The 144,179-nt window shown below is 39.1% G+C and overlaps 8 protein-coding genes, 2 long non-coding RNA genes and 3 pseudogenes across 12 annotated transcripts in view; 11 read left to right on the top strand and 2 right to left on the bottom strand.

Annotated features, from left to right (window-relative positions):
- Positions 1-842, top strand: part of LOC122048856 (putative leucine-rich repeat receptor-like serine/threonine-protein kinase At2g19230) — a 13,223-nt gene extending 12,381 nt beyond the window's left edge. The window contains exon 16 of the mRNA XM_042610371.1: positions 189-842. Coding sequence (XP_042466305.1) covers positions 189-549 — 361 coding nt within the window. The 3' untranslated portion in view covers positions 550-842. The remainder of the gene's footprint in view (positions 1-188) is intronic.
- A 16,834-nt stretch (positions 843-17,676) lies between these two features.
- Positions 17,677-21,363, top strand: LOC122047792 (putative leucine-rich repeat receptor-like serine/threonine-protein kinase At2g19230). Of its 2 annotated transcripts, XM_042609270.1 has the most exons (8): positions 17,677-18,170; positions 18,244-18,405; positions 18,921-19,405; positions 19,985-20,123; positions 20,227-20,298; positions 20,526-20,597; positions 20,675-20,755; positions 21,019-21,363. In XM_042609270.1, exons 1-8 carry the CDS (start codon positions 17,701-17,703, stop codon positions 21,146-21,148), a joined length of 1,611 nt encoding a protein of 536 aa, XP_042465204.1. In that variant the 5' UTR covers positions 17,677-17,700; the 3' UTR covers positions 21,149-21,363. The 2 variants fall into 2 exon arrangements, 1 of the variants encoding a protein (XP_042465204.1); XR_006130660.1 differs by lacking the exon at positions 21,019-21,363 and having other exon boundaries at positions 20,406-20,597; positions 20,675-20,751.
- Positions 21,364-26,453: 5,090 nt separating this feature from the next.
- LOC122048855 lies at positions 26,454-28,634 on the bottom strand (annotated as a pseudogene).
- A 7,943-nt stretch (positions 28,635-36,577) lies between these two features.
- Positions 36,578-42,994, top strand: LOC122047790 (putative leucine-rich repeat receptor-like serine/threonine-protein kinase At2g19230). Its single transcript, XM_042609266.1, has 13 exons — positions 36,578-37,101; positions 37,172-37,333; positions 37,826-38,310; positions 38,825-38,963; positions 39,068-39,139; positions 39,353-39,424; positions 39,501-39,581; positions 39,843-40,009; positions 40,115-40,362; positions 40,664-40,790; positions 41,289-41,357; positions 41,459-41,648; positions 42,280-42,994. Exons 1-13 carry the CDS (start codon positions 36,578-36,580, stop codon positions 42,728-42,730), a joined length of 2,787 nt encoding a protein of 928 aa, XP_042465200.1. The 3' UTR covers positions 42,731-42,994.
- A 1,275-nt stretch (positions 42,995-44,269) lies between these two features.
- On the top strand, positions 44,270-50,056 carry LOC122048854 (probable LRR receptor-like serine/threonine-protein kinase At1g05700). The gene is made up of 13 exons (XM_042610370.1): positions 44,270-44,776; positions 45,025-45,186; positions 45,432-45,916; positions 46,141-46,279; positions 46,384-46,455; positions 46,645-46,716; positions 46,794-46,874; positions 47,139-47,305; positions 47,411-47,658; positions 47,988-48,114; positions 48,484-48,552; positions 48,644-48,833; positions 49,479-50,056. Exons 1-13 carry the CDS (start codon positions 44,283-44,285, stop codon positions 49,888-49,890), a joined length of 2,718 nt encoding a protein of 905 aa, XP_042466304.1. The 5' UTR covers positions 44,270-44,282; the 3' UTR covers positions 49,891-50,056.
- A 4,854-nt stretch (positions 50,057-54,910) lies between these two features.
- Positions 54,911-59,672, top strand: LOC122047795. The gene is made up of 4 exons (XR_006130661.1): positions 54,911-54,961; positions 55,513-55,555; positions 59,434-59,503; positions 59,594-59,672. It is a non-coding gene; the product is annotated as an uncharacterized LOC122047795 (long non-coding RNA).
- A 7,675-nt stretch (positions 59,673-67,347) lies between these two features.
- LOC122048853 (probable LRR receptor-like serine/threonine-protein kinase At1g05700) lies at positions 67,348-72,922 on the top strand. Its single transcript, XM_042610368.1, has 13 exons — positions 67,348-67,882; positions 67,954-68,115; positions 68,733-68,784; positions 68,837-69,009; positions 69,114-69,185; positions 69,404-69,475; positions 69,552-69,632; positions 69,893-70,059; positions 70,165-70,412; positions 70,713-70,839; positions 71,356-71,424; positions 71,516-71,705; positions 72,260-72,922. Exons 1-13 carry the CDS (start codon positions 67,362-67,364, stop codon positions 72,708-72,710), a joined length of 2,385 nt encoding a protein of 794 aa, XP_042466302.1. The 5' UTR covers positions 67,348-67,361; the 3' UTR covers positions 72,711-72,922.
- Positions 72,923-73,567: 645 nt separating this feature from the next.
- On the top strand, positions 73,568-74,031 carry LOC122048852 (annotated as a pseudogene).
- A 537-nt stretch (positions 74,032-74,568) lies between these two features.
- On the top strand, positions 74,569-84,960 carry LOC122047793 (annotated as a pseudogene).
- Positions 84,961-108,438: 23,478 nt separating this feature from the next.
- On the top strand, positions 108,439-111,164 carry LOC122047788 (putative leucine-rich repeat receptor-like serine/threonine-protein kinase At2g19230). Its single transcript, XM_042609264.1, has 7 exons — positions 108,439-108,948; positions 109,513-109,651; positions 109,747-109,818; positions 110,012-110,083; positions 110,161-110,241; positions 110,506-110,671; positions 110,763-111,164. The coding sequence occupies exons 1-6, from the start codon at positions 108,588-108,590 to the stop codon at positions 110,621-110,623; spliced, it is 843 nt and encodes a 280-aa protein (XP_042465198.1). The 5' UTR covers positions 108,439-108,587; the 3' UTR covers positions 110,624-110,671; positions 110,763-111,164.
- An 8,349-nt stretch (positions 111,165-119,513) lies between these two features.
- LOC122047789 lies at positions 119,514-123,102 on the bottom strand. Of its 2 annotated transcripts, XR_006130658.1 has the most exons (7): positions 122,714-123,102; positions 122,420-122,644; positions 121,944-122,020; positions 121,272-121,379; positions 121,076-121,178; positions 120,710-120,790; positions 119,514-119,725 (listed from the first exon to the last, which is right to left on the bottom strand). It is a non-coding gene; the product is annotated as an uncharacterized LOC122047789 (long non-coding RNA). The 2 variants fall into 2 exon arrangements; XR_006130659.1 differs by lacking the exon at positions 121,272-121,379 and having other exon boundaries at positions 122,714-123,101.
- A 3,938-nt stretch (positions 123,103-127,040) lies between these two features.
- Positions 127,041-128,108, top strand: LOC122048850 (uncharacterized mitochondrial protein AtMg00810-like). Its single transcript, XM_042610367.1, has one exon. The coding sequence runs from the start codon at positions 127,041-127,043 to the stop codon at positions 128,106-128,108; it is 1,068 nt and encodes a 355-aa protein (XP_042466301.1).
- Positions 128,109-135,096: 6,988 nt separating this feature from the next.
- LOC122047786 (putative leucine-rich repeat receptor-like serine/threonine-protein kinase At2g19230) lies at positions 135,097-139,157 on the top strand. Its single transcript, XM_042609262.1, has 8 exons — positions 135,097-135,575; positions 135,645-135,806; positions 136,726-137,222; positions 137,825-137,963; positions 138,068-138,139; positions 138,351-138,422; positions 138,499-138,579; positions 138,845-139,157. The coding sequence occupies exons 1-8, from the start codon at positions 135,097-135,099 to the stop codon at positions 138,972-138,974; spliced, it is 1,632 nt and encodes a 543-aa protein (XP_042465196.1). The 3' UTR covers positions 138,975-139,157.
- Positions 139,158-144,179: the final 5,022 nt, after the last annotated feature.

Here is a 144,179-nt window from a genome sequence, read left to right as displayed (position 1 = left end):
ACAATAAGCATATGCACATTGTGAAATTCCATGGCCATATCCAGTCATGTCTCCACAACTAATCTTCTGAACTAGTGATTATCCTAACAATGAAACAAGCAACTTTAACTAAAGAGTCTTTGAGCTTTCATACTACATTTATTTTTGTGCTAAATTTATGATTAAAAATCTGTCACGTCGCTTGTTAGGTATTACAATACCTCCCAGCTTAGTGAGAAAAGTGATGTGTATAGCTATGGAGTGGTTCTTTTGGAATTGGTCACTGGGCTACCTCCAATAGTTCCAGGTACAAAAAATGTACACCTAGTCCAATGGGTGCTCCAAAGGCTTGACAGAGGAAACATTGAGGATGTTGTAGATCCTAGACTGGAAGGGGAGTATGACATAAATAGTGTCTGGAAGTGTGCTGATATCGCATTGAAATGCACGACACAAAGGTCCCAACAACGGCCAAACATGACAGAAGTTGTGATGCAGTTGAAAGAGAGCTTAGAACTAGAGAACTTTCATTATACAAACACAGTCACATGCAGAGAGAATCCAGACTGAGAAGTAAGATATGTGAGCTTGATCAGTGCTCCTCTTGAGACAAGAGTGTCTAGAATGACTGAGATTTCCGGACCAATGACAAGATAAACAAGGGTTTGCTCGACTTTTCCCATTGGTTGTTTAAGGTTCAAAAATGTCATTTTCTTCAAATTCATTCCTGTGTATCGTTTTGCCATGTTATTACATGGCAAAAACTTTGGTATGTTCGTCCATTTCATCTTAGAACAAGCATCTTGTATTTTCACAATGTTACCTTTGCCACAAAAAATATTCCCTCTTGCTCCTTCTGTTAAGATACAAATTCCTCAATAGTTGGCAATAATGTTTGTGGTTTTTCTCCATAAAACTTCACTTTTATTTCAATAACCTTGCCTCCTTTTATATATATACAAATTACATACTTCTATTTAAGTAATTGAAATCATATACTATATCCTAATGCTATTATCAAATCAAATCTTTTAATTATATAATATCAAATGAAATCTATAATAATCAAAATTGTAATAAATTTGTACAATAAATCGGTAACAAATCTACAGCAAGCACCTTAATTGGTTCATCACACTTTCCCTCAATTTATGCAGTACCCAAGGATCATGTTCATCTCACTTAGAATAGGTCTTAACAAGGCCTTGGTAAGGATGTCAACTGCTTAATACTTTGATGGTATGTAGTTGAGGGTAATTGACTTATCTTCAATTTTCTCGCTAATGAATTATTGATCAATCTTCACATATTTGGTATGATCACGATGAATAGGATTCTTGACAATTGTGATAGCTGATTGATTGTTTGTTGCATAAGATTTGAGTAGGGCATGACATCTCAACTTTCAAATCGTTTAATAGCCGCTTTAGCCATATCCCTTAGCAAATACCTTAGGATAGTGCTCTAAACTCAACTTCTGCACTACTTCTAACGACCATGGTTTGCTTCTTGCTTCACAAAGTTACTAGGTTTTGTAAGTACTCTGGGTAGTTTTGATGTAGTTAATCAAATTCAATTAGGTCCTGTTGTATTTAATTCTTATGTTTAAGTATGTAGGAGCTTAGGAACACAAGAAATCGAGCGGAAGATGCAGCTAGTGAGAAGGATGGCACGAGAAAGGAGTCAACGGATGTCGTTGAAGAGTACACCGGTGGATGAGAAGGATGTGCACGACATTCAAGGGACTAGAAGCGGGGGAGGAAGCCTGCTCGAGGAGAAGGTTGGAGTTGGGTTCGGGTGAGCTCAACTCCGGTTAGCTAGAGAATCACCTACGCGAAGAGATCAGCCTTGAGCTAAGTTGCCCTGTGGAAAGCGCTTTTTATAGCTGTAAAGCGCCTTCGATGAACAGTATGATGACACCTTTCAACTTTTGAAGACGCCTTCCGATAGCTGTTAGCCGTGGATAGAGTTTTATCCTCAGTGGATAAAACTTATCCGATGGAAGGCGCCTTGGACCATCTTGGAGGTACCTTCAAGCTACAGATAGAGTCTTCCAAGGGCTATAAAAAAACCCTTGGACCTAAGAAATCAACAACAACTCCTGTATTCATTTCCTAACTTATTTCTGAGCATTCAAAGAGTGTAAAAGGTTTCTCCGCCTTCAACGAAGGAGACTTTTTTTTACTTTCATTTGTATTGGATTAACAACCATTTAGGTTGTAATCAAATAATTTCTAAGCCTCTTTTATTTTTAGTTGTTCAATTTCTTTTGCTATAATTATGCTACTAATCTAAGTTGGAAGATCAGGAAAGGTTAATTTGTGTTATATAGGCAATTCACTCTCTCTTGTCGGTCCACCTGCACCAACAAGTGGTATCAGAGCTAGAACGCCTCAGAATGATTAGCCGCCAACTGAAGCACCAAGACGATGGCCCTACCGAGCATCTACCTACCAAAGTTCAAGGGAGAATTTACGACATAGAAGAAACGTATGGAGATATTCTTTAAAACAGACTTTGAATTGCTTTTAATTATTAAATATGATTTTGTAGCTCCCAAAGACCCACAAGGAAATGAAAAGAAGAATACCAATGGACCAAGAAGGAGCAAGCAGATTTCGTAGCAAATGGACGAGCTGAGTTCCATCTGTTGAGCGTACTGCCTCCGCAAGAAGTTAGCAGAATCGACACCTACGAATCAACGAAGGAACTTTGGGAGTTCTTGAAGCTACACAAAGGTACGTCCGAAGCTAAGCTCGTAAAATGGGATTTGCTCCAGAACAAACTGACCAACCTCCGGATGAGAGAAGGAGTGTAGCATAACTGCATGCCGAGCTGAAGGAGTTAATAACCGATCTTAGGAATCTCGGAGAACTAGCAATAAACCGAGATTCGTTAAGTATGCCTTAAATGCTTTCCTTAGGACACAAGACTGGACGTCTATAATAGACTCATATTGTATTTCTAAAGATTTAGAGGTAAGCACATTAGAAAGTTTATTTTCCACTCTAGAACTTCACGAATCTAGATGTGCAAAATCAAAGGAGCCCAGATAGAAGATCTCCCTGAAGGCAAGAATGGACGATCTAGATTCTGAAGCATCAATCGACGAAGATGAAGTAACGTTATTGTAAGAAAATTTAGTAACTTTATTAAATCTAACAAATTTAATAAGTTGCAGGCAAAAAGAACTTTCGGAGTAAAAGGAAGGTACGATGCTACAACTGCCAAGGAGAAGGGTACATCAAGGACTGTGAGACCCTTGGCGGTCGGCTAGAGGGGGTGAATAGCCCTGTAAAATAAAACAAATGTTCCTCGAACTTTTGTAACTTAATTAAACTAACACTTGCATAAACAAAATAAAAGACTGAAAAAAAGTAAACTAAGAGTAGAGGCACGAAGCGGTTACTTGGTTACAACTGGGGAGGTTATTAATCCAAGGAAGTTGAAGGCTCAGTAAACAGTTTCCTTCAGGCGGAGAAACCTCTTGCAGTGTTGATGGCTCACAAACAAATAGTAGAACAAACTAAAAGCATTTACAAGTGTTGTTCTGAATCATTGGGATCAGAGCTGTATTTATAGTCATGGTCGGGGCGCCTGGAAGGGTTCTAGGAACCTGGGAGGAGATAAACTTTTATCCCCATCGCAACAAAACACGCCACATCGCGTTCCGGATAATTTTCTGCTCCGGGCACCCGGACCAAGTCCGAGCGCCCCAGACCAAAAAATCAGCTTTTGTTGATTTTTCGATCCCGGTCTTCCGCTCCGTTTCCACTCGCCTTGGTCCGGATTTTTCGCTCTGGCTCCACTCACTTGGGTGATCTCGGCCATCCGAAATAGGGCTCACTCGAACTCAACTTCCGGCCTTCTCGAGCAATCTTCTGCTCAGGCTTCTCGTCTCTCGGAAACGCCATGCGCCTCCTTCTCGTCCACCCGCATACTTTTCCACAACACCTCGTCCCTTATACGCACAAAGCTCGTCGGCTCTCTTCCATATCGTCCTTCTCGCTAGCTGCATTTTTCACTCAACTTTCTGTGCTCCTAAATTCCTACACACTTAGACATAGGGGTTAAATACCAACAAGACCTAACCTGACTTGGTTGATCACATCAAAACTACCTTAGGGTACTTACAAGGATGACTGCCCTGAACTGAATAAGAAGGAAAAAAATAAGGACAAAAGACCAACAAGATCAAAGCACAAGAATATGAAGGCCACATGGGATAAATCGTTGTCCTCCGAGTCCAAGATCGAAGCTTACGCCGGACTAGCTCTAATGACAGACCACTAAAGAGAAGATGAAAACATCTCAGAGATAAAGGGGAAGGATCATTAGAGAAAAATTGCGATGAAGGGGGAGCATCATAACACGAGGTAAGTGAGGTGCGTGCGCTATCTCCCAAGCAATTTGTTTAATTTATCAAAATATTATCTAAGAATATAGTACAATTAGAAAGAGAGAATGCTAAATTAAAATTAAATTTAGCAAATTCATGCCCCCTAGACATGTTTGATAATTTATAGATAGAAAATGAAAAATTAAAAATAGAAATCGAAAAGTTGAAAAATGACTATGCATGTTCAAACGATTTTCAAAAACTAAAATTTAGAAATTATGGTGGAATCAACTGGTATATTAGAAATCACTAGGGACAAATTAGGAAAATTCCTAAAAATTATGTACCTTTAAAATTTTTAATAAATCCAGTAGGCAGGAACTTATATTGGGTTCCATTTTTTTTTTTGATTAAACTCTATTTGTTTTAATTATTAGGATAGAAATTGTCTACAACAACAACAACCAAGCCTTATCCCACTAAGTGAGGTCAACTATATTAATCCTTTTATGCTATTGAGCTCTATCTCCTACTATATCATCATCTATACTTAAATAAATTTTATCTTATTTTATTATTGCTAACCAAGTCTTTTTTGGTCTTCCATTTCCTCGTTTTATATGCTTCTTTATTATAGTTTCACATCGCTTAACTGGAGCATTTATTGGTCGTCTAAGTGCATGCTCGTACCATCTTAAACGTGTATCTTGGAGTTTTCCCTCAATAGATGCAACTCATATTTTCTCTCTAATGCTCTCATTTATTATTTTATCCATCCTTGTATGTTCACACATCCACTTTAATATCCTCATCTCTGCAACTCTCATCTTTTGCTCATGTGCTCGAGTCATAGCTCAACATTAAGCTCCATATAACATAGTAGGTTTAATTATGGTTTTATAGAACTTTCCTTTAAGTTTTAGAGGTACTTTACGGTCACATAAAATACTTGACGCTCCCCTCTATTTTAACCATCCTGCTTGTATTCTATGTAAGACATCTCTCTCAATCCCTCCATCATTTGACAAAAATGTTTCTAAATATTTAAAGCTCTCGGTTCCAGTCAATTCACCCTCTCCTATCTTAACAATTATCTCATTACTTTTAATATTGCTAAACTTAAATTCCATATATTCTGTCTTTAATCTACTAAGCCTAAAATCTTTCCCTTATAGTATTTCCCGCCAAGATTCTACAATAAAAATTGAAATTTCTATACTCATTTAACCTACTTAAATTACCTAAGTTAAGTTGATCACCTAAACTTTCATTAAAAAGTTGATAAAAATACCTCTTCCACCACTCTTTTATTTCTCTATTGTTTACTAATATCCTATTACATTCATCTTTAATGTTGGTGCAACATTCCTCAGGTCAAGGTTGACCTGGTTGACCAAGCTTGAGTCTTGGTTTGGATTTCGATGTTTGACAATGCAAGGTTGATTGAAGAAGAGTCAAGTAGGTCAAGGATGACCGGATACTTGACTGGGAAGTCCTAACTGGGATGTTAGGCAGGAGAAAAATCCTGGTGAGTGAAGCCAGGTGAAAGACCTAGTGAGTGAAGCTAGGCAATTGGGAAGTCCTAGTGAGTGAAGCTAGGCAGGAGAAAAATCCTGGTGAGTGAAGCCAGGTGAAAGACCTAGTGAGTGAAGCTAGGCAATTGGGAAAGTCCTGGTGAGTGAAGCCAGGCAAGAGAAATCCAGATGGGTCAAGGTTGACCAGACATCTGGTGAGAGTCCAAGTCCTGGTGAGTGAAGCCAGGCAAGAGAAATCCAGATAGGTCAAGGTTGACCAGACATCTGGTGAGAGTCCAAGTAGGTCAAAGAGATTGACCGGATACTTGGCACGAGGAAGAAAAGTCCAAGTAGGTCTTAGGGAGTGACCGGATACTTGGCAAGAAGAGAAAAGTCCAAGTGGGTCAAAGGGATTGACCAGACACTTGGTGAGAGAGTCCTAGCTGGTCAAGGGTGACCGGATGCTAGGTCTTATGTACCAACAAGTCATGGTTGACTAGATGTTGGTTTAGGGGGCTTTGGGCTTGGTTTTGGGCAAAAACCAAGATCGGGATTGATCAGCCGATTGATCCAGCAGGTTTGGATTGATCCGTGGATTGATCCAGCAGGTTTGGATTGATCCGTGGATCGATCCAGAAGATCTGGATCGATCGGCCGATCGATCCGGTGAGTCCCCGCGAACAGAACTCCTCTGGATTGATCGGTGGATCGATCCAGAGGTCCCAATCGATCAGTGGATCGATTGGGACGCTGCTGCTTCGCACGATAAGCGCTGGATCGATCCGTGGATCGATCCAGAAGTTTTTCCAGAGCACAGAGGCGCTCTGGATCGATCCGTGGATCGATCCAAAGCCTCCCCAATCGATTGGGAGCAATCCAATCGATTGGGATTCGACCGTTGGCGTCGTTTATAGCTGTTGGCGTGCGGTTCCTTCAGTATTCCTTCACCGATAAACTCCAGATACTCTCCAGCACATCCATAGCTCTCTCCAAGCTCCAGATCGCCAGTTCTTGAAGATTCTTGAAGGCTTTTCAAGTCAAGAGGCGGATCTATTGCAAGAGGAAGAAGTTAGGGTTAGGGTTTTTATTGCACATCTTGTAAGCTTTTGCTTATCTTGTATTTCCCTTTCTTCTTCTTGTATTGAGAGTGTTGTAGGGCTTCTCCGCCTTTGGTAGTTACCATAAAGGAGTGTTATTCATAGTGGAGGGTGTGTGCGTTGGTGTGGATCCTTGGATTAGTCACCTCTTGTGAGGTGGATACCAAGTAAACCAACCGTGTTAGCGTTGTGTGAGTGTTTCTTTGTATTTCCGCTGCACATCTTTGAAGAAACAAGCAACGCCGAACACCGCGAAGCGCGACGAGCTATTCACCCCCCCTCTAGCTACTTTTGGTCCTAACAAGTGGTATCAGAGCGAGGTCGCTCTTCACCGGAATCATCGCCGGAAGGGTCAAGCATAACAAGAAAAGCTAGAGGGTGAAGAAGTTAGAGAAAATTCTTCAAGTTCAAGATTTTATCAAGCTCAACTTCAAGATGCAATTCCAAGATGGACTTGGATTTGATACAAGGGTGGCTCCACCATACACTTCCACGAGCTTCGATTCTTGGAAATCAAGAATCGAAAATTTTCTTATGATGGAGATAGAGCAATGGTTTGCTCTTATGGAAGGCTTCAAGGCTCCAACAAACTCCAAGGGCAAGCTTCTCAAGAAAAGCAAATGGAGCTCGGAGCAAGTCCAAAGGTGCGAGGCAAATGACAAAGTGACCAAGCTTTTGGTAAATTTCTGGATCGATCCACCGATCGATCCAGAGGGGTTCTGTTCGCGGGGACTCACCGGATCGATCGGCCGATCGATCCAGATCTGCTGGATCGATCCACGGATCAATCCAAACCTGCTGGATCAATCCACGGATCAATCCAAACCTGCTGGATCAATCGGCTGATCAATCCCGATCTTGGTTTTTGCCCAAAACCAAGCCCAAAGCCCCCTAAACCAACATCTAGTCAACCATGACTTGTTGGTACATAAGACCTAGCATCCGGTCACCCTTGACCAGCTAGGACTCTCTCACCAAGTGTCTGGTCAATCCCTTTGACCCACTTGGACTTTTCTCTTCTTGCCAAGTATCCGGTCACTCCCTAAGACCTACTTGGACTTTTCTTCCTCGTGCCAAGTATCCGGTCAATCTCTTTGACCTACTTGGACTCTCACCAGATGTCTGGTCAACCTTGACCTATCTGGATTTCTCTTGCTTGGCTTCACTCACCAGGACTTGGACTCTCACCAGATGTCTGGTCAACCTTGACCCATCTGGATTTCTCTTGCCTGGCTTCACTCACCAGGACTTTTCCAATTGCCTAGCTTCACTCACTAGGTCTTTCACCTGGCTTCACTCACCAGGATTTTTCTCCTGCCTAGCTTCACTCACTAGGACTTCCCAATTGCCTAGCTTCACTCACTAGGTCTTTCACCTGGCTTCACTCACCAGGATTTTCCTCCTGCCTAACATCCCAGTTAGGACTTCCCAGTCAAGTATCCGGTCATCCTTGACCTACTTGACTCTTCTTCAATCAACCTTGCATTGTCAAACATCGAAATCCAAACTAAGACTCAAGCTTGGTCAACCAGGTCAACCTTGACCTGAGGAATGTTGCACCAACAATCTCCCTCTTTTTGATGTTTGACAATACCACAATAACACTTACAATACCACATGTAAGTTAGGCTAATCCTATAGCCTCAATCTTCATGCCACTAGGTAATGAACACATAAATTAAGCTCTTCATTCTCCCCCTAAGAGGGCACACTCCCTCTAGGTAATGAAAGCCTAACTTACACCCAATCACATGTCCTTTCATTTAATACATTTTATTTAGATAAAATCTCTTGATTTTCTTTCTCTCATTTTAGCTATTCTATAAATGTCTCTTTCTCCTTCTTTTGTATCTAAATTTTGATATAATCGTTCAAAAGTTTTATTATTTGCTTCACTCACTACTTTCTTAGCTTCTTTCTTGACTATTATATATTTTTTTAAAGTTTTCTTCGTTCTTACAAATATATAATTCCTTATAAGCTATTCGTTTTTTTCCTTCACTTTTTCTTGTACGTTCTCATTCCACCACTAAGATTCCTTACTTAGTGATGCATATCCCTTTGACTCACCTAGTACACTCTTAGCTACTTTTTTTTTTTAAACTTTGATATCATCTTATCCCATGTTGTATTAGAGTTATCGTATATTTCACCTAATGTTTGTACTTCTACCTCCTCAAATATATTTTTTCCCCATCCTTTAACTTATCCAACACTACCAACCTATGTTGGGTAGTTAAGCTTTCTCCAGGGATGACTTTGCAATCTTTGTAAATCTTTCTATTCTTCTTCCTAATCATAAGAAAATCAATTTGTGATTTATTATTTCCACTATTGAACGTGATTAAGTGTTCTTCTCTTTTCTTAAAAAATGTATTAGTTAATATAAGGTCATATGCTATCACAAAATCTAATATAGTTTTTCTTTCCTCATTTTCGTTCCAAACCCATAACTCTCATGTACCCTCTCATATTCTTCATTTTTTATTTCGGCATGCTTATTTAGATCACTTCCTATTAAAATTATTTTTCATTTGGTGGAATATTTTATAATATTTCATCTAAGTCTTCCCAAAATCTTGTTTTGGTAGCTTCATCTAACCTTATTTACGGTGCATATAAGCTAATTATGTTCATAGTTTCTTTCGTCACTATTATCTTAAGGGCTATAATTCTATTCTTTTTTCTAACTACTCCTACAACTTCATTCTTTAACGAACTATTTATAGTAATATTCACTCCATTTCTTGCTTTACTCTTTCCAGTGTATAATAACTTAAAACCCGAGTTTTCTATCATCTTTACCTTCTCACCTACCCAATTTGTCTCTTGTACACATAAAATACTAATTCTTCTCCTAATCATCGTATCTACTACCTCCATTGATTTGCCAGTGAGAGTTTCTATGTTCTATGTTCTAAATCTTAGATTATTATTTTTCCTATCATATTTGTTCTTACCCAACCTATAGTGTGAGAACTCGTCTATTTAACACTATACTTAAGTTCTCATGGAGATATAACGTTCCTTGCTGATATGTTACAATCGAATCCTGTAACGCGAATTCTTGTATATTTAGCACTACACCCGAATTCTGGAGATGTAGCAGTCCTTGCCGAGACGTTACAGTCAGACCCTGCAACGCGTTCCATATAAATTGTCTCAATTAGAAAAATATATTTTTTAAAAATTTTCTATTTACATCTCAGTTGAAAATTTTTTCTATGCTATATGGTGATTTAATCTACAAATATATTTTTTCCCAAATTTTTTTTTACTGTTGAGTTATTTTTTTATAAAATTATTAATAAAAATTATACTTATAAATTTAAATTTATTTTGCAGACATAAATTTTGTAAATTTTATTTTTCTTGTGATAAAACATAATATTCTCTATTTTTACAAATATTTTCAAATTTTTTCGAGTAATGTCTAATTTATTACAAATTATTTTTTAAAAAGATAATTATTAATATTAAAAATTTAAGAAAATAGAAATTTTGAAACTTTTATTTTTTTACATTCAATAATGTATCTCATACATCCAGAAAAAAATATAGAAGGTTTAGAGTTGAAAAAATATTTTTATAGATTTATTTTCAAAAATTAGTTTTCTTATGGAAATGATTTATTTTTTTTTTCCAAATACAAAGTATTTCTTAATAAAAAATTTTCTACTGCTCTAACTTATTCTATTTAGATTCGACAAAAATTTTAAAGATTTTTTTAAATAGAAAAGTAATTTTTATATTATTTGTGTAAAAATGAAAACTTAATTATTAAAAATAGAATATGCTTGAAAATTATTTTTGAAAAATATTAGCCTACTAGTAATTTTTGTAATGTACTCCTAAAAATATTTGTTTAACACTTTATTGTATTTTTTCCTATTTTTTTATGTAATCAAAGGGGGAGAAATAGGTACAAGTTTAGAGGGGAGTTAGAATTTTTTTTTTATTTAGAATTTTTACTAATTTTGCAAACTTCACCAAGTTCAGTTAGGTCATTGGTGTATATGATCCTTGTGTCTAAGAGTGCAGGAGTTTAAGAATACAAGAAGTCGAGCGGAAGATGCAGTTAGCGAGAAGGATGTCATGAGAAAAGAGTCGACGGACTCGGTGCATCCGAAGGACAAGATGCTGCAAAAGAGTACATTGGTGGACGAGAAGGACGTGCGCGGTGTTCGAGGGACGAGAAGCCAGGGAAGACGCCTTGCTCGAGGAGAAGGTCAGAGTTGGGTTCGAGTGAGCTCAAGTTTGGTTAGCTAGAGAATCACCTACACGAAGAGATCAACCTTGAGCTGAGTTGCCTCGTGGAAGGTGTCTTCCATGGCTAAAAGGCGCATTCGATGAACAGTACGAAGGCACCTTCCAACTTTTGAAGGCACCTTCCGATAGCCGTTATCCGTTAGCTGCGGATAGAGTTTTATCCTCAGCGGATAAAACTTATTTGATGGAAGGTGCCATTGACCATCTTAGAGGTGTCTTCAAGCTACATATAGAGTTTTCCAAGGGTTATAAAAAGACTCCTTAACATAGAAAATCAACAACTCTTGTATTCATTTCCTACCTTATTTCTGAGCGTTCAAAGAGTGTACGAAACTTCTTCGCCTTTAACGAAGGATGTTAGGATCCTTCGTACTCGGCTAGAGAGGGGGGGTGTGAATAGCCGCCCCAAATCGCTCGTTTCTTCCTACAATTCGTTAGCGCAGCGGAAAAATACACTAGAAACGAAAGGAAAAGAAAACCAAACCTTAACACAAGGATGTAACGAGGTTCGGAGATGATACTCCTACTCCTCGGCGTGTCCGTAAGGTGGACGAGCCCTATCAATCCGTCGGTGGATGAGTCCCCGGAGAACCGGCTAATATCAACTCCTTGTGGGTGGAGAAACCTCGCCACAATCACTTGCAACAGCAAGCTAAGAGTACAAGAGAATAGCAAGAACAAAATGAATGTAAAACAAACAAGCTTGCCTTCTCGTCGACTGGGGTCCCGGATGAAGTAGCAACTCCACGGACAGATGCAACAGCAAGCCAGTCGAGAAAACGCCGGAAGCTCACGCGAAGCTTCATGTTGAGCTCAAGAAAGCTCTGAGCACCGTAAGAGCGAAGCTTCAGGAGAGAACTTCCGAAGGAAGAAGAAGTCGCAGAGAAGATACCCTCAATCCTTTATACCGCAAGAAGAAACAATGAAGAAACTAGCCGCGCGTCATCGTTAGAACCTCGATCGGCGGACCGATCGTGAAGAAGCTTCGCTTCATTCCCCGATCGGTCCATGGACCGATCAGAACCTCCGATCGGTCGTGGGGACCGATCAGCTCAGGCCGATCGGTCCCCGCACCGATCGAGGCTTCACGCAGAGTTGCCCAACTCTCGTGGAATCTGATCGTCCACGGACCGATCCGAAGCGTCCCCGATCGGTCCCGGACCGATCAGAGTCAACTGATCGGTCCCCGCACCGATCAGAAGCCCACATGGTTTGTTTGTCATCCGATCGGTCACCGGACCGATCGATACAGCCTTTGCCGGATCGGTCTGCAGACCGATCCAGAGCTTGGTTTTTGCCCAAACCAAGTCCCAAACCTTCCAAACCAATATCCGGTCAACCTTGACCTATTGGTACATCATGCTTAACATCCGGTCACTCCCTTGACCTGCTAAGACTCCGAACCAAGTGTCCGGTCAATCCCTTTGACCCACTTGGACTTTCCTCTTCGTGTCAAGTATCCGGTCACTCCCTTGACCTACTTGACCTTCTCAACACCAGATGTCCGATCACCCTTGATCCATCTGGATTTTCCCTTGCCCGGCTTCACTCACCAGGACTTTCATCTAGCTTCACTCACTAGGGTTTTCACCTGGCTTCACTCACCAGGATTTCCAATCTGCCCGGCTTCACTCACCAGGACTTTCCCACTCCTGGCTTCACTCACCAAGACTTTCACCTGGCTTCACTCACCAGGATTTCCAAACTGCCTAGCTTCACTCACTAGGTCTTTCCCTTGCCTGGCTTCACTCACCAGGACTTTCACCTGGCTTCACTCACCAGGATTTCCAAACTGCCTAGCTTCACTCACTAGGTCTTTCCCTTGCCTGGCTTCACTCACCAGGACTTTCACCTGGCTTCACTCACCAGGATTTCCAAACTGCCTAGCTTCACTCACTAGGTCTTTCCCCTGCGCCAAACTCCCTGTTTGGACTTTCCCCGTGCCAAGTCTCCGTACTTGGACTTTTCCAATGCCAAGTCTCCATACTTGGACTTTTCGCGTGCCAAGCTCCCTGCTTGGACTTTTCCCGAATCAGGTCAACCAGGTCAACCTTGACCTATGGTTGCACCAACAATTTCCCAAACATCTATTCTTGTCAAACATCAAGAATAGAACTCTCTTCTCGACAAACATCAATATACAACTCAACTAGATCAATCTTGACCTAAGGTTACATCAACAATCTTCCTAAGTCAAACATCAAAATACAACTCGAGTCAAGTCAACTCGAGTCGGGTCAACCAGGTCAACCTTGACCTAAGGTTGCACCAACAAAGGAGACTTTTTTTTGTACTTTCATTTGTCTTAGATTAATAACCACATACGTTGTAATCAAGTAATTTCTTAGTCTCTTTATTTTAAATTGTTCAATTTCTTTTACTATAATTGTGATATTAATCTAAGTTTGAAGATCAGGAAAGGTTAATTTGTGTTATAGAGGTAATTCACCCCTCTCTTCTCGGTCCGCCTGCACCAACAGGTTTCCCCATATAAAAGAGCAATATCTTGATGTATACCTTCTATCATTTGGAGACCCTGCCCAATCAACATCAGTATATACTTCTAAAGATTTAGTACATGATGATCCTGTCCGAAAATTGATGAGATGGATGTTGGGGATGTGGTGCTCCCGCTGACCTCATGCGGACTTAGATCTGACCTACAACACAAGTGGCGTCAGTGCCGAACCAGGGAAGGGGTCCCCGACGATGACCTTTCAACGCTTAAGTCAGTCTCCAGCGAAAAAGAAGAAGCAAAGAGCGTAACAACAAGAAGACTGCAGCGTAACAGTAAAATATCGCATACCTCCGCTGATGCTTGGACCCCTTTATATAGAGCTCCAAAAGCGTGCATGCACGCTCTCCAAGGCGAGCATGCATCTCAAAGCTTTCCCTGAAAAGACTTGTCAGTAAAGTGTCCCTAACATAGTACCGTAATGGAACGAGCATATCTCTGAAGTGATAGTGGAACCCTCCGAAGTACGATCTTCTGGCAGCCCATGCCCGGTGTCGGCGACACCAATTCCCAAAAGGATGTTGAGGGATATCGACGTACTATACCACCAGGCTGAGCAGGTTGGCCGCTCGGTCGTCTATTCGCCGCTCTGGTACCCCATCCGGTCGGCTAGAATCTCGATGCTCGCCTGCTTGAACGAAGTCCACTCTGCCACTGTCGAGTTTGCTGTCAGGCCGAGCGGGGTAGCCGCTCGGCTGAAGTTGAACTCTATCGATGCCAAGCCTCGCTGTTCGGCCGAGCGGGGTCCTCGCTTGGCTCGGCTTTTGCGCGCCCTCCCTTGAGCGTCGGTTGTTTGAATGCTCCTCGTGTCGAAGTCGACGATGGGTTGGAGCCCTCTCCCCGGTCGAGGCCCTCTCCCCAGTCGGGGCATGTTTAGCACCATCGGTCAATACCTTCTATGTGTTGACCTTCTTAACTTTGACCTCCCTTGACCCTTACCGTGACAGCGGGGTGGGGCACTTCATCATCACCGTTTCACCTGATTTCCTAAACATGAGATCTTTTCCTTGGGTCTTTGTTTAGGTATCTCAATATATGATTCATTGACTCCATGTGATCCACAGATGGATTACTTATAAACTGATTCACCCGACTCACTAAAAAACTTATGTCTGAACGTTTTTGAGTTAAGTAGATCAACTTACTCACTAATCATTGGTATTGTCCCTTGTCAATTGCTAATTCATCCGTTCTAGGCATAAGCCTAGTATTGGGATCCATGGAATTTCAATTGGCTTGCACACACTCATTTGAGTTTCATACAACAAATCAAGTATGTATTTGCGTTGCAAAATAGATATGTCTTTGTTGATTCGTTCTACTGCCATGTTCGAGAAATACTTTAAGTGCCCAAAGTCTTTGATCTCTAATTCTTTAGACATGTAACTTTGTCACCATGATTTCTTGAAAAGACAATCCATCAACACACACAATCAAAACTGTGATTTTCCCATCTGGGGAGTACTTAGTGAACAAAGTGTGATCAACTTATGAGTGAGAGTATCAATCATTCTTTAAGACTTTTGTGAATTTATCAAACCATGCTCTCGATGATTGTTTCAACTCATACAATGTCTTTCTGAATTTGCATACTTTTCCTTTTATATCATTTGTCTCACAGTTAGCTAGGATGTCCATATATACTTCTACAGTTAAGTCTCTATTAGAAACTTAAACACTCTCTTGGTCTTCATAAATCTCTCAAAATGTGTTTAGTCTCTTGAACACTTTTAGTTATAGGTTTCAAAGAGATCAACTTGTTGCCAATATCAATTGAAAGTTGTGAAATAGATAGTTACTGAATGACTACCTTGCTTGAAGTCTTGGAGAGTGCTTTCAACATGAAATAATTTAACAATGTTGTTTTGACTAGAAATGAATCATGAACGACCTCTCATATATCTTAGACAGTTATGAACAATAGAAAATTTTCAATGATTTCTACATTCATAGAATTGGCTAGTCATGACATGATAATATCAGTAACTATATGAAATGTTAAAGGCTAGTGAAAAAAAAGTGTAAGAAGACATTTACAGGAGGCTTAGGATCTACCAGATCATGATAATTAGTTTTTTCTGAAATTTGTTCAACTAAAACTCAATTTTTTATCATACATAAATTATGTAAAATATATTTATTTTTTTATAATCTAATATGGTAATTTCTAAATAGTGTATACTATATGTTTCAGTTTAGTTCTTTTGACATTGATGATTATCATTTGTACATTTTTTTTCCGATATCAAAATTAGTTATACATATATGTAATATTTTTATTTATACATAATATGATATAAATCTATCGTATTTGACTTTCTGCAAGATTTTTCTATTACTATTTTATGAATGTATTTAGATTATGAATATAGATAGATAGTATAATTTTTTCCTATTAATTTGTTTGTATGAATATTCTATTATTGTTTGTAAGGATTATGTTTAGTTTTTGTTTGAGATTTTGTTTGTATATTCTATTAGATAATTGTGGTTATTTCTATTATGGATTATGAAATATGTTTGTATTGTGAAAATGTGTTTGTATGTGTTAAATGTGGTCGTATGGATGTATATATGGATGAATGAGAATTGTGATGGTGTGGATTGTGAATGTCATAGTCGGTGCTGATTTTATTTATCTATGAAAATTGTAAATAGGACCTCGCTTAATTAAGTTGTGTATTTTTTTTAAATTCCAACAGAATGAAGATTCCGTTGGTAAATATCGAAATGATATTTCGACATAATCTTGATTCTGTCAATAAATTCTTTTAGGGAATATGGACAGAATCTTGATTCTACCGGTGATATATTTATTGATTACGGAAATTAAAATTCTATCGGTAAAATATTTCTTGATCAGTTATCTATTGATAAATTAATTTCCATCGTAATTTTATCATTGAACACTTACAACTACGGCGTTTTGATGGTAAAGTTGTTTATTTTTTAGTTCCGATGTTTATTTTTTAGTGAGATCCGTGTCCTGTACGGCCGCACTCTTCCAAGAAATTTGCCACGTCCTACGCCAAGTAGCTCTTGTTCGCGGTCACCGCCAGGGCCCTCTGGTCGAACACCTTCGGCGAGGGAAGGAGCCAGAGATTGCTCTCCAAGCTCCTCTGCTCGCCCCGCACCAAGAGGGGGTCCACCACTGAGATGCCGAGCGTGTACCCGGAAGCAAAGGTGAGCATCTCTTGCACTGTGCAGGTCCCACGGTGCCGATAGCACCACCAGGTGCTTCACGTCGGTCCGCCGCTAGGAGATGGAGCTATAGCCGAGAAGTTACAGCGCAGTGGTTTTGGAAGTCCGTTGAAACGAGAGATGAGAAGAAATGGAAAGGAACGTTGCGGGAAGAAATAGAAGTCCATTGGCAAATTCATGATGATTTATTTATAAATTGAGGATAATTTTATATATTTATCCTTCGTTTTTCTTCTTTTTCTCCCAAATAAAATAATATAAATATTATACTTATACTTCCTTCTTTTCGTCGACTTTTCTGTGTCCTATTCAAACACTGGCTAAGTCTCCAGGGCCACTGCCACCCACCAAGCTGTTCCGCGTGCCGTCGCGTCACTACCACGATGGGTACGCGCCATTATGTCACTGATCGTATCCAAACATGTCTAAAAGGTCAACTCGAAGTGAAATGATTCTTGATGAAGATAATTTGGGCGTTTTAATCAATTCAAAGATTCCGGCGGTGATAGAACTATAGCTCAAACTTTCCGTCAAACATGAAGGAATGAGAGAAGTGCTCCACTTGTAAAATAAGATCAGAGAAGACTTTTTTTTTTAATTTGCTCACTGTAATTTATGTATTTTCAAACCTTGGGGGAGGGGTGCAGTTTGATGAATTAAAAAATTCAGGACTCATTTGTGTCAATTGAAACTTTGGGGAGTGAAATGAAAATTGTTCCCGATTCTATAGAACAATGCTCTGATCTGCTCTGTTCTGCCATGGCGATTGCATACCGGAAGAAGAGAATGGATTCCAGATTTTGGTGGCCGATCCTCCTCGCCTTGGCCGTGGCCTCCGCCGGAGCTCGCTCTCAGTCCACCGACGCCTTCGGTTTCCTCTCCATCGACTGCGGCCTCGAGCCCGGTTCGTCCTACGTCGACCCCCTCACCAACATCTCCTATGTCTCCGACGCCGGCTTCATCGACACCGGCGTCAACCACAACATCTCCGTCGATTACGTGGGCGATGTCAGGAACCCTGGGCTCCTCACCCTCCGCGCTTTCCCCAACGGCACCCGCAACTGCTACACCATCCGGTCGCCGACAGTGGTTCGGGGGTCCAAGTACCTCCTCCGGGCGTGGTTCTTCTACGGCAACTACGACGGCCAGCTGCTGTCCTTCCAACTCCACCTCGGCGTCAACTACTGGGACAGGGTGGACGTGACCTCCGCGGAGTTAGCCTACTGGAAGGAGACCATCGCGGTGGCCACCGACGGGTATATGTAGTTCAGTAGGTAAAACCAAGAACTATTAAATGAATAATCATCAAATGCGATCTCTTTCTTTTAGGCACTTGTCGGTGTGCCTGGTCAACACCGGCACGGGGACGCCGTTCATCTCCGGGATTGACTTACGGCCGCTGAAGGACAGTATGTATCCGGCGGCAAATGAGTGGCGGAGTTTGGTGCTGCTCTACCGGTGGAATTTGGGAGTGGAATCGGGCTCCATCAGGTTTTTATTTTATTATTATTATTATTATTATTATTATTAATGTATATTTTTCCTGAAAATAAAAAATATTCCAATCACATCTTAAATGATCATTAGATGTATCATGAGGAAAAGTCACATAGAGTTTAATCTCACTGAGAAATATTTAATGATTAAAATTAATTTCATTAAAGTTAATGTTTTGGTTAAATATTATGTAATCTTAAGTAATTCTTGAAAATTATATTAGAAGCCTTACTTTTTTGGATATTATTTAACTTATCAAATTCTTATGTATAAAATTTATTAAATTAAAATATTTTTTAAACTTATTATTTTTTTAATTTGGGTAAAATTATTTTAATAATGAATCTGCTATAATAGGATTGAAATAAATGTAATTTTAAGATGAAAAATAGCCTAAATAGGATGATATATTTATTTTTTAAAATAAATAAAATATCCTTATACGATGATAGAAATAAAAGAATATTCTTTTAAATTGGTAAAATGCGCTTCGCGCTTCCTGTCTCTAGGTATCCGGCCGATCCGCTCGATCGGTTGTGGGCGCCATGGAGCTCCCCGCGGTGGAACGATGTCTCCACCAACTCAACCGTCCAAAACCTCTCCGTGGACTTGTTCGAAGCTCCCTCCGTCGTCATGCAGACCGCCGTCACCCCCATCAACTCCTCCAGCCTCGTCATTCCATGGGATCCCTTCCCCGGCTACGTCAACCAGTTCTTAGTCTTCCTCCACATATCCGAGATCTTAGACCTCTCCGGTACCAATCAATCGCGGCAGTTCAACATCTACGTGAATGGATTCCGGTGGCTGGGGGTTATAATGACCCCCGAGTACCTCCAATCGGACTCCGTCTACAACCTCGTGACCCTCCCTTCGTCCCCCACCTACAACATCTCCCTCGAGGCTCTCAGCAACTCCACTCTCCCGCCCATCCTCAATGCCTTCGAGCTATACGTCACCATGAGCAACACCTCCGTGCCCTCGGATGCTGGAGATGGTATGTAGCCGCTTTCGTTCCTTCGCCCTTTTTTTTTCACTTCTCTCTGTTGCAGTGGAACATGGGGAAATGTCTTGCCTATCAATTGCTCGATAGAATGTTCCTGAAAGGGCTAAGGCAGAGTGGGCACGGAAAGAAGTTCCCACCTTCATAGCAGTGCGCATGAGTGCGAAGAGTACAGCTTTAGATGCATACAAAAAGCTCAAACCTTTATTTTAAGTTAATTTAGTTTTCGTAAATTTGATATGACATCCAGAAAAAAAAAGAGAGTTGAAATAGGACCAAAATAAATCAGCATAAAGATAAAACATTAGCTCGAAAGCCATAGATTGAAATAGGTTTTTGGATTAGAAGGTATATATAATATGATATTAAGCAGATTGATCTTCATTTCAATGGACTCTACTGATATGGTATTGTTGGGAATTTTAGTGTTGATTATTTGCTTAGTATTTGCTTTGGGGTGTGCTACTGCTAAGGTACTTAATCTGGTCACATGCCAGTATTGTTTGTTTTCTATGTTTCTTCTGAGCAATGTCATTAGCTTACGTTGTTGATTATTTTTTCTCTTTTTTACAGTTGATGCCATGACAGCGATCAAGGAGCGGTATCGGATCCAGAGGAATTGGATGGGAGATCCATGTTCCCCTAGTGATTTTGTCTGGGATGGACTAAATTGTAATTATAGCTTGTCAAATTCTCCAAGAGTCACTGCTTTGTGAGTTCTGCAAGTTCATCTAACTCAAACTATTGATCGTGAAATACCAGGACCAACCGTTGGAAATTCTGTAATATTCTTATTAGTCACTATTGTTCTGCAGGAGCCTGTCATCAAGTGGGCTGACTGGGGAAATAACCAAATCTTTTGCTAGTCTTAGTGCACTTCAATACTTGTAAGGCTACTCATTGCTTGCTATCTGTTTTCTTTTTTCCTTTCAGTATTCATCGAATATCACAAACATTTTAGAGCCAAAATCTGATTACAGTCTTGGATTGTTAGGGTCAATACCATGCCATGCAAGCATTTGTTGTGAAACCATGCAACATTTTAGAGCCTTGTAAAAAGGAATGTCATGGGAGGAATTATCAGCTAACAATTGTTCTTTATCACTTTTTTTAGAGACTTGTCTTACAACAATTTAACAGGGTCAATACCTGATGATCTAGCAAACTTAAGTTCTCTCAGACTACTGTAAGCATAGTTCTTAATCCTTCTTTCATTATATGGAAAAAGTAGAAAATGACATAACATGTCATGATTGCTTGCAGTGATTTGACAGGCAACCAGTTAAATGGATCAATTCCTTCAAACCTCCTGGAAATGGCACAAAATGGATTGCTTACCTTAAGGTTTGTGTTACTTTTATGTTTAGGTATTCCCATTTTTCTTCAATGATTCATAATATGAAAGGGCTCACTTGATCATTAAAGATATCTAGCCATGGAGTCCATAAATATTAGGAGTTTAGCTATTTAAATTAGGGTAATAATTTATCATTAAAGTTTGTTCAATTTGTTCTTGAACTCGGTTGCTTCTTTTCTTTTTTGATTGGAGAATTCTTCATAACTTCATACATTTCTTTAACCATCAAGTAAGTTATAATCTCATGCAGACTGGATGGGAATCCACATCTTTGCTACAATGATAAATCGTGCAATGTGATATCAACACCGGTGATCCTGAAGGTTTACATTTGTTTTTCAGCAACAGGCAGCTTGCAGATAGATTCAAAAAATTGTTGATGCCCCATACAAATTTACTTGAATATATATGAGAGTTTAAATGCAACAAAGAAAAATATTTTTTTTTTACTTTTATGGAAATGTACATGACCCTTTACAGATCATTATACTCTTTAAAGGAGTCACCTTTTGTAAAACCGATTTATAATATTAGAATTAGTGTAATAAGAAAATATGAAGAATGAAATAATAAGAAGGGCTCCCCTTGTAACTTATACGGTAAGATAGGTGAGTCAAAAATTATGGTGTTTAAACTTATTTGATAAGGTAGCAAAGCCAAGTCAAATTTAAAATGAATTAAATTATTAAAATGATTATTCAATTTTAGTTTTTTTTTACTAACTTCAGTTTGGTTTGTTTAGATGTTGTTGAACACTCAGTTCAGGTTTGTTTGATTATTTGAAAATTTTACAGTTTTAAACTTGTTTGATTAATTATTAAGTTTGATAATATAATCTTGTTGGTTCATTTTGAAAGTTTGTTTAATTATTTATTATATTGATAAGAGTTTTATTGATGAACATGATTCATAAACTTTGTTCTTAAATATTGTTTACAAATTTTCTAACATTGGGGACACAATCACAATGAGAATTTATACTCAGAAGAAGTAATTGATGTGAGCATGAAGAGTGCTCTTGAGATATGAGATAGGAGTGTCTAGAATGTCTGAGATTTCCAATCCAACGGCAAGATAAAATTGAATATTCTCGACTCTTCCCTCTTAAATTGTGTCATAATAGTTGTTAAGGTACAAAATGTCATTCACCATAATTCATTTTTGTGTAGTTTTTTACATGTTATTACTTGTGCGAAGGAATATAATATTCGGTAGTATAGATCATACTTTTATTTTCTGTGGCAAAAACTGTTGTATGTTCTTCCATTTCATCTTAGAACAAGCATATTGTATTTTCACAATGTCCTCTTTTTGTTACAGAAAAAATTCCCTATTTTTCTTGGTTCCTTGTGTTAAGATACAAATTCCTCAATCCTTGGCAATAATGTTCAATGTAGCAGCAAATCCTCATCAATACTTTATTTTAGCATATTCAATCCTCATTCAAATTCTGAAACTGAGACTTGTGGAAGCCAGTGTTTTCAAACACAGACCTCAGTTTGAACCAGTCGACCTCTATGTCTGGTTTCTGCGGTCGTGCTGATCAGAAAAAATGCTTTTAGTCTGATCCGATTTTAAAAACACTGGTAAGAGTTTCACAAGTATCAACTGAAGCAGGATTTAAACAAAGAAGGTTTACTTTTGGTACTAGAATATTTATCATGGTTTTTTGCTTCTCGATTTATCCTGGTGGGCGGTGGGAAATTTCCGTAGGACCGGACCGGTCATCTCAAGGATAGTAGGCTAATTGAGATTATAGAGATATATAGTTTTTTAGTTCTATGGAAATGTAGCTAAATTAGAGAGATTTAGAAATCTTTAAACACTACAACAAACGTTTCCCCAAAAAAACTAGTAAAAGACTTAACATAATTAGAAGTGTTTTCGAAAGTGCAATAAGTTTTTTTTTTTTTTTTTTTTTTTTTTTTTTTGCGAGAAAGATGTAAAATGGAAATGTTACTTTTACAAAAATTCCATTGTAACGAAGATGTTCAAAGTAATAAATAAAAGAAATATAATACAAGAATTTTATATGATTTAAAATTTTCAGTTCGTATTTCACTATCTATAAATTTGTAAAAGTTATAGTTTTCTCCCTTCCAAATCTTTCAAAGAAGAGGAGGAACCGGCTTTTACAAAACAGATTTACAATTTAGAATAATTGTAATAGTAAAGATGAAAGATAGAATAATAAGAACGGAACACAAATTGTTTTTGCTGCATCTTTGATCCGTCCATCGACTTTACGTACACCTTCGTCTCAACGACGGCTGTCACCACGATGATGATGAGAACATGATTCCTGTGGACTAATGTAATTGGTTTACATAGGAGTGTTCTAACAATAGATTTGAGCTAGATTTTAAATGAATGTAGTACACTTTAGAATAATTGTAATACGAAAGATGAAAGATAGAATAATAAGAGCGGAACACAAACTGTTTTTGATGCATTTTTGATCCGTCCATCGGCTTTACGTACGCCTTTGTCTCAACGACTGTTGTCACCACGATGATGATGAGAACATGATTCCCGTGGACTGATGTAATTGGTTTACGTAGGAGTGTTCTAACAATATATTTGAGATAGATTTTAAATGAATGTAGAATATTTCGTTGGTTATCTTAACCCCTCTTTATATATGTTATTATTATTGGGTGAAGTCTCCTGTGATTTATCTCTCTTTAGATAATGTAAGGTCACCTTGGAGGAGCCATCGAGATGATGGATTCACCTTTTATTGTTCATCACTAAACAAAATCCCATATTATCAACAGAAATTTCTATCATTGGAAAATAATGTGTTGGAGATGATTTTACCGACGGAATGTAAATTCCGCAGCTATATATAAGAATAGAATAAATTTCAGAACTAAATATACCGAAGGAAATTATAATTCCATCGGTAAAATTATTGACAAAAGTTATAATTCTGTCGGTATTAACCGAACAGATCTAGCCCGTAACATTACTTACCGACGGAATAAAAATCCCGTTGGTATACACCGACGGAATACAAATTTTGTTGGTAATTACATAGATGGAATCCTAGATTCCGTCCGTAAACACCGATGGAAACAATATTTTCCTCTGTGTATATCGACGATATATGTATCATAACCTAATTTCGATATTTATCGACAGGAAAAAAATTACGAGGAAACTTTTATATTTAGAATATACCTTGTTTACAATTTCCATATCTTTATAAAATCATCACAGACAATAATAATACAAACGCAATAAATATGTACAATTACAATCATACATACAAACACAATCCATAGAATAATAATCATACAAACAAACACAATTTCTATAAACTAATCATAAACACAATCATACAAACAAACTAAATTAAATTTCATATCATGATACAAACTATCGAATTATCCATGATAAAGTATCTAAATTTAAATCTCCAGAATAAGATATCTAAATTCATACCATGATAGAAAAGCACTCCAAATAATACATCCATACAAAATCATATAGGGTAGTGATCCTATCTGAAGGCTGAGGAGATGACACGCTAGCTCAAGTGGATGGTTTGTTGATAATAGTTCACTCTCCAATCTATGATGAAGCTCCTCAACGATCCTATGTATAATCAGACGATCCCACGAAGTGTTAGTGACCAAAGACCAGGAAGGGATCCCTAGAAAGGCTCTCCGACGCTCAAGTCAGTATAGTTTCTCGGCAAGTAGAAGAAGAAAAATAGTAGAGGATGTATGAATGAAGGTCTCAAATGCGAAAATTACGTATCTTGTCAATGGAGAGGACCCCCTTTTTATATCACCTCTTACAATCTCCGTGATCATGAGGTGACTTCATGCATCAGAGTTTGTTAGGTTGTTCTTCAAAGAGCTTCCGAGGAATCTTTTTTCTACCCACAGATGTATCTTTTTTTTCGTTTATAACTTAAACCTTCTCTGAAGTCATTGGAGGAGGCTGTTGATATAGATGAATCACCCATGGGAAACAAGGTAGGCTCTGAAGGAGGTTTCAAAGGAATATTCTTTGACAATTATGACAGGTTGTTAAAATATTGCCCGTTGCTTATCTGCTGAATGTATCTCGGTCGGTCCACAAGGCCGGTCATATTATTTTTCATTGTATCAATATGCTCTGTCATATGTTAAATACTGCAGAGATTTGTTCAGAGACTAATATAGTGCTCATAGTATATCAAATCATTATTCAAGAAGTCATATGATAGATTATGTATGTTAGAGCTTTATTTTAGAGATAATGTGAGATTAGGTAACTTAAACTTGGTCAACCTGTGCCCGACCGAGCGGATATATAGAGTTTCCTAAGGATAAGTATTTTTAAGCATGCTCGGTCTTTGCCGAGCTGAGAGTACACAGATATCCTTATGCTTGGCCGGCCTCTATCCGGCCGACCTCTATCCGGCCGACCTTATACTAAGAACTTTATGAGGCCAAGTGTCCTTAAGCCCGCCCGGTCTCTACCCGGCCGAGTGTACACGAAGAGGCTTATGTTCAACAGGTCTTTGTCCGGCCATTCTTATACTAAGAGTTTTATAAGGCCAAGTGTCCTTAAGCCAAATCGGTCTTTACCCGGTCGGGCGTACACAGAGAGTCTTATGTTCGACCGACCTTTGTTCAATCAGTCTTATACTAAGAGTTTTATAAGGCCAAGTGTCCTTAAGCTCGCCCGGTCTTTACCCAGCCGGGCGTACACGGAGAGACTTATGTTTGACCGGTCTTTGTCCGATCATTCGTATATTAAGAGTTTTATAAGGCCAAGTGTCCTTAAGCCCTCTCGGTCTTTATCTAGTCGGGCGTACACGGAGAGCCTTATTTTCAACCGGTCTTTATTTGGCCAGTCTTATACTAAGAGTTTTATAAGGCTAAGTGTCCTTAAGCCTAGTCGGTCTTTACCCGGTCGAGCATTCACGAAGAGCCTTATGTTCGACCGACTTTTGTCCAGTCATTCTTATACTAACAGGTTTATAAGGCCAAGTGTCCTTAAGTCCGCCCAGTCTTTACCCGGCTAGACGTACACGAAGAGTCTTATGTTCGACCGGCCTTTATTCGGTCAGTCTTATAATAAGAGTTTTATAAGGCCAAGTGTCTTTAAGCTTGCCTGGTCTTTGTCCGGTTGGGCGTACATAGATAACCTTGTGTTTGATCGGTTTTCGTCCAGTCGATCTTTTACTAAAGGATTTTCATAAGGGCTAAGCACTTAGAGTTCAGTAAGATTTTCACCTGGTTAAACTCCCTTGCACTCGGTCGACTACTCGACTAATCAGGTACATTATTTCCTAACCTCCAGAGTAAAATATTAGAATCCTTATATCCGACCGGCTTTACATCTGATTGGCTTTATTCAAGCGTCTTACTTTGTAACCACTCGGGCAGGACCCTAAAGTTTTAACATGGGGCGATTAACAAAAACAAATGGGAGACGTTCCCCTATTCTGACTTCGACCCTCACCCAACCCCGGTCCTTCGACTCAGGAGGGCTTGGGCAAAATCATAAAATGAGATCCCAAATAAATTTCTAATAATATATAATTTATCTACAATGACTTTTTCTAGCATTTCTATTTGCAAAATCTCCTATAATATTATCAGTTTCAAGATTTTCCAAGATGTCTTTCTCAATACATAAAATTGTCAATCCATTTAATCTTTCTTGAGACATTGACAATCTCATATATGTTTTTAATAATTTTAATTTTGAAAAACTCCGATGTTACTGTAACATGCATAGTCAATAAAACTCTATAAGTAATTGCAACATTTGGATAACAATCTACAAATTCAAGAATATCAATTGCAGACATTATCATATTTGGTAAAGTCGTTTGTAATATTTTTAATTCAGTAAATAAATCATCTAACTCAACATCTGATTAGTTGTCATGAGTTAGAGTACATTTTAAATTGACATAACATTTTCTCAATTTATCATCATCCAAAATTCTTAATGTTTTTGAATCAAATAAAAAATCAAATATATTTTCAAAGATTTTCATTTGCTCGAATCTACATTTTAAAGAAGCAATTGTCATATCCACAACAACAATAAAATAATCAATTCTAAAGGACTTTTCTAGTGATAGTGAAACTTTATCATCTTCTCTTTTATTAAATTATCTTTTCCTAAAAATAGGACGCTTTGTTATAAATATTGAATCTATATTCATATCTAATGCAAGACTCTTAGCAATAGTCAAACTTGTAGCAAAACCATAATTTCTATACTTTTCAAAAAAATGAGATTGCACCTTCTAATTGTTTCATGGTAGAGTCAATGCACATAGATTTTGATTGTAATTTCTTACTCACCATGTTTATAGCAAATAAGATATCATACCAAATAACCATACCAAGTAAAAATTCAAATTTTTTGATTGAATTAGCTAAACTTTCAGCTTCACTTATTGACTTTGCATCATCACAAATATTATTTAATTCAAGTAAAGCTGCTCTCACTTCCATAATTTGAAATCTAATAGCTTGAACACTTTTAATACGACTTTCCTAACGAGTATTCGACAAAGATTTGATGGTTAATTCCTTCACATTATTAAGTACAATTTTTCATCTCTTAGGAGAACTTGAAAATAATGTATATATGTATTGCACTACTCCAAAAAAAGGAATAGCTTTAATACAAGAATATGTCATATCACTAAGTGTTAGATTAAGACTATGACAAGCACATGACATATACAACACTCTTGGATTTATTTCAAGTAACCTCTTTTAAACTCCTTGGTGTTTTCCTTTTATATTGGAACCATTATCATAATCTTGACCTCTAATATTTTCAATACTAAGATCAAATGATTTTAACACATTTTGTAATTAGTTAAAAAGTCCTAAACCATATGTATCATCTACTTTTAGAAACTCTAACAAGTACTCCTCTATTTTCACTTTATTACCTGACATATTAACACATCGTAATATAAAAATCATTTGTTCTTGATGACTTATATCTGTGGTACAATCAAGAATTATTGAAAAATATTTTGTTTATTTAATTGTATTAATGATAACACTTTTAACATTATTAGCTAAAATAGAAATCAACTCATTCTAAATTTTATGACCTAGGTAATGATAATGAATTTCATTACTTTGAATACGCTAATATGATCTTGTATCACATAATCAAATTCAGCAATCATTTCAATCAACCCCAAAAAATTTCCATTATTATCTTGATAAAGTTTTTCATTAGATTCTCAAAAAGCCAAACGTTTAGAAAGAAAATTTACCGCTGCTAATATTCTTGTTATAACTTGTCTCCAATGCTCTTTTTCTTTGGAAATTTCTTGTTGTAGGTCTTTATCAATTGCTAGATTTTTATCTAATTGCATTTTTAATTCATTCCAAGTGTTTATGTTAGTTATATATTCAATAGTATTTTCATGTTCTTTAAGTTGTTCACTAAAATGTTTCTAATCTCTAAATCCATCCTTTGCTAATGAACTTCTATTGTTTTCAGATTTAAAAAACTTGCAACAAAAATAATAAACTTTATCTACATATTTACTATAAATCAATCACTTTCGGTCTCTTATTTCTCCATTACTTAAATGTCTAGAATAATGAGCACAAGAGAAATGCCTAGAAGTGTCGTTCAAAGGATATACAATATTCATTTTTTTATAGGCCTTTTTTCAATTAAAATATCACGTGCATTGTTATCAAGATTATCCCAATTTCTTGGATCATATATATCAAGTGAAGAAATAAATTATTCATCAATGTCAATATTCTCATTATCTACCCTATTTAAAACATTTTCGTGCCCACTCAAAATTTTCCTTTCTTCATTAACATCATGAATCTCATTACACTCATCTACATCATTCACCGTCATAGTTGAATTTTGTGTATTTTCATGAGAACTTTTAATAAAAAATTTATTAATGCCACCTCTTTGTGATTCAGTCAAGTGTTCTAATTTTTTTCATTTTTTTTCCTTTTCTCACATCCAGAAAAATATTTTTTAGACAACATATTATAATGTACAAAACCACAATAATTACAAAAAAAAATAGATAATTCAAATTATTTCACTAGTAAAGGAATAATAGCACCTGAAATATGATAGTTTTCAATATTAATAGTGTTGGTTGGTCCTAGGAAGATCATACCGGTTCCACTGTACAAAAATTTTGTACAAGTCCTGAACCTTTCCTAACAACCTATTGTGTTCTTTAGAAATTAAATTCGGAATCGCAAATGGAACTTAACATTATTGATTCTAAATTTAACTTATCTGTTCTTAATGGTTTAGACTTGGATCGTAAACGATGCTTAACATTATTGATCCAAATCCACCTATGTTATAAATTCAATTAAATATTAATTTCTATAATTGGCTTACATGACTACATGGCGAGGCACTAGGCCTTCTTGTGTATGGGATCATCCACCACCGCCTAGACAAAGCCTTTTAAAGAAACCTAATATTTAATTTCCTTATATAACTCTAGGTTTAACCAAAAGGAACAATCGAATCACAAATTCGAAAAAATAAAACAAAAGAAACACAACTTCGAATATCTAATCCGAAAATCTAGAATCACTAGCCTCTTGTGTTTGGAATTCATACAAAGAAAACTAGTATGATGCGGAAAATAATTACTAGTTATACCTTTCTTTGTAAGCAATAACCTCTTGATCTTCTACCGTATTCCTCTTCTTATCTCAGACGTTGTGTGAGCAACGATCAACCGAGATGAGAACCACCAATCCTCCTTTCTTCTAGCAAGATTCGGCCACCAACCAATGAGCTACAAGGGATGCAAGAGCAAAGCCTCCTTTCTCTCCTTCTTCTCTAAGCTAGAACCGGCCACCAAGGACTCCTCTTGTGTTGATGCCGCCGGCCACCAAGGAGGAAGAGAAAAGGAGAAGAGCAAGGAGCTTATGGTCGACCACCACCAAGGAAGAGAGGAGAGAAAAATAGAATAGAGTTGTGTCTCATGAAGGCACCCCCCTCCCTCTCTTTTATAATCCTTGGTCTTGACAAATAAGGAAAATTTAAATAAAACTTCCTTATTTTCTTTGCCATGAAAAGGAAAATTTAATTGATTAAAACCAATTTCTTTTTCTTAAAACATCATGGTCGGCCACCTCATAGCTCCAAGCAAGGAAAGTTTTAATAACACAAGAATTAAAACTTCCTAATTTGCTTCCGAAATTTTTAATAAAAATTTCTCTAATAATTTTTCCCTTCATGGTTGATTATAAAAGGAAATTTTATAAATTAAAATCTCTCTATTAAAACATGTGGATGATTACCATAAAGGAAAGTTTTCTTTAAAATTAAAATTTTCCTTTCAATCTACAAATAAGGAAAGATATCAAATCTTTTCTTAATCTTTTGTAGAAACTTATAAAGGGAAATATTTAATTTTAAAACTCTCTTTTTAATCATGAACATGGTTACAAAGAAGGAAAGTTTTATCAAAAATTAAAATATTCCTTTTAACTACAAATAAGGAAAGATATCAAATCTTTCACTTAATCTTTTGTAGAAGGAAAGATTTAAAGTTTAAACTCTCTTTTAAAACCATGATATCCACATAAGAAAAGATTTTAAATAAAATCTCTTTTATTTTTCTAGTGGCCGGTCACTTAAGCTTGGGATCCAAGCTTTGGCTGGCCACCTTAAATTGACTCCACCCTTAGCTTTGGCCGGCCCTAGCTTGGGCTCCAAGCTAGCTTGGCCAGCCACCTCAAGGTGGGTAGAAAGGTGGGTATGCGGTGGGTATAATTCTCTATATACAAGAGACTACGATAGAGACCGAGAGGAGGAATTGGTTTTGGTCTCCCGATGAAATTAAGCTTCCCGTGTTCGCCCTGAACACCCAACTTAATTTCATCAATAATAATTCATACCACTAAAGAATTATTATTGAACTACCGCATCAATCCCAAATTATATTTTGGGCTCCTTCTTATTATGAGTGTGTTAGTCTCCCTGTGTTTAAGATGTCAAATGTCCATTAATTAAATGAGTTACTGACAACTCTCTTTAATTAATATTGATATGAGTTAGGTTTAGTAGGTCCCCGGTAAAAAGGGGAAAAGAGATGGCAGAATTAAGCAGGTATGAATATCGGCCGAGATAACAGGCTTAAGGAAATATAGGCCAATATTGGCCGGGGTAACATGCTTAAGAAAATATAGGTCAATATCAGTCGGTATAACAGACTTAAGGAAATATAGGCCAATATTGACGGGGGTAACATGCTTAAGAACATATAGGTCAATATCGACTGGGATAACATGCTTAAGAAAATATAAGCCAATATCGGCCGGGGTAACATGCTTAAGAAAATATAGGCCAATATCGGCCGGGGTAACATGCTTAAGAAAATATAGACCAATATCGGCCGGTATATACCTTAAGAAATATAGGTCAATATCGGTCGGGATAACATGCTTAAGAAAATATAAGTCAATATCGACCGGGGTAACATGCTTAAGAAAATATAGGTCAATATCGGTCGGTATATACCTTAAGAAAGGTAGGCCAATATCGGCAGGGTTTAAGCATTTAAGATAGATAAGTCAAGATTATCTGAAGTAATACATTTAGATATAAACCGATATTGGTCAAGTATATATGATCGCCCAGGTATATAAAGACACAGGCCCTACAAGATTCATAATATAATATCGAGTTGTCTATAATATAGTGAAAACAGGGTGAACAAACATGAACGATAAATGTAACTCGATATAAGACAGGGCGAAAACAAATATTTCGAGAATATTCATAAATAACTTATGTGATTGTATAACAGGTTGATTGGTTTGGCAAGAAGAATGCTTCTAGACTCTTCTGCAGGTACTAGGCGACAAAGAAAGTACATCTGGGGTACAAAAAAGATTCCTTAAAAATTATTTTCGGAAAGTATATGGCTGACGTCATCTCATAACAAACTCTAACAAATCGGGGTCCACTTCATGACTACGGAGGTTATATGAAGTTGTATAAAAAGGGGAATCCTCTCCGTTGACCAGGTATGCTCACGCTCACCACACTCACAACTATCCATTACAAACCCTAATTTCAATCACTATTCATCTTCTTCATCTTATTCCTTCCACACTAAGAGAGATCACTGACTTGAGCGTCGGAGGGCCTAGCCAGGGATTCTCACCCCGGTCTTAGGTCACTGACGATAGTGTTGGTTGGTCTCTTGTGCGCAGGAAGTCGTCGGAGCTCCAGATCTTGGTATTTTTCACAGGATCCTTCCTTCTGTCCTTGGGTCTTTGCACAAGGAGGTGTTCTGTGGCTTTTTCTTCTAGATCCGCTTTGGTTTTCTCAGATCGGGCGTCCTCAGGTATTCTTCTCCATCAGGAGTAAGTTCTCTCCCCGGCTTTCCATTTTGTCAAGCTTCTCAGACAGGATCAATATCTTAGTACAAGAATAGTACCACTCAACCTTATTGTCATGTCGGACTAAGTTCACCTGCAGGGTTTAACATGACAATCCTTATGAGCTCCTCTTGGGGACATTATCAACCTAGATTTCTAGGACACAGTTTCCTTCTATAATCAACAACACACACTATAAGTAATATCATTTCCCAACTTATCGGGCCTTTTGATTTATCAAGCTAAATCTCAAATATTGATAAGTTAAAGAAATTAATACTAAATATATGTGCTTGTTATTATATTAGGATTAAGAGCATACACTTCCATAATAACTAAGGTCTTGTTCTTTTATTAAGTCAGCAAAAAAAAAACTTACCTTATATGGTCCTACTCAATACACTTAGAGTGTACTAGTGTAATTTTATAGTTAAGATAAATTAATACCAAATTATACTACGACTATTCCAATGGTTTGTTCCTATCCATCTTAGTCGTGAGCTACTGTTTATAATTTATAAAGAACCGATAACATGATCTTCTGTGTGTGACACCACACACCATGTTATCTACAATATAAATTAATCGAACAACTACACTTAACTTATAAATGTAGATATTTGACCAATATAATTCTTATTTCTAAGTAAATATTTATACAAAAGCTAGACTTTTAGTATACATTCCAACAAATAGAAATGTCCTAGGTCATTAAGTTAAGCACATCATCAGACAACACCTATTAAAAGAAAATTAAATCATTGTTAAATTAAAACTAATAGTAAAATTGTGGTACATAAAGAAACAACAATACTAATTATAACAACACAAGTTCAAGCGCATAAGTTCAAGCAGAAATAGTGACTAGTGACTCATTGAAACAAAATTAGATTATCTGATCCTTGTAAAGTCTAACTCATGCTTATATTATATTTATATACAACAAAATCATGGTTAATATAACAAGCTATATCCAAACAAATGCAATTGGTTGAAGCACAATGGATACTTCCTAAATTCTATTTTTTTCCTCTCTTTTTTTGCACCTTATCCATGATGAACAAAACAATTTGTGTGATTGAAAAATTATCTTGTAAACCTAAACTTATTATCATTGAATCTACATAGAAATTACAAGTCTACAATAGCAGCTATCGCAGAAGGAAGTGGACAGAAGATGAATTTAAGGTGCTCACTCAATTTTAAATTAGAGACATCAACAAGAGATATTAATAATTGGTCATAGGCCAAGGAGAAATATCACACACACCCTATAGAAATTTTTAACTTGATTATCAAGTACCAATTTATTAAGAAATAGCAATTCTTCAAGTGAGTAAAGAAAAACAACACCTTAGCTTAGCTAGCAAGAAAACATTGAGCTCACACTGTCACACACCAGTCACCAGAGATCAAACACCACTAAACGAACAAAATTCTCCTCCAAAAAATCAAATCTAACAAAAATTTGAGACCAATTTTTTACAATGACAATAGACAACTAAAGCTCACAATTCACAATGAAAATTTTAATTCAATGGGTTGTATTTATCATCTCTATTCTTAAAAATTCCATATAACACAAATAACGGTAAAAAATTCTTGAGAAGGGGCAAAGATGCGAAAGAAGAAGAAGAGATGTGACAGAAATAGCCGTTGAAAACTTAGATGAACTGTGAGTGAATGAAGAAGAAGAGATGCGACAGGGACAGAGAATTTCAAATAGAAAAAGGAGGAGAAGACATATCTTTGAGTCATTCTCTTTCTCATAGGCGCAGGTGCAGGTGGCGTCGCGGCGACAACAAGTTTTCATCACGTAGGTGCAGGCGACAGAAACAGGAAAATTTGCCCTAAATTTATTTTTCGTTCCTGCACTAAAAACATAATATTTAAAATAAAAAAAATTTGGGCCCCCCAAAATCTAGGCCCAGGGTCATCACCCAGGATTGCCCTCCTCCAGGGTCGAGCCTACCCCCACCTTACTTTGATTTTGACCACCATGTTATCTTTGAGATCCGCTCGCTATAACCCGCATAAGGCAGTAATATAAAATCCTATAAAAAGTCAAATACGATAGATTCCGATCATAATAATGTATAATTAAAAAATTGTAGCATATGTATAATTAAAAAAATACATATACGTATAACTAATTTTACATGTAATAAAAAAGATACTTGTATCATATTTTGGCTATCAAATGATAATGATGAATATATCAATAACGACTCCAGTAAAAATATAATACAATATTTAAAAATGAACAGATTAAAATATCAAAATAGAATAAATATATTTTACATGATTTATGTATTATAAATAAAAAAAATTAAGTTGTAGTTAAACAAATCTCAGAATAAGATAATTAACACAGTTTGATGGGTCTTAAGTCTCCTGTGACTCAAAATCATATGGTGGCGGGATCCAATTAGTAATGATCGCTCGTATATGGGCCAAGATAGATTCTTGATTCGTGTCTCGTTCGCCCCTCCTTTTCTCATTAGCAGTCCTCCTCTGCTCCTGAGTGGCCATGCTCTGATCTACTGAGGCAGTTGAGTGCGCGCTTCTTGATTTTCATGTCTTAAAGATAATACTAATTGTAGTAATTTGACATAAAATCATTTATATATATATATGTACTTTCATGGTATCCTCATCATGGAAGGTTTTATTTCTACATTTATAATTATTACACGGACAACGTAACTCTGTATTGTTCATACATTCTGGATGACTCTTAGCAAAGTTCACAAACTATTCAACTTTAGCAATAAAATTATCTCTAATAAATTCATTTTCTAATTAATTGTACATCTAAGATTTGTTCATATACATTATTACCTAATGAGAATATAATTTGAAATATTATTAAACTTGTACGATTTGAATTAAACTTGTACATTATTAAACTTGTAGTATGTACCAATCTAAATTACAAAAAACCTAGATTTTAGATCAAATAAATAATATATTTTATCATGCATTTAGTATTCAAGGAACCTATAAATCATTAATATAATTTTAAACTAAAGAGTCTTTATAAAAATCTTATTTCTAAGTAAAGTTTAATAAATTATATCTGAAAAAGAGTAACAAGATATAGTATACTATAAAATATTAAAAAAAAAGTTACAATCAATTAAAAATAATCACAACAAATGAGCAATCGTCGAGTTTGCTACAAGCCAAGCTCATAGCCACGATCTAGGAGTCGACCCTATCACTGGCTGACGGTCGACCAAGCTGTTAGTCACAAGCTAGTTGCAGGCCAAGCTCATGGCCACGACAAAGCTATCGGCCATGAGCTTGGCTGGCCGCCCAAGCTCGAGGTCACGAGTTGGCGGTAGGCCAAGCTCGCAACTACGAGGAGGCGACCGGCCAAGCTCGAGCTGCGCTGGCCGGCAGCCCAATCTCTGGCATAAAAATCAAACTTTGCTTAAAAATTTTGTTTATATGTTTATCATCGCACTTAACTCCTGACGAAATGCATGCCATTGTCGCCAACCAAGCTGTTCCTCGACGTGCTGGCGTGTCATCTCCATGATGAGAACATGACCCCATGGGTCTAGTTGGATGATACATCCAACGAGTGAAGAATCGAATCTTAAAATTTACAAGACGTAAATTCATTCTCTCATCCATCTTATTTTTTTTATCATCATGACTTATTTTTCACATGATAGCCTAAGGGTAGACTAACGGGGACATTAATGACGAGCATAAGCACTTGTTTTTTTCCCGTAAATCATACTCAGTGCCTAAAAATTCAACTCGTAGTGAAATGATTCTTCATGAAGATAATTTGGGCGTTTTAATCAAAGATTGCGGCGGTGACAGAGCTATAGCTCACACTTTCCGTCAAACTTGAACGAATGAGAGAAGGGCTCCACTTGTAACTTATACGGCGACGACTTGACTTAATGATTCCATTAGTCAACGGGGAGTTTGGTAAAAGTCAACTCCGTGTAATCTGCATGTGCGCCTACGTCCATCGAGATCCAGACGCAATCTCCCCCTCGTTGACTTGATTACCATCAAACTTCCTTCACGAGATTTGCAGTCTGCACGGCGACAGCGTGCAAGATTGAGTATGTGCCTGCCGTGCGTTGATGCGTGAAAAACTTTGTATCGTGTTCGACGTAGAAAATGTGATCAAAGGAGATTTTTTTTTCATTTGCCCACTAAAATTTCTGAATATTCAACAGGGCGCACAATTGATATAATTTTTGCCACTTTTATTTTTAAGTTTTCAAAGTCCTCTTCATAGTTTCAATTAATTTAAAAGCAGATTTTAGCTCCACCACTTGTGTTAAATTTGAAAACTTGGGGAAGGGGTGCAGTTTGATGAATTTAAAAGTTCAGGAATCATTTGTATCAATAGAAACATTAAGGAGTGAAATGAAAACTGTTTTAGATTCTATAGAAACAATGCTCTGCTTTGCCATGGCGATTGCATACCGGAAGAAGAAGAAGATGGATTCCAGATTTTGGTGGCTGATCCTCCTCGTCCTCGCCCTGGCCTCCGCCGGAGCTCGCTCTCAGTCCACCGAAGCCCTTGGCTTCCTCTCCATCGACTGCGGCATCGAGCCCGGTTCGGCCTACGTCGACCCCCTTTCCAACATCTCCTACGTCTCCGATGTCGGCTTCATCGACACCGGCGTCAACCGCAACATCTCCGTCGCCTACGTGGGAGACGTCAGGCCCCTGCGGCTTCGCACCCTCCGCGCCTTCCCCAACGGCATCCGCAACTGCTACACCATTGGGTCGCCGGCGGTGGCACAGGGGTCCAAGTACCTCCTCCGGGCGTGGTTCCTCTACGGCAATTACGACGGGCTTGACGGCCAGCCGTTGGCCTTCGAACTCCACTTAGGAGTCAATTACTGGGACAGGGTGAACGTGACTGACTCCGCCTCATTCTACGTGTCGGAGACCATCACGGTGGCCGCCGCCGGGTATAGTACAGTAGTCAAAATCAGAGCATTATTGAATGAACAATCATCAAATATGATGTCTTTCTTTTAGGTACTTTTCGGTGTGCCTGGTGAACACCGGCACGGGGACGCCGTTCATCTCCGGGATCGATTTGCGGCCGCTAAAGAACATTCTATACCCGGCGGCGAACGAGTGGCGGAGTTTGGTGCTGTTCAACCGGGCGAACATGGGAGTGGCGTCGGGCTACACCAGGTTTTTTTTTTTTAAAAAAAAATAATAATAACACAATATTTTAAGATCCAATTCTTTCTTTTAGGAGATCTCTAATGGGATTTATAAAAACTATATATACAATTAAATTGCAGTTAAAATTTAATTAAACTCCCTAAAATGTTTTGATCAAATATTATAAAAATATTTGAAAATTTCACTAAAAGCCTTAATGGTTGATTTGTTTACCCTCTTTTATACAACATAACTAGTTTATACAATTTCCTAAACTAAATTATTATGAGATCAATTTCATTTGGTAAAAAAATTAAAAAAGCATCTTTTATCCACATCTTTTAAAATTTATTAAAATGACACTCTTCTCAAAATGAAAGGTAAATTCAAAGGGTAATTTAAATAAAAAATTATAAATATATCGAGTATAACTTTATAATTCTAAAAAAAAAAATCAAGTAATTTATTTATTATTTTTGGACTAGATTGGTAAAATGCGCTTCTCGCTTCCTTCTCTAGGTACCCGGCCGACCCGCTCGATCGGTTGTGGTCGCCATGGAGCTCCACCAACTGGAACGACGTCTCCACAAACTTCACCGTCCAAAACCTAGACCAGGACTTCTTCGAAGCTCCCTCCGCCATCATGCAGACCGCCGTCACCCCCATCAACTCCTCCACCCTAGTGATCAGATGGGATGCCTTTCCTGGCGACGTCAACCAGTTCTTCCCCATCCTCCACATATCGGAGATCTTTGATCTCTCTGGTACCAATCAATCGCGGCAGTTCAACGTCTACCTGAATGGATTCCGGTGGCTGCGGGACATAGTGACCCCCCCTTACCTCTACTCGGACGCCATCTACAGCAACGTGCCTTTCCCTTCGTTCCCCACCTATAACGTCTCCCTCGAGGCTCTCAGCAACTCCACTCTCCCGCCCATACTCAATGCCTTCGAGCTCTACACGACCATGAGCAACACCTCCGTGCCCTCGGACGCTGGAGATGGTATGTAGCCGTTTTTTTTTTTTTTTTTTTCACTTCTCTCTGTTGCAGGGGAACAGGGAGACATCTCTTGCCAAGCAATTGCTCGATATAATGTTCCTGAAAACGCTAAGGCAGAGTGGGCACGGAAAAAGAAGTTCCCACCTTCATAACAGTGCGCATGAGTGTGAAGAATGTAGCTTTAGATGCCCACCAAAAGCTCATACATATATTTTAAGTTGTTCAAATTTCCCAAAATTTGATATGTTTGCCAGAAAAAAAAGTTAATTATGATAATTAGTATTGGAAAAGGACCAAAAATAATAAGCAAAAAGAGAACAAACATTAGTTCGAAAGCCATAGATTGGAATAGGTGTTGGGATTGGAAGTTACATATGATATTAAGCAGATTGATCTTTATTTCAATGGACTCTACTGATATGCATTGTCTGGTCACATGCCAGTAGTTTTGTTTTCTATTTTTCTTTTGAACAATGACATTAGCTTACAATGTTGATTATTTTTCTCTTTTTTACAGTTGATGCCATGACAGCAATCAAGGAGCGGTATCGGATCCAGAGGAATTGGATGGGAGATCCATGTTCGCCTAATGCTTTTGTTTGGGATGGACTAAATTGTACTTATAGCTTCTCAGCTTCTCCAAGAGTCATTGCTCTGTGAGTTCTGCAAGCTCATCTAACTCAAACTATTGTACTTGAACTACCATGACCCACTGTTTGAAAATTCTGAAATATTCTTACGAATCACTATTGTTCTACAGGAATCTGTCATCAAGCGGGTTGACTGGGGAAATAACCAAATATGTTGCTAGTCTTAGTGCACTTCAATACTTGTAAGTCTACTCATTGCTTGCTATTTGTTTTCTTTTTTCCTTTCAGTATTCATTGAATATGACAAACAGTCATTAGCAGTCTTGGATGTCGTGATCAATGCTAGGCCACACAAGCATTTGTTGTGAAATCATGCAACATTTTAGAGCCTTGTACAAAGGAATGTCATAGGAGGAATTATTATCTAACAATTGTTTTTTAATCATGTTTTTCAGGGACTTGTCTTACAACAATTTAACAGGGCCAATACCTAATGATCTAGCAAACTTAAGTTCTCTCAAACTACTGTAAGCATAGTTCTTAATCCTTCTTTCACTAATGGAAAAGTTAGAAAATGACTTAACATTTCTTGATTGCTTGCAGTGATTTGACAGGCAACCAGTTAAATGGATCAATTCCTTCGAACCTCCTTGAAATGGCACAAAATGGGTTACTTACCTTAAGGTTTGTGTTACTTTTATGTTTAGGTTCTTCCATTTTTATGTAAGGATTCATAATATGAAAGCGCTAGCTTGATCATTAAAGAGATCTAGTCAAGGAGTTAAGAAATATTAGTAGTTTATCTGTTTAAACTAAGGGTAATAATTTGGCATTAAAGTTTGTTCCATTTGTCCTTGAAGTCAGCTGCTTCTTTCCTTTTTATGTTGGAGAATTCTTCATAACTTCATATCTTTAACCATTAAGCAAGTTATAATCTCATGTCAGACTGGATGGGAATCCACATCTTTGTGACAATGGTACATCGTGCAATGTGATGCCCACGCCAAAAAAGAAGAAAATATCAACACCGGTGATTTTGATTCTCTGTATAGTTCCAGTGTTAATACTACTTGTGGTGATAGCGATAGTTTGGAGGGTGAGGAAAACACAAGGTGAGATTTCTATGACAAAATCTTACAGTTGTTTAGTAATCATAGGTTGTCATCCATTTCCTGACATGCATTTAACAATCTTATTTTTTATTTAAAACTTGAAAGGTTTGACAAGAGGCGGCTCAGTGGATCCACAGAATGGTTTCCCAAAGCAAGCAGATAATTCATTGCGTCTTGAGAATCGCCAATTCACGTACATTGAATTACAAAACATCACTAATAACTTTCAAAAGATCCTAGGCAAAGGAGGATTCGGGTCTGTTTTCCATGGACGTTTGGAAGATGGTACTCAAGTTGCAGTCAAAATGTTGTCCCAATCATCATCACAAGGAACAAAAGAGTTTCTTGCTGAGGTAAATATATCTTATATATATGTGGATGGCTGAGGTTATTAATTGTGAGATTTTGTGGAACCAAATATGGGGTGGGGCAATGAATGTATAAACTTGAATATTTTACTAAACATTTTCAAGAGCTGATAAAATTTTATTATTTATTCAGACATGTGGTAACAATATTCTTGAACGATTATGTCTTCTCCATGACTAGTCAGATCCTACAGAATATTAACTTCCCTATTCACTTCTGTTTCTTTGATTTAGTTTTGATCTTGATGTTTCTAGTTCGTAAAAATCACATATTATGTTTTTTCAGGCCCAACACTTGACTAGGGTTCATCATCGGAATTTAGTTTCTTTGGTTGGTTACTGCAATGAAGTAAATCATTTGGCTCTTGTCTATGAGTTTATGTCTCAAGGAACACTACAAGATCATCTGCGAGGTTTGAAACTACATTTAATATCATTATCTAATAGTAGGTTCCTTTCATAATACTACTTGCTTTATAGCTTGCATGATAATCAAGTGACAAGAATTAGATTCATCTTACAATCTAACTATTTAAAGATATATTTTCCTGTCAAACACATGGTTAACTGAATCTTTTTAGGGATTTACAAGTCTATTCTTATTTGATTGCTGCTGTGTACAAGTAAATTTTTAATTATAAAACTGATTATAGTTATTTGCACATCGAATGCACAACTGTGAGTACCCAAGGGAGAATGATGTCTAAAAAAAAATTTTTATTTATGTTACAATATTTTGCCAGACACTACAGACCAATAGAGTAACAGTGCTATTATACAAAACAATCTTTATTTCATTTAACTTATTGTAGCACCCCGTGCGCCCGTTTCAGCTCTCTCTTGATCTTTCCATTTAACTTCTTGTTTTAACCTATTGAATGCTGATGGCTTGTTAATTTGACATGGTGCAGGCAGGGCAAACAATGATAGAGCTTTAAGCTGGAGACAACGTCTTCATATTGCAATTGATGCAGCACAAGGTTTGGAATAATGTGAACTGCCAAGTGTCAATATCCCCTTGCCTGATTTTGAGACCATTCATCTAAGACCATCTTGTTTCATCTATTAAATCACATTGCAGGGCTAGAGTATTTGCAAAAAGGATGCAAACCACCATTAGTTCATAGAGATGTGAAGTCAGGCAATATCCTTTTGAGTGAAACTATGGAAGCTAAGATAGCAGATTTTGGGCTTTCAAAAGCTTTTTTAAGTGAGGCCAATAGTCATATATCCACTGTAGTGGTGGGAACTCCTGGATACCTTGATCCTGAGTATGTTTTTGTTTTTCATTTATTTAGTTGTTTCAAACAAGCATAGAGACCTAGTAGAAAGATAGTAACCAAGGAATCCCAAAAAAAAAATGAATATTCATATCATGGAACTATCCATCTCTGTGTGCGTGAACTATTTACTTTAGTATTTAAAAAAAAATAAAGGAAAGAAGGCTTGGTTCATACTATATATGTTTTTTCTATCCATCCAGGAATGAAATGCAACCATGGAAAACATTAGTAGTAGTTGTAGCAATAAGTAGGCATTTTTTTTTGAAGAAATAGATTAATAGAAAATAATCAAGTTAAATTAAGAGGAATCATGGGCTTTAAGATTTACAGGGTAGTAGCATGCGGTATTTGGATAATCACTTAAAGTTTAAATCATATATCTTGCATGTTTTAGAGTGTAGATCCCCTTTATCCAATAACAGTAAGCATATGCATATTGTGAAAATCCATGGACTTATCCAGCCATGTCTTCACAACTAATCTTCTGAACCAGTGATTATCTCTCTGTATAATGACTAACATTGAAGCAATCAACTTCAACTAAAGTGTCGTTCAACTTTCATATTATGTTTATTTTGTGAAAAATTTATGATTAGAAATCTACTGTATCACTTTTTAGGTATTACAATACCTTCCAGCTCAGTGAGAAAAGTGATGTGTACAGCTATGGAGTGGTTCTTTTGGAACTGATCACTGGGCTACCTCCAATAGTTCCAGGTACAGAAAATGTACTCTTAGTTCAGTGGGTACTCCAAAGGCTTTCTAGAGGAATTATTGAGGATGTTGTAGATCCCAAGCTGGAACGGGAGTATGACATAAACTGTGTCTGGAAGTGCGCTGATATCGCATTGAAATGCACGGCACAAAGATCCCAACAACGGCCAACTATGACAGAAGTTTTGATACAGTTAAAAGAGAGCTTAGAACTAGAAAACTCTCATTATAACACTGGGAATACAGTCACACGTAGTGAAAATTTATATTCAGAAGTAAGTGATGTGAGCCTGAATAGTGTTCCTGAGATTGGAGTCTCTAGAATGACTGAGATGTCCGGACCAACGGCAAGATAAACAAGGGTATGCTCGATTTTTTCTCTTAAAACTATGTCATTATGGATGTTAAGGATCAGAAAAGTCATTTGCTTGAAATTTATTATTGTGTAGTTGTTTACATGTTATTATTTGTGGGAAGAAAAATAGTATTTGGAGTGTAGATGACACTTTGATTTTCTATGACAAAAAAACTATTGTGTGTCCTATTTCATCTTAGAACAATCGTCTTGTATTTTCTCAATGTATCTCTTTGGTACACAAAAAATTTCCTATTTTTTTGTTCCTTGTGGTATGATGCAAGTTCCCCAATTAAATTATATGATGTAAGTTCCCTATTTTCTTGTCCTTTGGTACGGAGTGATTTAGAAATCTTTGAAACACTACAACAAATGTTTCTAAAAAGAAAAAAAAAATACTCAGAAAATGACTTAATTAAAAATGTGTTTCCAAGATTGGGATAAGATATTTTATGGAAATTTTATTTTTACAAAATTTGCATAATAAGGATATTTAAATAAACAAATCTTGCAAATAAGGAAGATGTCTAAAATTATTAAAAAAATATATATACAGATATTTTATATTATTTAATATTTTTTATTTTTATTTTCAGACTTAAAGACTTCTATCAGGTGGCAAAAGGTGATTCGCTTGTCCCCAGCGTCCTCGTCAATCTATCCTTAGGTCAACACGAAGGAGATAAATCACGGGTGATTATTAGCCATTAGTGTAAATGACCAAGACATGGGGGAGATTATGTTCGGTCACGTCAAATTTCAACCCCAAAATTTCATATGACAACATTTTATATTTTAACCATCGCATATATTTTAATCATCGCAACGCCCTAAGGGAGAACTTATAAACTTCTATCATGAGTCTTCCCAAAGGGGAGATTAAGTCTTCCTTTGAAAATTATAATATATCCTGAAAATCTTTGAAATGGCCAGCCTAAAAAAAACAAAGTTCCATCTATAATAAGTGCGTCATTAAGGATGAATAGCTGGCACATTTATTAAGGATAAAGAGAGGGATCTGCTGCTATTTGTCTTATTCTCGGTTTATTTAGGAGCGTAAAAATTAAATTTTTTTTAAAAAATTAGTTATTTGGGAGAGTGAAAATTAAAAATAAAAAAAATAATTAAAAAATGTTCATCATTTACTTTATTAAAACTATAAAAGAAATATGAAGCATAAGAGTTAAAATTAATTTCTTATAATCATACGGAAAATTAACCGCTTAAATATGTGGTAAAAAGATAAAATCATTTACCCCCAGTGTCTCATCATATCCGATCTAACGTCATCACAAGGAAAGGAAAGTAAATCACAGACTCTTCTTCTGATGGAGTAATTCCAGTTCGCCAAGTCTCACATCGCCTTGCCTTGATGGGGCCCGCCAGAAGCCGAGTCAAGGTCGGGTGGTGCGTCATGGAACAAGTCGGCACCGGAGTCTTGGTCAATGCAATTACTGAGTTTAAAAGTCCGGGACTCATTTGTAAAAATAGAAACAATGGGAGGTGAAATGAAAATTGTTCTAGATTCTACATGAACGATGCTCTGCTCTGCCATGGCGATTGCATACATCAAGAAAAAAATGGATTCCAGATTTTGGTGGCCGATCCTCTTCGCCCTCACCATGGCTTCCCCCGGAGCTCTCTCCCAGTCCACCGACGCCCTCGGCTTCCTCTCCATCGACTGCGGCATTGAGCCCGGTTCGTCCTACGTCGACCCCCTCACCAACATCTCCTACGTCTCCGACGCCAGTTTCATTGACACTGGCGTCAACCGCAACATCTCCGGCGACTCTTTGTCCCCGAAGCTCCGCACCCTCCGCGCCTTCCCCAACGGCACCCGCAACTGCTACACCATTCGGTCGCCGGTGGTGGCGCGGGGGTCCAAGTACCTCCTCCGGGCATTGTTCCTTTACGGCAACTACGACGGGCTAGACGGACAGCCGTTGGCCTTCGACCTCCACTTCGGCGTCAACTACTGGGACAGTGTGAGCGTGACCGACTCCACCTTTTTCTACGTGAAGGAGACCATCATGGTGGCCACCGCCAGGTATAGTTCAGTAGGAAAATCGGGATAGGATCTTCTGGACCGTTTTTTACGATCTAGAGATGGACTACTAAAAATTATTGATCCTTTTAAATAGATCCTACCTGTTTAATAGATGAGATCCATTCAAATAGATCAATGCATGGAGTGGTCCATCCCCTGAACCACAAAAAATGACCAGATAATCCACTCTCGGCAAAATCAAGAGATTATTGAATGAATAATCATTAAATGTGCTCTCTTTCTTTTAGATACTTCTCGGTGTGTCTCGTGAACACCGGCACGGGGACACCGTTCATCTCAAGAATCGACTTGCGACCGCTGAAGGACAGTCTCTATCCAACGGCGAACAAAAGACGGAGTTTGGTGCTATTCAACCGATGGAACTTGGGAATGGAGTCTGGCTACATCTGGTTTTTATTTAATTATTTTTAATACTTTTAAAAATCAAATTATTTTAACATTATTTTAAAAATAAAACTGCTATAATAGCATTGAAATAAATATAATTTTAAGAAGAACAATCGGATGAAATATTTTAAAAAAAAACAAAATCCTTATACGATGATAGAAATCGAGAATATTTTTTTATTATTTTTACTCAATTTATAATTTTGAAATGTCTTCAGAGTAATGTCTTCGTGCTTCCTACCTCTAGGTATCCGGCCGACCCGCTCGATCGGTTCTGGGGTTCATGGAGCTTCCCGGGCTGGAACTACGTCTCCACCAACTCCACCGTCCGAAACCTTCCCCAGGATTTGTTCGAAGTTCCCTCTGTCGTCATGCAGACCGCCGTCACCCCCATCAACTCCTCCAGTATCCTCATCACATGGGATCCCTTACCCGGCGCCGTCAACCAGTTCTTCCCCATTCTCCACATATCTGAGATCTTAGACCTCGCCGGCACCAATCAATCGCGGCAGTTCAACATCTACATGAATGGAATCCACTGGTTGGGGGATATAATGACCCCCAAATACCTCTACTCGGACGCCGTCTACAGCCTCCTGCCCTTCCCTTCGTCCCCCACCTATAACATCTCCCTCGAGGCTCTCAGCAACTCCACTCTCCCGCCCATCCTCAATGCCTTCGAGCTCTACGTGACCATGAGCAACACCTCCGTGCCCTCGGATGCTGGTGATGGTATATGTAGCCACTTTCGTTCCTTCGCCCTTTTTTTTCCCCACTTCTCTCAGTTCCTGAAAGGGCTAAGGCAGAGTGGCCACGGAAAAAGAAGTTCCAATTCAAATTCTCACGAAAAGCTCAAACCTTTATTTTAAGTTGTTCAAATTTTCCTAAATTTGATGTCTGCCAGAAAACAAAAACTTAATTATGATAATTGTTGATTATTTTTCTCTTTTTTACAGTTGATGCCATGACCGTGATCAAGGAGTGGTATCGGATCCAGAGGAATTGGATGGGAGATCCATGTTCCCCTAGTGCTTTTGTTTGGGATGGACTAAATTGTACTTATAGCTTGTCAAATTCTCCAAGAGTCACTGCTTTGTGAGTTCTACAAGTTCATCTAACTCTAACTATTGATCATGAAATACCAGAACCAACCATTTGGAAATTCTGTAATATTCTTACTAGTCACTATTGTTCTGTAGGAATCTGTCATCAAGTGGGTTGACTGGGGAAATAACCAAATCTGTTGCCAGTTTTAGTGCACTTCAATACTTGTAATGCTACTCATTGTTTGCTATTTGTTTTCCCTTTTCCTTTCAATGTTCATTGAATATGGCAAACAGTTATTAACAGTCTTGGATTGTTGGGATCAATGCCAGGCCACACAATCATTTGTTGTGAAACCATGCAAGATTTTAGGAGGAATTATTATCTAACAATTGTTCTTTAATCATTTTTTTCAGGGATTTGTCTTACAACAATTTAACAGGGCAAATACCTAATGAACTAGCAAACTTAAGTTCTCTCAAACTACTGTAAGCATACTTCTTAATCCTTTTTTAACTTTATTGAAAAGGTAGATAATGATTTAATATTTCATGATTTCTTGCAGTGATTTGACAGGCAACCAGTTAAATGGATCAGTTCCTTCGAACCTCCTTGAAATGGCACAAAATGGTTTACTTACCTTAAGGTTTGTGTTACTTTTAAGTTTAGGTCCTCCCATTTTTCTTTAACGCTTCATAATATGTTAGGGCTCGCCTGACTATGAAAGAGATCTAGGCATGGTGTCAAGAAATATTTGGAGTTTAGGTGTTTAAACTTAGGGTAATGATTTGGCATTAAAGTTTGTTCAATTTGTACTTGAACTCAGCCGCTTCTTTCTTTTTTTGGTTGGAGAATTCTTCATAACTTCATACATATCTTTAACCATTAAACGAGTTATAATATCATGCAGACTGGATGGGAATCCACATCTCTGTAACAATGGTACATCGTGCAATGTGATGCCTGCACCAAAAAAGAAGAAAATATCAACACCGGTGATCGTCATTCTTTGTATAGTTCCTGTGTTAATACTTCTTGCAGTGACAATCATAGTTTGGAAGGTGAGCAAAACACAAGGTGAGATTTCTGTGACATACTCTTGCAGTTGTTTAGTAATAATAGACCATCATCCATTTTTTGACATGCATTTACCAATCTTATTCTTTATTTGAAACTTGGAAGGTTTGAGAAAAGGCAGCTCAGTCGATCCACATAATGGCTTCCCAAAGCAAACAAATAATGTATTGCAGCTTGAAAATCACCAATTCACTTACATGGAATTACAGAACATCACTAATAACTTTCAAAAGATCCTAGGCAAAGGAGGATTTGGGTTTGTTTTCCATGGGCATTTGGAAGATGGTATTCAAGTTGCGGTCAAAATGCTATCACAATCATCATCACAAGGAACTAAGGAGTTTCTTGCTGAGGTAAATAAATCTTATACATATATGGATAGCTGAATTTAATTGGTTGGAGGTGGTTATTGAATGTGAATCCATTGGAAGATTTTGCATAACTAAAGATGGGGAGGGGAATGAATGTATAAACTCGTATATTTTACAAAAAAAAAATCAGAGTTGATGAAATTTTATTATTCTTTCAAACATATAGTAATAGTATTCTTGAACAATTATGCCCTGTTCATGAATAGTCAGAGACTATATAATATTAATTGCCCCATTCACTTCTGTTTCTTTGATTTAGTTTGGATCTTGATGTTTCTAGTTCGTAAGCATCACTGATTATGTTTTTTCAGGCCCAACACTTGACTAGGGTTCATCATCGGAATTTAGTTTCTTTTATTGGCTATTGCAATGAAGTAAATCATTTGGCGCTTGTCTATGAGTTTATGTCTCAAGGAACACTACAAGATCATCTGCGAGGTTTGGAACTGCATTGAATATCATTGCTAACAGCTGGTTCCTTTCATAATCCACTTGCTTTATTGCATGCATGACAATCAGGTGACAAGAATTAGATTCATCTTACAATCTAACTATTTAACAATATATTCAATCTAACACGTGCATTCTTATTTGCTTGCTGTTGTGTACAAGTTCAATAGAACTAAAAGTATGAAAGGGAGAATGATGATGCCTAAAAATTCTTTTATTTATCTTATAATGTTTTGAGAGGCACTACTGACCAACAGAGTAACAATGCTATTACTTATACCAAGCAATCTTTACTTCATTTAACTTATTACTTTTCCTTACTGAATGTTGTTGACTTGTTAATTTGACATGATGCAGGCAGGGCAAACAATGCTAGAGCTTTAACATGGAGACAACGTCTTCATATTGCAATTGACGCTGCACAAGGTTTGGAATAATGTGAACCGTCAAGTGTCAATATCCCCTTCCTTGATTCCCAAACCATTCATCTTGGTTCATTTATTAAATTGCATTGCAGGGCTAGAGTATTTGCACAAAGGATGCAAACCACCATTAGTTCATAGAGATGTGAAGTCAGGAAATATCCTTTTGAGTGAAACTCTGGAAGCTAAGATAGCAGATTTTGGGCTTTCGAAAGCTTTTCTAAGTGAGACAAACAGTCATATATCCACTTTGGTGGTTGGAACTCCTGGATACCTTGATCCTGAGTATGTTGCAGTTTTTCATTTATTTAATTGTTTCACACACGCATCTCTACCTGGTAGAAAGATAGTAACCAAGGAATCCAAAAAGAAAATAAAATTCATCATCATGGAACTTTTCATTTTTCAGATTCATGTTTTAATATACTTTCCCATCTCCTGTGTGCTTGAACTATTTAATTTAGTTTTTTTTTTAATGAAGGAAAGAAGGCTTGTTTCATAATATATATGAATTTTCTATCCAGGAATGAAATGCAACCACCGAAAACATTAATAGTTCTAGCAATAAGTAGGCAAATAAATTTGAAGAAATAGATTAATAAAAATACATCAAGTTAAATAAAGAGGAATCATGAGTTTTAAGAATTATAGGGCAGTAGCATGTGGTATTTGGATCATCACTTTTAAATCATATATCTTGTATGTTCCATTTTGTCCAATAACAGTAAGCATATGCACATTGTGAAAATCCCAAGCTATATCCAGCCATTAGCCATGTTTCCCCAACTAATATTTTTGACTAGTGATTCTCTCTCTCTATAATGACTAAGAATTAGGCATTCAGCTTCAACTGAAGTGTCATTAAGCTTTCATACTGTATTTATTTTTGTGAGAAATTTATGATTGAAAATTTATCGTATTACTTGTCAGGTATTGCAATACCTTCCAGCTCAGCGAGAAAAGTGATGTGTACAGCTACGGAGTGGTTCTTTTGGAACTAATCACTGGGCTGCCTCCAATAGTTCCGGGTATAGAAAATGTACACCTAACCCAATGGGTGCTCCAAAGGCTTGACAAAGGGAACATTGAAGATGTAGTAGATCCTAGACTCGAAGGGGAGTATGATATAAATTGTGTTTGGAAATGTGTTGATATCGCGTTGAAATGCACGGCACAAAGGTCCCAACAACGGTCAAATATGACAGAAGTTGCGATGCAACTGAAAGAGAGCTTAGAACTAGAGAACTCTCATTATAATAGTGGGAACAATCAGAATCTATATTCAAAAATAAGCAATGTGAGCTTGAACAGTGCTGAGATTTTTGAACCGAAGGTAAGATAAACATGGGTTTGCTCAACTCTTTCCTCTTAAAATTGTGTCGTAATGGTTGAAGGTTCAAGAATGTCTTCACGTAGTTTTTTTACATGTTATTATTATGGCAAAGGGTAATAGTATTTGGTGGAGTGTAGATGATACTTTTATTTTTGATGGCAAAAATTATTGTATACTCTTCCATTTTCATCTTGAAACAAGCATATTGTATTTTGACCATGTCATCTCTTTGTTACCGAATAAATTCCCTATTTTTCTTGCTCTTGTTATTAAGATATAAGTTCCTCAATCCTTGCCAATAATGTTAAGTGTAGCTGATCCTCACCAATACATTATTTTAGTATATTTAATATCTAAGATTTAGGGATATAAACGAGTTGAATCGAGTCGAATAGTATTAGGCTCGAGCTTGGCTCGTTTAAGTTATATTCGGGCTCGAGTTCGGGCTCGAGTTCGGCTCGAGTTCAAATCGAACTTTTATTACAAGACTCGAGCTCGGCTCGTTTTGGAATTATCAAGCTCGCGAACAGTTAAACTTGACTCATTATTAGCTCGATTATCATAGTTAACGAGCCTAATTCGTTAAGCGAGTTCGGGCTCATTTTAGAGCTCGTTTTTTTGGCTCATTTTAAAGTTCGTTTTAACGTTCATTTTAGAACTCGTTTTTTGGCTTGTTTTAGAGCTCGTTTTTTTTACTCAATTAAAGTTCATTTTTTGGCTCGTGAGCCTACAAACGAACATGTTCGCAAGCTTACGAGCCGAATATCCTTAAGCTTGAGCTCGACTCGATAAAACTGTCGAGCTCGAAATCGAGCTCGGTTCGATAAGATAAACGAACGAATTCGAACATACTTTTTATTAAACCAAACTCCGAACGAATTCGAACATACTTTTTATTAAACCAAACTCCGAATAACTCACGAATTTAGTTCATTTACATCCCTACTAAGATCATTCAAATTCTGGAGTTGAGACTTGTAAAAGCTGTGCTTTCAAACACAAACTTTGGGCTTAGCAGGAGGGGTCTGTGCAGCAACCTGTTCTTTCCATTATCCCTGTATTTTGGTATTTTCTTATTTATATTTTTTATCTATTCTATTATTATTTTTATATTCCGGCTCAATTATACCACCTAGCCGAGTCATTCCCTTTCAAATAAAGTTTTCTATTTTTTAAATAGCGAATTACAAGATAAAAAAAATGAAATAAATTAAAAAATAATTAATTGGGTGCTGATTTAGCCAAAGCATATCCATTTATTTCATTTTTTCCAATTAACTACGTTCTAATTATCATACTTAAAAAAACATATTTGTTATTTTATTAATGTTTATTTATAATTTTTAATAATCTTCTTTTATATTTTATATTTTAAAAAAAAAAAAAATATATATATATATATAAGCTCCATAGTTTCATGATGTAAATTTTTTAGGATCTTGATGAAATTCTTTAATGAAATAATAATATGGTAAATGACTTAATTGAAAATGTATTTTGAAAAGTATGATGAGATATTTTATGAAAATGTGAGTGACTTTTACAAAATTTGCATTATAAGGATATTTAAATAAAACTAATTTTTGCATAAGGGAGATGTCTAAGAATAATAAAAAAAATAATACAGATATATTTTACATGGTTTAAAATTTTTCATTTTTGTTTTCCTATTTATAAACTCACATGATGACTCTTCTCTTGAAAATTTATTATAAATTTTCCATTCTAGAAATCTTTTAGCAGTCGGAGCCAGGAGTTCCACTCGTAAGGGCAGAGATGGAATCTGCTATCTCCTAATCTCCATGTCCCAGAAGTTATAAGTTAAATGGTAAAAGAAAAAAATCATTTTAAATTAAAAAAATAAAACCCCTATTTAAAGTTTAGGGTTTAGGATATTAAAATTTATGATTTGAAGTTTAGGATTTAAGGTGTTTAAACCGCTTTTTTACCATCACTCTAGCTCCGTTGATAATCCAAAACGGGAGTTTTACTTTTGGATTCAAAATAATATTTTTCTTATGTCGTTTAACTAATTGGACATGACTACAAGATCCGATCTATTTATGCCGCACACTTTGCACCTAAAATTTTTCTTGGATTTGATTTTTTTTTTTTTACTTAATACTATAACCTAATTTTTTAGGATAATAACCTAATTTTTAAACCCTAAAGATAAAATTTGATTGGGATAAATAAGAGCTTAAAAATATAAATAAATAATAATTTTAAAAATCAATTATACTAGGTACTCACGGGATGCACGGCGTAAGTTGGACAGCATATCAAAACTTTCTTTATATATAGATAATGATATGATAGTCTACACAATTGGATGAGCACCACATATGGGTGCCCCTCACATGTTCAAGTCACCTCGGATGATCCGAGGTGCCTTGATCGATTTTTTTTTAAATTTTTTTTAAGTTTCCGGTTGTGCCAATAAAATCCAAGAACATGAAAAAATAAACAATAATAAAAAAAAAAAAAAATTAAGTATACTGGTGCTCATAGGGTGTGACGTAAGGTGAGCAACATATTAAAATTATATATAGAGTGTTTTGATATGCTGCCCACCTTACGTCGCACATCCCGTGTGCACATAAAATTTTCTTTCGATTTAATTTTTTTTCCTTAATAGTATAATCCAACCCCTAAACTCTAAAGATAAATATGATTAAGATAATCGAGAGCTTAAAAAAATAAATTACACTAGGTGCTGAGGAGGTGTGACCTTTATGTGAGTGGCTATGGACGACATCCGACGTGAGCAATCTAACATGATCAAAACTTAATTTTATTAATTTCTCTTTTATTTGCATATGACAACCCTCTGTTTTTTTTTATTTTCATCTTGTTTATGTATATATTGAAAATCTTTCAAAAGATAAGTCTAAACAAACGTGGTTCGATCTATAATATGTGCGTCAAACTTGAATAGATGACGCAAACTTACACACTATGTGCACACCTAAAAACAAATTTGATTTAATTTTTTTTTATGCTTAATAAAAAATAAACAATAATAATAATAAAAAATCGACAAAGAAGAGACGTGCACGAACCTGTCGCCTAAGATAATGTCATTATATATAGAGAGAGTAATTTTATCCTGGATGACATCCGTGCGTGACACACGTGGACACCTCTACGCATGGGAGGTATCTCCATTAATTGGAGACAAATTCGTGTATATATAAATCTTTCAAAATACAAGTCTAAAAAATGGGGTTCCATATATAATAAGTGTGCCAAACTTGAATAGATGATGCATTATTAAGAAAAAACAAAGGGATATGTTTGTCCCGGGGTAATCGTGCAGATAATTATTTTTTTAAAATTTTTTAGGCATTAAGGATCGAGTCCTAATATTAAGGTATACTTTTGGTACTTCAATATTTATCAAAATTTAAATGCGGCCAAAGGAAAATATGTTTTTAAGTTTTAGGGAAATGTAGTTAAATTAGAGTGATTTAGAAAACTTTGAAACACTCCAACAAATGTTTCAAAAAAAAACTGGTAAATGACTTAATTAAAATTGTTTCAAAAGTGCCTTAAGATATTTTATGGAAATGTTACTCTTACAAAATTTGCATTATAAGGATATTTAAATAAAAGAAATCCTGCGAATAAGAAAGATGTCTAAGATTAATAAATAAAAGATAAATAAGACTTACACAAAGCAATCTTTACTTCATTTAACTTATTGCTTTTTATTACTGAATGTTGATGATTTGTTAATTTGAGCTTTAAGCTGGAGACAACGTCTTCATATTACAACTGACGCTCGACAAGGTTTGAAATAATGTGAATTGTCAACTATCAATATCTCCTTGCCTAATTTCCAAACCATTCATCCATTTATTTAATTGCATTAAGGCTAGAGTATTTGCACAAAGGATTCAAACCACCATTAGTCCATAGAGATGTGAAGTTAGAAAATATTCTTTTGAGTGAAACTCTGGAAGCTAAGATAGCAGATTTTGGGCTTTCGAAAGCTTTTCTAAGTGAGACAAACAGTCATATATCCACTTTAATGGTTGGAACTCCTGGATACCTTGATCCTGAGTATATCACTGTTTTTCATTTATTTAGTTTTTTCAAGAAGCATCTCTACCTGGTAGAAAGAAAGTAACCCAGGAATCCAAAACAATAATCATCATGGAACTTCTCCTTGAGATCCATATTGTTTAATATAACTATATATCTAGCTCCTCGGGTGCTTTGAGTATTTACTTTATTTATTTTTAAATGAAGAAAAGAAGGCTTGGTTCATGATATATATATGTTTTCCATTTCCAGGAATGAAATGAAAACACTAGTAGTTGTAGCAATACCTAGGCAAACAAATTTGAAGAAATAGATTAATAGAAAATACATCAAGTTAAGTTAAGAGGAATAATGAGTTTTAAGGTTTATAGGGCAGTAGCAAGTGGTATTTCGACTATGACTCAAAGTTTAAATCATATATCTTGCATATTTTAGACTGTAAATCTATTTTGTCCAATAACATTAAACATACGTACATTGTGAAAATCCCAAACCATATCTCTGGTCCAAAACTAATCTTTTGACTAATGATTTTCTTTCTATATAATGACTAACAATGAGGCAACCAACTTCAACTAAAGTGCCATTAAGCTTTCATACTGTGTTTATTTTTGTGCAAAATTTATGATTGGAAATCTTCCGTGTCAGATATTACAATACCTTCTAGCTCACACCACAAAAAAAACCAGTGTTTCCGACGGAATTATCGACGGAATTAATATGCTGTCGGTAATATCATTAGTTTACCGACGGAATAAATCATTCCGTCGGTATAACAGCGTGATACCGACGGAATTAATATTCCGTCGGTAAACTAATGATATTACCGACGGAATAAGCGATCCCGTCGGTAATTTACCGACGGAATTACTAATTCCGTCGGTAAACTTAAAGTGTACCGACGGAATATGAATTCCGTCGGCAAGTTCCCCTAAAAAAACCCTAACCTCCCTCCTGTTTCCCTCACGCGCGCGCGCCCGACGGCTTCGTTCTCCCGTTCCCGATCGCTTCGTTCTCCCGTTCCCGATCGCAGGTTAGTTTTTGGTTTTGTTTTTTTTTCCTTTTTTCCGGCGAGCGGCAGTTGCCGCCGGCCTTCGCCCACACGCGGCGGCGCGTGCCCGCAGTGGGCTTCCTCGCCCGCAGCGGGTTTCTGCGCCCGCCATCGGCTGGCGGCGTTCGGCTTCGGCCGGAGGCGGCCGCCTGCGGCTGAAGGCTGCCGCCTGCGGCCTTCTGCGCCCGGCAGGGGCCGGCGGCGGCCGCCTCCGGCCTACTGCTGCCGCCAGCGCCCGGCAGGGGCCGGCGGCGGCCGCCTCCAGCCTACTGGGCCCGCCAGCGGTCGGTGGCGGCTGCCTGCGGCCTTCTGCGCCCGCCAGTGGCCGGCTGCGGCCTTCTGCGCTGGCCAGCGGGCGCCTGTGCCTGCCTGCAGGTGTGCCGGCTGTTGTCGGCCGCCAGTTGGCTGCTGGCGGCTGTGCCAGCCGACATCTGGTTGCTGTGCTAACCGGCAGCTGGCTGCTGGTGCCACGAGAAATTTGAAAAATATTTTGTGTTAATTTTTTAGCTAAATTATTTTTATTTTGTAAACAGGTAGCATTTGCTGCTCTTCTCCAGTTGACCTACACATATTCAGGTAAAATTTACTAAATTATACTGTATGTCATTTAACATGATTAAAGTTAGAAATATGTTATGTTAGTATGTTAATTTATAGCATAATATAGTCCGTTTGTTTGTTTTGTGTTAGTATCTTAATGTATGTTAATTTTTAGTTCTCAATATATTAGTTTTAGGTAAAAATGTCTATGAACAAAGCTTGGATGTACAATCGATTAGAAAAAGGATTTATCAGAGATGATTTTATTGCTGAAGTTGAACAGTTTGTGAACTTTGCTAAAAGTCACCCTGAATGTATGAATGGTGCTGAGTTACGGTGTCCATGCAATCATAAAAAATGTCAAAATAGAGCTTTCCGTGATGAGGATACTGTAAAAATGCATATATGTAGAAATGGTTTTGTGCCAAATTACTACAATTGGTACTGTCACGGAGAACCTTATTTATATGAACCAATTGGACCTTCTGGTGGTTCGTCATCCAGGGCAACAGTTACTGATCCTGAAGCATCAATTAATATTGATATCGCAATGCAATCAATGGTTCATGATACGATAAATGCTACAGTTGATTATTCTAATATAGATGAAACACCAACACCTGAATATCAGCAACTATATGAAATGTTAAAGGCTAGTGAAAGAGAAGTGTGGAAAGACATTCCCTCAGGTCATTCTCAATTATCAGCTACTGCAAGGTTATTAAATATGAAAGCAGAACATCATTTTTCAGAAAGATGTTACGACGACATTTGTCAGTTGATGTCAGAATTGCTTCCTGCTGATAACATAATGACGGATAGTTTTTACAGTACAAAAAAATTGATCAGAGGTTTAGGTTTGCCTGTGGAGAAAATTGATTGTTGTATAAATAACTGCATGATATTTTGGAATGAAGACAATGATCTGCGTGAATGCAAAATCTGTACACACCCTCGTTATAAGCATGATACTCGCATACCTGGGCAGAAGAAGAAAAAAATAGCATGGAAAGTGATGTATTATTTTCCGTTAACTGCTAGACTTCAACGTTTGTATGCATCTGCTGCTACAGCTTGCCATATGACGTGGCATCATGAGCATGAGCACGATGGAGGTATAATGTGTCATCCTTCTGATTCACCTGCATGGAAACATCTAGATGCTGTATTTCCTTCATTTGCAATGGAACCACGTAATGTGAGATTGGGACTTTCTGCAGATGGATTTCAACCATTTGGACAGTCAGGACAACAATATTCATCTTGGCCGGTTATATTAACACCTTACAATTTACCGCCATGGATGTGTATGAAAGATGAATTTATGTTCCTTACAGTACTTATTCCTGGTCCAACCAATCCCAAAGAGAAGATAGATGTTTTCTTACAACCTCTTATTGCAGAGTTAAATGAATTATGGAATGTAGGGTCGGTGATTTATGATGTTGCAAGCAAAACTAATTTTAGATTGCATGTTGCATTATTATGGACGATCGGTGATTTTCCAGCATACTCAATGTTATCGGGTTGGAGCACACCTGGTAAATTAGCATGTCCACACCGCATGACCGATTCGATGCATTTTCATTACCTTACAGTGGGAAGGTGTCTTGGTTTGATAATCACCGTAAATTTTTACCACTTGATCACTCTTTTAGGCGAAATAAGAAAAATTTTCTTAAAAATGTTGTAGTCGAAAATCCCGCCACTCCATGCTTCGGTGAACAAATCATTGAGCAAATTGATAGTTATGGATTTCTACCAGTATCACAATCTGGTTCGGATGAGATAAATAAATATATTGTTAGGATGTGCAAGTGTGGTTGGAAGAAAAGGAGTCTTATGTGGGAGTTACCGTATTGGAAGTATCTGCGTATTCGACATAATTTAGATGTTATGCATATTGAGAAAAAGTTCTTCGATAATATCTTTAATATGTGATGAATGTGCCTGGAAGAACTAAAGACACTGCAAAATCACGTGAGGAATTAAAAGACCTAGTCAATAGACCAGAGTTGCATCAAGATGAAATAACTAATAGATTTCCAAAGGCTTGTTATACATTGGACAAAGATGGCAAGCAAGCTTTATGTAATTGGTTGAAAGAAATCAAATTTCCAGATGGTTATGCATCAAATATGGGTCGATGCGTGGATATGAATAGATTAAAGATGTTTGGAATGAAAAGTCATGACTGTCATGTATTTATGCAAAGACTTATTCCAGTAGCTTTCCATGACTTACTTCCTCAAAATGTTTGGCAAGCACTCACTGAATTGAGTCTATTTTTTAGAGATTTGACATCAAGGTGTATTACGATAGATGATATGCTTCGGCTAGAAACAGACATTCCACTCATATTATGTAAACTGGAGCGCATATTTCCACCAAGTTTTTTTGATTCAATGGAACATCTACCAGTACATTTACCATACGAGGCACAAATAGCAGGTCTTGTGCAGTACAGATGGATGTATCCATTTGAACGGTTTTTGAGGAAATTAAAAAATAATGTTCGTAACAAAGCAAGAGTTGAAGGGTCAATATGCAATGCTTATCTAGTAGAAGAAGCATCTTCTTTCTGCTCATATTATTTTGTTGATAGTGTGCAAACAAGACATCGCAAGTGTCCTAGAAATTCTGATGATGCTTGTCAGTCGATAGATCCATCTATGCTTTCTATTTTTAAGTTTCCTGGTAAGTTAATGGGTGCATCGCTTGCTAGATGGTTAACCGAGGAAGAATATCATGCTGCAAGAACATATATACTCTTAAATTGTGAAGAGGTCAAACCATACATAAAGTAAGTAAACTTCTTAAATCAAACAATTATCATTTGTTTAATTATTTTGCTTGATATCCCAATTTTAATATAATTACTTATTTTCTCAGCTTATACGAACAACAATTATATCTCCAAAATCCATCAATTGGTGCAACTGAGGTAGCTACAAAGTTAGAGACCGAATTTGCATTGTGGTTTCAAATATATGTAAGTTAGAAAATTTGTGAAATTTTTAAGTTCATGTTTATTAAGAAGTGTACTAAGATATATGTTACTTATTTTTATAGGTGAAAGATCGTAGAATATCAAATGTGCAAGATGATAGGATAATGAATATTGCATCAGGACCCCTTCGTAAAATAAAGGTGTATTCTGGTTACTATGTTAATGGTCTTAAATTCCACGTGGCACAACGAGATTCACGAAGATTAACTTATAATTCTGGTGTTTGCGTCAAAGGATATGTGGACAACAATAACACTGAATTTGATTATTATGGTAGACTTGATGAAATCATAGAGATTGAATATCCTGCATTACCAATAAAGAGATGTGTGTTGTTCAAATGTTCATGGTATGATCCGACCCCAAGAATAGGTACTCGAATTCATCCAAATTATAATTTAGTTGAGGTTAATGCAAATAAAAGATTCAACAAGTTTGAGCCTTTTATTTTCGGAATACAAGCGGGTCAAGTTTTTTATCTTGAATACCCTACGAAGAGAAGAAGATCTAGTGAATGGTTGTCTGTTTGTCGAATCAAGCCTCGCTCGACCATAGAGATGCCGAATACAATCACTGCTCAAAACCATGATGCATTTCAGAATAATGAAGTGGAGATATATTCAGTTGATTTACAACACCAATCTACTTCTCAATTGCTTGTAGATGCTAATGACATTTACGAAGAGATGGATGATGGGGAGATGTCCAACAGTGAGGATGAAGTTGAACTAAGCTCATCTAGCAATGAGGACATAGAAACTGTTAATGTTGACTAGTCAGATGTTAATGATGATTAAATATTAACATTATTATTTCCGTTAGTAAGTAGATTTCCTTAATATTTTGTATTTATATTATCAGGTTTTTAGACCTTTTTATGATGTGTTGCAATGTTATTTTGTAGATATTATCATGGCAGAGCAGCAGGCTGTGGCACCCCGTGGCCACAAAGTCCTTACCGTTGTCGGGGACTCGTAAGTATATTGTCTTATTAATTATTCAAGTTTATATATAACATTAGTTATAATATATTTCTCATAACCTAAAGGTCTATTTTTGTGCAGGTTCACTCCGGATGGGCACAGAGTTGCCACATATATCACTGCAAAATTTAAGGAACGAGTTAGCGCGTCTGGTACTACATGGAGGCATGTAGACCAGGAGATGAAGCTATTTTATTATAATGAATTTGTGGTGAGTAAATTTAATATATTTAATTCACATTCTATAATATAGTTATCATTTATATCATTTAAACTAAATGTTTAACTTATAATTATAGAAAAGATATACTTGGGTGGACGGACAAGAAGATCAATTTAAAGCTACATGGAATACTTATTGTGCCAAACTCTACAGAGATCATATGTATTACATGAGAAAGAAGGGCACTAGGCCTGCGTATGTTTCGGAGGTGATATGGAGTGCATGGACGACCACCTGGGCTGCAGAAAGGTGGCAAGCTAATGCCGAAAAGGCAAAAGCAAATAGGAATACAGAACCAGGTGGCCCGAGCACCGGAACCGCTCGGCATACGTCAGGATCCAGATCTATTGTTGAGCATACCATTGATCTGGTGAGTATAATTTAAAATTATACTTTATAACAAATTTTGTATTTATTACCAACCTTGTATTGTTGAGCATATTAATTTTTTCCTTAATTTATAAATGTAGGAACGTGAGCTTGCCCGACAGCCTACATGTATGGAGATTTTTCTGAAGACCCACAAGAAGAAAGATGGGTCATTTGTTGATTCTCGATCTCAAATTCTACATGTAAGATAATTAACTTTATTACATTTGTTCATTTATATCTTGATTAGTAATTAGTAATACATATCAAATTGGATACTATATTATTTTTTATGCAGCAAGAAATGACAGAACGGGTGGCTCAGGCATCTCAGCCATCAGCAGAGGGTGGAGAGTCACAGTCTTTATCCACCGACGATCTAAATGAGATATATTATGATGTTGTCGGTGGAAGGACAAAAAACTCCACCCTCTACGGCCTTGGCTCTCAGGCCAAAGTGGCATTTGATCATTTGAGGAATCCAGTAGGCCGTGCTAGTTCCTCTTCTTCTGGTGAGATGCAGTCTTTAAGACGTGAAAATCAAGAACTGCGGTCTCAGCTGAAATCAATGGATCAGAGGATGGCTGATATGGATCAGTGGAGAGCTGATGAGGAGAAGAAGAGAGCTGAACGTGACAAGAGTAATGAAGATCTCATGGCCCAAATGCGGGCAATCGTGGCTTCTTTCACCCAAGCATCACAGGGATCTGAGTCACAGGAGACTCGAGATCTATCAGACGGTGGTCGTTAGCTTTTTGAGGTTTGTTAGTTCAGCTATACTTTAGTTTTTTATTTATTATATAGAACGTGAGCCTGTTTTGATATTATAACATGTTTATTTCTAAAGGTTTTATTACTATATGTTTCAGGAGTCACGTTCAGTTATATATACATATTGGCTCTTCACTACATCATTTGCTCACTTTTTGTTCAGGTATTATTTCATATAAAATTCTTAATATATAAATATGCAAACTGTTTATTTAAACATCATTTTGTATTTGTCTTTTTACAGGATTTTCTCTACGATTTCCCGTTCTTGTATTATTGGGACTACATTTTAGTTCGGTATGTGTTATGTAAACTTGATTTTTGATATGGATATGTGTAGAATATATATTCTGTAGATTTAGTTAGCTATGGATTATATGGAATATGGTTTTTTTTGTGGATTTTATTAGTTTGTGATTATCATATGATAGATATATGTGTGTAGATTATATTTGATGTAGATTATATTTATTGTGGATTGTATTTGTTGTGTGGATATTGTATGAAACCATCGAGTGTGATGGTTTGTTTATATATGTGGAAAATGTATATGGGAACAACGTGTAAACGAAAAGAAGTGGAATTTTTTTTGAAATTCGACGGATTACCGACGGAAAATATTCCGTCGGTAATTATCGAACTTTTAGTTCGATGCATCACTTCGGGCAACCGACGGAACGAATGATCCGTCGGTGATTACCGACGGAAAAGTTGTTCCGTCGGTAATTACCGACGGAAAAGGGATTTTCCGTCGGTAATTACCGACGGATTATCCTGTTCCGTCGGTAAATACCGACGGATCAGCCTTTTCCGTCGGTATTTACCGACGGAAGATGTTGTTCCGTCGGAGAATGTCGCTCAATCGGTGATGGAGAATATCGTTATTATACCGACGGAATGTATTTTCTGTCGGTACGTTACCGACAGAAACTTAATTTCCGTCGGTATAAAATACCGTCAGAATTCTGTTTCCGTCGGTAATAGAAGCCGGCGGATATTTTACCAACAGAAATTATTCTGTCGGAATTCCGTCGCTATATGTCTATAGCGACGGAATTCCGACGGATAAATCTGTCGGTAATGCTGGTTTTTTTTGTAGTGTCAGCAAGAAAAGTGATGTATATAGCTATGAAGTGGTTCTTTTGGAGTTGATCATTGGGCTACGTTAAATAGTTCCAAGTACATAAATTATACTCCTAGACCAATAGGTGCTCAAAAGGCAATTGAATCCACTACCTGGTCAATTCTCGACAAGGAATAGTAATCCTTGGGGCATATTTTGTTGAGGTCTTAGAAGTCGATGCAAAACTTCCATTTGTTTCCTAGCTTGAACACCAGGATCACGTTGGCGGTTAGCTCGGGAACTGCACCTCTCGAATATAGCCGACCTCCAGTAACTTGTTTGCTTCAGCTCGAATGATCTTATTCTGTTTCACCCTAAAATCTCTCTTTCTCTACGTGACCGAACGTGCTCCATTACGGTGGACGATATGCCTATGATCTCTTTGAGCTCCCAAGAAAAAACATCATTGTTGTGTGTTAAATACACAACAAGCTCTTCTTTAAGTTTCAGGAGCAGGTCAATTGCTATTTGAGTAGTGGCTTCCGGCTGGCCTAATCGAATTTGGACCTCCTCTCTTTCTTCATATACAAGGGTGAGCAGTGCTTTCCAAATGGTGTTGATTTCCATTATCGGACTCTTATGAGCAGCATTGGCCTCTATCTTGATGATCTCTATGTAGCACTTGCGTGCTACCGGAGGGGTTCCGGGTGCTCGGAGTCTAGGCGCCCAGATTAAGTCTGGGCGCCCGAACTAAGTCAACATCCTAGTTGACTTTTCAATTTGGGCCTTTTGCTCTAGTTCTTCTGCTCCGACTCCGCTTGTTTGGGTGATTTCGACCATCTGGAATAGGGCTCACCCGAACCCAACTTCTGGCCTTCTCGAGCAAACTTCCGCTCCAGCTTCTCATCCCTCGAAAACGTCGTGCGCCTCCTTCTTGCCCACCCGCGTACTCTTCCACAGCACCTCGTTCCTCAGATGCACTGAGGCCGTCAGCTCTCTTCTGCACTGTTCTTCTCTCTAGCTGCGTCTTTTGCTCAACTTCTTGTGCTCCTAAGTTCCTGGATACTTAGACATACGGGTTAGATACCAACAGAACTCAACCTGACTTGGTTGATCATATCAAAATTACCTTGGGGTACTTACAGATTCATCGCTCTCTTGGATTAGGAGTTAACATCCTGACTTCTTGATAGAGATTTTTATTGGTGCGAGAAGCATCCGACGGTCGAACCTGTGTTTTGATTATATCAAAGGGTCCAAAATTAAGTTGTTTTATTATCTAACAAGTTAAATGAGATTGCATGAAAGTCCTAAATGTACTTAGGCAAAAGTCCTAGTTGCGGTTAGGCAGGTGGAAAACGCTAGGGGGTGGTAACCCTAGGCGAAGAATAGTCCTAGCTGCGGTTAGGTAAAGGGAAAACCCTAGGGGGCGATAACCCTAGGTCATAGGGGGTCGTAACCCTAGGCGGAAAGTTTTGGCGAGTCGAGGGCTTCGGGCAAAAGTCCTAGAGTCGAGGATTCTAGGTGGAAAGTCTTGGTGTTGCGAACCAGGTGAAAGACTAGGCAGGTCGTGGAGCGGACGTCCAGCGGAAAGTCCTGCAGCCTCAGGCGTTGAGCAAAAGTCCAGTTGGTCTGAAGGATCAAGTTTCAACAGGTAAACTCTCCTGAGTGGAGTAGGTGAGGACGCATTCCCTGGTAAGGGAACAGTAGGCGTCGGTTCGACCTAAGGTTTATAGTCGAGAATCCGAAGTCAGAACCGGACATTCCGATGACTGTCAAATTCTATGTCTTATTATGTCTTAACTCTGTTTTGCAGAGTATGTTGTACTAACGTATTTTGCAGGAAGTGAATTGGAGTGTTTGTCTCAAGTAACCTGGAAAAGACCCTCTCGCAGTAAGGCGCTAGGCGCCCTCATGGAGCTTGAGGGTGCCCTGGATGCTGAGTAGACGACACCCTCATGGAGTTTGAGGGCACCCTAGACACTGGCACGAGGGCGCCCTCATGGAGGTTGAGGGCACCCTCAGGCGGACAGACTACGACCGGGTTGAAGCTCATCCACGCTACAGATTTGGCGTGGATTCCGCACGAAGGAGGGTGTCCTTCATGCTATTGAGGGCGCCCTCCACGAGCTTTATAAGCAGGTCTCGAGCATTAGCAAGAAAAAATAATGAAAATGCGATCCATCTTCCGTGCACTGCTCAAAGAACCACCCGATCAAGCTGTAGCAAGACACCAAAAACCTAAAGCTTTGAATTTCCTATTCTTAAAGTTGTTGGTATTTTTTTTACTGTACTTAATTGTTGTACTATAAAATTGTACTGTTGTGAACTTATAGTGATTGCCCAAAGTAAATGCTCAACGAGCGTAGGTCTTGGAGTAGAAGTCGTCCTAGGCTCCGAACCAAGTAAATTTTGGTGTTCGTGTGTTTTTTATTTACTTTTCCACTCCGTTTTATTTTAAAGTCTTCCTAAACCAAGTGAAAGCCACGAGCACTATTCACCCCCTCCCCCTCTAGCGCTTTCGATCCAACAATTTTAGTGACTCGAAATTCATGGGCATGAGAGGAATGTTTGATCATTTAAGAGGAGTCTATTATATCTTAGAAATCAAGTAAAATAATTAATTTGGCAATGATGCATAATGTACCAAATTAATTAGGATGTATACTTAGATGAAGAGATTAAATTATATAGTAATCGGTTCATGGTGATTTATAGTTTATGACTAATATTAATTTTATCACGTTGGGTGACTAAAAACTATTGGTAAACGGTTACCTTAATCTGTGTATGAATTTACACTGCCTTCATATATAATACATAGAAGGTCATACGCATAGCATGTAGACATGAACATTATCTATAATTGATTATTTTAGTAGAGATTAAAATTAATCAATTGCTTATTTTAAAATAAGAATTAATTAGATTATTAATTAATTTTAAAATATTGGAAGCTTATACAAGTCAAGATCAAATATGATTTTATTTGATTCAAAAAAAAAAAAGAGTAAAGAATTTGGAAAGACACCATCATGATCCTTGGAAATTTGAAGAGTCATAACTCTTCATCTTCCTAATTAATAGAGATTATAAATAAAGAATTTATGAAAGTCATAACTCTTCATCTTCCTAATTAATGGAGGTCATAAATGAAAATTTAATGAAGACCTTAACTCTTCATCTTCCTTGGAGGCTATAAATAGCCACCCTTGGAAAGGTTGTGAGGGGCTCTTTTCACTTCTCTCCTTCTTCTATCGAAAGAGATCTATAGTGCTTCCAAAAAGTTTTGTCGATTCAAGAGGCTAGCACCTAACGGATCGTATCAAGTTCGTGATCTAGTGCGTGTGGTATCGCTAGAGGAGTCACGCATGGTGTTTCTTATTTGTTTGTGATATCATTCATGCCTATCGAGGACTCGATGTATGTTTTATGTTATTTTACTTTAAAACTATATGTACCATGAAGAGATCCATGATTTAAGGGATAAATCTTATTTTAATATATATATATTCCGCTACGCTCTAATTCTAACATCTGCATCATTGGGGACCAATCCCTGATCACTAAAGCAATATCTGGAGTCGTGTAGGCCTAGTCTGATTATTGACTATACCTCAGAGTCGGCCCTGGGCCAGGGCTGATCAAGGCCCCTACCCAATGCCCCAAATTACCAAGGGTATATATATATATATATATATATATAACTCTCTCGCTGATTCCCTCACGATTCTCCTCGTCGAAGGCCCCAACCCTCCCTTGCCACGACAACTACGAGCCCTCTCTCAAAGGTGCCCTGCATTTGCAAGACGAGCACTCTCTGGTTCTTTCCTCCCCTGTTAATTTTCCTCGCTGTGCCCTACCCTCCTTCGCCGCGACAAAGCTCCATTGCTGGTAAACGCTCATGCTTTTCATTTTCTTATTAATTATGTTTTGTTTATGCACAAATTGACTTATGTATCTAAGGATGTTAGATAAATATGACTAATTCTTTTCTTTATATTTCACTCTGTATTCTTTGCCTTACTGAAAAAGACAGGCAAAAAAGTTAGCTAGAATGAACATAAAAATATTCTACTACTATACCAAGTTTTTTATATTTTTCTTAGATACAATGTCTTGCTACTCTGTTCCTTCAAAGAACAACTACAGTAGCAATGCACCATGCCCGTGTTCATGCAATGGAGGTAGTAATGACTTGCTAGAAGCTTGAACAATCACTGCAGTGCCTTCAGGTGTTAGTTAGGAACAGATTGATGGGGTACTGGGAAGGAACGAATCGCTTTTTTAGCGCAAAAAGGAATCTTAGGGAGAATGCATGCCACTAACTTTTTTATTTTTTTTTATAAAAATTCTAAAATTTTCTAATCTTTTTTCATCAACCATCAATCTACCATCACTAGTGATTTGAATATTTACGTGACATATAAATCAAATTTGTTGGAAAAATTCGTCTATCCAATTATCATCATACATTCATACTAACTCTTGAGTCTCGATCAAATGCATGCCACTGTCGCCAACCATTCCTTAGCATGCCGACGTGTCACCTCCATAATGAGTACATGATCTGATGAGCTTAATTGAGATGATAAATAAATGATAAATTTATCAAATGAGCAAAGGGTCGAATCTCAAGATTTGTAAGGCGTAAATCTCTCCACCCTTACATGACTTACTCTTTCATTCATCTTATCTCTTAATTATCATAATTTATTTTTATCATGATGGTCCAAGAACAAATTGATGAGGACATTGATGGAGACATTGAGGACAAATATAATCATCTTCTGTACAATAAATCATATCTAATGACCTAAGAAGTCAACTTGGAGGGTTAAATGATTCTTGATGAAGATAATTTGGGCGATTTAATCAATTCAAAGATTCCGGCGGTGGCAGAGCTATAGCTCAAACTTTCCGCCAAACTTGAAAGAATGAGAGAAGGGCTCCACTTGTAACTTATACGCCGACGACTTGACTTTTTTAGTTTGGTGAGTCAAAGAGTGGGCTTGATGTTGTGTTAAAGTCAACTCCGTGTAATCTGCATGTGCGCCTCCGTCCATGGAGATCCAGGCGCAATCTCCCCCTCGTTGACTTGATTCCCATCTAACTTCCTTCAGAAGATTTACAGTCTGCACGGCGACAGCGTGCAAGATTGAGTATGTGCCTGGCGTGCGTTGATACGTGAAAAACTTTGTATCGTGTTCGACGTAGACAATGTGATCAAAGGAGAGTTTTTTTCATTTACCCACTCGAATTTCTGAATATTCAACAGGACGCACAATTGATATAATGTCTGCCACTTTTATTTTAAATTTTTCAAAGTCCTCTTCGTAGTTTCAATTAATTTAAAAGCAAATTTTAGAAACATTGAGGAGTGAAATCAAAACTGTTCTAGATTCTAGAGAAAGTTGGAAACAATGCTCTGCTTTGCCACGGCGATTGCATACCGGAAGAAGAAGATGAATTTCAGATTTTGGTGGCTGATCCAACTCGTCTTCGCCATGGCCTCCGCCGGAGCTCACTCTCAGTCCACTGAAACCCTTGGCTTCCTCTCCATCGACTGCGGCATTGAGCCCGGTTCGTCCTACGTCGACCCCATCGCCAACATCTCCTACGTCTCCGATGCCGGCTTCATTGACACCGGCGTCAACCACAACATCTCCGTCGCCTACGAGGGATACTTCAGGCCCCCGCGGGTCCACACCCTCCGCGCCTTCCCCAACGGCGTCCGCAACTGCTACACCATTGGATCACCGGCGGTGGCCCGGGGGTCCAAGTACCTCCTTCGGGCGTGGTTCGTCTATGGCAATTACGACGGGCTCAGCGGCCAGCCGCAGTCCTTCGACCTCCACCTCGGCGTCAACTATTGGGACAAGGTGAACGTGACCACCGCGGAATCATCCTACTGGACGGAAACCATCACGGTGGCCACCGCCGGGTATAGTTCAATTGGTAAAACCAGAAAATTATTGAATGAAAAATCATCAAATATGATATCTCTTCTTTTAGGTACTTGTCGGTGTGCCTGGTGAACATCGGCAAGGGGACGCCGTTCATCTCCGGGATCGACTTGCGGCCGTTGAAGGACAATCTCTACCCGGCCGCGAACGAGTGGAGGAGTTTGGTGCTGTTTGACCGGGCGAACATGGGAGTGGAGTCTGGCTACACGAGGTTTATTTATTTTTTATTTATTTATTTTAAAATACAATATTTTTGTTTTCGTGAATTTTAAGATCCAATTCTTTCTTTTAGGAGATCTCTAATGGGATTTATAAAAACTATATAAACAATTAAATTGCAGTTACAATTTAATTAAACTCTAAAATGTGTTGATCAAATATTATAAAAAATATTTAAAAATTCAAAAAAATAAACCATAGGAGGTTACTAATTATTAATATAAGGCTCCAGATATGAGGAACGACATATTCAAACATGTCAAATATTACTCAGAAAAATCAACTTACTAAAAGAGCATCTTTTCGCCCTCCTTTTTTCTTTTTTCACTTCTCTCTGTTGCAGTGGAACAGGGCGAATCTCTTGCCAAGCAATTGCTCGATAGAATGTTCCTGAAAGCGCTAAGGCAGAGTGGGCACGGAAACAGAAGTTCCCACCTTCATAACAGTGCGCATGAGTGTGAAGAATGTCAGCAGGGATCTCCTGGTCCGCAAATTGCGGACCAGGGATGGTCCACTGATCTGGACCTTTGATTTGAATGGACCCCATCTTTAAATAAGTGGAGTTTATTTCAATGGACTCTACTGATATGGTATTGTTGGGAATTTTAGTGCAGATTATTTAATTAATTGGGGGTATGCTTTTGCTGAGATACTTTGTCTGGTCACATGCCAGTAGTTTTCTTTTCTATTTTTCTTTTGAGCAATGGCATTAGCTTACATTGTTGATTATTGTTCTCTTTTTTACAGTCGATGCCATGACAGCAATCAAGGAGCAGTATCGGATCCAGAGGAATTGGATGGGAGATCCATGTTCGCCTAATGCTTTTGTTTGGGATGGACTAAATTGTACTTATAGCTTCTCAAATTCTCCAAGAGTCATTGCTCTGTGAGTTCTACAAGCTCATTTAACTCAAACTATTGTTCTTGAACTACCGCAACCCACTGTTTGAAAATTCTGTAATATTCTTACGAATCACTATTGTTCTACAGGAATCTGTCATCAAGTGGGTTGACTGGGGAAATAACCAAATATGTTGCTAATCTTAGTGCACTTCAATACTTGTAAGGCTACTCATTGCTTGCTATTTGTTTTCTTTTTTGCTTTACATATTCAATGAATATGGCAAACAGTCATTAGCAGTCTTGGATTGATGGGATCAATGTCAGGCCATGCAAGCATTTGTTGTGAAACCATGCAACACTTTAATTAGAGCCTTGCACAAAGGAATGCCATAGGAGGAATTATTATCTAACAATTATTTTTTAATCATGTTTTTCAGGGACTTGTCTTACAACAATTTAACAGGGCCAATACCTGATGATCTAGCAAACTTAAGTTCTCTCAAACTACTGTAAGCATAGTTCCTAATCCTTCTTTCACTAATGGAAAAGGTAGAAAATGACTTCACATTTCTTGATTGCTTGTAGTGATTTGACAGGCAACCTGTTAAATGGATCAGTTCCTTCGAACCTCCTTGAAATGGCACAAAATGGGTTACTTACCTTAAGGTTTGTGTTACTTTTATGTTTAGGTTCTTCCATTTTTATGTAAGGATTCATAATATGAAAGCGCTAGCTTGATCATTAAAGAGATCTAGTCAAGGAGTCAACAAATATTAGCAGTTTAACTGTTTAAACTTAGGGTAATAATTTCTCATTAAAGTTTGTTCCATTTGTCCTTGAAGTAAGCTGCTTCTTTCCTTTTATGTTGGAGAATTCTTCATAACTTCATATCTTTAACCATTAAGCAAGTTATAATCTCATGTCAGACTGGATGGGAATCCACATCTTTGTGACAATGGTACATCGTGTAATGTGATGCCCACACCAAAAAAGAAGAAACTATCAACACCAGTGATTTTGATTCTTTGTATAGTTCCAATGTTAATACTTTTTGTGGTGATAGCGATAGTTTGGAGGGTGAGGAAAACAGAAGGTGAGATTTCTATGACAAAATCTTACAGTTGTTTAGTAATCATAGGCTGTCATCCATTTCCTGACATGCATTTAACAATCTTATTTTTTATTTAAAACTTGAAAGGTTTGACAAGAGGCAGCTCAGTGGATCCACAGAATGGTTTCCCAAAGCAAGCAGATAATTCATTGCGGCTTGAGAATCGCCAATTCACGCACATTGAATTACAAAACATCACTAATAACTTTCAAAAGATCCTAGGCAAAGGAGGATTCGGGTCTGTTTTCCATGGACGTTTGGAAGATGGTACTCAAATTGCGGTCAAAATGTTGTCCCAATCATCATCACAAGGAACAAAAGAGTTTCTTGCTGAGGTAAATATATCTTATATATATGTGGATGGCTGAGATTATTAATTGTGAGATTTTGCAGAACCAAATATGGGGAGGGGCAATGAATGTATAAGCTTGAATATTTTACTAAACATTTTCATGAACTGATAAAATTTTATTATTCATTGAGAATGTGGTAGCAATATTCTTGAACGATTATGTCTTGTCCAGGACTAGTCAGATCCTACAGAATATTAACTGCCCAATTCACTTCTGTTTCTTTGATTTAGTTTCAATCTTGATGTTTTTAGTTCATAAACATCACATATTATATTTTTTCAGGCCCAACACTTGACTAGAGTTCATCATCGGAATTTAGTTTCTTTGGTTGGTTACTGCAATGAAGTAAATCATTTGGCGCTTGTCTATGAGTTTATGTCTCAAGGAACACTACAAGATCATCTGCGAGGTTTAAACTACATTTAATATCATTATCTAATAGTAGGTTCCTTTCATAATACTAATTGCTTTATAGCTTGCATGACAATCAGGTGACAAGAATCAGATTCATCTTACAATCTAACTATTTAAAGATATATTTTCCTATCAAACACATGGTTAACTGAATCTTTTTAGGGACTTACAAGTCTATTCTTATTTGATTGCTGCTGTGTACAAGTAAATATTTTAATTATAAAACTGATTATAGTTTTTTGCACGTTGAATGCACAACTGAGAGTACCCAAGGGAGAATGATGATGTCTAAAAAAATTCTTTTATTTATGTTACAATATTTTGCCAGGCACTACAGACCAATAGAGTAACAGTGCTATTACTTATACAAAACAATCTTTATTTTATTTAACTTATTGTAGCAAAAAGTGATTATGTCCAGGCGCCCCTGACAGCTCTCTCTCGATCTTTCCATTTAACTTCTTGTTTAACCTATTGAATGCTGATGGCTTGTTAATTTGACATGATGCAGGCAGGGCAAACGATGATAGAGCTTTAAGCTGGAGACAACGTCTTCATATTGCAATTGATGCTGCACAAGGTTTGGAATAATGCGTGTCAATATTCCCTTGCCTGATTTCGAGACCATTCATCTAAGACCATCTTGTTTCATCTATTAAATCGCATTGCAGGGCTAGAGTATTTGCACAAAGGATGCAAACCACCATTAGTTCATAGAGATGTGAAGTCAGGAAATATCCTTTTGAGTGAAACTCTGGAGGCTAAGATAGCAGATTTTGGGCTTTCGAAAGCTTTTCTAAGTGAGGTGAACAGTCATATATCCACTGTAGTGATGGGAACTCCTGGATACCTTGATCCTGAGTATGTTATTGTTTTTAATTTATTTAGTTGTTTCAAGCAAGCATCTCTACCTAGTAGAAAGATTGTAACCAAGGAATCCAAAAAAAAGAATATTTATCATCATGGAACTTTTCATTTCTCAGATTCATGTTCTAATATGAAATGCAACCACGGAAAACATTTGTAGTAGTTATAGCAATAAGTAGGCATTTTTTTATTAAGAAATAGATTAATAGAAAATATATCAAGTTAAATTAAGAGGAATCATGGGTTTTAAGATTTATAGGGCAGTAGCATGCGGTATTTGGATCATCACTCAAAGTTTAAATTATATATCTTGCATGTTTTAGACTGTAGATCCCTTTTATTCAATAACAACAAGCATATGTATATTGTGAAAGTCCATGGACTTATCCAACCATGTCTCCACAACTAATCTTCTGAACTAGTGATTATCTCTCCATATAATAACTAACATTGAAGCAATCAACTTCAACTCAAGTGTCATTCAATTTTCATATTATGTTTATTTTGTGAAAAATTTATGATTGGAAAGCTATTGTATCACTTGTTAGGTATTACAATACCTTCCAGCTCAGTGAGAAAAGTGATGTGTACAGCTATGGAGTGGTTCTTTTGGAACTGATCACTGGGCTACCTTCAATAGTTCCAGGTACAGAAAATGTACTCCTAGTTCAGTGGGTACTCCAAAGGTTTTCTAGAGGAAATATTGAAGATGTTGTAGATCCCAAGCTGGAACGGGAGTATGATATAAACTGTGTCTGGAAGTGCGCTGATATCGCATTGAAATGCACGACACAAAGATCCCAACAACGGCCAACTATGACAGAAGTTTTGATACAACTAAAAGAGAGCTTAGAACTAGAGAACTCTCATTATAATACTGGGAACACAGTCACACGTAATGAACATTTATATTCAGAAGTAAGTGATGTGAGTCTGAATAGTGTTCCTGAGATTGGAGTCTCTAGAATGCTTGAAATTTCAGGACCAACGACAAGATAAACAAGGATATGCTCGACTTTTTCCTCTTAAAACTATATCATTATGGATATTAAGGTTCAGAAAAGTCATTTGCTTGAAATTTATTATTGTGTAGCTGTTTACATGATTATTTGTGTGAAGAAAAATAGTATTTGGAGTGTAGATGACACTTTTATTTTCTATGGCAAAAACTATTATATGTCCTATTTCATCTTAGAACAAGCGTCTTGTATTTTCTCAATATCATCTCTTTGGTACACAAAAAAATTCCCTATTTTCTTGTTCCTTATGGTATGATGCAAGTTCCCCAATTAAATTATATGATGCAAGTTCCCTATTTTCTTGTTCTTTGGTACAGAGTGATTTAGAAATCTTTGAAACACTACACCAAATGTTTCCAAAAAGAAAAAAATACTCCTAAATGACTTAATTAAAAATGTGTTTCGAAGAGTGCGATGGACATTTTATTTTTACAAAACTTGCATAATAAGGATATTTAAATAAACAAATCTTGCAAATAAGGAAGATGTCTAAAATTATTAAAAGATATATATATACAGATATTTTATATGATTCAATATTTTTGATTTTTATTTTCAGACTTATATATTTGTATCATGAGTCTTCCCTTTGAAAATTATAATATATTCTGAAAGAAAGGGATCTGCTGCTATTTGACTTAAAATGATCGGTTTATTTAGGAGCGTAAAAATTAAAATTTTTTAAAAAATTAGTTATTTGGGAGAGTAAAAATAAAAAATAAAAAATAAAAAAAATAGTTAAAATATTTTCATCATTTACTTTATTAAAATTATAAGATGAATATGAAACATAATCCTAAAGAGTTAAAATTAATTCCGATCCTCTTCGCCTTCACCATGGCTTCCCCCGGAGCTCTCTCCCAGTCCACTGACGCCCTCGTCTTCCTCTCCATCGACTGCGGCATTGAGCCCGGTTCGTCCTAGTCGACCCCCTCACCAACATCTCCTACGTCTCCGACGCCGGTTTCATTGACACTGGCGTCAACCGCAACATCTCCGGCGACTCTTTGTCCCCGAAGCTCCGCACCCTCCGCGCCTTCCCCAACGGCACCCGCAACTGCTACTACACCATTCGGTCGCCGGTGGTGGCGCGGGGGTCCAAGTACCTCCTCCGGGCGTTGTTCCTTTACGGCAACTACGACGGGCTAGACGGACAGCCGTTGGCCTTCGACCTCCACTTCGGCGTCAACTACTGGGACAGTGTGAGCGTGACCGACTCCACCTTTTTCTACGTGAAGGAGACCATCACGGTGGCCACCGCCGGGTATAGTTCAGTTGGCAAAAACCAAGGAATTATTTAATGAACAATATAATCATCAAATGTGATCTCTTTCTTTCGTTCCTTCGCCTTTTTTTTTCCACTTCTCTCAGTTCCTGAAAGGGGTAAGGCAGAGTGGCCACGGCAAAAGAAGTTCCAATTCAAATTCTCACGAAAAGCTCAAACCTTTATTTTAAGTTGTTCAAATTTTCCTAAATTTGATGTCTGCCAGAAAACAAAAACTTAATTATGATGATTGGTATTGGAAAAGGACCAAAACAAATCAGCATAAAGAGGAAAAACATTAGCTCGAAAACCATAGATTGAAACAGGTGTTGGGATTGGAAGGCACATATGATATTAAGCAGATTGATCTTTATTTCAATGGACTCTACTGATATGGTATCGTTGGGAATTTTAATGCTGATTATTTGCTTGGTATTTGCTTTAGGGTGTGCTACTGCTAAGATACGTACTCTAGTCACATGCTAGTAGTGTTTGTTTTCTATTTTTCTTGTGAGCAATGTCATTTGCTTACATTGTTGATTATTTTTCTCTGTTTTTACAGTTGATGCCGTAACAGTGATCAAGGAGTGGTATCGGATCCAGAGGAATTGGATGGGAGATCCATGTTCCCCTAGTGCTTTTGTTTGGGATGGACTAAATTGTACTTATAGCTTGTCAAATTCTCCAAGAGTCACTGCTTTGTGAGTTCTACAAGTTCATCTAACTCTAACTATTGATCATGAAATACCAGGACCAACCATTTGGAAATTCTGTAATATTCTTACTAGTCACTATTGTTTAGCAGGAACTTGTCATCAAGTGGGCTGATTGGGGAAATAACCAAATATGTTGCTAATCTTAGTGCACTTCAATACTTGTAATGCTACTCATTGTTTGCTATTTGTTTTCCCTTTTCCTTTCAATGTTCATTGAATATGGCAAACAGTTATTAACAGTCTTGGATTGTTGGGATCAATGCCAGGCCACACAATCATTTGTTGTGAAACCATGCAATATTTAAGGAGGAATTATTATCTAACAAATGTTCTTTAATCATTTTTTTCAGGGATTTGTCTTACAACAATTTAACAGGGCAAATACCTGATGAACTAGCAAACTTAAGTTCTCTCAAACTACTGTAAGCATAGTTCTTAATCCTTTTTTAACTTTACTGAAAAGGTAGATAATGGTTTAATATTTCATGATTTCTTGCAGTGATTTGGCAAGCAACCAGTTAAATGGATCAGTTCCTTCGAACCTCCTTGAAATGGCACAAAATGGTTTACTTACCTTAAGGTTTGTGTTACTTTTAAGTGTAGGTCCGTCCATTTTTCTTTAACGATTCATAATATGTTAGGGCTTGCCTGACTATGAAAGAGATCTAGGCATGGTGTCAAGAAATATTTGGAGTTTAGGTGTTTAAACTTAGGGTAATGATTTGGCATTAAAGTTTGTTCAATTTGTACTTGAACTCAGCCGCTTCTTTCTTTTTTGGTTGGAGAATTCTTCATAACTTCATACATATCTTTAACCATTAAGCGAGTTATAATATCATGCAGACTGGATTGGAATCCACATCTCTGTAACAATGGTACATTGTGCAATGTGATGCCTGTAGCAAAAAAGAAGAAAATATCAACACCGGTGATCGTGATTCTTTGTATAGTTCCTGTGTTAATACTTCTTGCAGTGATAATCATCGTTTGGAAGGTGAGGAAAACACAAGGTGAGATTTCTGTGACATACTCTTGCAGTTGTTTAGTAATAATAGACCATGATCCATTTTTTGACATGCATTTACCAATCTTATTCTTTATTTGAAACTTGGAAGGTGTGAGAAAAGGCAGCTCAGTTGATCCACATAATGATTTCCCAAAGCAAACGAATAATGTATTGCAGTTTGAAAATCACCAATTCACTTACATGGAAATACAGAACATCACTAATAACTTTCAAAAGATCCTAGGCAAAGGAGGATTTGAGTTTGTTTTCCATGGACATTTGGAAGATGGTATTCAAGTTGCGGTCAAAATGCTATCACAATCATCATCACAAGGAACTAAGGAGTTTCTTGCTGAGGTAAATAAATCTTATACATATGTGGATAGCTGAATTTAATTGGTTGGAGGTGGTTGTTGAATGTGAATCCATTGGAAGATTTTGCATAACTAAAGATGGGGAGGGGAATGAATGTATAAAATCGTATATTTTACTGAGGAGTTGATGAAATTTTATTATTCTTTCAAACATATAGTAATAGTATTCTTGAACAATTATGCCCTGTTCAAGAATAGTTAGAGACTACATAATATTAATTGCCCCATTCACTTCTGTTTCTTTAATTTAGTTTGGATCTTGATGTTTCTAGTTCGTAAGCATCACTGATTATGTTTTTTCAGGCCCAACACTTGACTAGGGTTCATCATCGGAATTTAGTTTCTTTTATTGGCTATTGCAATGAAGTAAATCATTTGGCGCTTGTCTATGAGTTTATGTCTTAAGGAACACTACAAGATCATCTGCGAGGTTTGGAACTGCATTGAATATCATTGCTAATGGCTGGTTCCTTTCATAATATCACTTGCTTTATAGCATGCATGACAATCAGGTGACAAGAATTAGATTCATCTTACAATCTAACTATTTAACAATATATTCAATCTAACACGTGCATTCTTATTTGCTTGCTGTTGTGTACAAGTTCAATACACCTAAGAGTATGAAAGGGAGAATGATGATGTCTAAAAATTCTTTTATTTATCTTATAATGTTTTGGCAGGCACTACTGACCAACAGAGTAATAGTGCTATTACTTATACCAGGCAATCTTTACTTCATTTAACTTATTACTTTTCCTTACTGAATGTTGTTGACTTGTTAATTTGACATGATGCAGGCAGGGCAAACAATGCTAGAGCTTTAACATGGAGACAACGTCTTCATATTGCAATTGACGCTGCACAAGGTTTGGAATAATGTGAACCGTCAAGTATCAATATCCCCTTCCTTGATTCCCAAACCATTCATTTGAGTCCATCTTAGTTCATTTATTAAATTGCATTGCAGGGCTAGAGTATTTGCAAAATGGATGCAAACCACCATTAGTTCATAGAGATGTGAAGTCTGGAAATATCCTTTTGAGTGAAATTTTGGAAGCTAAGATAGCAGATTTTGGGCTTTCGAAAGCTTTTCTAAGTGAGACAAACAGTCATATATCCACTTTGGTGGTTGGAACTCCTGGATACCTTGATCCTGAGTATAATTGTTTCACGCACGCATCTCTACCTAGGAGAAAGATAGTAACCAAGGAATCCAAAAAGAAATATAAAATTCATCATCATGGAACTTTTCATTTTCAGATTCATGTTTCAATATAATTTCCCATCTCCTGTGTGCTTGAACTATTTAATTTTGTTTTTTTTAATGAAGGAAAGAAGGCTTGTTTCATAATATATATGATTTTTCTATCCAGGAATGAAATGCAACCACCGAAAACATTAATAGTTCTAGCAATAAGTAGGCAAAATTTTTTGAAGAAATAGATTAATAAAAATACATCAAGTTAAATAAAGAGGAATCATGAGTTTTAAGAATTATAGGGCAGTAGCATGTGGTATTTGGATCATCACTTTTAAATCATATATCTTGCATGTTTCATTTTGTCCAATAACAGAAAGCATATGCACATTGTGAAAATCCCAAGCATATCCAGCCATTAGCCATGTTTCCCCGACTAATATTTTTGACTAGTGATTCACTCTCTCTATAATGACTAAGAATTAGGCAGTCAACTTCAACTGAAGTGTCGTTAAGCTTTCATACTGTATTTATTTTTTGGAAAATTTATGATTGAAAATTTATCGTACTACGTGTTAGGTATTGTTGGATATTGGGACCTTAAATGGACCAAAACGATTTAGAGGAAGGAAGCCATCAATTGTTGAAAGTCGTAATTGACTTCAAAATTGAAATCTACGATTCGCGTAGATAGATTTAGACTATTAATTTGCTCAAAACCGATTAAGGGTGAATGAGAAATTAATGTTTAAAGTCAACCCAAAATAACATTTGTTATTCATTAATAAAGTGCATAGGAGAATAGTCTCACATCGGAAATTCTCGATGTGTATTCTCTACTTATTAATGAAGATATGTTAATGGAGTTAACACAAAAAATAAAAAGAGCAGGTGACCCCTTAGCCCAGGGCGAGTAGGTGCTCGCACCTGTGAGCCCGCCACGTGCGCACGTGCGCAATGGGCGCTTTGTAGGCGCACTTTGCACTTCGCATCGTCACGAGGAGCTTAAATTTATGCTCCAGGTGACATTGCAGTGCCTGCGTGGCACTCGGGTGACGTGTCAGGCTCTTACCTGACGTGGCAGTGCCTAGCGGCATCCTCGTGGGCAAAGGGAGATGACTGGACAGTTGACTTAGGGAATGGATGGCTACCGTTGATCACCGTTGATCAAATAGATATGATGGATCGCTTGTGATGCGATCTAGAGCGTTGGATCGCAAAGAGTAACGATCTGACGGCCTGGGATGAGACTTGATCTGAAGCATCGAATCAATGGATCCAGATCCGATGGCTGATGACAATAGGCGGGGTCTGAGGGTCACAACTCCTCAGATCTGATGGATGAGATTGAAGTGGGCTTGGTGAAGGGTTACAACCCTTCAGAATAGATGATCTAGATCGATCCAGCCCAAGGAACACATCCACTCACCCAAAGGACACTCAACCTCTTCGTTCAGTATAAATAGAACCCTCCAGATGATGGAATACTCACTCAATCTTCTCTTCTCTTCCTCAAGCATTCATCTCATCTTGTGCATTCAAGAGTCCAAGAAGTCTACTAAAAGGTTCGCTGGTCTCGGAAGTTGGAGTGCTACGATTCCGAGACGTTCGTCGTCGTTGTATCTTGGGAACGAATTGCAACAATCCGTTAAGCACCGTAGCGGAGCAATATCGTTTACGGAGATAGTGTCGAACACTAGCCTCGACGATCAGTTTGCATACTCCAGAAGCTACCCGGAGACAACAAAATTAAATATTTCCTGATATTAAACGACATTCTAGACGTGGTTGTTGTTCCGATAACCATTCCGACGGAGAAAAGCCGAGAAATTCACCGGAACCGATTTCAAAAGATGGCAACAGAAGATGTTGTTTTATCTAACAACGCTAAACCTTGTCCGATTTTTGCACGAAGACACGCCACCGCTACGGAAGGAAGTAAGGCGCTAGCGATGCGTGGTCTCATGGAGATTTTCCGTACCGCAATTATATACTCAACGCCTTGGATAACACGTTATATAACGTATATTGTTCTCTGGAGACGGCAAAATCTTTGTGGGAAATCCTTGAGAAGAAATACAAGACCGAAAATGCTGGATTGAAGAAATTCATCGTCGGTCAATTTCTGGATTTCAAGATGGTGGACTCAAAAAGCGTCTCATTTCAAGTCCAAGATATGCAATTAATACTGCATGATCTGGACGCCGAAGGCATGAAGCTGAACGAGACATTCGCAGTTGCTGCGGTAATTGAGAAGCTCCCTCCGTCATGGAAGGATTTCAAGAATTACCTAAAGCACAAGCAAAAGGAAATAGGGCTGCAAGACCTGATCCTGAGGCTACGAATAGAAGAGGATAATCGAAAGTTATCCGACTCCAGAGGAGCCAAGCGGACTATAGACGAAATGTCCAACCTGGTCGAGCCGAACGCCAAAAAGCCGAAGCAGTTCAAAAGGAAGGCTCAAGCAAAGAAGTTCAAAGGCTCCTGCTACAACTGTGGAAAGGCAGGACACCTATCCAAGGACTGCAGACGCCCAAAGAAGCCAACCAAGGGGCCAAAGGATGTTGCGAATCATGTCGCAACCTCTCTTGAGGACTTGGATCTCACTGCGGTTGTATTTGAAGCCAACTTGGTGGATACCAACCCGAAGCAGTGGTTCATTGATACTGGAGCAACTCGTTATATCTGTTCCGATAAAGCGATGTTCTCTAAGTATACTCCGATAAATGGCAGGAAGCTCTATATGGGTAATTCCACGACGTCGCCAATTGTTGGACTCGGAAAAGTTGTTCTGAAGATGACGTCCAGAAAGGAGCTAACACTCATTGATGTACTTCATGTTCCCGACATCAGTAAGAACCTAGTTTCTGGAGCGGCATTGGTCAAGGCCGGATTTAGGCTAGTGTTCCAGTCAGACAACTTTGTACTTACGAAGAATGGTGTCTTCGTAGGAAAGGGGTACCTAGAAAAGGGTCTATTCAAAATGGTTGTAATGTCTGTACTCCGAAATTTTGATGGTAATAAAATAAATGCTTCCAGCTATGTTGTTGAGTGTTTTAATTTATGGCATGATCGACTCGGACATGTGAATAATAATACTCTGAAACGTCTCGTCAAACTAAATTTATTACCAAACGTCAATCTTGACGAAACACACAAATGTGAAGTGTATGTGGAAGCTAAAATGACGAAACTATCTTTCCATTCGATGGAAAGGTCAACGACTCCTCTAGAATTAATACATAGTGATCTATGTGATTTGAAATTTGTGCAAACTAGAGGAGGTAAAAAGTATTTCATTACTTTTATCGATGACTGCACAAGGTTCTGTTATGTCTTTCTTTTAAAAAGTAAAGAAGAAGCCCTAGAGGCGTTCGGAACCTATAAAACAGAAGTTGAAAACCAACTTGACAAACGAATTAAAATAATTCGAGCGATAGAGGTGGAGAATATAGTGCACCGTTTGATGAATTTTGTCAGAATCCGGCATTATCCATCAAACAACGGCACCTTACTCACCTCAATCAAACGGTGTTGCCGAACGTAAAAATCGGACACTAAAAGAAATGATGAATGCCTTGTTGATAAATTCAGGCTTACCTCAAAACTTGTGGGGAAGCAATATTATCGGCAAATCACATTCAACATAATCCCTCATAAGAAAAATGATAAAACTCCATATGAACTATGGAAAGGCCGCGAGCCATCGTACAAATACCTGAAAGTGTGGGGGTGCTTGGCAAAGGTCGAAGTACCTAAACCAAAGCAAGTAAAGATCGGACCTAAAACGTTCGATGCGATATTTGTCGGATATGCCCATAATAGTAGTGCATATCGTTTCCTAGTTCACAAATCAGATATTCCTGATATACATGTGGGAACAACCATAGAATCTCGAAATGCGATATTCTTTGAAAACGTATTCCCAGATAAAAAGGGAAACATTGAAAGTGATAACAACGGAAGTTCAAACAAAAATGACGTTACCGAACTTAGCTGTTATAAAAGGACTATTGACGATCAAAGTGAAGAGCCACGTCGTAGCAAACGGGCTAGAGTTGAGAAATCGTTCGGGCCAGATTTCATGACTTTCATGTCAGAAATGGAACCAAGAACATTAAGTGAAGCTCTCTCTAGACCCGATGCTCCAATGTGGAAAGAAGCTGTCAATAGTAAAATTGAGTCTATCATGAATAATCATACTTGGGAATTAGTAGACCTTCCTTCTGGTAACAAACCATTAGGTTGTAAGTGGATACTAAAACGTAAGTATAAAGCTGATGGATCAATTGACAAGTATAAGGCCAGACTTGTAGCCAAGGGGTACAAGCAAGAGGAAGGCCTTAATTACTTCGATACATACTCACCGGTGACAAGGATTACGTCCATACGAGTGCTAATAGCCATTGCAGCACTGTATGACCTTGAAATACATCAAATGGATGTTAAGACTGCATTCTTAAATGGTGAGTTGGAAGAAGAAATTTATATGGAGCAACCCGAAGGGTTCATGGCTCCTGGAAATGAGAAAAAGGTGTGTCGACTTGTTAAGTCGTTGTACGGACTTAAGCAAGCGCCTAAACAATGGCACGAAAAATTTGACAAAGTAATGTTGTCAAACGAATTCAGAATAAATGAATGTGACAAATGCATTTATGTCAAAACACACCTGAAGGCTATGTAATTGTCTGTCTATACGTAGACGACATGCTAATAATGGGCAGTAATCATGATGTAATCATGACTACAAAGAAAATGTTGACCAGAAATTTTGATATGAAAGATATGGGTCAAGCAGATGTTATATTGGGAATTAAAATTCTCAGGACATCAGAAGGGATAGTTTTAACACAATCCCATTATGTAGAATCTGTATTGAAAAAATTCAATGCGTACGATCTCTCTACAGTGAAAACACCTATGGATCTAAGTCAACACTTAGCAAAAAACCATGGTGAGACCATATCGCAGTTGGAATATTCTCGGATAATAGGCAGTTTGATGTATCTCACAAACTGCACACGTCCGGATATTGCCTGTACGGTCAACAAACTGAGTCATTTTACGAGTAATCCAAACGACACCCATTGGAAAGCATTGATGCGAGTTCTCAGATATTTGAAATATATTATGAACTATGGATTACATTATGGAAAATATCCCGCTGTATTGGAAGGATATTGTGATGCTAATTGGATATTAGATACAAAAGACTCCAAATCCACTAGTGGATATGTATTCATGATCGGTGGGGGAGCAGTATCTTGGAAATCCACTAAGCAGACTTGCATTGCTCGGTCAACTATGGAATCCGAGTTTATAGCACTAGACAAAGCAGCTGAGGAAGCTGAATGACTGCGGAATTTCTTGGAAGATATTCCTAGCTGGGTGAAACCTGTGCCTGCCGTACTAATCCACTGTGATAGTCAATCGGCGATTGGAAGGGCACAGAGTAATATGTATAATGGGAAGTCACGACATATATGTCGTAGACATAATACCATTAGGCAGTTGATCTCGAATGGAGTGATTGCAATCGACTATGTTAAGTTCAAAGATAATTTGGCAGATCCTCTAACGAAGGGGTTGAGTCGAGATCAAGTATACTGCTCATCAAGAGGAATGGGATTAAAAATCTACAACTAAAAACGACTGTAGCGGTAACCCACCTTGTGAGCCCGAGATCCGCAACGTGGTTCAATAGGAGCTTTGTGGTCGCATTTGACTTAGATAGTTTATCTCTATCCCAATCCTAGGATGAATTTGTGCTGTCCTACCTCATGTAGTGAGGTTAAGCTTATGCTTTTAGTGACTTCTATACCTGATAAGGTGGAGTATGGTAGGATACTCTTGATAGAAGTTTCACCTATGTGAGTGTGAAGACAGGTCGCTTCAATGAAACACTTATGAATCCAAGATGGTATCCATGGCCGAAACGGAACCAACCATGAGAACCTAAAGTAGGTGAGATAGATCTCTGTGTGGGTGTTATTGTCTAAGTATACACCAATAGCTGAGTAGTTCAAGACATCACGCTCACTGCGCAGCCTAGTATACTCGATAGCATTTCACTACGGAAGGTTCAAAGCCACAAGCTACCTCTCCCGATGTAGTGACTTATCGATTGGACTCTTGTAAAATGTCAGCATGCATACACGCATTGCATTAATTTCCATTCATGTGGGGGATTGTTGGATATTGGGGCCTTAAATGGACCAAAACGATTTAGAGGAAGGAAGTCATCAATTGTTGAAAGTCGTAATTGACTTCAAAATTGAAATCTACGATTCGCGTAGATATATTTAGACTATTAATTTGCTCAAAACCGATTAAGGGTGAATCAGAAATTAATGTTTAAAGTCAACCCAAAATAACATTTGTTATTCATTAATAAAGTGCATAGGAGAATAGTCCCACATCGGAAATTCTCGATGTGTATTCTCTACTTATTAATGAAGATGTGTTAATGGAGTTAACACAAAAAATAAAAAGGGCAGGTGACCCCTTAGCCCAGGGCGAGCAGGTGCTCGTACCTGTGAGCCCGCCACCCGCCACGTGCGCACGTGCGCACGTGCGCAATGGGCGCTTTGTAGGCGCACTTTGCACTTAGGAGCATTGAGGAGCTTAAATTTATGCTCCAGGTGACATTGCAGTGCCTGCGCGGCACTCGGGTGACGTGTCAGGCTCTTACCTGACGTGGCAGTGCCTATGCGGCATCCTCGTGGGCAAAGGGAGATGACTGGACAGTTGACTTAGGGAATGGATGGCTACCGTTGATCAAATAGATATGATGGATCGCTTGTGATGCGATCTAGAGCGTTGGATCGCAAAGAGTAACGATCTGACGGCCTGGGATGAGACTTGATCTGAAGCATCGAATCAATGGATCCAGATCCGATGGCTGATGACAATAGGCGGGATCTGAGGGTCACAACTCCTCAGATCTGATGGATGAGATTGAAGTGGGCTTGGTGAAGGGTTACAACCCTTCAGAATAGATGATCTAGATCGATCCAGCCCAAGGAACACATCCACTCACCCAAAGGACACTCAACCTCTTCGTTCAGTATAAATAGAACCCTCCAGATGATGGAATACTCACTCAATCTTCTCTTCTCTTCCTCAAGCATTCATCTCATCTTGTGCATTCAAGAGTCCAAGAAGTCTACTAAAAGGTTCGCTGGTCTCAGAAGTCGGAGTGCCACGATTCCGAGACGTTCGTCGTCGTTGTATCTTGGGAACGAATTGCAACAATCCGTTAAGCACCGTAGCGGAGCAATATCGTTTACGGAGATAGTGTCGAACACTAGCCTCGACGATCAGTTTGTATACTCCAGAAGCTACCCGGAGACAACAGGTATTGCAATACCTTCCAGCTCAGTGAGAAAAGTGATGTGTATAGCTTCGGAGTGGTTCTTTTGAAACTAATCACTAGGCTGCCTCCAATAATTCCAAGTACAGAAAATTTACACCTAGTCCAATAGGTGCTCCAAAGGTTTGACAAAGGAAACATTGAAGATGTTGTAGATCCTAGACTAGAAGGGGGTATGATATAAATTGTGTCTGGAAATGTGTTGATATCGTGTTGAAATGCACGGCACAAAGGTCCTAACAACGGTTAAACATGACAGAAGTTGCGAAACAACTGAAAGAGAGCTTAGAACTATAAAATTAGTCCTCCTCGAATTGGATTTATTTTGAGTTGCTTCATTTTATTATTTCCATTGCTTACGGTTATAGTTCTTGCTTAGAACTATAAAATTAGTCCTCCTCGAATTGGATTTATTTTGAGTTGCTTCATTTTATTATTTCCATTGCTTACGGTTATAGTTCTTTCTGTTCTGGATTTTTTAGTATTTCATATGTACATGCGCACATACACGCATTGTCATTTGTGACTTGGTGTTATTACATTACATCGGTATTTTATATTGGCTTGAATTGATTCGATATCATATTTCTTATATTGTCACTAGGGGTACTGTCCAGTTTGTCGGACAAGTATACCTTCAAGGTGTGACAGCTAATCCAAGACCAAATCTTGGGACAAGTCTCCTTGTTTAATTGTGTGCAAGATTTTTTCAAATGACATACCAAGAAGGCTACAACACTGTACACCCACCACTATTCTTTGGCGAAGATTTCAATTACTAGAAGAGTCGAATAGAGTACCACTGAAGACGGATCCCTCATCCTCTGTGACAAATGGGATGCACCAACCCGTAAGAAGATCGAAGCCGATGTAAAGGCAACCCGGACCATCCAATGTGGCTTAATCAAAGAAGAGTCGAATTGGGTCAGCTCCTTCAACATCGCCAAGGAGTTATGAGAAAAGCTAATCGAGCTACACGAGGGTACCTCTGATAAAAAGGTAAGCAAAAGGACTTAATTTTAAATAAGTTATATATGTTAAAATGTAGAATGGTGAATCGACAAGCCAATTACACGCTCAGATTTAAGACCTGCTTAATAGACTACACACGATCGGCCAGAAGGTAGAGAATCATGATATAATAAGGTACACGTTAAATGTTTTTTCGAGGAATACCTTGTGAGCATTGATGGTAGATGCTTACAAAGTATCTAAGGACTTTTCTTTAATTAGACTAAATGAGCTATTTTCAGAATTTGAATTGCATGAACAATCTAATGTTACTCCAATCGAGAAAGGTATCACATTAGTTGCAAGAAAAATCAAAACTAAGAAGGTGAAGCCCAAGTACCAATCGAAACTTGAATCCAAAGACAGCCGAAGACGAAGACGAGATCACTGTCGAACTAGTCAACCTAGTTTGGAAATGCTTAAGAAGAAAAAGATGATCCAATCCAAGAGCAAGCAACTACGTCTAAAGCAAACCACGAAGCCCAAATTAGAAGTAACTTGCTACGGGTGTAATAAGAAAGGACACTACAAGCCGAAGTGTCCGAACATGAAGCAAGGAAGAAGGAAGGCAACGTGATCCGAGTCATTGGAAGAGTCTGACGAAGATCTCAAATAGACAAGCTTCCTCACACTTTCGGCCCAAGAACAAGTTGACGAATCCAAAACCAAGAGTGAATTGGAAACCAAGTCCGAGCAAAGCCACAGATCCATATTCGATTTAGAAGGTTCCCAATCCACTATAAGTATTTATTTAATTAGATCACATAATTTAATTTTCTACTTGTCTAGAAAGTTGGCTAAATCCAACCTCCAAGTCAAGTCACTCCAAGAGGAGGTCAAAGCCCACAAGGAAAAGACTAACCTAAGTTCATTAACTGAGAAGACACAAGCTGGAACTCCAACTCAAGTCGAACTTGAGGAAGAAAATTTCAATCTGAGAACTGAAGTTAAAAAACTTAAGGAAATATTGGAATGATTCACTTTGGGTTTCAAGAACCTTGACCAAATTCTTAAGAAACAAAGGGTCATATACAACCGATCCAGACTTGGGTATAAGGCCAAACATAAATTTAAATCTTACCTGTTTCTTATTAATCAAACAAATAAAAAAATAGTCCAAGCATGGGTACCCAAGTCTAACTTGGTTAATCAAGTTGGACTTGATTAATATTGGATCCCCAAGGATCAAATTCACTACTTTGATAGTCCTTATCAAAGCTATGATCCGGGGGGAACCAATAGAAAGACCATTTTTATTATTAGATAAACTTGTTTAATGTTTGCTTTACCACTTTCTTTATACATGCTTAGATTATGATAGATAAGGACTTATACTTAATTGACACATGTTTGGTTAGACCAAGGATTCTCATAAAGAAAATTAAATATTTTTTTTTTTAAAAGCCTTCGTCGAGAAGTGGTTGTTGTTCTAATATCCAAGAAGGTTTAGTACCTCGTCACAGATTGGAAGTCAATTATTGAAAGAGATATTTAATTTACTAACAGTTAAACTTTAATCTAACTCAAATATAAATCAATCCTTAGATTTTAATCTAAATTGAAGATAAAATTAATCATCTCACAAAACAAATAAGGTTATCTAATTGACAATTTAGAAAAAGGGTGAGATGGATTTAAGTTTAAAATTAGTTAATTAAAGCTTAAACCTAACTTAATCTTTAAATCAAAGCAAATATAAAACTTAAATATTCAAAATTAAATATTTTTCAAAATTGAAACTTAAATATTTTCAAAATTCAAACTTAAAAATTCTGAAATTCAAACTTAATCTCAAACTTTAAAATTAACTTCATCTCACACAAATTTATAAGCTTAACATGTTTGATGACTTAGAAAGGGTAAAATAAAAAAATCAAGAAAATAGATAAAGCTTTTTACTCATGCTTGGACCTTAGGGTTATACTGTTAATCTTGCCTATTTTTTTAAAAAATAAATTTTTTATCTAAGAAAAAAAGAAAGAGATTTTTCAAAAGTCAAGTTTTTTTTGGAACTAAGTTTTTTTTTAGAAAAAATAAAGTTTTTAAAAGCTAAACAAAACTAAGTTCTACTTCAAATTGTTTAAGTATTTAAAAATTATGTTCTTTTTCAAAGCCTTTAAGTATCTTTTCAAAGTTACTAATTCTTTTCAAAATCTAAAGTTTACTTTTAAAAAATATCTTTCAAAAATGAAGTATTTTCAAAAGTCAAGTTTTTTTTCAAGGTATTTACAGAAATGCTAAGTATTTTTAAAAGATAGTTTGCTTGAAACCTAATTAGTTTCTTCAAGTAAGCTTTTTCAAAAACTAAGTACTCTAGTTAAACTTCCTAATTGAAATTCTTTTACTCTCTTTTTTCGAAGTTTTTCAAAACAAAATTCTACTATCTCAGAACCAAAGTTTGTTTAAAAATATTTTTCAAAGAATAATTTTTTTTTAAGTTTAAACTTTGTCACAAAAACTAAGTATTTGAAAAACTAAAATATTTAATTTTAAAATTAAGAAATTTTTTTCACTCTAAATTATTTTGGATGAATGGAGAAGGGGAGAAAATAGTTAAAAATTAAGGGGGAGAGAGTTTTAGCGAAACTCAAAGTCAGAATCGGACAGTCTGAAAGCTGTCAAAGTCATATTTTATATATATTGTTTATTGTCTAGACTAACTTTATTTTGTAAAATGAGGCTTCAGCAAAATACTGGTTCGGACCTCAGAGTCTAGGCGCCCAGAGTTGCTTCAGGCACCTGGGAAGGCTTCGGCTAAGTGGCAGTCCCAGGAGGGTGCCTGGCCAGTCACCCTATCGTCCAGGCACTCGGAGTTGCTCCAGGCGCTCGGACAGCCAAAACTTCATCCTCTTGCTTAGTTGGCACACTCTGGTTGGTCGGTCTAAGTCACAGTCCAAGCACTCTGGGGTGATCCGAGCACCCGAAGATGGATAAATTTTGCCAGATCGAGTTTCGACAAGAGCACGCCACATCAGCCCTGTGGGGACGTTTGAGGCTGGTTTTAAACACCCGAAGTGGGTTATGAAAGGAGGATTCGACCATCACCTTGAACACATTATTCCAATCATCTTTCGCTCCTGTGGCTGCTTAGAAAACACTTTTACGAAGCTCAAACACCACTCTGACAATCGAAGGCTCAATTCTTCAAATCTATAGATTGTCGGTACATTTAATTTATTTCAGTTCTTCAAAGTTGTAAATCTCTACTTGTATTATTTCGAACTGATAGTAATTGCTCATTGAAAGCATTCCATGAGTCCGGACTTTGGAATAAGAGTCGTCACAGACTTCGAACTAAGTAAATATTGGCTTTGTTAATATTGTATCTTTTCATCTTTTTCTTTTTTCCACTGCGATTACTTTTTACACAAATGTTTTTTGAAAAATTTGAAAATTACGAGCGCTATTCATCCCTCTAGCGTAGCGATCCTACAATATAGTGCATAAGGGATCCCATGCCATTATAGACATTTTAAGATACTAGAATGGACTAGTGTATTATCTAATTATTACTTTAGATGAGGATATATATATATATATATATATATATCTATATATATATATATATATATATATATGAACTAACTAAATTTATATAGGAAAATAAATTATATGTGAATTTTAGAAATTTTATGAAATTTTTCTAGATTTTATGAGTCGTTTTAGATTTGATGGGAGATAAAGAGGTAGGATATAAAGCTTGTTTAGGAATACAAGAACGACTGCCACCTACGCCTGGTCGAGTTCCTCCTTCCCTAACTGCGTTCTCGTTCGCCCCTCCTCCGCACATCCCTCCCCACGCGCTGACAGCTGCGATTTCCGCCGATAGCCATGGTTTCCACTGCAAGAAGGATCGCGTTGCATGTCACAGCACATCTGACCACCGTCCTCCTTGTCCACGACCTCCATAGCCTCCCTCCTCCGACGAGTCAGCGACTACCGGCCAGCAGCTTCAGAAGCTGTTGGACAGCGGCTGCGTAAGCGCCATTGCCGCCCAAGGAGGAATCATTGATGCCCAAACCACATAGCCATAGCCCGCCTGATTGCTAGAGCTCCTACAGTCACCGACCTCCACAGGTAGCAGCCACCATCGACCAACATTGGATGCCAGCAACTGCAGCTTAAGCATAAATAGCAGCCGTTGACTGCTGTTCACCTTGCTGCTTCACGAATCGTCCCTGCTAGCGTCTTCAAAATTGGAGTTGTCAAACTACAACTCCCAGCATATTTCATTTGGACTTGTTTGTCCAGCTTCAACTCTCAGTTTACTTCACTTTATCTTATTTGTCAACTCTCAGATCCTAGCTTACTCCATTTGATCTTATTCGTCAAGTTTCAGTTTCTAGCTTATTCTATTTGGACTTTGTCCGTAAAGTCATCCGCTCCCAACTAATTTCACTTGGACTTGATTCATCAACACCCAACTATGAGTTTCTTGTTTAGTTCCAACCAAGATTTAGTGTTTATGCCTGACTCACAATTAAATCTTCCATTACCAAATTTCAGGACTTAGTCATTATCTGACTCTCAACTAATACTTCACCACATGAATAACATGTACACTTGACATAAATTATTAGATCATAATTAATTTAATCTTAATCTTAATCTTATATCAATACTTTAGATTAAATAATAGGTCTAACGCTTGTATACCTGTATGTACCTTCTTCCATGGAGCCGATATTAAACATCGTTGATCCTGTCCAAGCGCTGAGTCGGTGGACACTGGGGACGTGGCGCTCTCCGCTGTCTTCGACTGGTGATGTGGATCTCCGGTGAACCTGCAAAGAAGCCGAGCCGGGAGGGGTTTCCCGGTGACGACCCTCCGACGCTCAAGTCAGGCAGTGAAGAAGGAGAGCAAGGTAACGCTACTGTGGCTACAGTGATGAGAATCGCATACCTCCGTCGAAGTCTGGGGGTCCTTATATAGGACCCCGGGGAGGCGCGGGCATGCTTTTCGATGCGTGCACGCTTCCCCAAACATACCTCAGTAAGATTGTGTCAGAAAAATATGTATAACGTCATTCCGCAATCGCCCGAGCATATCCCTGCTGTGACGGTGGAAACTTCCACCGTACATACTCTGTCCTCTCCGGTCGCCGACCATGCTGTTTGTCGGTGGCAGGTGTCTCGAGGATGATTGTTACTAGCTGTCCCTTTGCGCCTCTTGCCTGTTCCCGGTCCGAGCGGACCATTCACTCGGCGCTCATGGCCTCCGGGAATACGCATACCTCGGACGGGGGGAAGCCCTGCTCATTTGCTCGGATGAGATTGCGCCTTATTATCATGTGACTCGGCTGAGCGGCCTGTCCGCTCGGCCCAGAGACTCTTTTACCTTGAGCATCGGAAACCCGACCCCTGGTCGGGCTATCTTTCGTCCGGCCTGGGAGCCTCCCGGCCGGATGTTCAGTCGGCCGAATGCTCTGTCGGCTCGCCAGTCCTCTCGGCGTGATCTCTGTCTGCCCGGCACGACCTTGGGGTTGACCCTTTTGACCAATGACCTCCACGTGTCGTTGACCTCCCGCCAACGAGGGTCCCCCGTCCTTACCACCGGATCACATGCCTCCCCCTCAAGTCTAGTCGAAGGAGGTGCTAAGTCCAACTGACTGGACTATGAGTTTGGCCGAGCGACAGCCATCCTGCCACTTCCGAAAGTGTACCTCCGCTCGGCCACTATGGGGTCGAATAGCGCCGGTTGGCTAATTGCCGAGGGCTGCCCAACTGGCCTGTGATGATGTCCGCAGGATCTTCTCGGAATGCGTACAAATCTCTGCCATTATGGTTGAGCACGCGGGTTCTGCCTCGTGATGAGGCTCATTAAATGCCTTCCTCTGACCGAGTGCCATGCGGCGCTGTTGACGTCATCGCACGATCGCCGCCTTACGCCCGACGCGACGTTCACCGGTTTGAAATGGACGGTTGGATGCGGGCCTCGGGTTATGTGACCTGCATCCGACGGCTCGGGCGGCTCGAGCCCATCCTTATAAAGCTCTCATCGCCTTCTTCCACCGCATTTTCGCCGTCGCGTGCTCAGAAGCCCTCTCCTGCGCCCCTTGCTCCGGTGACCTCGTTCCTTGGCACTCCGGCGACCTCTTGCCCACTTCTTTCGATCCTCATCTTCTCTGTAAGGTTCTCGTGTTTTCTTTGTGGTTCTTGCCGCGTTCTTGCCTTCCGGTTACTGTTCCGTTCGTCTTCTCTAAGCCTTTGCGTTTTCTTCTGATCCCTGCCTCCTCCATTGTTTCGGCGATGGCTAGCTCTTCCCAGCCCGCGGACCTCGCTCTCGGCCTATGGTATACTACCATGGAGTCACGGTTCTATCGGCGGGACACCGAGAGCCTGATAAATGCCTTTGACATCCCCTCTGATTTCAAACTGATTTTACCCTCTCCTTCCGCTCGGCCACACAACCCTCCGCGCGACACTATCTGTTTTTTCCGCGAACAATTTACAGCCGATCTGTGGTTTCCTCTCCACTCCTTCATCGTTGAAATTTGCAACTTCTTTGGCATTCCGCTCGCCCAGTTGGTTCCCAACACTTTTCGTCTTTTGTGCGGAGTTGTGGTATTATTTAAGATACACAACATTCCCCTCTGCCCGGAAGTCTTCTATTATTTCTACTATCCCAAGAAGTCCGAGCCGGGCACTTATCTGTTTCAGGCTCGGCCCGGCTTAGTCTTTTTTGATAAACTGCCCTCTTCCAACAAACATTGGAAAGAGAACTTCTTCTTTCTTCATATTCCCGAGCGGCTCCCTTTCCGTACTAAATGGCAGGTCGGACCGCCCACCTCTCCCGAGCTGAAGAAGTATAAAACCCGACCGGACTACCTCCAAGCAGCGAATATGCTAGCCGGTCTGAAGCTCGACATCAACAAGCTCCTACTTGAAGGAGTGCTGTATATATTCGGTTTGAGTCCGAGCCGGACCCCCTCCCGAGCAGCTTTGGTAAGAAATTTACTTGTGAATTTGCCTTGAGTTCTAACTGATTTTCTTCTCTTTTCCTTGCAGCGAACATCGTAATGGAGTCTGTGCTGTTCGGGATCTTGAAGAAAAAAACGGCCGCACTCGAGGCAGCAGCGACCAAGGAAATGGAGCAGTTAGGCATTGCTCCGGTCGGCTCTCATGAGGGTGAGAGCGAGACAAATGCAGGGGAGTCGGTCGCTCGAGCTTCACCTGCGGAAGCGACTGGTGGTGCAACTTCCAGCAAGGGTCCTTCCGTTCGAGAGGATGACTCTGAGCCGGACGACGAACTCCCCCTCAACCAGAAGAGACGGCATGTTGAGATGTCACTCCATTCGGCAACCTCCGCAGTGCAAGCATCCGAGCGAACGGGCATCGCATCTCCCCGCTGCAAGGCGCCATCGATCGAGGCGCTCTCCTCCGACCGGACCCCCTCTCAACTAGATCCTCCTGCGACCCCCATCGAAGCGGTGTCGGTCAGCTCCCTTCCTCATGTACCCCGCCGAGTCCGCCGCTCGGGCATTCTGTCCTCGATGTCCAGCTCGACCTCCGATCCCTCGGCGTCCGCTCACACGACTCCGGGGCGGCGCCGCACTATTAAGGCCACCCTGCACCTCCCCACTGAGGCGTTTATGGCCGAGTCAGATCAGCCGACGGCTCTTGAACACATGATCACTATCAAGGGGCCCCTTGCTGAGATGTGGGCGGACGCCCGGGCCCGTGTTGCCATGATATCGCTCGATAAACTGGCTGACAGCCATATGCAGCAATCCACAGGGGTAAGCTTCGTTTCTGCTCTTTTATGCAGTCTTTCCGGTCGGCATTTTAACACTCCTGTGTACATCAGAGATGGGTGGAAGAGATCGCTGTCGCCAACCGCTTGGCTATGGTGGAGGAGGAGCTGAAGAGACTAAAGAGTCTGGGCGGCCCGTCTTCTTCTCAGGGCCCTTCATATGCCGAGCTACAGAAGGAGCTCGCAAAGACCAAGGGCCTGCTGGAGGCCGAGCGGAAGAAGACGGCTGACCAAGCATACATGCTGGCCCAGCTCGAACAGCAGGTCAAAACTTATGACCGCAAGATAGAACTCGCCACCACTCGGAAAAATACCGCGATCGCCGATCTGGACAAAAAGAATGTTGAAGTGAGGGCTCTGGAGCAACGGGTGAAAGAGCTTGCGGATCTGCTGGACCGCGAGAAGAATGCCCGCTCGGTCGAGGCGGCAGCTCTCAGGGACGATTTGAAGGCCCTGCAAGAAGCTCTCGACGCTTCCCGCGCCGCCTTCAAGGAGTACCAGGAGGTGGAGCCAGGTCGTGTCGCCACCTTGAGGCAGAAGTACATCTGCTCGGAGGAATTTGTTGAAAAGGTCTGCGACCGGATGGTCATTGCCTTCAAGTTGGCTATCACCACCACGGCGGACTATCTGAAGTCCAAGGGTCAGCTCCCCGAATCCGTGGTCATCCTTGCTACGGAGCATGCGGCGCTTCTCACCACCATTCCGAAGCATGTTTTCAATTATCTGGAATGAAGTGTTTTTTGTAATCCTTCTGATCGGCGAACTTATAATTTTGGAATGCCAATTTTTGCTCTATTAGCCTTTCGTGAAGTGTTTCTTGTAACTGCACCGCTCGACCTTCATTCCGCACGGAACTTCTGTTAGTTTTTCGTTAGAAGTGTTTTTCTCAACTGCGCCGCTCGGTCAAACGACCTTCATTCCGCATGGAACTTCCGTTAGTTTTTCGTTGATCGGCGCTGGTAAGCGCACGCCATTGTTTTCTCCCTGTCCTTAGGATCAAGGCTTGCTGATCATCGGCCCTAGATGTTGGGCCTCAGTCTATCTGCGCGACGTTGTCCCGTCCGGGGGGTTTATAGTCGCCGGTTCGACTCTGGAGTTTAATGTCGCCGCTCGACGGTCTTCGAGCCGAGGGGTTTATAGTTGCCGGTTCGACTCTAGAGTTTATCGTCGCCGCTCGACGGTCTTCCGACCGGGGTGTTTATAGTCGCCGGTCCGACTCTAGAGTTTAACGTCACCGCTCGACGGTCTTCAGGCCGGAGGGTTTATAGTCGCCGGTCCGACTCTAGAGTTTAACGTCGCTGCTCGACGATCTTCCGACCGGGGGGTTTATAGTAGCCGGTCCGACTCTAGAGTTTAACGTCGCCGCTCGACGGTCTTCAGGCCGGGGGGTTTATAGTCGCCGGTCCGACTCTAGAGTTTAACGTCGCCGCTCGACAGTCTTCAAGCCGGGGGGTTTATAGTCGCCGGTTCGACTCTAGAGTTTAACGTCGCCGCTCGACAGTTTTCAGACCGGGGGGTTTATAGTCGCCGGCCCGACTCTAGAGTTTAAAGTCGCCGCTCGACGGTCTTCGAGCCGGGGGTTTATTGTCGCCGGTTCGACTCTAGAATTTAACGTCGCCGCTCGACGGTCTTCGAGCCGGGGGGTTTATAGTCGTCGGTTCGACTCTAGAGTTTAACGTCGCCGCTCGACGGTCTTCGAGCCGGGGGGTTTATAGTCTCCGGTTCGACTCTAGAGTTTAACGTCGCCGCTCGACGGTCTTCGTGGAGTTTCGTCGTTCAGCAACAAATGCTTATATCCTTTGTCTTTTTTAATTTTTACTCCTGCAGCCAAAGGATACAGACGAACGAGGCATACATGAAATAAATTATACTGGCGCACCTTTTACCCCGCTCGGTACAGCTGGAGGTGGTTTGCGCTCCATGGTCGATCTAGCCGCCGTCCGTCCTCATCTTCCAGGAAGTATGCACTCGATCGGAGCTTCTCGACGACTCCGAAGGGCCCTGCCCAGGGAGCTGCCATCTTACTCACATCGCCGACCGGCTTCACCTTCTTCCACACTAGGTCACCGACTTGGAACGCTCTGGGAATTACACGCCTGTTGTAGTTCTGCTTCATTCTTTGCCGGTACGCCATTAGTCGGACGACTGCTTTAGCTCGTGCTTCGTCAACCAGGTCCAACTCCAGCTGCCTCCGCTCGACATTATCCTCATCGTAGCTCTGGATCCGATCGGACTCTACTCTGACCTCGACAGGCACGACCACCTCGCCCCCGTATACCAATTGGAACGACGTTACCCCCGTCCCCTCCTTTGGGGTGGTGCGGATGTCCCATAGTACGCCCGGCAGCTCGTCCACCCAGCTTCCTCCCATGTGATCGAGCGGATCCAAAGCATTTGCAAGATCTCCCGATTAGCTACTTTGGCTTGACCATTGCTCTGAGGATACGCCACGGAAGTGAAGTGTTGTTCGATGTCGTATCCCTTGCACCATTCTCCGAGCTCCTGACCAACGAATTGTCGCCCGTTATCCGAAATAAGCCGACGAGGAATGTCGAACCGACAAATTATATGCTGCCAGATGAACTTTTTGACCATCTGCTCGGTTATGCTGGCCAGTGGTTCGGCTTCAACCCACTTGGAGAAATAGTCGACCACCACTAATAAAAATTTCCGTTGTCCGGTCGCCATAGGGAAAGGCCCCACTATATCCATACTCCACTGGTCGAAATGGCAGGAAATAGAAGACGTCTTCATCTTCTCCGTTGGCTTATGGGAGAAGCTGTGGAACTTCTGACAAGAAAGGCAGGTAGCGACGGTCCGAGCGGCGTCTTCCTGTAGAGTTGGCCAGAAGTATCCGGCCAGTGGGATCTTCCTAGCCAACGATCGCCCGCCCGGATGACCTCCGCAGGATCCTTGATGTACTTCCTGAAGAATATATTCTGCTTCTTCCGATCTGACACATTTCAGCAGCGGACAGGAGAACACCTTCTTGTAAAGCTGGTCCCCAATGAGCGTGAACCGGCTGGCTCTCCTCTTCAGTAGCTGGGCTTCCTCCCGATCGGACAGTGTGGCTTCCGAGCGCAAAAATTCTATTATGGCCGTTCTACAATCGTTTGGGAACGTGAGGCCTTCCATCCGATCGATGTGTGCCAACAAGGACACCTGCTCAATCGATTACTGGATGACGATCGATGATATTGAGCTAGCAAGCTTGGCTAGATCGTCGGCTGACTGATTCTCGGCTCGGGGAATCTTCTGTATGACAACCTTGACGAAGTTATTTCTGAGCTTTTCAAAGGCCTCCGCGTAGAGCCGGAGCCTTGCGCTGTTTATCTCGAAGGACCCCGAGAGTTGCTGAGCGGCCAATTAGGAGTCAGAGTACAGTAACACCCGGTGGGCTCCCACATACCGAGCGGCTTGTAGGTCGGCTATGAGGGCCTCATATTCTGCCTCGTTATTTGTTGCCCGGTAATCCATCCAGACGGACAGACGTATCCATTCTTCTTGAGGAGAGAGCAGCAAAATGTCAATTCCACTCCCGAGCCGAGTGGACGACCCGTCCACAAATACCTTCTACAAAGCTTCGAGTTCAGGATTTTGTACCTCTGTTACGAAATCCGCCAAGGACTGCGCCTTGATCGCCAAGCGGGATTGATACTGGATGTCAAATTCACTGAGCTTCGTTGTCCACTTAATGAGCCGCCCAGACGCCTCAGGGTTTAGAAGTACTCTTCTTAGCGGGTTGTTTGTCATAACGATGATATTATGTGCCAAGAAATAAGGACGGAGCCTCCGTGCGGCCAGGACTAGGGCGAATGCGAGCTTCTCGAGACCAGTATAGCGGGACTCAGCATCTTTTAAGATATGGCTCAAGAAATACACTGGCTGCTCTTCTCCGCCTCCCTTTACCAGTGCCGAGCCGACAGTATGCTCGGTTGATGACGGATATATACGGAGCGGCTCACCCACGTTTGGTTTAGCCAGTACAGGTAGTGAGTTGAGATAGACTTTTAGCTCTTCGAATGTCCGGTCGCACTCTTGATCCCACTAGAACTTGGTGGCTCGGCGCAGGATCTTGAAAAATGGCAAGCTTCGGTCAGCTGTCTTAGAGATGAATCTTGACAATGCCGTTATCCGACCGGTGAGGCATTGCAACTCCCTCAGATTCCTAGGAGGTGGCATGTCTTGCAGTGCCTTCACCTTGCTAGGGTTCGCCTCTATGCCCCGCTCAGTCACAATATATCCCAGGAAGCGGCCGCCTTTTGCTCCGAACACACATTTTTGGGGGTTCAGTTTGACTCCATACCTTCTCAGTGTTCGGAAGGTTTCCTCTATGTCTGTACAAAGATCGGCCGCTCGGAGTGACTTGATTGGTATATCATCAACGTAGACTTCCAGGTTGCGCCCGATCTGCTCCCGGAATACTTTGTTCATCAGTCGTTGGTAGGTATCCCCAGCGTTCTTGAGTCTGAACAGCATCACGTTGTAGCAGTAGGTGCCGTCCGCAGTAACGAAGCTCACTTTGTCCTGATCCTCCCGAGCGAGCGACACTTGGTGGTAGCCCTGATATGCATCCAGCATGCATATCAACTCGCACCCCGAGGCAGAGTCTACCAGCTGATTGCTCCGGGGCAGAGGGTAAAAATCCTTTGAGCATGCCTTGTTTAGATCCCGGAAGTCGATGCAGACTCTCCATTTGTTGCCTGGCTTGGAGACCATCACCACATTGGCGAGCTAGCTTGGGAATTGCACCTCCCATATGTGGTCGGCCTCCAGCAGTTTCTCAACTTCAGCTCGGATGATGACATTCTGTTCAGTGCTGAAGTCCCTCTTCCTCTGCTTCACCGGCCGAGCGTCCGGTCGGACGTGGAGTTCATGCTGCGCTACGCTCGGCGAGACCCCTGGCAGTTCATGAGTTGACCAAGCGAAGAGGTCGCAGTTTCGCTGGAGACATCCGATCAGCTCCTCCTTCTGGCCTGCCTCTAGGTCGGATGCTATAAAAGTCGTGGCCTCCGGTCGGGTAGGGTGGATCTGTACCTCCTCTTTTTCTTCATAAACTAAAGAAGGTGACTTTTCAGTTATAGCGTTTACCTCGACTCATGGCACTTTCCGAGCGGATTTAGCCTCGGCTCAGACCATTTCTACGTAGCATTGTCAGGCTGCCAGTTGATCCACTCGGACTTCTCCCACCTAGTCTTCCACAGGGAACTTGACTTTCTGGCAGAAGGTCGAGACGACTGCTCGGAACTCGTTGAGTGCCGGTTGCCCCAAGATCACATTATACACGGAAGGAGCATCAACCACAATGAAGTTGGCGGTCCGCGTTCTTCTAAGCGGCTCCTCTCCCAACGAGATAGCCAACCAGACCTGTCCGACTGGCAAAACTTCATTACCGGTGAACCCATAGAGGGGGGTTGTCATCGGCAGCAACTCGGCTCGGTCGATTTGCAATTGGTCGAATGTCTTCCGGAAGATTATGTTGACCGAGCTGCCTGTATCAATAAAGATGCGGTGAATACTGTAGTTAGCTATTACCGCTCGGATAATGAGGGCATCATCATGCGGGACTTCGACTCCCTCGAGGTCCCTAGGCCCAAAGCTGATCTCGGGTCCGTTCGCCCGCTCCTGACTGCAGCCGACTACATGGATCATGAGCTGCCTTGCATGCGCCTTCCGTGCCCTGTTGGAGTCGCCTCCGGTCGGCCCTCCGGCGATGATGTTGATTTCACCCCTCGACGTATTGCCTCTATTCTCCTCCTCCCGAGCGGATGGTCGGGGTATTTAATGCGATGCCCGAGGAATGGTCCTGTGCTGCTGGTTATGCTGCCGCTTGGGAGATCTCCTTTCTATATGCCGGCCAGGACTTTGGTGCTGACATCGTCGATTCAGCGAAGGTGATCGACGGTGATAGCTCCTTGGTGTAGGATGAGTGATTGGGGGGAGGCTCCGACAGTCGCGGGTGTTGTGAGTTGCTGACTGATGGAGCGAACAAAACATGGGAGTCCATATCTTCCCTTTCGGTTTAGGTCGATCGGCCGCTACTTGTTGGACGGCGTGCAACCTCTGATGAGGACAGACTATCTCTGCGCGGGGTCCTTTCGGTGGTTGATAATTGGAAGGCGGCTTCCGCTCGGCATGAGCTGATGGCTCGGATGGTGCTTCATTTTTCCTCGCCATCTGAGCTTCCTCCACGTTGATGTACTCATTGGCCTTGTTCAACATGTGGTCGTAGCTGCGAGGCGATTTTTTGATGAGCGAACGGAAGAAATCACCGTCCACCAGCCCCTGCATGAACGCGTTCATCATAGTTTCCGAAGTGACCGTCGGGATATCCATGGCCACCTTGTTGAAACGCTGAATGTAGGCTCGGAGCGACTCCTTCGAGCCTTGTTTGATGGCGAACAGACTGGCGCTGGTCTTCTGGTAGCGCCTGCTGCTCGCGAAGTGATGGAGGAAGGCCGTGCGGAACTCTTTGAAGCTCGTGATGGATCCGTTCGGTAACCTCTGGAACCATCGTTGTGCCGATCCGGAGAGGGTGGTGAGGAACACCCGGCACTTCACACCATCTGTATATTGATGCAAAGTGGCTGTGTTGTCGAACTTACCCAGATGGTCGTCCGGGTCGGTGGTCCCGTTGTATTCACCGATCGCCGGGGGCGCGTAATGCCTTGGTAGTAGGTCGCGCAGGATGACCTCGGAGAATTGTTTATTGACCCGCTCAGGGGACGAGTCTGTCTGTGGCGTCTTGCCCTTCCTTGCGTCGCGGAGGGGCGCCTCATCGGACGAAGAGCCCCGGTCGAGATTGGCTTGCGCAACTTCCGAGGGCGTTTGGAATAAAGCCCGATGGAATGGTATCGGGGCGGGCGGGGCTTCCACCTGAGTGCCGCTTGGCCCTGTGTTCTGGCCCCATATTGAGAGCTGCTCCGGCCGGTCGTCTGGTGTCGCTCGACCGCCTGATGCTGACGTTGCTTGTTGCGCTATCCGATCGGTTTGAGCCTTTTGCTGTTGCTCGACTATCTCGGCTGCCCGCGCTTGGATGAGCGCGTCTAGTTCTTCGGGAGAGAGTATCACCATGAGTTGGCGTCCAGCTTCTTCCATCGTCTCTGCTCGGATTCAGGAGCGTTCCCACAGACGGCGCCAATTTGATCCTATCCGAGCGCTGAGTCGGTGGACACTGGGGACGTGGCGCTCTCCACTGTCTTTAACTGGTGATGTAGATCTCTGGTGAACCTGCAAAGAAGCCGAGTCGGGAGGGGTTTCCCGGCGACGACCCTCCGACGCTCAAGTCAGACAGTGAAGAAGGAGAGCAAGGTAACGCTACTGTGGCTACAGTGATGAGAATCGCATACCTCCGTCGAAGTCTGGGGGTCCTTATATAGGACCCCGGGGAGGCGCGGACACGCTTCTCCAAACATACCTCAGTAGGGTTGTGTCAGAAAAGCATGTCTGACGCCATTCCGTAATCGCCCGAGCATATCCCTGCTGTGACGGTGGAAACTTCCACCGTACGATACTCTGTCCTCTCCGGCCGCCGACCATGCTGTTTGTCGGCGACAGGTGTCTCAAGGATGATTGTTACTAGCTGTCCCTTTGCGCCTCTTGCCTGTTCCCGGTCCGAGCGGACCATTCGCTCGACGCTCATGGCCTCCGGGAATGCGCATACCTCGGACCAGGGGAAGCCCTGCTCATGTGCTCGAATGGGATTGCGCCTTATTATCCTGTGATTCGGCTGAGCGGCCTGTCCGCTCGGCCCATAGACTCTTTTACCTTGAGCATCGGAAACCCGACCCCTGGTCGGGTTGTCTTTCGTCCGGCCTGGGAGCCTCCCGGCCGGATGTTCGGTCAGCTGAATGCTCGGTCGGCTCGCCAGTCAGCTCGGCGTGACCTCTGTCCGCCCGGCACGACCTTGGAATTGACCCTTTTGACCATTGACCTTCACGTATCATTGACCTCCCGTCAACGAGGATCCCTCATCCTTACCACCGAATCAATCATTAATATAACGGATCTATATTTTTTTTTCAAATTAAATAATGGGCGCCAACGCCCACCAAAAACATTACCAGAAATGTTTCTAAAAAAAACTGGTAAGTGATTTAATTAAAAAGTGCTTTCAAAAGTGCGATATGATATTTTATTAAAATGGTACTTTTACAAAATTTGTATTACAAGGACAAATAAGGAAGATGACTAAAAATAATAAATAGAAAAGTAATACAGATATTATATATTATTTAATTTTTTTTCTTTTTTATTTCCCGACCTATGGACTTGCATCATAGTCTTCCCTTTGAGAGTGATTAAGTCTTCCTTTCAAAATCATTATATTTTTATGGCTAAAAAAAAATAAGATACAGATGTTTTATATGGTTAAAAAAAATTCAATTTTGTTTTCCGATTTATTTCCGACGACTTGAGTCAAATGGCGGGAGTCATTAAGTGTCAAATCAACTCCAAGACCTCGCTATCGATCGTTGAGTCCACGACCAGCTCTGGGCCTTGGGGAGATTTACCGTCCGCTAAGGAACAGCTTGCACGACGGATACGTCAGCCAACCCGCCGAGCTATGTTTCTGGCGTGTGGTGATGCGTAGAAACTTTGTGTCGTGTTTGGAGTAGAAAATAATATCATAGATAAATTTTTTAATTCGCCCACTGTATTTCTATATTTTCAACAGGGAGCACAATTGATATTCCTTATGTGAAAGAAAAATAAAACTTTTGCCACTACTATGTTTAATTTTTCAAAATCCTCTTGATACTTTAAATAAATTTTACTTCGACCACTCATTCGTAACAATCGAAGCAATGGGAGGTGAAATGAAAACTGTTCTAGATTCTATAGAAACGACGCCCCTGCTTTGCCACGGCGTTTGCATACCGGAAGAGGAAGAAGATGGATTCCAGATTTTGGTGGTCAATCCTCCACGCTTTCGCCATAGCAACCGCTGGAGCTCGCTCTCAGTCCACTGACGCCCTCGGCTTCCTCTCCATCGACTGCGGCATCGAGCCCGGTTCGTCCTACGTCAACCCCGTAACCAACATATCCTATGTTGGCCTAGAATCGAATAGGACAGCACACTCAAAGCACATAACACACAAGAAAAAACAAGAAGAATAGGACAAATAGGAACTTCACTTATGAAAGGAAACCTTACAATGAGATGCCTTCTACATGTCTCTAGGACTCTTTATATAGCATCACATATGATAAGAGCACGAACACAAGATCCATAAAAATAGGATCTAGATGAGATCCATAAAAATAGGATCTAGACCAAGTAATAACTAATTATCAAGATAATAAAACATAAAAAAAATGACGTGGAGAGGATTATTTCTCACATTACTCCCCCTAATCCTGACATGATTGTAGATCACGGACGCCGAGTAGTTGTCGCATGGCAGCTAACTTCACTCCTGGTAATGCTTTAGTTAACACATCGGCCCGTTGTTCTCCGGTATTAACGAACTCCACCACAATCTGTCCCTTCTCAATGCATTCTCTGATAAAATGAAACCTTGTATCTATATGCTTGCTTCGACCATGGAATACCGGATTCTTCATGAGAGCTATGGCGGATTTGTTGTCAACAAACAAAGTTACCGGTTTTGGCTTTACACTTGTTAATTCACTGGCAAGGCTCCTCAACCACAAAGCATGGCAGGCCGCAGTTGTGGCTGCCATGAACTCTGTCTCACGAGATGAAAGCGCCACTGTCTTCTGCTTCTGTGAGTTCCAGGACACCAAACTTTCATTAAAATAGAAAGTCATTCCATTTGTGCTTTTCCTTCCATCGAGATCGCCGGCTAAATCACTGTCCGAGTAGCCGAATATACCAATTTCCTGGGATCCCTTTATGTAAACAAGCCCAAAATAAATTGTACCTTTTAAATACCTGAGAATCTGTTTGACCACCCTGTGATGCATGATTGTAGGTCTCTCCATGTATTTGCTCGCCATTCCAACAGAATATGACAGGTTCGGCCGTGTGTGAAGCAAATATCTCAGACAACCAACAATGCGCCTGTACTCCGTGGCGTCAACTGGAGTCCCTTCCAAGTCCTTATGCAACTGTGTCTTGGGTTCCATTGGATGCTTTGTGGCATTGCAGTCTGCCATCTTGAATTGAGATAGAATTTTCTTGGCATAAGCTGATTATCTAAGTGAAATTCGGTTCTTCTGTTGCTCCACTTCAATCCCTAAGTAGTAGGAGAGAAGACCCAAATCACTCATCTCAAATTCTGTCATCATTTGTTGTTTGAACTTGTTGATTTTCTCTGTGCTACCTCCTGTCACGATGAGATCGTCGACATACACTCCAACAAGTATACTTGCTTCTCCTTCACCTCTTGTATATACTGCATGTTCTTGAATACATTTTTTGAAGCCGAGCTCTACCAGACTCCTGTTCAGCCGCATGTTCCAAGCTCGTGGAGCCTGCCGCAGTCCATAGAGGGCCTTGAATAACCTGTACACCTTATGTTTCTGATTTTGTACCTCAAACCCTTTCGGTTGAGAGACGATTTCTTCTTCTAACTCTCCGTTAAGGAATGCTGACTTCACATCTAGATGGTGTACCTCCCAGCTTCGATTCCCTGCAAGTCCAAGAATGACTCGAATAGTATCAAGTCTAGCGACCGGTGCAAATACCTCTTCAAAGTCGATGCCTTGTCTCTGTACATAGCATTTAGCAACTAATCTTGCTTTATACTTAACAACTTTCCCCGCTGAATCTTTCTTCAGTTTGTACACCCACTTTAGGCCAATAGGTTTGTGGCCTAATGGGAGCTCAGTTAGGGTCCAGGTCTTGTTCATCTTAATAGTTTCCAGTTCTTCCTCCATTGCTTTGTACTAGCAAGCCTCGGTTGCAGCCTCTTGGTAACAGGTCGGCTCTTCAGACATCATCAGCATTACCTCATTTTCTTCTTCATCAATACCAACCACTTCCTCAGTGTTGGCATATATATCGGCAATGGACCTAAACCGAACTGGCCCTTCATGAGAGTCAGGTGAGGTAGTTGTATGGGTACTCGATGATGATGTAGATGGACTTGATGCTCTTGTCATGGGTACCACTGCTGTTGCTGGTGGTGCGACATCTTCTGTTCCTGCCTCAATGTCTGCTACAACAATCACCTCGTCGGTGTCGAGTGCATCCTCCACCATAAACTCCGGTAAGTTTTCTTCATGGTTAGCACCTGCAGTCCATGTCCATTCACTATTTTCTTGAAATACTACATCTCTACTTACTTGTAGCTTGCCATGCCTTGGATCAAATAGACGATGAGATTTGCAACCTTTCTTGACACCCAAGTATACCATGGGTGAACTTCTGTCGTCAAGTTTCTTCAGGTGAGGGGTTGTATTTTTCACGTATGCAACACAACCGAACACTCTCAAGTGGGCGAGATGTGGCTTTCTCCCCATCCAGGCTTCAAATGGGGTACGGTCTCCTAGCGCCTTAGTTGGGAGATGATTTAGCAGATAGACAGCATGCCTAACTGCCTCTCCCCAGAACCTTGCCGGCATATGTGTACCCTTGAGGAGAGATCTTGCCATGGCCATCACAGTGCGATTACAGCGCTCTACAATGCCATTCTGTTGGGGTGTGTAGGGAGCCGTAAAGTGCCGCTCGATCCCTTCATTTTCACAGAATCGAGTGAACTCTGTGGATAGAAACTCACCGCCACGGTCTGTCCGAAGTGTTTTGATCTTGTACTCAGTCGTGTTCTCCGTCACGGACTTGAATTTCTTGAATGCTTGGAATACATCTTTCTTTGCTGCCAATACAAATACCCACATCCATCTTGTACAATCATCAACAATCAAAAAGAAATATTTGTTACCAGCCAGTGTACTTGGTGAAATTGGCCCGCAAATATCAGCATGGAGAAGTTCCAACGGCTTTGTCGCTCTGAAGTTTGCTTGGTGCGGGAATGGTGACCTTGCATGTTTAGCGACCACACATACCTCGCAAAGCTTGTTCGGCTGGGGCAATGGAGGTACATCAACTGACAATTTCTTCTCCCCTAACAGCTTCAAATCGTGAATATTGACATGTCCAAGCCTTGTGTGCCATAACCAGGTTGGGTCTTCTAGGCTTGCTAGGAGACAGACTTGCTTGCATGTCTTCAAGGTTACCTTGTACAAGCGATTTTGTGTTCGCTTTACCCGCATCAAGAGCTTCCCGCTCCTATCAATCACCTTCATGATATCTTTCTCCATGTGCACTTCGTTCCCAGTTTCTGTCAATTGACCGAGACTTATGATATTACTACAAAGTTTCGGAATGTAGTATACCTCGTGGAGAGCCTTCCGATCGCCATTCTTGCATTCGAACACAACCGTCCCCTTGCCCATGATCTCAATGGTTGATCCATCGCCAAATCTCACCCTCCCGGTGATGGTTTCATCTAGTTCTTGAAACTTCTCGCGATGGCCAGTCATGTGGTTGCTGCCACCGTTGTCAAGGTACCAGACGTCTTTATCTTCTTTCTTAACGCTGCGGTACATCTCCGGTAGCAACCTATCTTCACTGAGTAGAATGGTATCCTGCCACTCACGCCTAGTGTCAGACTCCTCGTGGGACACGGTCATCATCAGTGCCGACTCTTCATCGGTGGCACAAGTGAGGTGAGTCTCATCATCACGCCGCTTGTTGTAGCATTCGGACGCATAATGCCCCATTTTCTCGCAATTGAAACATTTTATATGTCTCTTGTCTCGAGTGCCACTGTTGTTGCCGCTAGTCCCTCCTGCACTGTCTTGGCGTTGCGTACCACGACCACGACCGCGCCCTCGCCCACGTCCACGCCATTTGCCACGACTAGGGCTGCTGGACCCACGCCCCTTTCCTCCTGACGAAGTGTCCACGTTGCTCCCCTTCTGTCGCATTTGCCATTCGGCATGAGTTAATAGGAGCTCACCTTCAGTGTCGTTGGTGTTGCTGCGTAGTCGTAGCGTTCGTTCTTCGTACGCCTTCATTCGCCCTATAGCCTCCTCAAATGGTATAGACTCAAGGTCGTAGAATTGCTCAATACCAGCAACAATAGGAAAGAATTTATCAGGGACAGAATCGATTAATTTTTTTACCAACGAGGAATCTTCAAGCGTGGCACCAAGGGTGGAGAACTTGCTGCTTAGGGCGCTGAGTTTGCCAGCAAACTCATCAATCGTTTTGGTCTCTTTCATCCGGAGAGCGTCGAACTCGCTCTTCAATGTTTGTACACGTGCCTTCTTCACCCGATCACTACCAAGGTACCTCGTCTTGAGGCTGTCCCAGACTTCCTTCGCCGTCTTCTTTGTTGCGATCTGGAGAAGGATGTCTTCGGGGACACACTGCAGGATGTATGCACGTGCCTTTTTGTCCTTTTTTGCATCCACCTGGGCTCCTTCCGCTGGCTCCACCGCCTCCCAGACTCCCTGGGCATCAAGGATCGCCTCTGTTTTTATTGCCCACACAGTATAATTGTGAGGACTTAGCATCGGATAGGGAAATGACACTCCGCCGTTCTCCTTTACTGGGATGCTCGACATTTTATGGAATCGTAGATTCTTGGATGTCTTATACTACCAATGCTCTGATACCAGATGTTGGCCTAGAATCGAATAGGACAGCACACTCAAAGCACACAACACACAAGAAGAAACAAGAAAAATAGGACAAATAGGAACTTCACTTATGAAAGGAAACCCTACAATGAGATGCCTTCTACATGCCTCTAGGACTCTTTATATAGCATCACAAATGATAAGAGCACGAACACAAGATCCATAAAAATATGATCTAGATGAGATCCATAAAAATAGGATCTAGACCAAGTAATAACTAATTATCAAGATAATAAAACATAAAAAAAATGACGTGGAGAGGATTATTTCTCACATCCTACGTCTCCGACGCGGACTTCATCGACACAGGCATCAACCACAACATCTCCGTCGCCTATATGGACGACTTCAAGTCGCCTCGGTTCCGCACCCTCCGTGCCCTCCCCAACGGCACCCGCAACTACTACACCATCCGGTCGCCGGCGGTGGCTCGGGGGTCCAAGTACCTCCTCCGGGCGTGGTTCTTCTACGGCAACTACGACGGGCTCGATAGCCAGCCGCTGGCTTTCGACCTCCACCTCGGCTTCAACTACTGGGACAGGGTGAACGTGATCACCACGGATTCATTGTACTGGACGGAGACCATCACGGTGGCCACCGCCGAGTATAGTTCAGTAGGCAAAACCTAAGAATTATTGAATGAACAATTATCAAATACGATCTTTTTCTTTTAGGTACTTGTCAGTGTGCTTGGTGAACACTGGCACGGGGACGCCGTTCATCTCCGTGATCGACTTGCGGCCATTGAAGGACAGTCTCTACCCGATGGCAAACGAGTGGCGGAGTCTGGTGCTGATCGGGCGGTCAAACATGGGAGAGGAGTCTAACTACACCATATTATTATTATTATTATTATTATTATTATTATTATTACCCTCTCTTATATAACATATAATTTAAAAAAATTATTTTTGACGCTCAGCTAACTTTTAAACAAAAATTTAATTAAACATTATATATCTGTGTAATTTTATGATTTTTTTTAAAAAGTATTAGTAAAATTTGTTTGCATAGTAGCTTTATTTTAGCACAAATTTAATTTTGTTTAAACATTATGTATAAAAAATCTTAAGTAATTCTTGAAAATTATTAGAAACCTTGACTTTCTGGAAAATATAAAACAAAAATTATTTTAATAAAAGTTATTATATCATTTTTTATTATTTTAATAAAAAATTATTTTAATAATAATTCTGCTATGATAGAATTGAAATAAATGTAATTTAGATGAAAAATAGGATGAAATATTATTTATTTTTTTTAAAAAAATAATAAAATATCCTTATACGATAATATTAATCAAGAATATTCTTTTAATTTGTTCACTCGTTTTATAATTTTAAAATCTGTTTAAAGTAATTTCTTTATTATTTTTGGACTAAACTGGTAAACTGTGCCTCGCGCTTCCTTGTCTAGCTATCCGGACGACCCGATCGATCGGGTGTGGCCGCCATGGAGATCCTCGGAGGGGAATTGGAACGACGTCTCCACCAACTCCACTGTCCGAAACCTTCCTCAGGACTCGTTCGAAGTACCCTCCGTCGTCATGCAGACCGCCGTCGCCCCCATTAACTCCTCCAGCATCGTCCTCGCATGGGATCCCATTCCCGGCTACGTCAACCAGTTCTTCCCCATCCTCCACATATCCGAGTTTTTTAATCTCTCCGGCACCAATCAATCGCGACAGTTCAACATCTACGTGAATCGATTCCAGTGGCTGGGGGATATAATGACCCCCCTTTACCTCTACTCGGACTCCGTCTACGATGTCGTGCCCCTCCCTTCGTCCCCCACCTATATCATCTCCCTCGAGGCTCTCAGCAACTCCACTCTCCCGCCGATCCTCAATGCCTTCGAGCTCTACACCACCATGAGCAACACTTCCGTGCCATCAGATACTGGAGATGGTATGTATCCACTTTCGTTCCTTTGCGCCTTTTGCCCCCTCTCTCAGTTGCAGTGTAACAGGGAGGAATATGATGCCCATCAATTGCTTGATGGAATGTTCCTGAAAGGGCTGAGGCAGAGTGGGCACGGAAAAAGAAGTTCCAACTCAAATTCTCACCTTCACAACAGTGCACATTAGCGTGAAAAATGTAGCTTTAGATGCTCACGAAAAGCTCAAACCTTTATTATTTTAAGTTGTTCAAATTTTCCTAAATTTGATATGTATCTCAGAAAAAAAACTTAATTATGATAATTGGTATTGGAAAAGAACCAAAACAAATCAGCATAAAGAGAAAAAACTTTAGCTCGAAAACCATAGATTGAAACAGGTGTTGGGATTGGAAGGTACATATGATATTAAGCAGATTGATCTTTATTTCAATGGACTCTGCTGATATGGTATTGTTGGGAATTTTAGTGCTGATTGTTTGTTTAGTATTTGCTTTGGGGTGTGCTATTCCTAAATTTGCTTCTGAGCAATGTCATTAGCTTATATTGCTGATTATTTTTCTCTTTTTTTACAGTTGATGCCATGACAGCAATCAAGGAGCGGTATCGGATCCAGAGGAATTGGATGGGAGATCCATGCTCCCCTAGTGCTTTTGTTTGGGATGGACTAACTTGTGATTATAGCTTGTCAAACTCTCCAAGAGTCACTGCTTTGTGAGTTAATATAACTCAAACTATTAATCATGAAATATCGGGACTAATCGTTTGGAAATTCTGTAATATTCTTATTAGTCACTATTGTTCTGTAGGAGTCTGTCATCAAGTGGGCTGACGGGGGAAATAACCAAATCTTTTGCTAGTCTTAGTGCACTTCAAAACTTGTAAGCCTACTCATCGCTTGCTATTTGTTTTCCCTTTTCCTTTCCGTATTCATTGAATATGGTAAACAATCGTTAACAGTCTTCGATAGTTGAGGTCAATGTCAGGCCATACAAGCATTTGTTGTGAAACCATGAAACATTTTAGGAGGAATTATTATCTAACAATTGTTCTTTAATATCTTTTTTTTTTCAGGGACTTGTCTTATAACAATTTAACAGGGTCAATACCTGATGATCTAGCAAACTTAAGTTCTCTCAAACTACTGTAAGCATAATTCTTAAAACTTCTTTCACTATTCGGAAAAGGTAGAAAATGTCTTAACATTTCATGATTGTTTGCAGTGATTTGACAGGCAACCAGTTAAATGGATCAATTCCTTCAAACCTCCTTGAAATGGCACAAAATGGATTGCTTACCTTAAGGTTTGTGTTACGTTTAAGTTTAGGTCTTTTCATTTTTCTTTAATGATTCATAAGATGAAAGGTCTCGCTTGATCATTAGAGAGATCTAGGCATGGAGTCAAGAAATATTAGGAGTTTAGCTGTTTAAACTTAGGGTAATAATTTGACATTAAACTTTGTTCAATTTGTTCTTGAACTCGACAGCTTCTTTCCTTTTTTGGTTGGAAAATTCTTCATAACTTCATACATATTGTTAACCATGAAGCAAGTTATGATCTCATGCAGACTAGATGAAAATCCACATCTTTGTAACAATGGTACATCGTGCAATGTGATGCCTGCACCAAAAAAGAAGAAAATATCAATACCGGTGATTGTGATTCTTTGTATATTCCCGTGTTAATACTTCTTGCAGTGATAGTCATAGTTTGGAGGGTGAGGAAAACGCAAGGTGAGATTTATGTGACAAACTCTTGTAGTTGTTCAGTAACAGTAGACCATCACCCATTTTCTAACTCTCATTATAACACTGCAAAACACAGTCACACGTAGTGATAATCCATACTCAGACGTGAGCAAAGTGAGCCTGAACAGTGCAAACACAGTCACACGCAGTGATAATCCATACTCAGACATAAGCAAAGTGAGCGTGAACAGTGCTTCTGAGATAGGAATGTCTAGAATGACTGAGATTTTCGGACCAAGGGCAAGATAAACACGAGTTTGCTCAACTCTTCCCTCTTAAAACTGTCATAATGGTTGTTAAGGTTCAAGAATGTCGTTTGCTTCAAATTCATGCTCGTGTAGCTTTTTACATGTTATGACTTGTGTGAAGGGAAATAGTATTTGGTGGAGTTTAGATGATACTTTTATTTTCTATGGCAAAAACTATTGTATGTTCTACCATTTCAACTTGAAACAAGCATCTTGTATTTTCACAATATCACGTCTCTGTTACAGAAAAAGCTCCCTAGTTTGTTTCTCCTTGTGTTAAGATACTAGTTCCTCAATCCTTAGCAATAACGCTTAGTGTAGCCGATCCTCATCAATACATTGTTTTAGCATATTTGATAATGAAGATCATTCAAATTCTGAAATGAGACTTGTGGAAGCCAGTGTTTTCAAACACAAATCTCGGGTTTGAACTGGTCGACCTCTGCATCCTGGTTTCTGCGGTGGAGCTGATCAGAAAAAATGCTTTCAGTCTGATCCGATTTTTAAAAAAAACACTGGTTAAGAGTTTCACATGTATCAACTGAAGCAGGATTTAAACAAAGAGGGTGGGCTCAGCTTTAGCATCAAGTAGTCTGTTTGCTTCACATTACAATCAAGAAGGTTTACTTTTGGTACTTGAATATTTATCAGAGTTTAAATGCAACATAGAAAAATATTTTCTAGTCGTATGGAAATGTAGCTAAATTAGAGTGATTTAGAAATCTTTGAAACACTAAAAATGTTGGAAAACAAAATAAACTAGTAAAAGACTTATTCTAAAAAGTAAGAACTGAACTTGCTCAGAATGAAGCAGACTTTGCTACCTCTGAGCTGCTTTTGCTCGGCTTTCAGACTCCAATCAGTCACCGTCACAATGATTTTAGCCCCCCCTTTTTTTTTCAATGAAACTAATTTTATTTATTTTACAAAAATCCTGTAATAAAGTTATCCGGACCATGGTTTGTCGGAATGGTCGTGGTGGCTATCGCGGACACTATCGTATGTTCCAGTTCTAATATTATTTCATGGAACAGTCACAGCATGGATTTATAAACAAATATATATATATATATATATATATATATATATATATATATATATATATATATATATATATATATATATATATAATGAACCAATACATTAGTACATTAATGAGAAAAATATAATGATAATTATACTTTATCAGAGCTAATATTATGAATAGTGATGGGGAGGAACCAAATCTTTATTATATTCTCCTTGAGTATATGTTGATTAAATTGATCTCTAATATATGAGAGCTGATATAAATTAGTTTTAAATTGTTCATGTGAATATTCATTTGATTAAGTTAACGAATGATGTTGAGAATTAGATGATTGATTTTGTAATAATATTTCATCACGACGATTGTAACATCCAAAACCTTGATACCCAACATAACTGCTAGTATCACTTGACGATTCACAATTACGATCATGATGTCCAATATTACTCTCAAGAGATGTCGAACAATCAAGAATTGCATTATGTGCATTATCAAAAAAACCCTCAAATTTATAATGTCAAATTCCACATATATAGGATGGTGAATAATTAGATGATCCATCATATGAATAGAATCTTGTTTGATTTCTACCATGGTTTCAATATCAACCTGATTGATTTCCAATTGGACCATGTCCAATATCTTGAGACTCTCAATTTTAACTTCTTAATCTATAATAATTTTTACTGGAATTTGCTGGTTCCCTCTCAAAGTCAAATATTTTATATGTTCTTCAACACTCAAATGTTGTTGCGAAGATCCAATTGAATGTTCTTTATTATCGGCATCCGGAGATTCTGATAAACTTGTCAAAAAGTGGTGTTTCTCCATCCTAGGCTAATATCCATGACCAGTATCTTATGTTGCATAATAATTTGTATGCCCTTGTGCCCATGTCATACCTGTGTCATGCCAATCATCTTGATGACTTTGAAGGATCAGTCGATTGATCGGAAGGATCATTTGATGAAATAGTAAAAATTTTGGAATGTTCACTGAATTAGTGGGATTTGATCAGGTGGTGGCTCAGCTATATAAAAAGCCTCAAGGTTTGAGGCTCATCATCAATTTTTTTATAAGAACCAACTCTTCTACTTCGTGCTCTCATTCTCTGTGCTAAGATCAACTTTGAGCAAGCCTTCACGCCAAGAGCAACGCCGACAACAAGCTTCAATCACCACTCTACTACTGTTGGAAAACTATATTTTTCTTACATAATTAAATAATAGTAAAAATCGTTACTATCTCTTCCATTTTGCATTCGATCTCTCCTTTCTAAATTTCGATTGAGATTATAGTGAATTGTCGATCGAGATTATAGTGAATTGTCGATCATGGATCTTGGAGTATGAGTCGGTTGGGCTCCGAACCAAGTAAAAAATCTAATTGCGTTTTCTCTTTCTCTTTTTATTTTTCCTTATTTCTATTCTTCTATGTACTTGAGTTTTCCGAAAGATTTTTGAAAAGAAAAGATAAGTTTTAAAGAAACGAGATTCACCACCCCTCTCCCTCCCCTCTCAACTTCAACAATCCTACAGTTACCACAGATATAGCGTTGTAGCATCTACAACGTTCTTGTTCCAATCCAACCACATTATAGCAACTACGATTCGATTCTGTAGCTGCTATAATGTGATTACACTAGAACATTATAGTAGTTATGATTCTGTAGTTGCTACAACATGGCTACACCAGAATGTTATAGTAGTTATGGTTCTCGAAATAAGAATGTTGTAGCTGCTACGGTTTCGTAGCTACTACTGTAAATTCTCCGTGGTAGTTTTAATGTGGTTAACTAAGTTAAAGTTAGGTTCTGTGTATTTGATCTTTTTGTCTAAGTGTGCAGGAGCTTAGGAATACAAGAAGTCGAACGGAAGACGCAGCTAGTGAGAAGAATGACACGAGAAAAGAGTCGACGGACTCAATGCATCCGAAGGATGAAATGCTGCAGAAGAGTATACCAGTGGGCGAGAAGGACGTGCGTAGCATTATAGGGACAAGAAATCGGGGAGGAAGTCTGCTTGAGGAGAAGGTCGGAGTTGGATTCAAGTGTGCTCAACTCCGATTAGCCAGAGAATCACCCATGTGAAGAGATTAGCTACTAAAGAGTTGATATGCCTCTTGAAAGGCGTCTTCCATGGCTTGAATGACACATTCGATGAGCAGTGCGAAAGTGCCTTCCAGCTATAGAAGACGCCTTCCAGTAGTCATTAGCAGCCGATAGAGTTTTCTCCTCAACAGATAAAATACAAGGCACCTTGGACCATCTTAAAAGCGCCTTCAAGTTGCGGATAGAGTTTTCCAGGAGTTATAAAAAGACCCCTGAAGGTAGAAAATATTCATCAACTCTTGTATTCATTTCCCAGCAACTTTTTGAGTGTTCAACGAGTGTAAGAAGTTTCTCTACCTTCAACGAAGGAGATTTTAGTAGTTTTTTTTTTGCCTTGAATTAACAACCACCTAAGTTGTAACTAAGTAATTTTTTTGCCTCTTCTTTTTAGTTGTTGATTTAATTTAGTATAATTATGTCACTAATTAGAGTTAAACGATTGAGAAAGCTTAATTTTATTTTGTAGGTAATTCACCCTCTCTTGTCGGCTCCGTTGTACCAACAGCTACAATGTACTAAATCCTAAGACAAGGCAGGAGCAAAGAGTTAAAAGATAGATAGTAGAATATGGGCACATATATGCAGATGAACGGTCGCAGGCAGATGAGGCGAGGTGGCACCGAGAGAGTTGAACAGCGAAGATGGTGAAGGGCGATGCGAGGGAGCACAAAGGAGGAGGGTTCAAAATGTTTGAGTTTTTGATAGGGAAAGAAGAAAGAAAGCATACCATCATTTAAATTCTGACGGGATGCTGCTATAGTAGAAAAATAAAAAAAATGATGAGACACTGTTACAATGAAAGTCACGCACATACGCGAAGTCGTGCAACATATCAGTTATATATAGATTTGATATGCTGAGCGACACTTTATGCGCGTTCGTGAGCGAAATCCGACGTGGGCTATCTGACGTGGCCAAAACCTAATTTTTGTAATATCTCTCTCATCTGCATGCAACAACTATAAAATTTTATAATCTCTCTCTCTCTCATCTCCATGCAATAACTTTTCTCTTTTTCTTTTTAAATTAAAATGATATTTTATCTTCTCTCTCCTATTATTGCATGCAAAAAATTATTACGGTAGTGATGATACAACGTTGTAGCAGCTAATATGCAGTAGCTGCTACAATGGTGCAGTAGTTGCTACAAAGGTGCAGAAGCTGCTACAAAAGTGTAGAACCTGCTACAACGGTGCAGTAGCTGCTACAACGGTGCAGTAGCTGCTACAACGGTGCAGAAGCTGCTACAACGTTGGAGTAGCTGCTACAATGGTGCAGTAGCTGCTACAACGATGCAAAAGCTGCTACAACGGTGTAAAAATAGCTACAACGGTGCAGAAACTGTTACAACGGTGCAGAAACTGCTACAACTGTGGAGTAGCTACTACAATGATGCAAAAACTACTACAACGGTACAGTAGTTGCTAAAACAGGGCAGTAGCTGCTACAACGATGCAGTAGTTGTTACAACAGTGCAGAAGCTGCTACAATGGTGCAGTAGTTGTTATAACATAGTAGTTATATAATAATATTGCTACACATTGTAGCAACTTCTGTATAGTAGCTGCTACAATACAACGTTGTAGCAGCTACATCACCTTTAAAAATTAGCAGCACAGTGATTGTTGCATGCAATCAGATTATGAGAGAGAGATTAAAAAATTTTATAGTTGAATGCAGATGAGAGAGAAAAGTTATAGCATGCAAATAAGAGAGAGATTAAAAAAATTAGATTCTGACCGTGTCAGATAGCTCACTTTGGATTTCGCTCACGGTTGAGCATAAAGTGTCACTTAGCATATCAAATATCTCTCTCTCTCTATATATATATATATAACATTGATATTTTCTCTTTCATTTATTTAAAATTTTGTTAAATGATGGTGATTTTTTTTTACCGAAACTAAATTTATTTATTTTTCAAAAATCCTATATTATAAAGGTCTCCTGACTATGACTAATGACTGCATCTGGGAGCTGCTACAGGTGTTCTTTCGGGGAACAGTCTCCACGACATTGCCGATCGTCTCCACCGATAACCAATGGCGAAACTACGTTGGGGGTTAGGTCCCCATGAGCATGTGGGAACCGCTCAATATGTGTTGGTTGCTACTCGGAAAATCTAGAGGTTCCACTGTATAAAAATTTTGTACAAAGGTCTGAACCTTTTCCTAGCTACCATGTGTTCTTTTAAATTAAATTTTGGATCGCCTGCGGAACTTAACACGTTTGATCCAAAACTTAATCTATTTGTTCTTTTAGGTTTTGACTTGGATCTCCTGCGGAACTTAACACGTTCGACCCAAATCGCCTTAAGTTATTAATTCCATTAAATATTAATTTCCATAATTGGTTCCCAGTACTGATGTGGCGAGGCACATGGCCTTCTTGGATATGGGAGCAACCACCACCGACTAGACAAAACCTTTTATAGAAATCTAATATTTAATTTCCTAAAATAACTTTAGGTTAACCGAAAAGAACAATCAAATCACAAGGAAAAGAAAAATAAAAGAACACAACTTCGAAAAACATATTCGAAATACTAGAATCGTAAGCCTCTTGTATTTGGTATTATTTCCATAAATAACTAGCATGATGCGGAAAGGAAAAATTACTAGTTATACTTTCTAAAAAGACCTCTTGATCTTCTACCGTATTCCTCTTCTAACCTCGGACGTTGTGTGGGCAACGATCTTCCGAGATGAGAACCACCAAGTACCTTCTTCTTCCTTGCAAGTTTCGGCCACCACAATTCTCCAAGAGAAGTAGAGGTCCGGCCACCACCACCAAGCTCCAAGGGATGCAAGAAACAAAACCACCTTTCTCTCCTTCTTCTCCTAGCTAGAACCGGCCACCATCAAGAGCTCCAAGAGAGGTTGCCGCCGGCCATAAGAAGAAGAGAAGAGGAAGAAGCTAGGGTCCGCCACCAAGGAAGAAAAGAGAGGAGAAGAATAATAGAGTTGATCACACGTGAAGGCACCTCTACCCCCTCTTTTATAATCCTTGGTCTTGACAAATAAGGAAATTTTAATAAAAAATTCCTTAATTCTTTTGTCATAAAAAAGAAAAATTATTTTAATTAAAAAATAATTTTCTTCTTTTAATAATAATGGCCGGCCACTTCTAATTCCCCAAAACAAGGAAAATTTAATTCACACAAGAATTAAAACTTCCTAATTTGTTTCTAGAAATTTATAAAAATTTCTCCAATAATTTTATCCTTCATGATTGGTTAATAAAAAGGAAATTTTATAAATTAAAATTCTTCTTCTAAACATGTGGATAATTTCCAAAAGGAAAGTTATCTCTAAAAATTAAAATCTCTTTTCAATCTACAAATAAGGAAAGATATCAAATCTTTTCTTAATCTTTTGTAGAAACTAATAAAAGAGAATATTTAATTTTTAAACTTCTCTTTTAAATTATTATCATGGTCAAAAAGGAAAGTTTTTCTTAAAAATAAAATCTCCTTTCAATCTACAAATAAGGAAAGATTTCAAATCTTTTCTTAATCTTTTGTAGAAAGCTTTAAAAGGAAAGATTTAATTTTTAAACTCTCTTTTAAAATTATGATATCTACATAAGAAATAATTTTAATAAAAAATCTTTTTTAATATGATGTGGCCGGCCACCTAAACTTGGGCTCCAAGCTATTGGCCGGCCACCTTTAGGCTTGGCCGGCCCTATGCTTGAGCTTCAAGCTTAGCTTGGCCGGCCCCTATTGGTTGGGTAAGAAGGTGGGTATGTGGTGGGTATAAATCTCTATATACAAGAGGCTACGATAGGGACCGAGAGGAGGAATTGGTTTTGGTCTCCCGATGAAATTAAGCTTCCCGTGTTCGCCCCGAACACACAACTTAATTCCATCAATAATAATTCATTCCACTAAAGAACTATTATTGAACTACCGCACCAATCCCAAATTACATTTTGGGCTCCTTCTTATTATGAGTGTGTTAGTCTCCCTGTGTTTAAGATGTCAAATGTCCACTAATTAAGCGAGTTACTGACAACTCATTTAATTAATATCTTAGTCCAAGAGTAGTACCACTCAACCTTATCGTCATGTCGGACTAAGTCCACCTGCAGGGTTTAACATGACAATCCTTATGAGCTCCTCTTGAGGACATTCTCAACCTAGATCACTAGGACACAGTTTCCTTCTATAATCAACAATACACACTATAAGTGATATCATTTCCCAACTTATCGGGCTTATTGATTCATCGAACTAAATCTCACCCATTGATAAATTAAAGAAATAAATATCAAATATATGTGCTTGTTATTATATTAGGATTAAGAGCACACACTTCCATAATAACTGAGGTCTTTGTTTCTTTATAAAGTCAGTATAAAAGAAACGACCTCTAATGGTCCTACTCAATACACTCTAAGTGTACTAGTGTAATTATATAGTTAAGAAAAACTAATACCTAATTACACTACGACCTTCCAATGGTTTGTTCCTTTCCATTATGGTCGTGAGTTACTGTTTATAATTTATAAGGTACTGATAATATGATCCTCTGTGTGTGATACCATACACCATGTTATCTACAATATAAATTAATTGAACAACTACATTTATCATAAATGTAGATATTTGACCAATGTGATTCTTATTTCTAGATAAATGTTTATACCAAAAGCTAGGCTTTTAGTATACACTCTAACAATATGATGATTCCTAACTGTAGGGGTTGAAAAGTAAAAAATATGAAAAAATTTGTGACTTTTATTTTTTCTAATACCCTCGTTCCACTAAAAGGTATTAAAAACAAATAATCTTTTTACAAGGATGAAGGCTTCACATGATTTTTCTTCTAAATTCCCCCATTTCTCCATTCTTCTCGCTCTTCCTCCTTTCTTCTTCCTCTTTCCCATTTCAAACCAAACCCTAACCAGTAACCACCTAACCTCTAAAACAATTATATATATTTATTTAGCCGCAAAAAATTTATTAGTGCAATTCAGCCCCCCAAGCCTTCCGTCGTCCTCTAGACAGCGGCACTACAAGAAAAAAGCTAATAGACAACGCTTTTAAAGCGTTGTCTTTGTGCCTGAAAAAGCGTTGTTAAAGGCACTGTTGTTAAAAGTCTGCTCAACGACAACGCTTTAAAAGCGTTGTCGTTTGTAGCAAAGACAACGCTTTTGCAACGCTTTAAAAGCGTTGTCTTTTTTCTGAAAAACAACATTATTGCAACGCTTTTAAAAACGTTGTTGTTTTTGGCAAAGACAACACTTTTACAACGCTTTAAAAACGTTGTCTTTTTAAAATAAAAAAAAAACTATTTTCAAAATCATTTTTTTATATTTACAAAACTATTAATTTTCTTTTACCATGTCTAGATTCGAATTTGACATATAAAATAGCATTTAATCAGCTCGGCTAATGATTTCAAACTGAAACCAAAACAATAGAATACAACCACAAAATATTAGAATTTATAGAAGAATTCAACTATATACAAAGACTAAATAGTTCTGTTTCATAGTAGATAGTGGCATTCAAATTTAAAACAAACAAACACAAAATAGTGAGCCGGCCTCGAAGATAACGATCTGCATGCTTACTTCTACTAGAAATATTGTTCAAAAAGGATTGTCGGCTTGAGACTTGGCACAAAACACCTACCACTGTGTATCTGCCATAGAAAATAATACCATCAGTATAATGCAAAAGATATTTTTAACTCTTAAAGCTGAAAATAAAGGTCACAGTTCACACCATACAATAATGAGAAAATCTGGATTGAGAAAGACAAAATAATCATAATTCTAGATGTAGTGCCATAGAAAATCTGGATTCAACAGAATGAATTCTTTAGTCTGTGCAGTAGGCTTCAGAATGGAATGAATTCTTTAGTATGTGCAGTAAGCTTCAGAATGGATTCAACAGAATGAATTCCTACAGCATAACTGTTTCTTTACAGAAGCAGTAGGCTTCAGAATTTGGAATGAGCTCACCAACGTTTCATCCACTCATCATAAACAAGAAGCAGTAGGCTTCAAAAAATGGAATGAGCTCATCAACGTTTCCACATTTCACTAGACAATATTTTGATATCTAGATTTCATTCAACTCTTATACGAATGTAGATTTCCATAAAACTAAATGGTCTAACTGTGAAATCAAAGTTTGTTCAGGACGAAAGGAAAAATAATCTAAAATTTAATAGTTTAGACGAGAGATGAAACAAGAATCAACAAGCATAGATGTTACAACCATAACAATCCACAAACGAATCACAATGCAGTTTGTGGATTGTTCGTCAAACAGTTAATTGTAGAGAATGTAGAATGTCATGCTTCATAATTGCAAGAGATGGACACTTTACTAATGGAAAAGAATGAAATCATAATGTCTAGAAATGATGGTAAAGAGGTGTTAAAGTTTGTAATTTGACACTTTACTACACCTTGTTGAAACAAATGGTTCTATGTTCTAGAGTGGAAGTTGTACCAATTATATATTAGTAGCTCTCAATTCAGCATAAAAGATGAACACAGTCTGATTCCAGACTGTCCATCTTCAATTGGACAATATCACTCACACAATCTTGATATGAGCAAAAAGAACAAAATGATATCATTAGCAAAGGTAAGTTAAGAAATCAAGTTGCTGCTACCTTGTTCTGAAACTTTGTCAAAGATTGTTGTTCGTCCTTGAAGGATCAATAACATCAAAATACTTTGAAACAAAGGGTTGGCTGTGACAGCAGAAATAGTCAGCAAATGGACAGGTATTCCTGTATCTAAGCTGCAATAATCTGAGAGATAAAAGCTATTGTATCTGGAAATTCAATTTGTCAGAAACCTTCCACGAAACAGAACTAAGAGATACAATGTCCATGGCCAATCCATTGAAAATATGAGAGTGCAGGAAAAAACTAACAAGCATAGCTGATAATGGATTCCAAAGAAGCAAGAAGTTGCTTCTTGCTAAAGATAATGAACTTACATAAACTTTAGCTAAAACAAGGTAATGAACTTACATAAACTTGAACGCATCTACTCATAAATATGATCTTGTATACATTCTGCCAACTCCGATCGCACCTCATCAATTTCTTCTCGAGAATACTCCTTTTGTGTGAACTGTGAACATTAATGAAAAAAAATCAACATTGACTTTGCAAATTTTAAATAGTTTATTTTAAATAATTTGAGACATAAGCAAGAAAACATTACTATAGATCGTAGAGAATCTCTCTCGATAATTTCAACTTCTTCAACAATTTGTCTCATAAATCACATCACATAATAACCACATTGTTTGGCATCTTGTTGTCGAGGAGCCTATGATAATTAGATACAAATTATTAATGATAAACATACACATGAAGGAAGATTGTTATATATAATTACACATACCTTTACTACCCACATAGCCTTTTTTTCTATCTTTCTTTCCCTTGTTTGAATTAAACAATCTTAAGGTCCTTCATATATTAATGATTTTTTATATATGAGTTTTGTATTAACATAAATGCTTAATAAAAATAAATATGAACTCACATTTCTACTATATATTTAAAATTCTCATCATGAATGCGGTGCCTTAGAGAATCCAACAAACATCATAGGAACATAAATCATAGGAACATAAACTAGAGCATGTGACAAAACCTAAACTAGTTACATTCAAATAAAGAACAAACATCATAGAAACATAAATCACTAAACTAACAAGCATTACTTGGAATTAAACTAAAGAAATTGTATCAACTAAAACATATACAATGGAAGAGACATTTAATCAAACACTTGACGGGCATGAGTCAATGAAATCATAATGTGTGCAAATTGAAATCATAATACCAGATATATTAATCAAAATATTATAAAAGTACTAGGTGAAACCTGAAATAGAAGAGACCGTTGTTTTGTCTCTGGATCAAATTGCTTTGAGACCCTATACCCTGGCCTCCCAATCTTAACTGCAAGGATAGTGTAATGTAACAACCAAGCACTAGTAATTGATTTTATAGAGTTCCAGAACATATAGATATATCAGTTGCAATGTCCCTATGTTAATCTAACTGAGCATTATATAAAAGAGAACATGGATCCAACTTACAAGTAATAAAAGTGTCAAAGTACAAATTTCTCGAGTAGAAATAAATTACTCAAAAATAGAGAAAAGAAAAGAAACTGTAAACAAAACAACTTGTCCGCACAATTAACTACTAAATGATCAGATTACACCATGATCTAAATTCAACTACACATGTGCTATTCTAAATTCAATTAACCAATGTGATCCAATTCATCCCTAATTCAACACATAAACCTATCTAACAATCATCTACATCATGTATCAAAACCCCTACACATACCTCAAGCTCAGCCCCTTCTGTTGATCCCCAATCCAGAATCGTTACTGCCATGAAAGAGTAGCTGATGGGACCAAAGAACACCACAGAACTAAACTTCCCTGCTGGAATCTTTCTCACGTAAGGTTTAGAGGCAATCAACAGTTCACTTTCTGCTGATCCTCAACCATAGATGGTTGCTGCCGGAAGAAGACTCCCCCACCAGATTACCTCAACAATCGAACGTCTCTGGTGAGCAAGGGAAAAGAAGAATCGGTCACACAACATCTCAACAACCCACAGAGTACGATGCCTTACCTCCAAGATCCGGCTAGGGCACAGCGCCACAAGAGGAAGAGGAGGAATCGAGGAAAGGTTCGGCGCTGAGGTTTGCGGGAAATCAAAGAAGAACAAGATAGCTCATCCTTGAGGCTCCGGGAATAAATCTACACCGGCGGTGCCGAGGAAAGAAGAAAAGGTCTGGCGAGAAGCAGGCGATCAGTCGTGCCCTAGGTATCGATTACTAAAGATGGCTTGGACTTCGCCGGTATCGTCGAGATCCGGCGACTTCCTCCTCAAGTGACACTGTCGATCGCCGAAGGTCGAAGCTCCGTTCCGTCGTCTTCGAGTCGTCCGTGAGAGAGAGCGCGTCAAGCAGAGGGGAGATCTGGGAAGAGAGGAATCGGGCGCGCAGAGCAGAAGTCAGGCTCGGGATTAAAAGGATCGACATCTTTGACCCACTAAAAATCAAGAAGCGTTGTCATATACACTAAAAAAAATAGCAATAGACAACGCTTTTCAAGAAACGTTGTCTTTGATCCATAAAAATCATTAATAAACAACGGTTTTTAAAAAAGCATTGTCTATTAGTAAGAACATAAAGAAATAGACAACGCTTTTCACTAAAAGCGTTGTAAAAGGAAAAAAGACAACGCTTTTTATAAAAAACGTTGTCTTTTAAATGTTGTAGAATCCCAATTTTCTTGTAGTGCGGCGACGACCGACACTAACACTTCCCTTTCATTCTACTTTACTGATGACACCGTGGTGCTCAAGTTCTACTTTGCCTTCCACTTCACCGTGGTGGAGCTCCTTCCTCTGAATGCCACGAGGGTGTTCGATGTTTACCTTAATTCCCTCTGGTGCTACCAGCCGCCCTACCTCTTGGCAGGCTATGTGAGAAATAATCCTCTCCACGTCATTTTTTTTATGTTTTATTATCTTGATAATTAGTTATTACTTGGTCTAGATCCTATTTTTGTGGATCTCATCTAGATCCTATTTTTATGGATCTTGTGTTCGTGCTCTTATCATTTGTGATGCTATATAAAGAGTCCTAGAGGCATGTAGAAGGCATCTCATTGTAAGGTTTCCTTTCATAAGTGAAGTTCCTATTTGTCCTATTCTTCTTGTTTCTTCTTGTGTGTTGTGTGCTTTGAGTGTGCTGTCCTATTCGATTCTAGGCCAACATCTGCTATCAGAGCATTAGTAGTATAAGACATCCAAGAATCTACGATTCCATAAAATGTCAAGCATCCCAGTAAAGGAGAACGGCGGAGTGTCATTTCCCTATCCGATGCTAAGTCCTCACAATTATACTGTGTGGGCAATAAAAACAGAGGTGATCCTTGATGCCCAGGGAGTCTGGGAGGCGGTGGAGCCAGTGGAAGGAGCCCAGGTGGATGCAAAGAAGGACAAAAAGGCACGTGCATACATCCTGCAGTGTGTCCCCGAAGACATCCTTCTCCAGATCGCAACAAAGAAGACGGCGAAGGAAGTCTGGGACAGCCTCAAGACGAGGTACCTTGGTAGTGATCGGGTGAAGAAGGCACGTGTACAAACATTGAAGAGCGAGTTCGACGCTCTCCGGATGAAAGAGACCGAAACGATTGATGAGTTTGCTGGCAAACTCAGCGCCCTAAGCAGCAAGTTCTCCACCCTTGGTGCCACGCTTGAAGATTCCTCGTTGGTAAAAAAATTGCTCGATTCTGTCCCTGATAAATTCTTTCCTATTGTTGCTGGTATTGAGCAATTCTACGACCTTGAGTCTATACCATTTGAGGAGGCTATAGGGCGACTGAAGGCGTACGAAGAACGAACGCTACGACTACGCAGCAACACCAACGGCACTGAAGGTGAGCTCCTATTAACTCATGCTGAATGACAAATGCGACAGAAGGGGAGCAACGTGGACACTTCGTCAGGAGGAAAGGGGCGTGGCTCCAGCAGCCCTAGTCGTGGCAAATGGCGTGGACGTGGGCGAGGGCGCGGTCGTGGTCGTGGTACGCAACGCCAAGACAGTGCAGGAGGGACTAGCGGCAACAACAGTGGCACTCGAGATAAGAGACATATAAAATGTTTCAATTGCGAGAAAATGGGGCACTATGCGTCCGAATGCTACAACAAGCGGCGTGATGATGAGGCTCACCTCACTTGTGCCACCGATGAAGAGCCGGCACTGATGATGACCGTGTCCCACAAGGAGTCTGACACTAGGCGTGAGCGGCAGGATACCATTCTGCTCAGTGAAGATAGGTTGCTACCGGAGATGTACCGCGACGTTAAGAAAGAAGATAAAGACGTCTGGTACCTTGACAACGGTGCCAGCAACCACATGACTGGCCATCGCGAGAAGTTTCAAGAACTAGATGAAACCATCACCGGGAGGGTGAGATTTGGCGATGGATCAACCATTGATATCATGGGCAAGGGGACGGTTGTGTTCGAATGCAAGAATGGCAATCGGAAGACTCTCCACGAGGTATACTACATTCCGAAACTTTGTAGTAATATCATAAGTCTCGGTCAATTGACAGAAACTGGGAACGAAGTGCACATGGAGAAAGATATCATGAAGGTGATTGATAGGAGCGGGAAGCTCTTGATGCGGGTAAAGCGAACACAAAATCGCTTGTACAAGGTAACCTTGAAGACATGCAAGCAAGTCTGTTTCCTAGCAAGCCTAGAAGACCCAACCTGGTTATGGCACACAAGGCTCGGACATGTCAATTTTCACGATTTGAAGCTGTTAGGGGAGAAGAAATTGGCAGTTGATGTACCTCTATTGCCCCAGCCGAACAAGCTTTGCGAGGTATGTGTGGTCGCTAAACATGCAAGGTCACCATTCCCGCACCAAGCAAACTTCAGAGCGACAAAGCCGTTGGAACTTCTCCATGCTGATATTTGCGGGCCAATTTCACTAAGTACACTGGCTGGTAACAAATATTTCTTTTTGATTGTTGATGATTGTACAAGATGGATGTGGGTATTTGTATTGGCAGCAAAGAAAGATGTATTCCAAGCATTCAAGAAATTCAAGTCCGTGACGGAGAACACGACTGAGTACAAGATCAAAACACTTCGGACAGACCGTGGCGGTGAGTTTCTATCCACAGAGTTCACTCGATTCTGTGAAAATGAAGGGATCGAGCGGCACTTTATGGCTCCCTACACACCCCAACAGAATGGCGTTGTAGAGCGCCGTAACCGCACTGTGATGGCCATGGCAAGATCTCTCCTCAAGGGTACACATATGCCGGCAAGGTTCTGGGGAGAGGCAGTTAGGCATGCTGTCTATCTGCTAAATCCTCTCCCAACTAAGGCGCTAGGAGACCGTACCCCATTTGAAGCCTGGATGGGGAGAAAGTCACATCTCGCCCACTTGAGAGTGTTCGGTTGTGTTGCATACGTGAAAAATACAACCCCTCACCTGAAGAAACTTGACGACAGAAGTTCACCCATGGTATACTTGGGTGATGAGGAAGGTTGCAAAGCTTATCGTCTATTTGATCCAAGGCATGGCAAGCTACAAGTAAGTAGAGATGTAGTATTTCAAGAAAATAGTAAATGGACATGGACTGCAGGTGCTAACCATGAAGAAAACTTACCGGAGTTTATGGTGGAGGATGCACTCGACACCGACGAGGTGATTGTTGTAGCAGACATTGAGGCAGGAACAGAAGATGTCGCACCACCAGCAACAGCCGTGGTACCCATGACAAGAGCATCAAGTCCATCTACATCATCATCGAGCACCCATACAACTACCTCACCTGACTCTCATGAAGGGCCAGTTCGGTTTAGGTCCATTGCCGATATATATGCCAACACTGAGGAAGTGGTTGGTATTGATGAAGAAGAAAATGAGGTAATGCTGATGATGTCTGAAGAGCCGACCTGTTACCAAGAGGCTGCAACCGAGGCTTGCTGGTACGATGCAATGGAGGAAGAACTGGAAACTATTAAGATGAACAAGACCTGGACCCTAACTGAGCTCCCATTAGGCCATAAACCTATTGGCCTAAAGTGGGTGTACAAACTGAAGAAAGATTCAACAGGGAAAGTTGTTAAGTATAAAGCAAGATTAGTTGCTAAAGGCTATGTACAGAGACAAGGCATAGACTTTGAAGAGGTATTTGCACCGGTCGCTAGACTTGATACTATTCGAGTCATTCTTGCACTTGCAGGGAATTGAAGCTGGGAGGTACACCATCTAGATGTGAAGTCAGCATTCCTTAACGGAGAGTTAGAAGAAGAAATATACGTCTCTCAACCGGAAGGGTTTGAGGTACAAAATCAGAAACATAAGGTGTACAGGTTATTCAAGGCCCTCTATGGACTGCGGCAGGCTCCATGAGCTTGGAACATGCGGCTGAACAGGAGTCTGGTAGAGCTCGGCTTCAAAAAATGTATTCAAGAACATGCAGTATATACAAGAGGTGAAAGAGAAGCAAGTATACTTGTTGGAGTGTATGTCGACGATCTCATCGTGACAGGAGGTAGCACAGAGAAAATCAACAAGTTCAAACAACAAATGATGACAGAATTTGAGATGAGTGATTTGGGTCTTCTCTCCTACTACTTAGGGATTGAAGTGGAGCAACAGAAAAGCCGAATTTCACTTAGACAATCAGCTTATGCCAAGAAAATTCTATCTCAATTCAAGATGGCAGACTGCAATGCCACAAAGCATCCAATGGAACCCAAGACACAGTTGCATAAGGACTTGGAAGGGACTCCAGTTGACGCCACGGAATACAGGCGCATTGTTGGTTGTCTGAGATATTTGCTTCACACACGGCCGGACCTGTCATATTCTGTTGGAATGGCGAGCAGATACATGGAGAGGCCTACAATCATGCATCACAGGGTGGTCAAACAGATTCTCAGGTATTTAAAAGGTACAATTTATTTTGGGCTTGTTTACATAAAGGGACCCCAGGAAATTGGTATATTCGGCTACTCGGACAGTGATTTAGCCGGCGATCTCGATGGAAGGAAAAGCACAAGTGGAATGACTTTCTATTTTAATGAAAGTTTGGTGTCCTGGAACTCACAGAGGCAAAAGACAGTGGCGCTTTCATCTTGTGAGGCAGAGTTCATGGCAGCCACAACTGCGGCCTGCCATGCTTTGTGGTTGAGGAGCCTTGCCAGTGAATTAACAGGTGTAAAGTCAAAACCGGTAACTTTGTTTGTTGACAACAAATCCGCCATAGCTCTCATGAAGAATCCGGTATTCCATGGTCGAAGCAAGCATATAGATACAAGGTTTCATTTTATCAGAGAATGCATTGAGAAGGGACAGATTGTGGTGGAGTTCGTTAATACCGGAGAACAGCGAGCCGATGCGTTAACTAAAGCATTGCCAGGAGTGAAGTTAGCTGCCATGCGACAACTACTCGGCGTCCGTGATCTACAATCATGTCAGGATTAGGGGGAGTAATGTGAGAAATAATCCTCTCCACGTCATTTTTTTTATGTTTTATTATCTTGATAATTAGTTATTACTTGGTCTAGATCCTATTTTTGTGGATCTCATCTAGATCCTATTTTTATGGATCTTGTGTTCGTGCTCTTATCATTTATGATGCTATATAAAGAGTCCTAGAGGCATGTAGAAGGCATCTCATTGTAAGGTTTCCTTTCATAAGTGAAGTTCCTATTTGTCCTATTCTTCTTGTTTCTTCTTGTGTGTTGTGTGCTTTGAATGTGCTGTCCTATTCGAGTCTAGGCCAACAGGCTACATATACAACGTTACGTTGATCCGCTTACGGGCTCGTTTGAGTACGAGTTCGTCCTCAATGCTTGCCTCAGCTCCAGTACCCTCCCTCCCATCTTGAACGCCCTCGAGGTGTACTACGTGATGAACCTCAGGATGAATGCCACTGACGCCAACGAAGGTATATATATATATAAATTATATATTGACATTTTCTCTCTTTGATTGAGATAAAGTATATCTAACGTTTGTGTCGATGTGTTCCAATGTCGTATTTTACTACTTGTATCACACGAGGAGTTAATCCATGCATCCCCAAATCTTAACCAGATAGATCATTATATTATATTATTTTTTAAATAAATCTTTCAAAAGATAAGTTTTAAAAAAAAGTTTCCATCTATAATAAGTGTGCCATTAAGCATGAACGGATGGTACACTTATTAAGGATGAAGAAAGGAGACCTATCCGCTTCCTCATTTTCAAACTGTAAATTAACTGAAACGGACGGTCACATGGAATCTTGTCCAATAGAAAAGAACGCGTGTTAGTCATCACCATTTTTGAGACCCTAAGTAAAAAAAAAATTAGATATTTCATATTTTTTAAAATGTTAATATTAATATTAAGGTGGAGTATTCCCCGTTTGGGGTAAAATTTATATTTTTCTTGATGTCTTATGTATTAATGGTTAGTAGTCATTCGTGATTTATCTTCTCTACGTTAGCACAAATCGACAGGGACGCTGGGACGAGTAAAACATCTTTTATCACATTAGTTTAGGGTAAAATTTATTTTGGTCATGAGATTTCAACTTAATTGTAAAATAATCCCTATGGTTGTTACTTTAATTTAATCTCTTACATCATTTTCCGACATTATTTCCCTCAAATTGGGGGTATTTATATAACTGTCTAATTAAATAAATAAATAAACAAAAAACCTTTTTGTTTTCAATAATTAAATTTATTTAACGAATATTTTAATAAAATCAATTTTTGTCCATCCATTCTTTTTCTACCTCTTCACCACCGTTGGAACCCCGAATCAATGATGCATACCATGCTAGATCAAAATTATAATCTCATTTCCATTATGACCCTATTAAAATTGAAAAGCTATTAATATATTGGCTGTTAAAGGTTGTTTTGTGATTTTACAAGAAAATTATTATAGAAAGTAAAAGATCCGTCAGCTTCTATATATATTGTTGCAAGACGGATACTGGATCCAGAAAGATAGGATTAGTATGAAACTCATTCTATACCTATAAAACATTTATATGGCATTTAGTATTTTCAGTGGGATCCCATCTAATTAGATATATAGAAAGCAGTACTCCAACTATATTAATAATCAGTCAAGGAAGTTCTAATTTGTATATGTTAGTATTTATCTTTGATATATCATTGGGAAATTATATTCTGTTGTACATTTGTATATATTTTTAAGTAAATGGTAAAAATAAAATTATTTTTTAAATTTAACATAATTTTATAAATAGGGACTATTTTACGTGTTTGAATGAAGTATAGTGAAAGAATGAATTGGTCATTTCATACTTCATGGTCGGAAATCTCCCCTAATTAAGGAACAGCTTGCGCGACTGAAACGTCAGCCGACAACCCGAATATCCTGGCGTGCATTGATGCGTGGAAAATTTTGTGTCGTATTTGACCAGAATTGACTCAATAGTTCTTCGGTCAAGATTTCGTGAGAGAAGGGGTTAGTATGCCGAGGCCAATCCCTTTCTCCCGATATAGATCCTCCCTGACTTCCATGTGCACCATCCATCACTACATCTCAGTTTGAATTTTCCTACAGACAATGCCAAAAGGCCCAAAATGATCCGATCGGAAGTTGAGGGATGAGTCAACTCCTACTAGATCATGCTCTGTTGACTTTTGATGAGTGAGGCACTGTTGGATTGGTCTCTTTAGCTGGTCTAATTCAACTAGATCGATTTTTATCGAATCTTTTTCTAGCGGGTTAACATTGAGTGGGTAGAGTGCTAACGAGTCAACTTTTCTAAAGGAGATTAACAAGATGTTGGAAGGGGGTCAAGGCGCACCTTAGTGTGACTCCTCCGCAACTCAAATCAGATTTAGAGATAAGAATGGAGAATTCAAGTGTCAAATATATTTTTCATACTTTTTCTTTACATAGATTGCTACCTTATATAGAGCAAAAAGAAGAAAGAATGTCGAATCAATAAAGAGCCTCTCTTTCTAGAACGGTTGCACCCCTTCTCCTATATTTGATGCTATCATTCAAAGCGGCTGCATAGCTTTTTGTGTTTGTAACCAGCATACCTCTTACGCCAATACTCATCACTATTGTCAAGATAATCGACAAACCTTTTGATTTAATGCCTTTTTTGTAATTGACATTGTTAGTGTTAGGGATGGCAATTTTCCCCGTGGATTTGGGGCCCCGCGGGGAAAACCCGAAATGGGGATGGGGATCCCCGATTTTTCAAGGATGGGGCGGGTTTGGGGCGGGTATGGGAATACTATCCCCATCCCTGAACCCGCCCCGAATATTATTATTATTAATATTAATAAATAATAATATGCTTTTTTAAAAAATATTAATAATAGTGTTAATATTAATATTAAAATTTTTGTAAATATTATTAATAATAATATTATTGATATTGATATTAATATTAATATTATCATTAATAATTATTATTAAATAATAATAATAATAATATAAATTAATTTAGAAATAGGGCGGGGATGGGGAATCCCCGAACCCGTGGGTTCGGGTTCGAGGAATCCCCGAACCCGAAAAAATGTAAACGGGGCGGGGATGGGAATGACAAACCCGACCCCGCCCCGCCCCGTTGCCATCTCTAGTTAGTGTGTGCACTTATGTGCCAATACACTTCTTATGTATTTATGGATAATTATTTAATAAAGAAAAGTATTTATCATTAATTATTTATTTTTCTGTACGTATATAATTAATGATAAAGTCCTATAAATTAATGGGTATATTAATATGAAAATAGTTCTTGATCGGATAGATATCTAGAGGGGACATGCATGTATATCTAGATCAACACTGAGTATGACTAGGTCGAGATAGACCGAGAGATGGATATCCAAGTTGTACTTGGGAGTGCCTTGAGTTTAGAGGTACATTGGACACGACCCGCTCAAGAAGAGACCACATATTAAGCATCATTGGTTATTCCTCTTATGAACGAGTGTAACTGATCTTTTGACTTGAGACCTTCATTTATTCTATGCGTGGAGTTATGTGCTTTGACGCCGTTAAAAGCAGTCTTTAATCGGATTGTGATTAATACGGTAGTTTGGTGTATGACAAAGCGTAGAGAGAATAGTGTTGAGTCAATATAGGATTCATCACTCTCTTGGATTAGGAGTTAACATCCTGGCCGCTTGATAGAGATATTAGTGACTCAAAATCCATGGCCATGGGAGGAATGATTTATCATTCAAGAGGAGTCTATTATATCTTGGAAATCAAGTAAAATAATTAATTTGGTAATGATGCATAATATACCGAATTAATTGGGATGTAAGTTTAGATGAAGAGATTGAATTACACAGTAATCGGTTCATGGTGGTTTATAGCTTATGACTGATATTAATTTTATCACGTTGGGTGGCTAAAAACTGTTGCTAGACGGTTACCTTAGCCTGTGTATGGATTTACACTGCCTTCATGTATAAAATTTAGAGGGTTGCACGCATAGCATGTAGACATGAATAAGAGTATCGGAAGCTAGTCGAGATCAAGATTAAATATGGATTTATTTGATATAAAGAAGAGAGAATTCGAATAGCCATAATCATGATGATTAATGGAGAATTTGAATAGTCATCATAATGATAATTAATAGAGAATTTGAAAAGTCATCATAATGAAGGTCATAAATGAAGAATTTATGGAGCATATAACTCTTCATTTTTCTTATTAATGAAAATCATAAATGATGAATTAATTGAAATCTTAACTTTTCGTATTCCTTGGAAGCTATAAATAGCCATCCTCGGAAAGATTTAGGAATAGGATTTCATTCTCTCGGTTTCTCCTTCGTCAACTTTTTCTTCCACAGTAAGAGATCGGTAGTGCTTCCAAGACTTTGTCGATCCAAGTGACTAACACCTAATGGATCGTATCAAGTTCGTGATCTAGTGCGCGTGAATACCGCTAGAGGAGTCACACTTGGAGCTCTTATCTGTCTATCTGTCTGTGATATTATTCACACCTATCGAGGACTCGAGGTATGTTTTATATTATTTTTATAAAATTATATGTACCACGAAAGATTCATGATTCATTATATGTCTTCCGCTACGCTCTGAAACCCAACAGACACGTCCCTTACTCTGCCATACTCAAACCTAACATTTCTAAGCTGTTTGATGAAGCCTTCCACTGACTTGACCTAATTAAACAGTGCTGAACTCGACAAAGTTACTTCGATAAAACTTGAGTTCCCCACAAGTACAACCAACCTAATCTAAGATTATCTTGACCTAATCTAACTCAGCCTGAATGTAGTCAAGACTCCAAGTAACTTGGATCTATGTGAACTGAGTCAAGAACTTACCACGCATAGTCTATATTGATCAAGGACATGTCATGTGGAATATATATATATATATATATATTTCTCTATGGTACACCAAGACTACAAACCACCTCGGTGCTAATTTCTACAAATCAAAGGTGTGGTGTTGGTTTATAGAAATCACTATCTGCTATGCCTAAAAGGAATTTAGATATCCCTATAATGACATGATATTTTTCATTTTTGGTTTAAGTCATCATGGTTTTATGAGCTCTACCCAAAAGACATCATACCAATAAAGATATTTTTCTCTTATAAATCTATGATCTTTCCCATGTATATTCCATGTAGAATTTTATTTGCAACCTTGCAACCTAGCAATCTCCTCTCAAACGAAGGATCACAGACTTCCCATGTCCAATCCTCGACCCATCAGGTTTTCCTGCCCCTCGATTCATCCGACCTACTAGGACTTTCTTGCCTAATTACAACTAGGACTTCCTGTCTGGTGTCTGATCCTCTTGATTTGGACACATGAGCCTCACTTTTTTTGTTCGAGGTTAATATTCTACTCACATAACTCAATTAGACCATAACTATTATGTATAGTTTGCGATTAGACATTCTAGTAGTCCGGACTCTGATATTAATTGTTGTGCTCAAAAGATATTTATATATCTCCATAATGATATAATATTATCTACTTTAAGACTAAGCACTTATGATTTTATTCTTGAACTATATCCAAAATAATTCCTTTTCTTACACTAAAAACCTCGGGTTTGAACTTGTCAACCTCCGTGTCATGGTTTATGCAGTCGAGCTGATCAGATAAAATGTTTTCAATCTGATCCGGTTTTAAAAACACTGGTTAAGTATTTCACAAGTATCAACTCAAGCAGGATTTAATTAGAGAGGGTGGATTTCAACTTTATCATCCACCAGTCTTCAGTTTTTTCATTCACTTCTGTTTGATTCACATCTCAACCAAGTATTTGGAATATTAACCAAAACTTTTGCATGCGCACATCGTGCATTCGTATAGTTTGGAGAGGCTTAATTGTCTTATAATTTAGATGTTTTATTTATCTTTGAATTATCTCTCTCCTAAAAGTTGATTGGTTGTTCTAGAATTCGTTTTTTTTTGTTTTTTTGGTTATGGATGAGCATTTGTGGCATCCAGGAATGGCCGGTGCAAGTGCAGCAAACTTTGAAGATTTGGAACATATTCTTTTCATGACTTTAATATTTTCTTATTTGTATTTTTCTATCTATTCTTTTTTTTTAATATATATTCTGCTCGACTATTCCACCGCCATTCCCTTTCAAGTAAAATTTTCTATATGTTTTTAATAGTTAATCACAAGAGAACCAAAACATTAAAAAAGCAAAAATTAATTAGTTTAGTCCTGATGATCATTTTGTCTGTTCATTTTTTCCAATTAGCTACATTCCAATTATCATACTTAGAAATATTTTTTTTTATTAATATTCTTTTACATTTAAAAAAAATATTAAAATGTTGAAATTTAAAAAGGATAAATTTAACGGATGGTCAAGAGTTTAATGACATAATTTTTTAAAATCATTAATAATTTTTTTATGAGTTTCTTTGATAAAATAATAGCCTTTTAAATGACTTAAGTACAAGGTGTTTTGAAAAGTATGATAAGATGTTTTATGAAAAATGTTATTTTTACAAAATTTGCATTATGAGGATATTTAAATAAAATAAATCTTGCAAATAAGTCTAAGAATAATAAATAAAAAAATAATACAGATATTTTACATGGTTTAAAATTTTTCATTTCTATTTTCAATTTATTGACTCGTGTCATGAGTCTTCTCTTGAAAATTATTCTATTTTCAAGACCCAGACGCGATCTATTTTTACAAAATTTTCATTTTTTATATTTTACAAATCTTCTATTTTTTATTTTTCAAAGTCCTCTTGATACTTTCAAATTTTTTACAAGTAAATTTTATCTGCGCATTGATGCTAGGAACGAGCGGGGTGCAGTTAACGAATTTAAAAGTTCAGGAATCATTTGTAACTATAAAAACAGTGGGGAGTGAAATGAAAAGTGTTCTAGATTCTATAAAAACCATGCTCTGCTGTGCCATGGCGATTGCATACAGAAGAAGAAGTAGAAGATGGATTCCAGATTTTGGTGGCAGATCCTCCTCATCTTCGCCATGGCCTCCACCAGAGCTCTCTCTCAGTCCACCGACGCCCGCGGCTTTCTCACCATCGACTGTGGCATGGAGCCCGGTTCGTCCTACGTCGACCCCTTCACCAACATCTCCTACGTCTCCGACGCCGGCTTCATCGACACTGGCGTCAACCACAACACCTTCGTCGCCTACGTGGGCGAATTCTGGACCCCTGGGCTCAACACTCTCCGTGCCTTCCCCAACGGCACCCGCAACTGCTACACCATTCGGTCGCCGGCGGTGGCGCGGGGGTCGAAGTACCTCCTTCGGGCGTGGTTCTTCTACGGAAACTACGACGGCCGGCTCGGCCAGCAGCTGTCCTTCGACCTCCACCTCGGCGTCAACTACTGGGCGGGGGTGGACGTGCTCAACGCAGAGTCATCCAACTGGAGGGAAACCATCACGATGGCCACCGCCGGGTATAGTTCAGTAGCTAGCTAGATAGTTATTGAATGAACAATGATCAAATGTGATCTCCTTTCTTTTAGGTACTTTTCGGTGTGCCTAGTGAACACCGGCAAGGGGACGCCGTTCATCTCCGAGATCGACTTGCGGCCGCTGAAGGACAGTCTCTATCCGGCGGCTAACGAGTGGCGGAGTTTGCTGTTGGGCAACCGGTGGAATTTGGGAGTGCAGTCTGGCAACGGGAGGTTATTATTATTGTTGTTATTATTATTATTGAAAATCAAATTACACATCTTAAATAATCACATAGAGTTAAGTTACTGAGAAATCTAATGATTAAAATTAATATCAAAATTAATGTTTTAACTAAATATTATAAAAAAAATATTAGCTAATTTCACTAAAAGCATAAACTATATGGTTGATTTTCACCCTCTCTAATATAATATAACTAGTATAGTTTTAAAAAATTATATATATACACACACTCAGCTAACTTTTAATCAAAAATTTTATTTAAACACTAAATAAACTTTAATATATTATTTATTTTAAAAATATTTTCATGTTAACATTATTAGAATTGCATATAAAATGTATTTATTAAAATACTTTTTTCAATTTTATTAAAATTGTTTAAATTTAATCAAAATTATTTCAATTTAATTAAAATCAATTAAAAATAAAGTATTATGACATTATGATCCTATAATATTTTTTTTAAAGGAATTTTAATTATATTAAAATTATTTTTAATTAAATTTATATAATTTTAATCAAGTTAATACATAGATATGACAGTATTTTATATAATTTTTCATTATATTATAATATTTACTTTCACACGTAGTAATTACAATATTTTTAGAATGAGAAAAATATTCTAATTTTTAATTTTAAAAAAATTAAAATAGTAATAAAATAAAAGATATTTTTGTAATTTGACACTGGATAGTTCAAAAGGAAAGTCGGCGAAACTGGTCCCAAAGAAATTTCCTACCGACGAATAAATCGAGAAAATGCATCTTTAACAACACGTCTAGGATAGAAATTAATGTGAAATTTCTATAAATATTTAGTTTTACAAATATATTAAGTATAAATTTATAATTATAAAATATCTTTTAGGTAGTTTCTTTAATATAATTATAAAATATCTTCTAGGTCTAGGTATCCGGACGACCCGATCGATCGGGTGTGGGATCTATTGAACTCCACGCCGAGGAAATGGAACGACGTCTCCACCAACTCCATCGTCCGAAACCTTCCCCAGGACTCCTTCGAAGTTCCCTCCGTCGTCATGCAGACCGCCGTCACCCCCATCAACTCCTCCAGCCTCGTCATCCCATGGAATCCCCTCCCCGGCTACGTCAACCAGTTCTTCCTCATCCTCCACGTATCCGAGATCTTAGACCTCTCCGGCACCAATCAATCGCGGCAGTTCAACATCTACGTGAATGGATTACTGTGGCTGCCGGAAATAGTGATCCCCCCTTACCTCTACTCGGGCTTCGTCTACAGCCTCGTGCCCCTCCCTTCTTTCCCCACCTATAACATCTCCCTCCAGGCTCTCGGCAACTCCACTCTCCCGCCCATCCTCAATGCCTTCGAGCTCTACATGACCATGAGCAACACCTCCGTGCCCTCGGATGCTGGAGATGGTATGTAGCCGCTTTCGTTCCTTCGCCTTTTTATTTATTTTTATTCCTCGCTGTTGCAGTGTAACAGGGAGGAATATCTTGCGCATCAATTGCTCGATAGAGTGTTCCTGAAAGCGCTGAGGCTGAGTGGGCACGGAAAAAGAAGTTCCCACCTTCATAACAGTGCACTCAACATGAGTGCGAAGAATGTAGCTTTAGATGGCCACCAAAAGTTCATATATTTATTTTAAGTTGTTTAATTTTTCCTAAATTTGATATGTTTGCCAGAAAAAAAGTTAATTAGATAATTAGTATTGGAAAAGCACAAAAAAAATCAGCAGAAAAAGAAAAAACATTAGTTCAAAGCCACAGATTGAAACAGGTGTTGGGATTGGAAGTTACGTATGATATTAAGCAGATTGATCTTTATTTCAATGGACTCTATTGATATGGTAGGAATTTTAGTGCTGATTATTTGCATAATATTTTCTTTCGGTTGTGCTTCTGCTATGATACTTAGTCTGGTCACATGCCGGTAGTGTTTGTTTTCTATTTTTTCTTCTGAGCAATGTCATTAGCTTACATTGTTGATTATTTTTCTCTCTTTTTTTTTTTTTTTACAGTTGATGCTATGACAGCGATCAAGGAGCGGTATCAGATCCAGAGGAATTGGATGGGAGATCCATGTTCCCCTAGTGCTTTTGTTTGGGATGGAATAAATTGTACTCATAACTTGTCAAATTCTCCAAGAGTCACTGCTTTGTGAGTTCTACAATCTCATCTATCTAAAATTATTGTTCATGAAGTACCAGGACCAACCGTTTGGAAATTCTATAATATTCTTATTAGTCACTATTGTTCTGCAGGAGCCTGTCATCAAGTGGGCTGACGGGGGAAATAACCAAATCTTTTGCTAGTCTTAGTGCACTTCAACACTTGTAAGGCTACTCATTGCTTATTATTTATTTTCCCTTTTCCTTTCAGTATTCATTGAATACGGCCACAGTCATTAGCAGTCTTGGATTGTTAGGGTCAATGTCAGGCCATGCAAGCATTTGTTGTGAAACCATGCAACACTTCACAGCCTTGTAAAAAGGAATGCCATGGGGTATTATCAGCTAACAATTGTTCTTTAATCACTTTTTTCAGGAACTTATCTTACAATAATTTAACAGGGCCAATACCGGATGATCTAGCAAACTTAAGTTCTCTCAAACTACTGTAAGCATAATTATTAATCCTTCTTTCACTAATGGAAAAGGTAGAAAATGGCTTAACATTTCATGATTGTTTGTAGTGATTTGACAGGCAACCAGTTAAATGGATCAGTTCCTTTAAACCTCCTTGAAATGTCACAAAATGGATCACTTACGTTAAGGTTTGTGTTACATTTAAGTTTAGGTCCTTTCATTTTTCTTTAATGATTCATAATATGAAAGGGCTATCTTGATCATTAAATAGATCTTGACATGGAGTTGAGAAATATTAGGAGTTTAGCTATTTAAACTTAATAATTTGGAATTAAAGTTTGTTCAATTTATTCTTGAACTCAGCTGCTTTTTTTTTTTTTCTTTTTCGTTTGGAGAATTTTTCATAATTTCATATATATCTTTAACCATGAAGCAAGTTATAATCTCATGCAGATTGGATGACAATCCACATCTTTGTTATAATGATTCATCGTGCAATGTGATATCAACACCCGTGATCCTGAAGGTTTTCATTTGTTTTTCAGCAACGGGCAACCTACATATAGATTCAAAAAATTGTTGATGGCGTACAAATTTACTTGAATATCTATCCTAGTTTTAATGCAGCAAAGATTTTTTTCTTTTAGTTTTATGGAAATGTAGCTAAATTGGAGTGATTTAATAATCTTTAGATACATTTCCATAAAATTGGTAAATTATTTGATTAAAAAGTGTTTCCAATAGTGAGATAAGATATTTTATGAAATGTTACTTTTACAAAATGGGTCCGGTGGTGATCAAGATGGTTGGAAGCGGTACAGAGAAGAAAGCTTCAAAAAGGCTAATCGATGTTACGTCAAAAAGGTATTGCATTGAGCTTACTTGTGGAAAAGGCAAAGACAAGGATAACTCCTATTCAGCGCCGAACTTCTCCCGAGGGATATTGTCTAGGATCCCGTAAGGATTTAGGTAGGTAGAATTGAATTAAAAAAAAAAAATTAAGCGGCAATCTAAATTTGACCTAAATTTGAATTCAACTCGAAATTTTTAAATATGAATCTGACCAATTTGATCAACTCAAATCCGATTTGAATAATTTAAAAATTAAGATGATTTTTAAACTATTTTTTCTATAATGTTTCAATTTTATTTCAATATTTTATTATTATCATATTAATATTGATATTATTATAGATAAAAATATCTTAATTTTTAAAATAAAATTTATTTTAACTAAAAAAAACATCTACTATGTAACTAAACCCTAAATTCGGATCAAATCGTGTTAACCCGAATCTGACCCGATCTAAAAGTTTTCAACCTAAATCCCTCCAACTTAAATTTGACTCAAATCTAAAAATTCTCAACTCGAATCTAATTTTTTCGGGTTGACTCGGGTTGGGTCAAAGGGTATGATATGGGGAATGGGGTGACCCAGGGATAGTACGGAGACGATAGTCAAGATGATATGACAATCAAAAGTCAAGAGTAGGTGACGGATCAAGGCCAAGAACTACGTGTCCAAGCAAGTCACTCCCATACGTATGACATTCTATGATGCCTGATGATTGAGGAGGTTACGAAAGACAGTAAAAAAGGGAGGTCCTCTTAGTTGGCCAGGTACTTACGTGCTCACACACATGCATCTACTACAGTTCTATTTTTTTTAATATAATTTTCTACTCGGCCTCTTTCTGACTTGAGCGTTAGAGGGTTTACGTTAGGGACATCTTCCCTAGTTCTCGCTCTAACGCTCCCAGGTGTTTGGTCTATGATGTCTACAGGTTTGTGGGTACCATCGGCGATCATCTCCCCTTGCTTCGTTGACCCAAGATCTGTGTCCTCTCTGTTGGAAATGGGGATAGTGGGGAACGTGGCCCATGTTCCCCACTACACATAATGGAAAAGTCCATTATGCGCCTAGTATATTTCCCTATATAAAGGGGGTTCGTCCAAGGCTCAGTGTGTGTGAAATTGGGCGTTGGAGACGAGAGTAAGAGGAGAACATCCAAGGCGGCGGGATTTGGTTTGTGGAATTGCGGAGGGCTTTCCGATCTTGTGATCGCTCTTCCGATAGCGAGTTTCGTCATTGCCGATTGCGGATCTGCGGGAGATCGCTGTAAGTTTTTATTGCATTTAATTAATTCGTCTATCATGTATTTAGAACATATTTTCTACATTGGTATCAGAGCGCGTAGTTATTTCTAAATGCTTATAGACGAATTATAATATTGCCGTTCGAATGTTTCCTCGTTTTGTCATTTCCCGTCGCCGTTTTGCACGACTAATGTGTCGTAGCATACACGTTGTGCCCAATTTGTAAAATCGCTACCGCTGGATTTACCGGCGATGGCAGTCCGTGGCCGTCGTTGGCGTCCTGGCTGGCCGGTTATGTGTTGGTGGCTAGGACAGTCAGAACCACTGTCGGCGATCTCGCCGAGCCTAAAATTGACTGGTTTTTGGTGCTGGAAAGAACCGGCTACCACCGGCAGAGGCTGGCGATAATTTCCAGTTTGACCGGCGACCGTGTCCGTCGCGGCGTGGGCGGTTTACGCGGTGTGATTGAAGAAGGCGGCGTGGCACGCGGCGTGCGCAATGTGTACGATGTGCACGACGAGCGGACGTGGGTGCGGCGGAGAAAACGGAGGCACGTTGTTCGTTTTTTTTTAATAGGATAAGTTCTATTTAAAAAAAAAATGAAAACAAAATTTTTTAATTTCGAACAGAATAGAGAATTGGTTTCATGCATAGATTTTAAAGCTTACGTGTTAAAAAAAAACGTGAGTGAAATTGCTGCATGCAATTAAATATAAAAAAAACGAAACTTTTAGTTTCGTATATTTTTTTTTATATATGCAAAAAAAATTTAAACTTCTGTGTTTAAAAAAAATTTTATATGCATGGTCAAATTAATTAAAATTAGGATTATTGGTTCATTTTTTAATTAATTATATGGGTTTAAATTGGTTGGTCCAATTAGACCCGGTTTAGATTAAATCATTGGGTTTAATTAAATCAATTTGATCCAATCCCAAATTAATTTGGGTTGATTAATTAGACTTGGACCAAATATGATCAAATGACCAGATTTGTTCTAATAGGTCAGATTTGATCATAACAATTAGATTTGTTCTAATTGATCGGACTTAAACCAATGGACATTGGTTTGATCAAACGGACCTGAGTTTGATCAATAGGTCTGAAATTGGTAGAAATGGAATTAGAGAAAAAAGTAACAGAACATAGGTTAAAAAATCCCTGTCTAATTAGATTAGTTCTAATTAAGGACAAAGAACTGAGCTTAGGATCTGGATCCCTAATCAACCGATCCGATGGATCTGACCAATAGATTAGTTCTAATTGTCGACTTAACTCCTAAAATCGAGAAGATTTGTTTTTCTTGATTTATTATGTTGGTACTATGCCTGTATAAATTGAAATAAGCCGGTTTTGTACTGGTTAGTCGGTTTTGTACTGACTTATTTTATTTTCAATTTTCAGATGGCTAGTCGTGATTTACGACAACATGAGATTTGGGAGGAGATTAAGGAGCTTGATTTCGACCCTGTTCAAGGACTCGGATGGCTTATTGGTCGGCTCGATCGGTTGTTCTGGAAACTCGAGCGAGAAGAATTTCCAGTCGAAGACACACACAGAAGATTCGCTCTAGTCTATTCACTGCCAGAAAACCTTAGGCAGATAGCATTCCAACTTTGGGATGATTATGATGGACACATCTCGTACTCAGAGATGTGCAGACAGTTGCTTCATCTCTATTGGGGTCCTGAAGACCTAGAGGAGGATCCAGATGAATCTGAAGAGGATTCAGAAGATCCTCCAGAGGAGGATCCAGAAGAATTTGAAGAGCATTCAGAAGAGCCTGAAGATCCAGATGAATCTGAAGAGGATCTGGGAGAGTGTGTGTGGGATCCAATTGAGAACCTTGAAGCTGTCTTGCCTGGGATTACCCCAAATGAGTCCAGGCTGAGAGGGATTATATTAGCCACTGCACTAGTGTCTGTCCTAGTGGGAGTGGTAGTTGTCTATCTAGTTTATTAGAGTTCTGTTATTTTTATTGTCGTTTTGTATGAACAATAGTTAGTCCATTTCATTCATGTCAGTTGGTTATATGTTAACAATTTGCAGCATAATTTTATATTAATGATATGTTCATTTATTTATGCTGTTTGCTTGACATGATGCATGATTAGTTCATGATGTATTAAATGATTAGTTCATTTAATTAAAAAAAAATATGATATATTAAATGATTAGTTCATTTAATTAATGAATTCATGATATTATAAATGATTAGTTCATTTGTTGGGATGTATGTAATAGAATTGATTAATATTAATTTGATTGGTCATACGGATGATGAGTGAAAACATAGTTGTCACTTGATTTTGTAAACCAACTCAAAGTAATATTAAGTCAATCATAAATTGCATACATATGATATACACTGAATACTAAATAATTTGTTTATTTATGATAGATTATGGCAACCAAAAACATAATAGCTGAACTCAACAAAGGTGAGAAACTTAATGGGGATAACTACAAGATCTGGCACCTCAAGATACAATATGTACTTGAGGAACAAGAAGTTCTAGAGGCTGTAAATCAGGTTATGGAAGTACCTGTAGATGGTCCCACTGCACAACACAGACGAGATCTTGATGCCTATAAGGCATGGAAGAAAAAGGACTCCACTGCAAAGGGTATATTGATTAGTTCAATGGTAGACGACCTAGTTTTCGAATATGAGTCATATCTTACGGCTCATGAAGTCTGGGTTGCCCTTAAAGAAAAATACAGTGGAGTAAGTCTGAGCAAGCTTCGACAGCTGACAATTAAATTTGACAGCTACAAAAAGCGTCCGAATATATCAATGGTTCAACACCTCAGGGAGATGTCGAACATGATTCGGGAGCTTAGAACTGCTGGTCATGAGTTGACTGATGAACAACAGGTTCAAGCAGTTATTCGTTCACTTCCAGATTCTTGGGAGACCATGAAGCAGACCTTAACTCACAGTGAGAGTATCAAGACTTTCACTGATGTCTCACGCCATGTAGAATTGGAGGCGGAGAGAGTTGAATCCGCAAGGATTTCTGGACAAGCCTATGTGGCTGTAGGTTCTGCAGGATCATATGGATCCAAGAAGAAATGGTTCAAGAAAGGGAAGGGAAAGAAGAGGGAAGCTGATGTTGTGGGACAAGGCCCAATCAAGAAGATAATCAAGAAGACTGGAAAGAAACCTAAAAACAAGTTGACTTGTTTTAATTGTGGCAAAAAGGGCCACTTTGCTCGGGAGTGCACTGAGCCGAAAAAGGTAAATCCAAGTGTGTCTTCTTTTCAAGAGCATTTTGTTGCTAGTTCAGTGTTGTTAGCTGATTCTTATCCTTTGTGGATTATAGATTCGGGAGCAACCAACCATGTAGCTCGGGAACAAGTTACATTTGTTGAGTACCGTCGGGTACCAGCTGGCAACAAGTGGATCTATGTGGGAAATAATGCAAGAGTTGAAGTCAAAGGAGTCGGCACTTGCAAACTCAACCTACGTGGTGGTAGAGTTTTATTTCTACATGATGTCCTGTATGCTCCTGAAATTCGACGGAATCTTGTTTCCGTTACGTGTCTTCTTGATTTAGGGTATTGTATTAATTTTTACAGTCGGTCTGTTAAACTTAAGATTGACTCAGTGTCAATCGGATATGGTTTTTAACAAATGGTTTTATGGTTCTTGATGTAGAACCAGATGTCAATTATGCTATTGATGGTT

The sequence above is a fragment of the Zingiber officinale genome, chromosome 2B, assembly GCF_018446385.1.
Source record: "Zingiber officinale cultivar Zhangliang chromosome 2B, Zo_v1.1, whole genome shotgun sequence".
Taxonomy (NCBI): domain Eukaryota; kingdom Viridiplantae; phylum Streptophyta; class Magnoliopsida; order Zingiberales; family Zingiberaceae; genus Zingiber; species Zingiber officinale.
The sequence above is the reverse complement of the archived record's forward strand: the minus strand, read 5'-3'. Positions and strand labels throughout refer to the sequence as shown.

Coding starts and splice junctions, on each gene's coding strand:
- LOC122047792 (XM_042609270.1), top strand. CDS start 17,701: ATGGATTCCAGATTTTGGTGGCCGATCCTCCTCGCCTTGGCCGTGGCC. Junction 19,406..19,984: donor GCCCTCGGATGCTGGAGATG/GTATGTAGCCGC, acceptor TCTTTTTTACAG/TTGATGCCATGACAGCGATC. Junction 20,598..20,674: donor TTAAGTTCTCTCAGACTACT/GTAAGCATAGTT, acceptor GATTGCTTGCAG/TGATTTGACAGGCAACCAGT.
- LOC122047790 (XM_042609266.1), top strand. CDS start 36,578: ATGCTCTGCTTTGCCATGGCGATTGCATACCGGAAGAAGAAGAAGATG. Junction 38,964..39,067: donor TCTCCAAGAGTCATTGCTCT/GTGAGTTCTGCA, acceptor ATTGTTCTACAG/GAATCTGTCATCAAGCGGGT. Junction 41,358..41,458: donor TGCAATTGATGCAGCACAAG/GTTTGGAATAAT, acceptor ATCACATTGCAG/GGCTAGAGTATTTGCAAAAA.
- LOC122048854 (XM_042610370.1), top strand. CDS start 44,283: ATGGCGATTGCATACATCAAGAAAAAAATGGATTCCAGATTTTGGTGG. Junction 45,187..45,431: donor ATGGAGTCTGGCTACATCTG/GTTTTTATTTAA, acceptor TCCTACCTCTAG/GTATCCGGCCGACCCGCTCG. Junction 46,280..46,383: donor TCTCCAAGAGTCACTGCTTT/GTGAGTTCTACA, acceptor ATTGTTCTGTAG/GAATCTGTCATCAAGTGGGT.
- LOC122048853 (XM_042610368.1), top strand. CDS start 67,362: ATGCTCTGCTTTGCCACGGCGATTGCATACCGGAAGAAGAAGATGAAT. Junction 69,010..69,113: donor TCTCCAAGAGTCATTGCTCT/GTGAGTTCTACA, acceptor ATTGTTCTACAG/GAATCTGTCATCAAGTGGGT. Junction 69,633..69,892: donor AATGGGTTACTTACCTTAAG/GTTTGTGTTACT, acceptor ATCTCATGTCAG/ACTGGATGGGAATCCACATC.
- LOC122047788 (XM_042609264.1), top strand. CDS start 108,588: ATGCAGACCGCCGTCGCCCCCATTAACTCCTCCAGCATCGTCCTCGCA. Junction 109,652..109,746: donor TCTCCAAGAGTCACTGCTTT/GTGAGTTAATAT, acceptor ATTGTTCTGTAG/GAGTCTGTCATCAAGTGGGC. Junction 110,084..110,160: donor TTAAGTTCTCTCAAACTACT/GTAAGCATAATT, acceptor GATTGTTTGCAG/TGATTTGACAGGCAACCAGT.
- LOC122048850 (XM_042610367.1), top strand. CDS start 127,041: ATGCGGCTGAACAGGAGTCTGGTAGAGCTCGGCTTCAAAAAATGTATT.
- LOC122047786 (XM_042609262.1), top strand. CDS start 135,097: ATGGATTCCAGATTTTGGTGGCAGATCCTCCTCATCTTCGCCATGGCC. Junction 137,223..137,824: donor GCCCTCGGATGCTGGAGATG/GTATGTAGCCGC, acceptor TTTTTTTTACAG/TTGATGCTATGACAGCGATC. Junction 138,140..138,350: donor CTTAGTGCACTTCAACACTT/GTAAGGCTACTC, acceptor CACTTTTTTCAG/GAACTTATCTTACAATAATT.